At 42.0% G+C, this 122,630-nt stretch overlaps 2 protein-coding genes across 2 annotated transcripts; one reads left to right on the forward strand and one right to left on the reverse strand.

Annotated features, from left to right (window-relative positions):
• Positions 1-8,711: 8,711 nt before the first annotated feature.
• On the forward strand, positions 8,712-69,031 carry VWDE (von Willebrand factor D and EGF domains). The gene is given in 30 exon segments (XM_054990942.1): positions 8,712-9,375; positions 13,244-13,422; positions 14,163-14,394; positions 17,541-17,567; positions 21,951-22,249; positions 22,736-22,825; positions 23,884-24,028; positions 25,932-26,146; positions 27,391-27,464; positions 28,999-29,272; positions 30,577-30,785; positions 31,924-32,918; positions 40,793-40,929; positions 47,336-47,491; positions 48,270-48,374; positions 48,823-48,937; positions 50,667-50,917; positions 51,035-51,254; positions 51,699-51,836; positions 53,113-53,244; positions 55,886-56,578; positions 58,119-58,214; positions 58,343-58,438; positions 59,993-60,088; positions 61,941-62,036; positions 63,465-63,560; positions 65,429-65,524; positions 65,605-65,700; positions 68,072-68,167; positions 68,898-69,031. Coding segments are annotated over 30 exon segments (6,252 nt in total).
• A 9,869-nt stretch (positions 69,032-78,900) lies between these two features.
• On the reverse strand, positions 78,901-98,536 carry LOC129337931 (von Willebrand factor D and EGF domain-containing protein-like). Its single transcript, XM_054991943.1, has 5 exons — positions 98,213-98,536; positions 86,018-86,113; positions 83,572-83,676; positions 82,468-82,563; positions 78,901-79,303 (listed from the first exon to the last, which is right to left on the reverse strand). The coding sequence occupies exons 1-5, from the start codon at positions 98,457-98,459 to the stop codon at positions 79,194-79,196; spliced, it is 654 nt and encodes a 217-aa protein (XP_054847918.1). The 5' UTR covers positions 98,460-98,536; the 3' UTR covers positions 78,901-79,193.
• Between the last annotated feature and the right edge of the window lie 24,094 nt (positions 98,537-122,630).

A 122,630-nucleotide genomic window follows, 5' to 3' on the forward strand; every position in this document is an offset into this window, starting at 1 on the left:
ATAAGTTCATAATAAATATACTACTGTAAAAATGCTCCTGAGAAGCAATAAGTGGATCACAGGAGGTTCATAAACAGAAAAATGTCAGTCTTTTAAACTGAACTTTCCCTTACTGCTTATGCCACTCAGAGTTAACAACAGAATGTACATTTTATTTTTCAGTATAAAATGTATGACTTTCCATCACCATCATCCCCACTTCTGTCCTCTGGGATCTCCTGTTGTCACACTTTTATGTACAATTCAGCTCTTTGCTGTCCATGTAGCATACCCAGTGTCTTTTATACTTATTTCAACTGACAGGTTTGACAATGAATTGCTCAAAGTATTCCCTGAACCCATGGGTGGTCTCTGAATTGTTACCATAGAAGTTGCCAATAAGAATAATAGGCTTTAAAGTAAAAAAAGGTGAGACACAAGTCTTTCCTACTTTTAAAAGAGCATACGCAAAGGAATGGAGAAACTTTTAGTGGAATTTTAACAATTATTCAAATGCCCCTTATCAGAGATTTGAATGGAGATTATTTCCCCCTAGGGCATAGATAGTGGTATCACTCTAACTTGTCAGGCACAGAACCAGTCATGGATCTTTCTGGGTTCCAAAATTCTCTGGGGGATTTTAGGATTCCAAACACATTCTCTATTGAGGCTGCAGTGGAAGCTTGGAACATGAAGCTCCTTGAAGCAGTGACAAGAAAGATTGGTCCTCTTTGACCTCTGCTGCTTTTAGGGTGGAAGCCAGCCCCATGGTTTCTCACAGAGTTGGATGACCAAAAGAGAACCTGAAGACACCTAGAATGATGCTGGCAGAAAACTGGAACTGATTCTGACAGAGTATGCTATAGAGCCCATTGGAAGACCTATGAAGTGGCAGTTATAGCAGCAAAGAAATGTTACTTCTGTGCCACAATTGCATCAGCTGTTTCACAACCATCACGGTTGTTTAAAGTATCGCAGCATCTTCTGACGTAAATCTGAACATTTATAGTCTCAAGAATAGACAGTTAGCTGTGATACTTTTGCAAAAAAATTTCTGATAAAATAACACGAACATGCTCTGACCTGGATCCTGTCTGTAATATAGTGAAAAGCTTAATGCACTGTCTTGTCTGCTTATGGACCATTTTGACCCAGTTACAATGATGGACATTGACAGGATCCTGCTATCTGTGAAGGCTTATGCATTGAATCTTTGCCCATTTTGGCTGCTAAAATCCTGTAAGGCCACCTAAATGAGCTCTTGACGTCTATCATCAATCAGTCATTAATTCAAGGTATCTTCACTCAGCTACTCAGAGGCAGGGATCCACCCACTACTTTAAAAAAAATCCCTAGACAAAAATGATGTGGCAAATTATTGCACAGTTTCTAATTTGCCGTTTCAAAGTAAAGTGAGAGAGCAGTAACAGACCAACTCTAGGTATTCTTGGGTAACACTGGTGCTGTGAACACTTTTCAATCTGGTTTCAGGCTAGGCAATAGGACTGAGATGGCTCTGGTGGCTTTATGGATAACCTCCCTCTGAATGTAGACAAAGGCTTTGCTCCTCCTGAATCTACCTGCAGTCTTTCATACAGTAGATCTTGCCATCCTGTTGAGGCATTTGGAAGCAGAAGTAGGTATTAGGGAATATGCCTTGGACTGGTTTAAATCGTTCCTTGTGGAACAGACTCAAAGGGAGTCTATGGGAGACTTCAATGTGGGAACTATCTTGCAGAGCTCCAAAGGATGCAATTTCATCCCTCATGGTTTTCAACCTCTATGTAAAGTCTTTAGGAGAAATCATGCATAGTTTGGAACTGGATTTCATCAATATGCAGATGAAACCCAGCTTTAAAGCTTGCTATCGAAATCCCTTGGTGATACAGTAGAGGCCTTAAACTGCTGCATGACAGCTATGGTCAAATGGCTGAAAGTGAGCAAATTGAAACTGAAGTGATGCTGGCTGAGAAGACAGATACCGAAGGACATTGTGCTCTCCACTTTCAATGGGGTTCAGGTGACCCTTGCAGGCTCAGTTAAGAGCCTGGGAATTATATAGGATCCAGCACTGCTACTAGAGAAGCAGGTTAATGCAGCTCCAAAAAATGTCTTCTCTAAACTGAGTTTAGCACAGAAGATGGCCTCCTACCTTGATACAGCCAATCTGGCTACCTGGATCCATGCCATCGTAACATTGAGACTAGACTACTGTAAAGTTCTTTACATAGGTCTTCCCTTGAAGTCAGTTCAGAGACTCCAGTTGGTGCAGAATGTCACAGCTCAAATATTATCTGGAGTTAGACAAGACATTTATATTATTCCCATTCTTCAGTCATTCTGCTGGCTTCCCATTAGTTATCAAGCTCAATTCAAGGTTTTGGCTATCACATACAAAGCCCTTCACAGCCTTTGTCCCTCATATCTATAGGACTGCCTCTTTTCCTGTGCCCCAGCACTGCACCTTTGCTCATCTTAACAGGCCTTTCTGCAGGTGCCACCTTGCAGTTGGGCTAAATCAATAGCTGCATGTATACACCTTATGGAATGGCCTGCCTGAAGAGGTTAGAAAAGCTCCCACTCTGTTGGCTTTCCTCAAACTATGCAAAACTAGATTATTTAGGAGGGCTTTTTTACACAGGTAAGAGGACTGTGCTGTAAGGAAATGTTTTGGAAAGATGTGTTGGTAAAGGGATTGAGATTGTAGACTATACTACTGTAAACTGTCTGTTGCTATAAGTACTGGATACTGGATAGTCCTGCATTTGTTTAATATGCCATGTCGATTTGGTTATGTTTTGTCTCAGCATTGTTTTCAATGCTACCGGATTTCTGCTTCTTTTCTACCCTCTGCCATCCTTTCCATATTGTATTGTTCATTGAATGTCCCAGCTGTTGATCATATTGAGTTACGCTGTGCAATCCACCTTGAATCTCAGCAAGAAAGACTAAATAATGTAAATAAATCTGACATCTTCATTGTCAAAAGTATCCCCAGCCTCATTTTGCTTCATCTTTCATGTTGCCCCCAGCTCGTCAAGGGTGCCTTTGGACAGTAACTTCCTCCTCCTGCAGTCTGACACTTGTGTAAACAAAGCTGGATTGAGGCAGGAACTAAGTATAGAGCCTTAGATTATGAGGGGCCTCTAAATTTAAAAAAAAAAACACCAAATTTTTGGTAATGCTATGGAGTCTTTTAATACTCAGTTTAGGGCTCAAAATGTATCTCCTGCTGCCCCAATTGCCTCTTTTCCTGCCCCTGGTATACCCAGTGGGGACCCAGGATCATTCTAACATTGATTTTTGTGTGACCTCTTGCACTAGTTCACTCCCACCTCCCCATATCATCCTGGGTGAGATGCTGCTTCTACATGGTCCTGATGTTGTATATGCCAAATACAGCTTGAATCATAGTATATAGTCTACTCCATGCTCGGGAAAATGAACACTGCTGAAAACAGAACTTGCTGTTTATGCATGACAGATCAGACATGCCTTCCCTTATCCTGAAGAGCTTGTTCCCTGTAGATGCTCTGATGTGATCCTCATATGCATGTGTTTCTTTACTCACTACAGTACTGGAGATGGTTCTTTATGTATAGCAGTGATGCTGATCCTGAACCCGTAATGTGTGTGAATAACACAATCTTTTTTTCTTCAGGACATTTTTTTTTACTGATGAATCAAACAGAGTGAACAGAGGAAGGATTATAAAAAAACACAATGACAAATGGTAGAAGCTTCAAAAACGCAATTTTCAGGGGGAGGGGGAATCCTAGAAACACAACTACTTTCAATAAGCAGAGCTTGTGGTGCTGTAGCAATACTGGAATTATGCCGCGGTTGTCCCACTCCATGCAACAACTGTAAGTCTGATCCTAAATCCTTTAAAATGTAACAGATCAAGTGGCACTTTAAAGACTAATGAAATTTCCAGTATAACCTTTTGTGAGTCAGATCTCACTTCTTCAGATGCATATGACTTTTTCATGAGGTTGATGGGTTTTGATTCCATGCAGCTAAATCATGAAATCCCTTCCATGATTACAATTCCAAAGAGAATTTCCATGTTAATCTGTTGCAGCAAATTGAAACAGAAATCAAGTGGCACTTTAAAGACTAACAAAGTTTATCCCAACATAACCTGCAATGAATCAGGCCTCACTTCTTCAAGGTGCATATGAATAAATCCTTAATCCTTTACTAACACACCAAGTTTTAGGAATCTAGCAGTGCTCTTCTAAGAGTAACTGGTTGGCCACTGTGTGAGACAGGATCCTGGTCCAGACGGACTGCTAGTCTATCCAGCAGGGCTCTTCTTAGTAAGCCCCACGGAATACTCTTGGGTAGGATTCTAAGTAGACATCTAGGATTGTTCTCTAAAGCTGCAATTCTGTGCATACATAACCGGGGTAAGCACTATCAAACATTAAGGGACTTACTTCTGAATAAACATGCATAGGCAATAGTAGCCAGTATGCTGCTTAATCTTTCCCACAATCCAGAATATAAAACCACTATGGAATATTTTATTACAATAAACATAGGATACAAAAATGTGCTAAATGTTACATTCGTATGCAAAGAAAGGTGCATGAGAAATCCATTCTGTTCTTGAATGTTTGTTTCAGAATAATGCTTCTTAATCATTAGAAATCCTAAATATATAAACGAAAGTCAAGGAGGTTAGTTAAAGAAGAAAAGGAACATATTGTTTCCATGCTTACTGATGACTTATTCCAAAACAGCAATGTGTCTGCACTTAGCCAAAAAAAATGCTGTCTATACTCGGAAGTCCAAGTTCAAGCTCAACTCAGTCCAAGAACAATAAATAATTGTATTCCGCCTACGGTACACATATGACATCTTTTCCCAGCATTTTTTGTGCTATATCCTTTAAAGTGCCATTTTGGAAGAAAAAGACTTTGAAAAGACCATTCCCTAGTTTTTTACCATTCTTGGCTACATATTGGCTCACTTTTTTCTTCTCCAGTTTCTGTCAGACAATATTTGTACAAAACTGTTTGGGTTGTTTTAGATTCTTCATATAACACATATTTTAAATGTGTTTATTTAAGCAATACATCTGTTTAATTTTTGCACTAAAATGTTGGAGATTTTGAATAATTGTCTGTTAATCTACTTACATTATATGAGGATCTGGGCAGTTCTTTCCTTACTGCATATGGGCCACTGGAGCAATAAAATGTATTCCCCAAAGTTACAGCAATATAGCTATTATGCATCAAATGGCTCCCAGGTTAGAGGTTTCTTTTTATGATAGCAAATGGGGGTGGCACAATGGGAGATGTGCTGCTTTCTCTAATCAGCTAGTGGATGACACCTCCATTCGCAGCAAAGTAGAACTCTACTGGGTGGCCCATGGATCAGTGACCATGCAGGAAAAAAGCAGGCCAGGAAGTCTGCATATGGGGAAGCAGACTGAGGCAGGGGAAGGGTGGCTTGAACTTAACCATCAGCTGAAGATTTATTTATTTATTTATTTATTTACACATTACGCCCCACCTTTCTGCCCTTATGACAGCCACTGAGGCCACTAACACATTAAAAACATAATAATCGCGTCTTTAAAAAAACCATTAAAGCCAACAAAAACGCATCATTAAAACAATTAAAATCAGAGCTAAAATACACATGAAATGTAAAAATAATTAAAGCTTTGGGTAGGAAGGAGGGATCACTGAGGTCATGCCAAATGAAGCAAAAAAGTCTTCACTGGCTTGTGGAAGATGGCAACAAAAGGGGACAGACAAATCACCTGGGGGGAAAGTTTCAGTGGCACAACTAAGAAGGCCTTCTCCCAGATTGCCTCATGTCTAATCTTAGAGGGTGGCAGCACCCAAAGCAGGGCCTTGGAAGATGACTGCAGTGGTCAGATAGATTCATAAGGGAACAGATGGCCCTTCCGGTCTGCTGGTCCCAAACCCTACAGGGCTATAAACACCAGCACTGTGAATTGTGTCTCAGAACAGACTGAGAGCCAGTGCAGATAGGCCAGGACTAGAGCAATATATTTCATACAACGTACTCCAGTCCACATACTGGCCGCCTATCAGAGGGAACAGACTGTTTATGCACAAATTAACACAATTATGAAGCAAAGTGCTCAGAGTGCAATTCTCTATGAACAATTCAATCAATACATTCAATAATTTTCATAAACAATATTTAGAAGAGATCAAACGATCATACACCACGGGTCAAACTCAAGTAAGTATATAGTCCTTGAAAAGTTTATAATCCAGTATTTCTTGCTCTTTCTTTTCAGATGTAAGGGAATGTTTCCATTGTCAGGTATCCACAACAAGGCAGTGTGTTCCCCTTCTTGGCAACGTGTACAAACAGTTCAATAAAGCTTATAACTCAACCTCAATTCAAGCTGAGTGTGGGATATGCAAACTGGGTGGAGCCTAATCAGCGTGAGCCATTATAATCCCATTTCATGGTAATCACTTTTTCAAAGGCTTAATATTTCCACGACAATCGCTAGAAAAAATAATATTCATATAAGACAATGTATTCTTAGAGAATCTCACAATGAACAATCTACCATAAGAGAATCTCACCCAACCTACTTACTACCAAAACCATATCGGTCAGTTTCCAGTGGGTGTAGTTTTCAACGGACATTACCATGCATCATGTCTTACATCATCACATTTTATACAATAACATTCAATTATCTTAAAGCAACAGAACTTACAACATGCAACTATACAGCAATTCATTGAAAACACCATGCATATATGGAGATCCAAAAATCATAAAAAACAAGAGAAATCAATGCTGCTGTTCAAACTATTTGGTATTAATGCATTCATCGTATATATCCATTCTGATTCCCTCTGAAGCAACTTTTGGTGGGGATTCATACCTTCATTTGGTTTGATAACTGTCAGAACTGAAAATTTAAACGTGCTGCTCCCTGAGTGGTCTTCTAAAAAGTGGGAGACCAGGGGGGCGTCCAGTATTTTATTTTTTATTCTGGATCTATGTTCCTGTACACGGGTATTCAAAGGTCTTATTGTACTTCCAATATACAATTTTGAACTTGGGCATTGTATCACATAGATTACATAAGTAGTTCTACTTATGTGATCTATGTGATACAATACTGGATGCCCCCCTGGCTCACTCCTGTTAGGCTCTGCCCAGTTTGCATATCCCACACTCAGCTTGAATTGAGGTTGAGTTATAACCTTTATTGAACTGTGTGTACATTTTGCCAAGAAGGGGAACACACTGCCTTGTTGTGGATACCCGACAACGGAAACATTCCCTTACATCTGAAAAGAAAGAGGAAGAAATATTGGATTATACTTTTCAAGGACTATATACTTACTTGAGTTTGACCAGTGGTGTATGATCATTTGATCTCTTCTAAATATTGTTTATGAAAATTATTGAATGCATTGATTGAATTGTTCATAGAGAATTGCACTCTGAGCACTTTGCTTCATAATTGTGTTAATTTGTGCATAAACAATCTGTTCCCTCCGATAGGCAGTGCCTTTGGCTTTTGGGTTATATTTGGAGGAGTCCCCTGGTTGGTTGTCACATACTGGCTGCAGCATGCTGCACCAAGTGAAGTTTCCAAACCCTTTTCAAGGGCAGCCCTGTGTAGAGTTCATTGCAGTAATCTAATCTTGATGTAAGCAAGATATAAACCATAGTATCATTCTCAGCCTCAGGACTTGACATCCCTGCCTCTGATAATCCACAAACGACCAAGGTGGACACTGCAACCTCTTAATCAGATTTGCATCTGACAGTAGTGTTCTGTGTACTGTAATGTGTAAACTGAGCCACGGCAATGTGCAGTTTGTTGCCAGGCTGCCATAGGCCTAAGGGGGCAGGTTGCAATGCTGGATTTAGTGCCATGTTAAAACAGAGGAATGTGGGTGTTAAATATAGAAAAATGTAGAAATATGCTTCTGTTGAATTTGGTGCTCCTTAAAGCATGGCATTCCAAGTGACCATATATTTCACCTATATGGTTCAGCTCATATGCAAACACATATAATCTGGGTAGAGGGAAATGCAACAGTAAAGTTTGGGGCATTTTTACACAATGCCAAACTTTACATAAGTGGCCGTTCACAACTGTGTAGTGACAGAAGTACACAAAACATCTCTATTTTCATTCCCAGGAGGACCCCTGCCTCAGTGCCCCCCATACACGGCTGAAGGATCTTTTCTGTCTCTTGAGTGCTGTATTCATGGAGCCTCACATATCTCAACTGTTTTCTGAAAGTAGGTATGTTATGCCAAAATAACACAGGCAGCCGAAACAAGGTGGCAGAATAAACTGTAATAACTTTCAACTTTAAAATACTACTCCTAAAACGTACAGAAAAGTCGCACATCACTCCTGTGTATTTCAGTAACAGTTCATTCTTCAAAGATGTAGCTTAAAGGAATGAAAAGATGTCCATTTTAAAAAATAACTGTCGTGTTTCGTAATTTCTCTAGAGAGTATTGTAACATTTTATTACTGCGTTTCAACTTTTGTATAATGAGCGCAACCCAGCAACTTCTGGCGGTTCTTGTTGCTAGATTGTTCCCAATTCGGCTGTGATCACCCGGGCAGGCCATCCGAGCCCGAGCCGTACTGATCCCCCCACCATAATCCCCCGGGGCGTGTGTTCCCTGGTCTCCAGTTTGGGGATTCGGCCCCCTCCCCTTCTGCGTTCTCTGACATTTGGCTAGCAATGGCTACTCTGCTGTGGGATATTTTGCAGAGGGATAATCCTGCCGGCAGGCTCCTGAAACCACAAGGTTCCTCCTCGACCCTTGCGCAGGGAACTTTTGCAAAGCGTGCAAAAGTCTCCGAATATGGAGCGAGACCAGCAGCACCTGCAGCCCTTCTTCTGCGTGGAAAGGTTATGAGATCAAGGGGCTTTATGCCACCGGGGAGAAATGCGGCCGCACGCAGGTCCGACCTGGAGGGAGTCAGAGGCCCAGAGGGCCGGCTGCAGCGACTCAGGTTGCTGCTCCCTCCCAGCGCCGCGGCCGCAGCTGCTGCTTTCGTGCCTCTTCCCCTTCCAGGCGACCGGCCTGCAGGGAGAGGGCGCGCGAGACGGTCCCGGGACCTGAGAAACTGCAGCGGCGAGAACTTCTGCAGCAGAGCGGCGCGGGCGACCCTCCGCACAGCGCCTTCGCCCGAGGCGCTCTTGGAAAGGCCGACGGCTGGTGCGGGGAGGGAGCGCTCCCCAGTTGGTTTGCGCTTGGAGATGGAGCCGGGCGGCAGGAAAGTCCCAGGTGGAGGGACACCCCTCCGGGGAAGGGGAGCCAGGAGCCGTCCTCGCCCGCCGACGCCTTTGCTCTCCTTTTGGATGGCCGCGCTGTGCCTCAAGGCAGCGCAGTGCCTGCCAGGTAAGAGGCGGGAGGGCTGTGTGTCCTCGAAGCATCCACAGAGTTTAAATGCTGTCAAGGTGCGTGCTGAAGATTGGGGCGTTTTGTAAGTCGAATGCAATACGGTAGTTTTTCTCTGTTTGTAGGGATTCGGTGGTCTTATCCCTGCTAGATGTTGCTAGTGGTTGGAAAATAGAAGGCATGGATGAGTGGCTTATTGATAACAAACACAATAATAATAATTTTCCTTAAAACATTTCATTAGAATGGGTAACAATGAATTTCCCCCCTCACGCTATGCGTTTGAATGAAGTGCAGAACCGTGACTGAATTCTCTGAGGTAAAAGAGGAAGGACTGTAAAGGTGCAGTAAAGTTGGGGGTTAGGAGTTTATCCTGCTGCTCTGCCTGGTTACCGAAAAGTAGCCTTGCAAAAAGTAGCAAAAAATACATTAGAAAGCCACGTCCAGCTGATCCCTTGAAACCAAGGGAGCAAGTTAGTCATCGGTTGTTTTAAAGGGGCTTAGTGGGATCCTATTCCTGCCTATTCAGATGAATTAGATTTAAATTTAACTCGGTTTTAGGTGTGGTTAAGGTTGCATCCCTTGGCTATGACTGTTTTACTGTGATTGGGGTCAGTAAATGCTGTGGCAAAGTAAAGGCCTATATTGATGCTTAACATTTATAAATCATTTTAGAGTTCTCAAAGGTTCCTAGATGTATACAACATCAGGAAGTGAGATCAATATATTTATTCCTGTATTGCAGAGGTTGTGGGAATAGACTGGGACTTGTAGTGACATAAGTTTGCGACAGAGGTAACGTTTTGGTCAGGGATTTCCTGCCCCACAACTCACATCTTAGCTTTCACTTGGCACTGTGGATGTATGTTGCATGAGCTTTTGTTGGCAGAAGGCTACTTTGATGCAGTGGCCCTCTGGATAAATTAATCATGATCCAAAGCCAGGGATCCCCAATCTTGGGGAGACTGTGGGCACTTTTAGAATTTTGAGAGCGAGGAGTGAGCGCTAGCATGAAATGACTGACACACCGTCACAAACGTGGTGCTGTTTCTAAATAAATGCTCCTTGCAAACTCAAAAGGGATTTGTTGTTCTTCAGAGGCACCACCTTCTCCAATGAAGTGGAAGAGAGCAAGGATTGGTTCTCTGTTTTGGAGAAGAAATGCTTTGTCAAAGAAGCAAATAACCTGCAGGAACCCCTTTGGTGGGCACCATATGATATCAAGGATCACTGTCTTACACATCATACAAGGAAAAACCTTTGACTATTTTCCATTGTGCACAGAATGGGGTTTATCTCACACAGAGGAATAAAGAAAGCCTTTACACATCCCAACATGCTGTTCTGTGGGTTGTCCTAGTTTGCACCATGCACCTTTCATCCTTCTTCCAGCTAAAAAAGCAAGGCTAAGCGGTGTTTTAAACTGCCATGGGGCCCATTAGTTTGAGCTGGTGTTGGCATCTCTTGAGGCTGGTCATCTGGGATCAGCCAGTTCACATGAGTGGGGAGTTTGATATGTACTTCTGAACACACAAAACCCATCTTTTAGTTCACCTAGAGCTTGCACTAGAGTAGGATGGAGCATATACATTCCATGCATTAATGAGTGTCAGAGTAGATGTGACTTACTGATTAATACTGCTATGGTTAGTTTGAGGAACTGATAATGGTCATAATCCCCAGTGCACCAGAACAGTTTCTGAAAATCTGGACTGTGAACAAGGCCATAATTTTATAGGTTGTTTTGGCATTAATAAAGTACTTTTAATATCATAACATTCTTTATACAAAATAGCAGTAATTGTTTATATCATTTCTTTCATTGAGAAACAATGATATGAATGCTATTGGATAATTTGATAGAAGTTAAATATTATGTAAGCTTTCTTATACTCGTCTGCAGTTACCATGCTTTGGCCACTGTTTATGCTAAGTATCACTGTCTCATTAAGTTACTGTGTGCTTTGTTGTCCATTTGTTACTTAAACCAGTTGTCTCTTTGTTTAATACTAAATTTCTTTAGCTCCTCATGGTCAATCTGTCTGTCTCTATGCATTAAAATCTACTTAAGAGTACGTTCATTCTTAGAAGAATTTGGTTGGATCTAGCAAAATGTGAGAGAAATGTAAATGCAGATTGCACAAACAATCGCACAAGGGCCGATTCCAGACGGCCCTCCGCATCCCGAAACGTTGCACGTCGTCGCGCAGAAAACGTGATATTTCACGTTTTCTGCGCGACGACGCGCGACGACGCGTGACGTTTCGGGATGCGGAGGGCCGTCTGGAATCGGCCAAGGTCTGGTTCAACCTATAGCACTTCATTGCTTTACTGATCTAGTCAAAGAATATCCCGCACTAAGTTTTGCACACACCAAAAAGAAAGTTTGGATCCAGTAGTTTTAACGTAGTGCTAGATGCACACAAGATTTATTTTTAGCACTTCTTTTTGCTTAGGGGTGTGGAGTCATAAGAGGTGCCCAGCTGCATTAGACCACTGGTTCATCTAGTCCAGCATCACACCAGATGCCCAGGAGGGCCAAGGTCTTCCCCTGATGTTCCCTCCTAGCTCTGATACTCAGAGGTTAATGGGTTGTGGAGTCATCTTTAGTCATCTTGGCTAGTAGCCATTGATGGACCTGTCCATCATGAATATGGCTAATCTCCTATTAAAGCCATCTGTGCTAGTAGTCATCACTATATAGTCTGGAAGTGATTCAATCCATGATATTTTGTCTGAGAACAGCTGCTTTTATTGCTCTTTGAATAACATTCTATGATGTATGCATAGTTTGTCCCACCCTTGATAATATGGAGCATCTTCTGGTGAGACTTGTGCCTTATGGTGTGGCCATCCCTCTAAGATGGCATGTTTCACGGCTTGTAGCACAGCATCTTGCTCTGTACCATTGCATTGTTTTGAGACTGCTCTTGGGAGATAGAAAGGTCCTCCTGTTCCGTATTAATGGATGTTTTTATGGTGCAGTTTTTATGGTGCTCTCTCTGTAAGGCATAACTTGCTTTCCTGTACAGTACATTATTATTGTAGCATATCAACAGCATGTGCTATAATCTCTTAGGAGTACTTAGCAAGGGCTTCTTCATCAAGATCTGTTTGATTATGATCTGATTGAACACTGTCTGTCCAAAAGTAAACTGGTAAACCATTCTACTCCAAACAATACTGCTAGTACCTCCTTTGGTGCCAGTACTTTACTAACAACGTTTTTTGGCTCTTGGCCCTACATTTAGTACTGCTCCAAAAGATTCCTCCAAAGTGTCAAACGGCAATATAAAGTTTTTAAAATTCTTTTGAGCACCTCCTCCTGGGTCTGTAACCATTCCTAGGCTGGTTTGTTATGTGTTAAGAACCTGAGTTGCTTGCAGGCATTGGACAGTCAGGCACAAATTTGGGCAGACAGTTGGCCATCCTAATAAGATTCTTAGCTCTCTTGCCAAATTTTGGTCTGGCCATCTCCCCAAGGCAAGAGTCCTCAATCTATTTGAGCCTTTTAAAAAAATCACTGGGAAAGAGGAGTGAGAAGTAGAATAAACAACATTATTTTAATCTGCACAGCCAACCAGAAGCCTTGCTGGGCAAGAGCTCCACCCAGCCCCACTCATTTTCTAAAAACAAGTTGGGCACCAGGAAAGGTGTTGGTGCCATGGCGCTCACAGGTACCAAAGCTTGGGATCCTCAGATGACCACATTGAATGCAATGGACATATTCTTAATAAAAGAAAGTGTCCTTTATTTCAGACTGCTGACACTGTTATAGTATTGTAGTCTTCAAAATCTAATTAAATCAGATTCTATGAATAGATTTAGCATCTTTATGTTAATGTTTTTAATATTTCTTCCACTCTAGAATGCCAACCTGGGGGCCATCAGATTCTTCACAGTCCATATCGGAGTGTTGATTTTGATTCATCACGGCTTCAGCAGTCAGCTATTCAGGAGTTAATATGCGATCATTCATTGACATCTGGATGGTATCGCTTCGTAATTTTTAATAAACCGGCTGAAATGCCTACCAAGTGCGTGGAGGTATTGGTGCACTCCATTTAACTTCTGAGATGTAATATGAGTTCAAGGTGTGTGTGTGGGGGGGGGGGGGGAATTAGCAATTTAAAAAGTCAGCAAATGTGACGAGTTTCTTTTAAAAAAAATCTGGATTGGAAGCGGTTCAAACATGCAAATTCAAGTCTTCCATCCTTTGCTTGCTGGCTGTTTTACAAGGCTGCAAAACCTGTTGCTGCATCCTGAACCCTGTTTGGATATTTCTAGTCTCAAGCAGTGATGGAGAGTCATTTTGGTCTGTGTGGAACACACTTCAAATTTTAGGTGGCAGCCAGTATGTTACATCAGAAACCACATATCTATGTTCTTTTGCATATTCACAGAGACATATGCTCACAGTACACATGCACACAGAAAAAGTTTCCTTTTTCTCCCTCTTAATAATAGAATTACTGGAAACTCAAAGGCAGCTGCTGCTACAGATCTGTTAAACTATTAATCCAACTCCCCTCTTCTGCAGCCAGGTTTGTGATAACCTAGCAGGTACATATCAAGCTTCCCTATTGTTTAAGTTCTAGGCAGTTGGCAAAACAGAATATTTATCAGGGTCATAGTGGGCTGTCATTCATACCTGAAGATTGGTGCATCACAGACCTATAACACAGAACATATCCAAAGTGTTTCTCATTTTCCATATTGTTTTGCCTGCCTTGGGTGATGAACATTGGTCATTTTCTGATTTTTTTTTTTGCTTTTGGTGCTAAAAGATTAATCACTGTGGAACGCAAGCTCCCATCTGGTTGTCTCTGGGAGAGTCAGAATCCATGCCTCAGCCTGGTGAGATCAAACACTTAACAGCCTGTGCAACTTGGCAGTTTTTCTTCAGCACTGCAGAAGACTGCTGCCTTTTCCGAATTCCTGTCAGTGTGAGGAACTGTGGAGATTTCTTTGTATACTTGCTCCAACCTACCCAGGGGTGCATGGGGTATTGTGCAGAAGGTAAGAAACCGTATGTTGCTGCATCACTAAACATCCATCAGTGCCTCTGACTATTTGGCCTCCTGTTGTGTTTTGGTAACCACTTCTGCAGTTTTGTAGTGCGCTTTAGTAGGACTGACTGTGACAGTTTTGGTCACAAGGTAAGACATCACAAGTAGGGGTTTTGCATAGATGTATATAAGAAGCATGAATTCAGTACATTTTTACCCCTCCCCAGGTGCTCAGAGTGGCATAAATGATTCTTTTCCTCATCCATTTTATCTTTACAACAACCCTTTGAGGTAGCTTGGGCTGAAAGGGGGTGAGATGCCAAAGGTTACCCAGTGAATTTTATGGCTAGTGGAGATTTGAACCCACTGTGCCCACATCCTAGTCCAACACTAACCACATTGATACTTGTCTGAAACCAATGCCATTTGGGGTGGAAATTTATCTGGACACACAAAATATAAAAACTTGCCTTCCCCCAGTTCCTATATGATTATTGGCTGTACTAAACTATACAGTTTGCTAATTACCTGTTGCCTTTTGCAATTAACCTCCGTCAAGCAATTAAGTAGTGTATTCTGCCATCTGCCACCTTACACCTAGTGCTGTAATCCTGGTCCTCTAATATCCAGGATTGGTAGCTGCTGTAGCACTGCTGTGGTTCCCTGAGTGAAAAGAAAAAAAAATGACGTAGGAGTTTTCCACGTCATTGGGTGAACTGACGGTGTGCCTGTTAAATGACTTTGGATGGTTGTAAATGGTTGCTCCTGAGGAAGTCCGTGGGGACGAAGAACTAATTGGAAATTGCCGGCCTTAGTTCCGGGCACCATTGAAGGTTCTACTTTTCATCTTGGAACAAACCATGAACTTGTCTAACCAGCTCCAGAAATGAATAAGAAGGTTTATGTCACTTTAAATTTTTCAAGGACTTTATATAGTACAAGTCATTTATTTGATCCCTTGATCCTCCTGGGGAGGATTCTTGAATGATATATGTAATATAAGTTATATGCTGAAACTTGTAAAACGAAGATAAAAATTGGCTGCAATATTGTGATATGCGATATTAAAAGAATGATTATGTATATGTAATATATGATTGATAAATAATTGTTTTCCCGTTGGTCTTAGGACCTATATTTCTGGAAGTGGTTCCCTGAGTGGCTGTCAGGCAGTCTATAATGTCTCTATCAGTAGCTATGTAGAACCGACAAGTACCCTCTATAATGGCTCTAAAAGTAGCAGTGAAGGTATTCGGGAGCATAAGGAGAGTATCAGCAGTTAATTGGCATGAGCCAAAAGAACTGGAAAAAGCCAAAAGAATGAGAAAAATAAACTATACCAGTTCATGTAGGAGAGCCCTGATGTAAATAGTAGGTATTTAATTTTAGTGCTATAGTGGAGTAAATAATTTTATGGCTGTGAAATACAATGTGAGTTCTTCAGAGCTAAGTTATAAGAGATGAATTACACAAGGACACGCATGTGAAGGGAGTTGCAATGTTAGAGAAGCTGAGTTTTAAGAGAGATCAGAAGGTTTTGTCAATTTCCCCTCTCTACAGAGCCAGGGAAATCCTTGCTCAGACAGCTTATTTATTTCCTCTTTGCTTCCTAGAAGGGGAGGTGAAACTGACAGCGCCTTCCCATCTCTTTTAAAACTGAGCTTCCCGGCTAACATTGCGACTCCCTTCACATGCACATCTTCGTGTAATTTGTCTTTTGTAGCTTACCTCTCAGTAATAATACCTCTTTCGACTTTCCTCTGTCAAGCGAGTCATTTATGAACCATGGAGCAAAGAACAGAAGTACACATTACTTCTATAATGGATGAATTTCATGCTAGAAGCACACTGTAGAGAAGTGCATTGTGAAATACCAGTGGAATTTAGCTGATGCAGAGCAAAGTAAAATCACTCTTAGCAGTTTTAGAAAATCACCAGAGTAGATCCACTGGATCTAGTGGTAAGTCCTGTTTACAAAAATTACAGCTGCTTTACTCCTGTTTTGCAAGTAATTCAGGCAAATGTTAAATAATTAAAAATCAGTGGTCACACAAGTTTATTTTTATTTGTTTCTAATAGCAAATCAAAATGACTGAACAAAAGATCTCTTACATTAAATTAGAACTGCTGACTCATTTACAAGAATCAATTATTCCTGATATGGTAATTGAACTAGGAAGAAAAAAATCTCACACTAAAAAAGATTTACTTGCAGTAAAGAAAGGTTTTAAATTATTGCTGTCTGTTTTAATTAAAATAACTGAAATAAACTCTTTATTATCAAGGAATAGTATCTGTTATTTACCCCAAATGGTCTAGTGTAATAAGGTTTTTATTATTTATTATTTTACATGCCAAATGAAATTATTATACTTTAATGGATTTTTTTATTATATGAGAAATGATAGACGGTGAAAGGTATAATGATTTTCATCACCCCGTGCAACTTATTTACTGAAATACTAAATGTATATAGTATAAAACACTATTTCTTTTTGTAGTGGAATGCAGTTTATATATAGAAAACATTTTATTACTATATTAAACTAAAAGCCAAATTGCTGTCTTAAACTGAAAGTAATGAACTATTTTAAAAAGAAAGAAATACATTTAATTTAAAAGCGTAATGTTGTTTAGTAAAACTACAGCGCACTGAAAACTGTAAATCAGCAGCTCAAGGACCCCATTTTGATTAAAATGTTTTCATGGATTCTCTGACTCTTCCTCCTCAGTGGCAGACTCCTCCACTCAGCCTGTTTTCAGAGTAAGTGTGGCAAGACATGTATGGCCTGTGGAGGCTTCTATCCTCAAAACAATATAGTCAGACCCTTATCAGCTACACTTTAAAAGCAAGTTCAAGTAAAATGTTTATCTTGTCTGTACATGGCCTTGTCAGATCACAGAGGCAGCTGATCCTGTAGGGTCACAATGTAAAAGGCCCCTGACCTAAGTTCTAATCAATTTTGCTGTAAGATCCTATAGTTATCATGGTTGTGGGATGAATATTTAAGCTAGTGATATACCAAAAAGCTTTCTGTTGCATTGTGCAGCTTACCATGTTAAGTATGGTTCTTTAGAAGGAGGTGCCAGTGTCCATGTCTACTGACTTCACTTTCTTTAGGGAGGGTTGCCAACTCTTGAGTTGGGAAATTCCAGGAGATTCAGATGTGGAGCCTGAGAATGGTGGGGTTTGGGAAGGGGAGGGACCTCCGTGGGTATAATACCATAGAGACCACACTCCAAAACAGCCATTTTTCCAAGGGAACTGGTGCTGCTTGGACAGTAGTTATAATTCTGGGAGATCTCTGGGCCAAACCTGGAGATTGGCAACCCTGTAATTAAGGTGTCAGCTGGTTTTGTGACCATGTATTAACATGGCTAACCCAGTAGAGTTTGCACAGCAGTAGCATAACATTAAGTCTTAAGTTATTTAATTTACTAGAAACAAAGCCCATTATGGGGAAAAAATACAACGGGCTCTAGAAAGGGGAGGGTGGGCAGGCAGGCATTCACTCCTCCTCCATCACTGATCCCAACCAGTGAAGGAGGGGGATAGGCATTGCCACCTGCTCTACAACTGATCTCAGCAACATGAAGGGGTAGTGGGCTTTGCTACCTGCTGCACATCTGATACAGACCGGGTAAAGGGGGGCAGCCATTGCCACCTGCTCCGATCCTGATCCCAGCCAGGTGAAGGGAAAATGGGCATTGCCTTCTGCTCTGCTGCACCTGATTATGGCTGGGTGAAGGGGGGGGCAGGCATTGCCACCTGCTCTGATCCTGATCCCAGCCAGGTGAAGGGAAAATGGGCATTGCCTTCTGCTCTGCTGTACCTGATTACGGCTGGGTGAAGGGAGGAGCGAGCACTACCTCTTGCTCCTTGCCTGATCTCGACAGGTGAAGGTGGGCGATGGGCTTTGCTACGTGCTCCATTCCTGATCCCAACTGGGTGAAGGGGGTGCAGGCATTGCCACCTTCTCTGGTCCTGATTCCAGCAGGTTGAAGGGGGGTAGAGATTGCTGCCTGCTTGGCACCTGATACCGACAGGGTGACGATGGAGTGGTCATTGCTGCCTGCTCAGTGCCTTATTCCAGTAGGTTGAAGGAGGTGGGCGTTGCCACTTGCTCCATTTCTTGTCTTGGCTGGGTGAAGGGGAGAAGCAGGGCATTGCCACCTGGTTCTGTCCTAATACCAGTTGTGATAATGTGAGGGTGGGCATTGGCACCTTCTTCGCTCCTAATACCAGCTGGGTTAAGTCAGGGGCAGGCATTACCACCTACTCCGCTCCTGATCCCAGCTTGCTGAAGGGCAGCCGGCATTGCCACCTGCTCTGCTCCTTGGTTTTTCCTTGGTTGTTTGATTCATCCTGGGTTTGATTGCTCTTCGGATTTCATTTCTGGAGTAGCCATTTGCCTGAAGTCCGAAGAGCAATCAAACCCAGGATGAATCAAACAACCAAGGAAAAACAGTCTCCTACAGGAAAAGTGTTTTTGCCATATATCAAAGGAATTACTGATCAGATGGGAAAGCTTATGAAAAAGCATAACCTTCAAGCAGTGTTCAGACCCACCCAAAAAATACAACAGATGCTACGATCAGCAAAAGACAGTAGAGACCCCCTCACCTCTGCAGGAGTATACCGTATACCCTGCAGCTGTGGACAAGTTTACATTTGGACCACAAAGCGTAGCATCCAGACAAGAATAAAAGAACATGAAAGACACTGCAGACTTGGACAACCTGAAAAATCAGCAGTGGCTGAACATAGCCTAACACAAACAGGACACAGTATCTTATTCCAGGACACCAAAATACTGGACAACACTTCCAACTACTTTGTCAGACTGCACAGGGAAGCCATTGAAATTCACAAGCATAAGCAAAACTTCAACAGGAAAGAAGAAACCTTAAGAATGAACAGAGCATGGTTTCCAGTTCTGAAAAACACCAGGCTAACAAAACATTCTATCCCTGACAATAGCCCTGCAGAGAAGATTAGCACATCAAGTACCAATCCATATGCAAAAGAACCTCCTCAGGATACAGTGAAGCCTCCCGCCATTAGCATTTCACACCCTGGGAAACTCTTACCGGATGACTCAGCTCAACCCCACCCCTCCTGAGTAGATACAAATGACCTACATCTTTTCCACACTGTGACACTGAGAGATCTCTGTCTTTTGGTGCTACACCTCTGAAGAGGCCAGCCACAGCTGCTGGCGAAACGTCAGGAACTACAATGCCAAGACCACGGCAATACAGCCCGGAAAACCCACAACAACCATCGTTCTCTGGCCGTGAAAGCCTTCAACAATACATCGAAAACATCATTGTCGCAACTAGAGATGGGCATGAACAGAAAAAAACCCCAAACATGATGTTCATTGTTCGTTGCCATCGAACAGGGACTCACGAACAACCACAAACATGGCCCTGTTCACGAACATGTTCGTGGTTGGCTGTTCGTGGGGGCCACCAGGCTCTCTTCCAGCCATTATCCAAGTTTGGTCAAGATCCCTACTGCACCATTCTCAGAAACCTGACCTGAGCAGGCACCAGGAAAGATACCAATAATAAATAATAGCTTGGCCCCAGAGCCTGGCAGCAGCCCTGGAACTTGAAGGGGTAGATCCCTACCGCACCACTCCCAGAAACCTTACCTGAGCAGGCAGCAGGAAACGTACCAATAATAAATAATAGCTTGGCCCAGAGCCTGGCAGGAGCCCTGGAACTTGAAGGGGTAGATTCCTATCCCACCACACACAAAGAAAATTCAAGCTCCAATGCACTCTATCAAAATGCCAAAAGCAACTCTCTCCCTCTCCACTGTCTGCAAAGTCAGAGCTGGGAGCCCTCCTCCCCCCTGGTCTTTGCTCCCTTGTTGTAACAAATTTGGAGCTCCACACTTGAAAGGAAGACCTGCCTATCAAGCTAAATTGGGCTTAGATTGGGGTTTCCAGGGCAACAGCAGGAGTTCAGACAGAGTTCAGACAATCCCTGCCTAAGTTCCAAGGGAATTGATTGCAGGTGCCAAACTGTCTGGCTTGACGAACAGCAATGAATGAGGCTTGCAATGACCACCTGTTTGTTTAGAATGGGGCCTCACGAACAGCTTGTTCACGAACAGCCGATTGGGCTGTTCGTGGGGTTTTTTTGTTCGTATTGCTGTTCGTGCCCATCTCTAGTCGCAACCCCTCCCCCCCAACTTGTATAATACTTCTGTTGGTTCACTGAACATTAGTTCATGTGTATTTATGATTTTGATTTTGTACTCATCATTTTGAAGTAACATTAAATGTGGGAAAGATTTCCCAAAACCATGCATTAGAAAGGAAGACTGAGGAGAAGGTGTTGCGTTTCCCACATCACTAATAGTGCAATTCTGTGCAGAGAGAGTCCAGTCTAAGGCAATTGATCTCAATGGGATTATATTGCAGTAACACTGCATAGGACTGCAATGTTAGTCTGTCTGAAAATGCATAGTGTAGGTAGCCAGTGACAAAGGCATGGAATCAAGATACCCAAAGATAATCTATTTTGATAGGTAGAATGTTCCCGCTTGCATAATGGTGTATTTTTATTCCTTGAATCTCTAGAGTTGGATTGTTCACTATTTTATTTTATTTTTTGCAATTTTGGTTTCACCCATTGACTTTATTGGTGTGTACTCAGCTGCATAGATGCATTTCTTATGTGCACAGGGCTTCTCATTCTTTTAAATGTTATGGCACCAATAAGAATATAAGAGATGCCCTGCTGGCTCAGACTTGTTGTCTAGCATCCTGTTTCACACAGTGTCCGACCAGTTACTGCAGAGAGCCCAAACAGGGCATAGAGGCCAAGGCCTTCCTTTGATGTAACCTCCTGGTACTTGTATTCAGAGATTTGCTGTCTTTGATTGCGGAAGTTCCTTTAGTCATCTTAACTATTAACCACTGAGGGACCTATCCTCCATGAATATGTTTAACTTGCACACGCGAAAGGGTGCTTGCATAGGGGAGTCCCTCTGCTAAAATGAACAGAACAATTCAGAGGGAGGGGGCACTACAGATGTTTGAGAGGTTCTGTATAGTATACAGACGACATTGCTGAGTTGGGCTGCCCAGGTGCAACAATGGGAAATTTGGTAGGTGAGGACAGAAATGAGGAATCTTTTGGAGTGCTAGAAATCTACCTCCTCATCAGCATTTTGCAGAGAATGCTTGAGGAACCTAGAGAAGGTAAATGAATCTTTCCTACAAATATTCCCAACTGCAAATGTTTCATAAAATGTTGTGATAACCTGTGTGTATGTTAAATGGATATTATGCATAACATGTTGATTTCAGACCTATTTGCTCGCAGCAGGATATACACACACTACTCTGTGTACAGCTATATACTCTGTTTCTTCAAACCTGCATGGCTGACAGTTTAGCTGATACGTCTGAAATGCAAGCTGATATTTGCTTGCAGAAAATTAATAAATTAGGCTTGCTGCTACTTGGTGTAATTTTCCAAAACGTTTCTCCTTTTACATTTTTTTGTTTTGTTTTTGAAATTCATTTTTTTAAATATTCTTTAAAGTCCAGTAAGTAGACTCTTGTTCTTCCCCCCTCTTATTAGGTAGATCTCCTCCTTCACAGCTGCAACTTTTGCCACCACCCCCTCCAAGCATCCCTGAAATTGTGGCAGAGTTAGTTGAAGACAGTGTTTTCTTAAGGTGCACCTTTGATGTTCCTACTGCAAACACCTCCGTGGGCTTTGTTGTGGCTTGGTCCAGACTGTCTCCTGAAGGCATCAAAGAAGAACTGATACAAGAGACAACAGTGCAGACATTCTCCATTTTAGAACTGGATGGTATAAACCTCAGACTTGGAGACAGAGTATGTTTAAATATAGTTCTACTGTTTATGTTTATGCAAATTGATAATAGTCTTCAATTTCCTAATTACTAGTCTAAAACGTTAATCTTTATTGGGCAAAGAGTTTGCATCGAGTGATAAATGACTGGTTGGAAACGTGTATGCCATTCTTTTCGGTGAACAATTATCATAGTGCCGTAGGTGGTTGTTTGCCTCTGTGTTTCCCAGAATCTCATATTTGGTGTTATTGTTGAGGTTAAGATGGTTTTATCTTTGTAGATGTGATGTATATGACTGGGTTGATCTACAAACAAGTGTTCTGTTACGTCTGGTGGTGGATACTGCCATCAAGTCATAGCTGACTTACAGCGAGCCCTCCTGAGGTTTTCAAGGCAACCGTGCTTAGCTTCCGAGATCTGGAGAGATCTGGCTTGCCTGGGCTATCCAGGTCAGGGCCTGTTACAACTATACAGCTTTTAACACAGCATTGTCTTATTCTTTTCATAGATTTACTGTAGCAGTTCTGCCTTCTTCTTAGAAAAACCAGAAATGCAGAGCCCACCTACTGAGAGCGTGGAATTTTTTGCAGGGATTAAGGTAGGTCGGGGTTGGATATAAGGATCATATTATCCCTGTACTGAAATATATGCATTAGTTGCTTATCTGTTTCTGGGCACAATTCAGAGTGCTGGCTCTTACCTTTAAGGCTCTAAAGGGTTGAGGACTGGGTGCTTGAAGGACCATCTCCTCCTTTAGAGTCCACTCCACCAATTAAGTTATTACAAGCCTTGCAGGGGTGAGATAGGTGGCAACCAGAGACAGGGCTTTTTCAGTGGTGGTGCCTGTGGAATGCTGTTACCATTGAGGATCACCCACCATCGACCCCATTCTCTAGTTTCTTTTTACTGTTTGTTTTTACCTAGGCTTTGAACTAAGGTTAAAATGATTTTTTACAGCCTGCTTTTAGCCTAAGGACTGTTTTACCAGGATTATTTTAGGCTGCTTAATGTGTTTGGCTGACTTTTTAATAGTTTAATTTTAGTTATCTCTGTGTCACTTAATGATTTTATCATGTTTTACTTTGTGAGCTTCTTTAAGTAAGTAATCTAAAGAAGTGGTATATATATTTTAAATGAATAAAACTGTATTCCTCAATTATTAAAAAGATTGCTTTTCTCAGTGAGAGAGTTTACCTCTGTAGACAATCAAAACTATAATATCATATTAAAGTAATACACGAAGAACAAATTAGGTAACATTGATGTTTCTATAATTTTCTGTAAATGATTTTTACATGCAAAAAAATCCAGCTTCTGTTTGGGGATTCTTGGAGTCTTGTTATTTTATTTATTTATTTTGAGGGAATCTGTTTTCCAGTTAATGGTAAAGGACTTCTTTTTCCATCACAGTGTTGTTGTTGTTGTTGTTTGTTGTTGTTGTTGTTGTTGTTTTCAGTAGCATTTTTTTAAAAAAATTACATTATGTATAGTGCATCTTTTTAAATATTACCTTATCGGTTGTTTTTTGTACAATTGTTAAAACAGTGTGCTCTTTCAAGTCCTTTAACATTATTCTGAAAATATTATGCAGGTCCCACAGTGAGATAATTCCACGTAAATGTCTTGCATTCTTAGCTTGCTCTTTTTATATGCCAGCTGCATCCTGAGGCATTTACTATATCAGAAGATGAAAAACAATACAGGCTGACAGCAGAGAGCAAAATTCCCATTCCTTGTCCTGAAGCAAGCCAGCTTGAAAATGACTGCAAAATCTCATTAAAATTAACCACGATAGAGGAAGGTAATAGCTGTTTAGAATCTGTTTTTCAAAAACAATGTTGGCTTGTGCCTTGAGTTTTAAAGATTCATCCATAATTTAACTGACCATTTTTATAAAGGTGGTGAGTTGTACACCCAATGTATCCTAGGATAACTTGACACAGCAGAGATGTTGTTGAGGTCCTTTTGCTCCAAGAACTAATCCAGTATTGGTAGAAGGAAACAGAAGTTTTTAGCTCAGGAAAAAAAATGAATCTGACCTTTCAAACTTGAGTTCCCATATGCCTGCCTGGTAATGGATATCTGTGTCCAAGTGTTGCCGCGGATCCCCACGCTTGAAGAGGGGCTGGATGTCTGTTGAGGCTTTCTCTGTTTTGGCACTTGCTTACAGAATGCCTTTGCTGTAACCGTTTACCAGGCTGGCAACAAATCTGATGATGTTTTAGCACCTGGCCGAACCCGTTTTTTGTTTGTTAAGAAGTTTCTTTTTGTTAATAAGTTTTTGTTTGTTTACCCTCACTTTGTACTACTTACAGACTGCTTATATCCTTTTACCACTGGTAATTACATAGTTTGTCTGATTTTATTGGTTTCAATCTTATGCTGCTGCTTGATGCTTACTGGATTGGATCCATCCTGCTACTCCACTCAGCTAAGAGCAGAACCTTTCTCCAGCAGAAGTCTTTCCTCTAAATAAAAGTTGTTCACGTTAGAGGAAGGCCCAGCTCTTAGCTGAGCAAAATGAGGCGATCAGTCCATTTTATTTCATTGTTTAGCTATATAAAATTGTATATCACCTCAGGAAGCATGTGAGAGTGCAGTATAAGAATATTGTATATAAATAAATTCCGTCAATATTATTTGTCTTTTTACAGTTCATGTAACATCAGCACATTATCACCAGCAACTCCAAACCTGATAGCTATTCTGTTTATCTAAACCATTGATGGTGGAAAGTGCCATCAAGTTATAGCTGACTTATGGCAACTTCTGCTGGGGTTTTCAAGGCAAGAGACTAATGGAGGTGGCTTGACATTGCCTGCCTCTGCAACCCTGGTCTTCTTTGGAGGTCTCTCATCCAATTACTAACCTGCTTAACTTCTGAGATCTAACAAGATTGGGCTTGCCTGGCTATCCAGGTTGGGGTATCTAAACCATTATGGTGGTAGTAAAATATACAGAACTTGTTGGCTTCAAAGAGTTGATTACATTTATAGAGGATATTTAATTATTCCAGTCAAGAGTCTTAGATATGGCCATCAAAATGGCTGTGAGGTGACAGGGATTATGACAGAACCAAGAGTCTAACTGAGGGCCAAGCTACAAGTGACGAATGACACTTGAACAGCAAGTGGATTGAGTGGAGTGCAAGTGAACAGGGAGAAATACACTTGCCGTTCAAGTGTCATTCGTCACTTGTAGCTTCACCCTGTGATGGCCTCAATCAAGACAGCCATGACATTTTTACCCGGAGAGCCTTAATGGTTGTGTTTTGTTTTTATAAATGGGCATGTTTGAAGTTCTCCAAGTCAAACTGGTTAGCAATCTTGGAAGCTTCTTGGTGTTTCTTGTTAGCATGTGATTGCCTCTCTGAATGGAGTTCTTGGCTTTGTTTTGCTCTTCTTTACCTTCAGACACTGTGGTGTGATAACATGTTCTTGCTCTTGCTTATTGCTTTCATGTACACAATAATGAATAATGTGAGCTAATCTGAAAGAGGGGTGGGAAAGGAGAAGGCACTGTATGGAAGGTGCTGTAGTGGGTAAGACCAACTGTTTTTCTAGTCCATTCCAGACTTATGATTCTTTTCTTCCCTCTCTCACTTTTTCTTGAAACTGTCTTTGCCAAGTTCTGTACTGATGGATGATAAAGTCTTCTCTAGGATAAAAATACCCTCACTAATGGCTTCTCTTACCTTGAAACAGGTAAAGATCAGTGGGGCTTAAACTTGGTACTTTCTTCCTGCCATGTGGACCTCTTTCAGCATCCCTGCCACAATAAAACCTGCAGCCAGGCTAGTGTTCTTTTTGCTGCTGTGTCTGATTTCCTTCAAGATGGAGACAGAGTAACCAGAATTGTGGCTGACCCTATCATTAGTGACAATTTCCTGTGGAATAATTACATACCAGAAAGCATTCAGGTAAAAACTTACTCTATTTAGCTTTCATTTTTTAAAAAAGCCAAGGTTTACAGTGCCATCCTAAGCAGAGTTACACAGGTCTAAGCCCATTGACTCCAGTGCACTTATAAGGGTGTAACTCTGTTCAGGATGGTTCTGTCAGTCAATATTCTTTGTATAGTTTTAACTATTACTTGTTTTTACCAATTACATGGGATTTTAATTTACACAGGGTGTTAATACTATTATGTCACTGGCCCTCGCAGTAACTCGGTGAGAGAGTTATGTTTATCTCTCTGGGGAATTGACTTCATCAGATTATTATCATAAACTTTAACCAAGAGATCTCAAGGCAGAGCTCAGTGCATTACAGAGCCCAAATACTGAGATTTAAGGGGGGGGAAGCAGATTCTACCCAAGCTAAGTTCTCAGAGAAAGGCAAGCCAGCTCTCAGTGTGAGTTTCCTCAGTCCTTCCAGCTGTCTTACATATAAGCAGGGTTTTTTTTCTGGGAAAATAGGTGGTGGAACTCAGTGGTGGAACTCAGGACCGCACAATGACGTCGCTTTGGGTCAGCTGGAACAAGGGGGGAGTTTTTTAAAGTTTAAATCACCCTTGGCGAAAATGGTCACATGGCTGGTGGCAATCTAAGCTCCCCTCTGTCTGGAGATCAGGGGGCGGGGCCACTGGCCATGTGACCATTTTCAAGAGGTGCCGGAACTCCATTCCACCGTGTTCCCGCTGAAAAAAAACCCTGCATATAAGTAACATATATTTACAGCTATTACTGTCTAGATGTGCTCAGAAATTATGACTTCCTTTTGACTTTGAATTTTTCAATCTTCAATGTGTTTTCCACTAAAACATTTTGATTCTTGTCCATTTAGAAGAGCAAGATTTGGGTCCAGTAGTATACTCTGGAAGTCTAGTTGGTCTCTAAGGTTCTACAGGACGGGGATCTTGCTCTTCTATTGCAGACCAACATGAGTACCCCCACATGAAACTATTTTGCATTTGTGGTCATATGTGTCAATATCATATCCAATTTTGGTGATACAGTCTTCTGATTTTTTTATTAGAAACTTCTAATTATATGCTAATGTGTAAGGTTAGTTAAACTGCTTTTAGTAGTTAAAATATATCAATTGTATACATCACTTGCTTATGTCAGGATCAGTATGTGAGTATTTGAAAGATTCCTTATCAGCACATTTAATAAAATAACTTACTACAGTTATTAAATACAATCTGCATTCTTTTTTGAAGGTTACTGTGAAGGATTTGCCTTCTGCTTATTGCTACTCTTTTACTGACCCACATATCATTACATTTGATGGCAGGTAAGCAACAGATTCTCTATAATTTGTTTGTTTTTATAAAGAGGGTTGTATAACCATATCTGTCACTGTTAAGAACCATTTTTCCTTTATTTTCATCTGTTTCTCTAACTGAATTGCAAAATGGGAGGAAAACACTTTCCCTTTAGTGCTCCTTCAGTTTAATGATGCTGGTTGTTATATTTCTAAGAGGAAACTGTTCTGTTTCACTATGTAACAATGAGACATAGCCACTGAAAATTACATCTTTTGAACAGTTCCGTAGGATGTGTCCCTTGATAAAGAGTAATGGTTACACAGGACGCTCCATGAGCTCAGAGCATAGCCAGAGATAGCATATGCTTATTAAAATCCATACTGTGTGAGTATTGACTAGGCAAAGAGATAGTGATAAGTCACTTAGCAGCAGCTCTGTGAGATACAGCTAAGTGCAACATGGCTTAATGGTATCTATAGGAGCCTTTTGCCTTGCCCTTCCCACACTGTCACAGAGCCTTCCCCCTGAAAAAAATCTTTCTGGAATGGATGTGGTATATTTTGCGGCCTTTTAACCAACTGCTTAGTGAGACTGAGAATTAAGGAAAACGTCAGCCCATCTAGAAATCCTCCTTGAAAAGTATTGAGGGACAGAACGTCATTCTTCTCAGTTCTCTTCAGGAAAACAAAAGATGAAGAATTTTCCCTGTGAGAAAAGTTTAATACAAAATAATTCTCAGTGAGTTAGATCTAGCTTGCTTTTTCACTCAGCGTCACCCAGTTCCCCTTTTTCCTGCATCCCTAGTTAGCTATGACTTTTGCTCATGCCGGTCTCATCTTGAACATGTCTTTTTGGTGGCCCAAGGAGACCTGTCCTCCTTATTTCATTAGTGCAAAATCTGGTTGGATCCAATGCAGTTTATGGAGTTCACAGCCACAGAGTGTGTTAATGACTACCAGCTTATATGGCTTGAAAAGAAGGCAACACAAATTCAGTTTGGTGTAGTGGTTAAGAGTGCAGGACTCTAATCTGGAGAACCAGGTTTGATTCCCCACTCCTCCACTTGAAGCCAGCTGGGTGACCTTGGGTCAGTCTCAGCTTCTAGGAGCCCTCTCAGCCCCACCCACCTCACAGGGTGTTTTGTTGTGAGGATAATAATAGCATACTTTGTAAACCGCTCTGAGTGGGTGTTAAGTCATATTGAAAGGCGGTATATAAATTGAATGTTGTTGTTATACCATTAGTTATGATTGGTAAATGGATCCTCTGTGGTGGAACTTCCAGTTGTACTTCAGAATGTCAGTTGCAGTGGCCAACGGCATGGGAGAGCTGTTACCTTTATGCCTTACTCCTGCAATTCCTGTAGGCTTCTGGTTGACCTCTGGAAAACAGGATGCTGGAGTAGATGGATTTGTAGTCTGATCCAGCTGTACTGTTTATGTGTCCTTCAGAGCTGGGTTTCAGATACACAGATTTCCTAAGACAAGAGTTCATCTACTTGCATGATGATTCTAATTTTTTTTTTAAAAAAGTCATATACTCTCTTATTTTTGTCTCTAGAGCATATGACAATTTTAAAACAGGAACGTTCGTGCTATACAGAAGTAACTCTCGTGATTTTGAAGTCCACGTGCGTCAGTGGGACTGTGGAAGCCTTTATTACCCAGCATCATGCAACTGTGGTTTTGTTGCCAGAGAAGGGGCTGATACAATAGCGTTTGACATGTGCAGTGGCCAGCTTCATGACTCACAGCCTCAGTTATCCATAAAGAGCAGAGATTCTGCAGACAGCTATGTCAGGATCACTGAATCATACCAAGGAAGGAAAGTCACGGTACGTTATTGATTTTGTATCAGCTCTGGACCTTCTTTGTTCGGGAGGGGTTTTGTTGTTGCTTTAGCAGTCTACAGGCATTCTATGTCTTAACTCTTTCTTACTTTCTTCAACAAGGCAGAAAGTCTTCCCTTTTTAAAAACCATTCTAGAATTTGAAAGATGTTTCCAAGTGGATAAGGACAAGACAAGAAGCAGACAAGAATGTTAAGATATTATTATCCTTACTGATTTCCTACTGAGCATTCTATTTCCATTTTTGTTTCATCTGAAAGTTGCTCCTCATCTGAGAGGCACCACAGATCTTCCATTTGTTGAACAAATTATCTTAATGTTGCTTTTTCTAATCATTGTCCCACCGTTGCTCTTTCATTATTAGGACTGATTTTGTACTTATTTGCCTGTTCTCATTGTAAACTTTGCTGACTTCTGCTGATTTCTTTAAAGAGGTGATCTTGCACAATCAGGGAAGCATAACAGCTTTATAGGCATATTTCAACCCTCCACTTAAAAGAAACAACATTATTTATTTATTTGTGGCATCTGCATCCTGTCCCTAAGGTGGCTTGCAGATACCAAAATCACCACTAGTTACTGTTGTGCATAATCACCTGTACAACATTTTAATTCATCTTTCTCACTTAAACTCAAGGTGTATAACAAAATGTAAGTCAATGTAATCAATATGATGAAACATATAATAAGCAATCTAATAGGATTGTGATTGCAGAAATCTGAACAAAGCATAAGAATTAAACATGACATGTTGAACAAGCAGTAAATGATATTACAGTCCACTGAGAACAAGATAATGTATACAGCAACAGTCGACACATACCATATACAGTAGTGAAGTCCAGACACCCATTGGACTTCTTCTGAAATATCTCCTAAACCATTCCATTGTAATATAGTCCTATTGCCTTTTAAAAATGCCATCCTGAACAATTCTGTTTTACGTATTTTGCAGACTGCCTTCCTGATTTCCTTAGGCATGTTCAGGTTTATTTTTTAAGAAGATACCACTCAAGGGTAAAATACCACTATACAGATCATTTTAAAGATCAGTTACCCCAGTATCCCTAATACCCCTAAGCAATCCGCAACAAATAGAATAATTGATCAGGGTAGATGCATTTTCTAAGGGAATCTTTCAAGGACCTAAATAAAGCAGATATGGGTGGCCGTGGAACTGAATGACACAATACTAATTCTTCCCATATGCAAAACAGTCCAGAAACAAAGACTATATCCACTCCCTGTCTCTAGTAATTTTGTTTATTTTGTGATGCAATTTGTTTTTAGATCTCATTTTCTTCTGGAGCTTTCATTCGAGCTGATGTGAGTGAATGGGGAATGAGTCTGACACTGAGAGCCCCCAGCTCAGATTATAAACATACTTTGGGACTTTGTGGAACTTTCGATGGCAATTTAGAGAATGATTACCACGATGTGGATGGAACTGAAATAGCAGGAGGAACTGATACTTATTTGACTTTTATTAACGAATGGAGGTAGCAACATTACCAATCCTGTGAAAGTCTCTAGTTTTTTAAAAATATCCTATTGAAAAGGTTCAGTTTAAATCAATGGACTCCTATTTAAACCATAAAACAACACACAGTATGTTCTTCTGTGGCTGAAATAGGAACCCCAGATAAAAGGGCTTTATTGACCTCTTTTTTTATTATGTGCCCAGGGTAATGTCGATTGCCACTTTGGGGTCAGGAAGGAATTTTCCTCCAAGCCAGATTGGCTAGGGATCCTGGAGGTTTTTTGCTTTCCTCTGAGGAATGAGCAGAGAAAGGTTGCTGGGGGAGTGGGGAGGGAGCTGTGAATTTCCTGCATTGTGCAGGAGGTTGAACTAAATAACCTTTGAGGTCCCTTTCAGCTGTATGATTCTATGTTCTTTTTAATAAGTCAGTATATTTTTTTACATTTCAATGTGATATGCAAAGCTGTATCTTTATTTGCAAAAGCAAACATCTCTATAAATCTTAACAGTCAGAAAAACTACTATAACCTGAAGAAGTGATATGTGAACATGAGGGAAAGCTAGTGTGATAAAGAACTGGCCTTGGCCTGGGGCAGGAGATCTGGGTTCAAATGACCCCTGAGGTGATTTTGAGTCAGGCTCTCTTGCCCTGTTTGCCTAATATGAGCCAATGTAGCCTAAGTGTTAGAGCATCAAACTAGGGCCTTGGGGAGCTGGGTTGAAATTCAACATCGATACGAACTTCTGTGGGTGATCTTCATCTAAGTCACAATCTCCATCTAACCTTCCTCACAGGGTTGTTGTGATAACTGGAGAAGAGACTGCCTTAAGCTCCTTTAAGGAAGGATGAGGTTCAAATATATTAGATGGATGGATAGACATGCTTCTAAAATGAGCAAATAATTCTATACATGCCATTCTAAACTCATTGGAGGGAGGTTAAATATCATGCACCTACCAAAGTTTTCATCATGTTTGTTTTTTACTTCAGGATTTTCTGTTTCTAAAATTTAAAAAGCTTTGTGAAAGTAGGGAAGTGCTACAGTGATGATGTTACAAAATTCCAGTTGTGTGAAAAGTTCTCTCCTCCTCCTCTGTGAATATGTATTGCTTCTTTGGATAACAGCCAACTGATTTTTTTTCTCCTGTTTTTCCAGAATTGCACCAGGAGAGAGCCTCTTTGACAAAACACCATTTCCTTTAAGTTCAGCCAAGAAAATACTTTTCTGCAGTTGCAGGGCAGGTGACATGGGAGCAGATGAGCCAGTGAATAAACTGAAATCGGTTTCAGAAGCAGAATTTGCTTTGTTTTGTAAAAAAACTGAACAGCATGCTTGGCTTCCTTCTTTGATCCCAAGTTTGGACGTTACGGCTGAGTATATTAGCTCCATTGTTCATGTCAGGGGCTTAAGTAAGCGTGCCTCTGAACATGAAGAGGATTCTTTTGCTCTTCTCTCAAGAGAGGTATGTTCATATAATCAAACAACGCTTCAAGCAGTGTCCCCGAAGCACATCACTCTCTTTCCAAATCTGAAGAGTGATACGAGAACAGATAAACAAGATGCCCCACTCTCTGTAACCTACAACTACGCTGACACATATCAACAGCAGCACAGAAGACTTCCTGTCAGAAACCGCCCCAAACGGCAGCCTTATTATGAATATCATCCTGTATTCCCACCCCAGAGTCTGAGCCAAGCAGATCTGGATGGATTCAGTTATTTTTTCCCAGAAGATCACACAGCTGACACATACCATGAGCCCTTGTCCTCCTGGCCCACACCTTCTGGTCTCACTGAGCAGGACGCAGAGAGTCTGTGCCAGGAGGCAGTTGTCAATTCTAGCATCGGCAGAGCCTGCTATGCTCTCCTTGGCCATCGACTAGAGGATGCAATGCACATGTGTGTCAAGGATTTACAACTGAAGGATGATCTCAACTGGGCAAAGGCAAGTTTAGCCCTCTTGGAAAATGAATGTGAAAAGAGGGTTTGGGAAGAAATTAATTACAGCACAAAAGAAAATGAAAGGTTAATTGAGGACTTGCTTTTAGCATTGAAGTGTCCCAACCTCTGCAGCAAGAACGGCCAGTGTGTTGAGTGGGGATGTGCCTGCTTTCAAGGTTTCACCTCTTATGATTGCAGTGTGTTGTCTGGTGAGTTGAAATGCAGTTATTAGTGTTCTCTCTGCAGATATTTCTGGCTAAGATTCCTTCTCATTATCCCGCATTTTCTTTCTCATTTAAAACAGTCCATTTTTCTGTCTTTCTACCTCCATCCTGTCCCCTCAAGGTATGTCGTATATTTGGTTTCTGACATGCTAGATTTAACTACTGCTCACTGGCTGTATAGTCTCAAATAGTAACACAGGAGAATAGCACAATTTAGCTTGCTGGCTTCCATTATGGAAGGCAGCCAGATGCATCCATTCCATATTTCTGAATGCCTTTGAAAACACGGGCATCTACAGATATGGCACTTTTTCTTTGGAAGTTGTTCATCTTTTATTGTAACCGAACATTTCAGCCTATTCTAAACATCTGTGCTGGAAAATGATACCGTTGTTGCATCATGTCAAATTTTATGACTTCGGGCGTGTTTTTTGGAACACTACATCCTAAGATTTTTTTGTTATGCTACTAACAGCAGTGACAGGGTTGCTGTTGTAGTAATTATCTCAAATGTGAAAATGCAAAGTATCTGTAGGGTTGGGTGGTTGGGTCTGCCCTCTATCAAAACATGCAATAGGAATTAACTATTACAATACAAACATGAATGATTTAGCTTGAACAATTCACTTTGACTGTACTGTCTGGATAGTAGCAGAAGTTTTAGTATGTTAACACTTTTGAGATAAAGAACTGTTTTGAATGTGGCAGCAGCTGGTATTTGACATGGCAGGACAGCTTAAACAAACTCACCTCTCATCATATGGTGGCACCTCCACATTCGCTACATGAAATAACTGGGTAGAATCCATTCATGCTGACTACAATATCTAGAATACACGAGTCACCACCATATGATTAAAAATGTCAAACAATCAGACTGTTTTGTGAGGCAATAACAAAATTATCTAAATTCACCCTTGGCTTATGAATCATAAAGAAAAAGGAGCTTAGTTGCACCATAAAAGATAAAATTTATTTCAGCATAAGCTTTCATGAGTCAGAGCTCTCTTCATAGATTCATTAGGCACTGTGTAAAAAAAACTCAGAGTGAATAAGAATTGCAGAGGTCCTTAGGTCAACTTCACAATAGCAAATGAGGAAGAAAACCTGTGTCTACCTTAAATTGCAAGTGGGAAGCTGAATAATTAAATGTTCCTCCATATAAAAAGGCTGCAATATTTCATTGATTGACTAGATCAATCCATTAAAAAACTGTTCATTGGATAAAAGGTAATCCCAATTTATTAGACAACAGATTTTTTTAAAAAATATACTCTTTTAAAGACTTCTTGAAATAGAAAACCAGAATAACTTGCCAAGGCATACAGTAAGCTTTGCTCCTCACAATGTAATTTTTCTACTTGTTAGAAGTTTTCTTATCTAGAGGAATAATCAAAACAAAACTACTTCACTTGTAGCCCTAAACGGTGTAGTTTGTTCTACCAGCCCAGCCTTTTACCACCTCATTCACACTTCATTCTCCAGCACGTACCAGGCCTCAGCTATCTATATTTATGTGTCAGCTGTCAGGGCTTGCCGCAGCTGCCGCTGGGCGTGGCACTGGGCGGTCTGCTCCTGACATCACAGGGGGGCCAGGGACTCTGCAGGACCCTGCACTGTGGAAGGAGGGGCGGTATACCTCACCCAGACTCCCTCTCAGTCCACTCGCTGGCCCGCTCAACCTGGCCTGCTTACGCTCTGTGTCCTCCATCTCCTCCTTCCAGAACTCTCCTCCAAGCCTCCACCCTTGCATCCTACTGCTCTCACTCCACATCATCACTCCTCACTCACACCCACCACCGCAGAGCTCTTCCCAGCCACCCTTTATAGGGTTTCCTTTCTCCACCCCGCCCTCCTTCCAGGCTTGTTCCCTCTCCTGACTGGGCCCAGCTGTGCATTCCTCCAGGTGTTTCCCTCCAACCACTAATCCCTCCTGGGCCCTTTTGCCATGCTGGCAGGGTGGGGTTGAGTGCGAGCCATCCCCAGCTGAGGGCTCCTTGGCCTTGCTCACAAGGAGCTGCCCCAGCCAGCCCTTGTGCTATTGAGCTTGCCTGGCCTTGTTCACGAGGAGCTGCCCCAGCCAGCCTCTGAGCTACTGAGCTTGCCTGGCCCTGCTCACGAGGAGCTGCCCCAGCCAGCCCGTGTGCTATTGAGCTTGCCTGGCCTTGCTCACGAGGAGCTGCCCCAGCCAGCCTCTGTGCTATTGGGCTTGCCTGGCCCTGCTCACGAGGAGCTGCCTTAGCCAGCTTCTGCGCTGCCTGCTCAGCAATGCTGGGCGGGGTTACCCATCTCCTCCCCCAGAATGCCTGTGGCAGCCCCCCCTGGAGAGGCTTGGCTTCTAGCAACTCCTGAGCCAGGCTGCTGTCTTCTAGCCATGGTGTGGCTCTGGGCTGCAGCAGCAGCGTCCTCTCCCTGCCAGGTAAGGGCTCTGCTTGGGTTGCTGCTGCTGCTGCTGGACCCACCTTCTCCCTGCTGTGTCCCTTTCCCTCCGGCCTGCTTAGCCCCCTCTCTTCCCCCTGGAGGGTGGGGCTGGCTGGTTTCTCCTTGCCCCCTCCACCCCTCTGAGGTACTGGCCTTTTGCCCCTTCCCCATGGAGTAGGTAGGTTCTGGCCCTGGTTGCCGGCTTGGGGGGTGGAGTTGCTGCCACCCTTTTGTCCCCTGCTGTTCCCTCTTGTCAAGTCTGGGGGCTGGGGCTCAGACCCCGGACACACACCCCCGCTTGGCTTTGAGTTGTGGGGGTCTGGCTCAGTCTCAAACATGCGGGACATATAGTCCGCGTCCACATGCCGTGCCCCCCGGCGGTATTTGATGGTAAATTGGAAGGGTAGAAGGGAGAGGTACCAGCATAGCACCCTGGGGTTGTGCGCCTTCATGCGATGGAGCCACTGCAGGGGTGCATGGTCCGTCAGCAGTATAAAGGGGTTGTTGGCCAGGTAGTACTGCAGGGCCCCCACCGCCCACTTGACCGCTAGGGCCTCCCGCTCCACCGTGGCATAGCGCTTCTCGGCGGGCTGTAGCTTCCGACTCAGGAAGAGAATCGGGACGTCTGCTCCGTCACGTTCCTGGGTCAGCACAGCCCCGAGGCCGGTGTCCGAAGCGTCTGTGGCCAGTGTGAAGGGCCAGTCAAAGTCCGGGTTCCACAGGGCAGTGGCGTTAGAGAGGGCGGAACGCAGGTCTTTGAAAGCTGCCGCTAGTTCTGGGGTCCACCGGACTTGGTTGGGCAGCCCCTTCCTTAAGCTGTCCGTCAGGGGCGCCGCTCGGGAGGCAAAGTGGGGGATGAACCACCCATAATACCCCAGCAGTCCTAGGAATCTCCGAACCTGCTTCTTGGTCTTGGGCTGTGGGGTGTCGGCTATTGAGGCCACCTTGTCCGGTGGTGGCCTGACTTGTCCTCCCCCGACCACGAAGCCCAGGTATTGGAGTTCCTGGAACCCCAGGTGGCTCTTTTTTGGGTTCGCCCTTAGCCCAGCTCGTTGGAGGGCCCTTAAGACGGCTTCCAGGTGTTGGAGGTGGGTGGGCCAGTCGGGGCTGAAGATAATAATATCATCAATGTATGCCATGGCGTACGCCCGGCACTCTCCCAGCACCTGGTCCACCAGCCGCTGAAAGGTGGCCGCCGCCCCATGCAGGCCAAACGGCATCTTCTTGAATTGGAAGAGGCCTTGGGGGGTGGCAAAGGCCGTCTTCTCCCGGTCCTCTAGCCGTACGGGCACCTGCCAGTAGCCCTTTGTTAAGTCCAGGGCTGACAGGTAGCGGGCGGACCCCAGGTGGTCCACCAGCACGTCTGCTCGGGGCATGGGGTAGGCGTCGAACTGGGCCACCTTATTCAGTTCGCGATAGTCAATGCAAAACCGGGTGGTCCCGTCTGGCTTGGGAACCAGGACTATCGGGCTCCTCCAGGCACTCCGTGAGGGTTCGATTACACCCAGCCGGAGCATCTCATTTGTCTCCTTCTCCACTGCCTCCCACCGCTTCCTGGGGATGGGGCGCCAGGTAGCCCGGGCTGTCTGCCCCGGGCTGGTTGGGATGGCATGTTGAATCAGGCTGGTGCTGCCTGGCCTGCGGGAGAAGACCCTGGGAACCCGTGCGCAGAGGTCTCGTACCTGGGCCCGTTGAGCTGGATCAAGCTGGGGGTCCACCTTGGGCGCCTCAAACTCCGGGGCTTCAGTGGTCCACGGCAGCTCACTATCAGGAAGCTCCAATGGGTCCTCAGCCATGCCACACTCCTCTTCGGGGCGCTTGTGCCACTGCTTCAGGAGGTTCACATGCAGGGTCTTCCGCCGACGTCGGCCAACCCCGCACTGGACTTCATAGGTAGTGGGGCCCAGCACCCTTCGAATCGGGTAGGGGCCCCTCCAAGCGTCCCCTCCCTCTCTGGGAAATACCGAGTGGTGCACCAGGACCTTCTCTCCAGCCTGGAAAGTCCTCATCCGTGCACCCCGGTCGTAGGCGGCTTTCTGCTTCGCCTGGGTGCGAGTCAGTCTGCGGTTCGCCTCGGCTTGGGACTGTTGCACCCGATCACGGAGCTGGCTCACGTACTCCTGTGGGGTGGGCGCAGGGTTGCTGGCCTGGGGCCCCCAGCGTTCTGTCAGCCGGGAGAGCATCCCTCGTGGCTTGCGCCCATATAGCAGCTCAAATGGGCTGAAGCCAGTGGAGGCCTGCGGGGTCTCCCTGAGGGCGAACATGAGCAGGTCGATGTACAGGTCCCACTGGTGAGGCTTGTCCCGTGTCTTCTTCAGGGCCTCCTTGACAGTCTGGTTCAGCCGCTCTGTCAAACCATCTGTTTGAGGGTGGTAAGCCGAGGTGAACACCTGCCGGATCCCCAAATTCCGGCAGAGTTGGCGCATGGCTGTGGCACGGAACGGGCCCCCTCGATCCGTCAGGATTTCATCTGGCAGCCCCACCATCGCGAAAAACTTGGACAGGGCCCGGACCACCCCTGGGGTCTGCATGGTTTTCAGCGGGATGACCTTGGGGAACCGCGTGGCATAGTCCACAATCACCAGGGCAAAGCGATGGCCCCGGGGTGTGCGTGGCAGCGGTCCAATGAAGTCCATCGCGATCCGTTGGATTGGTGTCTCCATGATGGGTAGCGGGGAGAGGGGGGCCTTCGGTGGGCGGCGGGCTGCCACCCGCTGGCAGGTGGGACACGAGCGGCAGTGGGCCTTCACATCTGCATTCACGGAGGGCCAGAAGAACTGTTCAAGGATCTTCTTCAGGGTCTTGTGGTGCCCCAGATGCCCGGCCCACGCATGCTCATGGGCCGTGCGGAGGACTTCAGCCCGGTAGGCCGCCGGCACCAATAGCTGGCGGACCTCCCCCTGGCCACTTGGGGCACGAGCTAGGCGAACCCAAACCCCTCCTTGCTTCTCGATGCGAGGGAGCCGCTGGGACCTCCGTTCATCCCGCACCTGCTCCTCCTCACGAGCGGCTGTCTCTCGCAAGCGCTGCAAGGACTCATCTGCCCCTTGGGCATCACGGAATGGGCGGTCTGCCGGGGGTCCCGCTGGGTCTTCAACCTGTGGTTCTGCCCCTGGTCTGACAGAGGGACCCTCGCCCGGGTCGTTGGCCTCCTCCACTTGCAGAGCGGTGGCAACTTGAGGACCTGCAAATTCCCCTGCCGCCTCCAGCAGCAGCCCGGCATTCCAGGGGGCGTCTCTTCCCAATTTCTCCGTTGCCTGCTTGAGGAGCCTGAAGAACCCTGGGGCGTCTCTTCCCAGCAGCACTGGCACGGGTAGGTGGGTACCCGGGCAACTTCCATTTGGTGGCAGACCCCTAGGTACTCTATTGTGATTAGGGCCGTAGGGTACGGCTGGGTGTGGCCCATCACGTCCGTCACCGGGATCCAGCGGTGCACTGGGGTGGCAGCTGGGAGAAGCTGGGGTTGAATTGCTGAGACTGCACTCCCGGAGTCCAATAGGGCTTGTAGGATCAGCCGGCCTATCCTCATGGTGGCGCATAGACTCTGCACCTGCTTGCCAGGCGGTGGGTTATTTTCCCAAACGAAGACGCAAACCCTTGGCAAGGCCTCTGTGAGCGCGCCGGCTTGCATCCGTGGCTCTGCTGTCAGTGTTAGTTCCGCTGGAGCAGCTGGGTAGGCTGCCTCCAGCCTTCCCCACATCCTATCCTGGCGTTCCTCCAGCCACAGTCCGAGCTCCACTGGGGTGGCGGCCTTGGGAGGCCGCCCCTTGACTGGCGCCTGCGTCGGAACGTCTCTTCCCGTACGGGCCACCAACTTGTCAGGGCTTGCCGCAGCTGCCGCTGGGCGTGGCACTGGGCGGTCTGCTCCTGACATCACAGGGGGGCCAGGGACTCTGCAGGACCCTGCTCTGTGGAAGGAGGGGCGGTATACCTCACCCAGACTCCCTCTCAGTCCACTCGCTGGCCCGCTCAACCTGGCCTGCTTACGCTCTGTGTCCTCCATCTCCTCCTTCCAGAACTCTCCTCCAAGCCTCCACCCTTGCATCCTACTGCTCTCACTCCACATCATAACTCCTCACTCACACCCACCACCGCAGAGCTCTTCCCAGCCACCCTTTATAGGGTTTCCTTTCTCCACCCCGCCCTCCTTCCAGGCTTGTTCCCTCTCCTGACTGGGCCCAGCTGTGCATTCCTCCAGGTGTTTCCCTCCAACCACTAATCCCTCCTGGGCCCTTTTGCCATGCTGGCAGGGTGGGGTTGAGTGCGAGCCATCCCCAGCTGAGGGCTCCTTGGCCTTGCTCACGAGGAGCTGCCCCAGCCAGCCCTTGTGCTATTGAGCTTGCCTGGCCTTGTTCACGAGGAGTTGCCCCAGCCAGCCTCTGAGCTACTGAGCTTGCCTGGCCCTGCTCACGAGGAGCTGCCCCAGCCAGCCCGTGTGCTATTGAGCTTGCCTGGCCTTGCTCACGAGGAGCTGCCCCAGCCAGCCTCTGTGCTATTGGGCTTGCCTGGCCCTGCTCACGAGGAGCTGCCTTAGCCAGCTTCTGCGCTGCCTGCTCAGCAATGCTGGGCGGGGTTACCCATCTCCTCCCCCAGAATGCCTGTGGCAGCCCCCCCCCCTGGAGAGGCTTGGCTTCTAGCAACTCCTGAGCCAGGCTGCTGTCTTCTAGCCATGGTGTGGCTCTGGGCTGCAGCGGCAGCGTCCTCTCCCTGCCAGGTAAGGGCTCTGCTTGGGTTGCTGCTGCTGCTGCTGGACCCACCTTCTCCCTGCTGTGTCCCTTTCCCTCCGGCCTGCTTAGCCCCCTCTCTTCCCCCTGGAGGGTGGGGCTGACCCACCTTCTCCCTGCTTAGCCCCCTCTCTTCCCCCTGGAGGGTGGGGCTGGCTGGTTTCTCCTTGCCCCCTCCACCCCTCTGAGGTACTGGCCTTTTGCCCCTTCCCCATGGAGTAGGTAGGTTCTGGCCCTGGTTGCCGGCTTGGGGGGTGGAGTTGCTGCCACCCTTTTGTCCCCTGCTGTTCCCTCTTGTCAAGTCTGGGGGCTGGGGCTCAGACCCCGGACATCAGCCATAAAAAATTTCTTTCATGTAGAAAACTTGTCATGTTAGTTTTGTATGTGCATAGATTTTAATTTTTTTTAATATTTGAAATACCAGCTGCATTCTGAAGTGGTAAATCAAGAAACAGGTTACCATCTGTTATTTGTGAGAACTATGCTTTACTCCAATAAAATTCCATTTTGGTGGAAGGAAATCTCGCCTAGGAGCTGCTAACTATTCAGATTAATTTTTTTCTTTGGCCAGATTTATGAGTTTTTTAATCATATTTTCTCTGTTTTGTCTGATCTGATAAGTACTCATTACAATCTGCAGTCTTTTTATACTGCTTGCATGAACAGTTCATTGACTGACTTCATGTGTTTGATTTTTTTCTTTTTTTTCCAAAGATCAGGTTCCAGAAATTATAGAGCTAGATAATAGAGGATTGTGTGATGTTCGGCAATATGACTGCACAACTGTAAGAGCTTTCGGCCACGGATTCAGAGAGTCTCCTGGCCTCAGATGTGAAATTAACAAATTGCAGGTGAGTTACTATAGTAAAGCTAACACTGAACCTAGCTGAGAAGAAAGGTCATTGATGCTTGTACTATGGCCTCATTCCAGGCCCGTGGGTAAGTTCACATGTAATGCTAAACCATGATATGACTCAGTAGAAATGAGCCTTCAGTTCACATATCCTCCTACCCCTTCCCTGCTCCCTTATTAAGCACTCCATTTCAATTAGTAGCTAATAAATAGTTTTGCTATTATACTTGAACTCGAAAACTATAGCTTGTGCTTGCCCTCCAAACTAGATATGCAAATGAGTTTCAAACCACGGTTTCCAGTTCTAAATTGGAGTGTTACAGAGTTACTCCAACCTGGGGGGTGGGGGAGGATGATTACTTAAAACAGGCTTATGAAAAGCAAAAGTCTTTTTGTTTTAAAGCAATGTATTAATCTATAAACCACGAGGATGTTATGAAGAATCATTCTCTGTAGTGGTCATTCTGTACAGGTACCAGTCCTCTGACTGAAGTAATATCAAAAGTTTCTTTATTCCACCTCTTAGTAAAAACCTTGTATCCTAGCCAGTCATCACTCAGTGTTGTATTTTAAGATCTTGGTTTTAAAATAACTGTAGTTATCCTTGAACAGATTAAATAAAGAATCACAATTATACAGAAAACACTAGAATATGTAAATGAGACTATAAATAAAAACGCATACATGCCATCTCTTCTCCTACCTAGCTGCATTTGAAGATAAAATACAATTTTTAAATTTCTTACTGAGCCTTTTCAGAGAAGATATAAAATAGTCTTACTGCAACCCAAGTTTGAGAGATTCAGAAGTTACAGAATGTGACGAGCTTGTAAAGATGCTCTTATGTAGACCTTACCAAACCTTCTGATTTGTGCTGTCTAAAGGCTGATTTAAGATACCTTTGAGTACCCCAAAGAGTAATTGTTGTGAACTCTGTTCTATTTGCATTTGTACTCTGGGCATAAAGCCAGTTTTTCATAAGGCTGAAAACTGTGAGTTAGCTAGAACAATGGGGAAAAATACGTGTTTGCAGATTTACCTAGTTTTATTTTATTTTTAAAATATCTTTCAACCCATGACCTAACTATGGTGATCCATGCAACGGTCACCTCCAGATTAGACTACTGTAACACCCTCTCCGCAGGGCTTCCCTTGGGTCTGACCCGGAAGTTGCAGCGGGTCCAGAATGCTGTTGCACGTGTCCTGGCAGGTACACCATATGGGACACATGTGACTCCAGCCTTGCAGCAGCTGCACTGGCTTCCCGTGGAGTTCCGGATCAGGTTCAAGGTTTGGGTCTTAACTTATAAAGCCCTAAACAGACAGGGACCGGCATACCTGAGGGACTGCCTCTCCCCATATGTACCCCGGAGAGTGCTTAGATCAGCAGGAAAACATCTACTGATGGTCCCTGGCCCTAGGGAGGCTTGACTGGCCTCAACCAGGGCCAGGGCATTTTCAGTCCTGGCCCCAACGTGGTGGAACTCTCTTTCAGAGGATACTCGGGCCTCCCTGCCTGTTTCCTACTCGTGGGGGGCTATATTGAGTCATCTGCCCCATGTAGGAACGGTGGCCAGTCTCGCACCAACCCATGTCCCCACCCCTCTCTTCCCTTGTGGTTGGGAGGGAGGGGTGAAGTGAACGTGGGCCATAGTGCAGAGTTTGTTTTTATGCTGTTATATCTGGCTTTTATCATTATTTAATGTACCATTTTATCAATGTATTTTTATCTGTATGTTGTAATCCGCCCTGACTAAGGATCGATAACAACATACAGATAACATACAGATAACAACATACAGACTATAAATTTGATGATGATGATGATGATGATGATGTATTTATGCCATTTATAGTCTGCCTTTCTCACTGAGACTCAATGTGGATTACATAGTGTGAGATTAGTACAGTCAATATCAAGGACATTTCAATAAACAATGCCATAGGTAAATAAATGCAAGCTTACCAAGACATAACATTAGCAAAAAATGCAATACAGAGTTGAAGAAATGCTGAACTTAAAAGCAAAATTTCGGGGCTACTGTGTCCTAAACAGTGGTTTAAATTAAAAAAATCTGCAAACAGGAGGGCAAACGTCAGCCAAAATTCAGAATAACGGCAATTGATGGTTTCCAATAAATAGTAAGTAATTTACAGCATGCCAGGTTGGTGGGAAGGGATGAAGGAATGCATGAGCATCAGGCTCATTTCTAAAGGATTAAATTGTGGTTCAGCTACCATTACATTACCATGCGAACTGACTGTGAGTGATATTATGTCTCTTCAGGCCATTAACTGTATCTAAAGGACTGGAAATACTGGAGTCTTGTTACGAGTTGTTGCATGGCTGATTTCACTGGCCCATCAGTGTGGTGCAAATTGCATGTATAGGCAAAACATCTCCTTGTAGCAAATGTTAAATCAACCCACAAATTTGTATCTATGAAAATGTATGCCTCATAATATATAAATTGTTGTTAGTTTGATATCAACAGTGTTAGTAATATTTACAGGATGATTTTTGTTAAGGGAGACTCTAATCTGGAAAACTGGGTTTGATTCCCCACTCCTCTTCTTGAAGCCAGCTGGGTGACCTTGGGTCAGTCACAGCTCTCCCAGAGCTCTCTCAGCCCTTGAGGACTTTGTAAATCGCTCTGAGTGGGCATTAAGTTGTCCTGAATGGTGGTATATAAATCTAATGTTGTTGTTAATCTAGCTGGAATTCATCTAAGACTACTTGATCAGTTCAACAATATTTGAAATCATGAGTTAATCAAGCTGAACCTAGGGATTGGCCTCTGACTTTTAGTAAGAATTACACATATATACTTCTCTTCTAGACAGATTAGTGCCCCACTCAGCGTGGTGAATAAAGACAGTGTTATTATTATACCCACAATACAGCTGGGGCTGAGAGGAGTGGCTTACCCAAGGCCACCTGCTGAGCTCATGGAAATAGTGGGATTCAAACCAGTGGAGTGCTGATTCCCAACCCAGCCACTTAACCACTATGTTACAGCAAGAGAGGTAATCTGACATGTTTATCACTTATGTAAAAGAAATTCCGTTTGCACATATTTACTAGAAATAATTTTAGTGAACCTTTTTTACTTGGCTAGTTCTAGCAGATATAAGGTTATTTTGGTGGATTACATTACAGGCTGTGGATCTTCCGGGAGCACATCATGAATCCTCTCATCTGCAAGTCAGTGTGAAATGAGAAAGTCAGCGGCACATTCACACTCCATTAAGTTAAAAGCCCTCCCATCAAACTCCTAGTGAGACAATTATTGGGAATTCACTTATCACAGTTTGAAATGTCTTGCTCTTCACTCATTGCAAAGGGTTTTTGTTTTGTTATAACACTCAGCAGCAACATTCTTGGTTCCAGGGGCAGGGAGAAAAAGAAGAGGTTACAGTAGTCTTGATCCACATTTTTGTTGATGGTCAGCAAGAAAACAAACACACCACTGGTCTTTGTTTATGGACAGGGGTGGATTGGCTCATATTTTAAGCCCAGGGAACAGCTGACCCAAGTGGCCCCAATGGTGGACCTTTTGACATTATTGTTACGGCCAAGTGGCTTCTACACTGTTGCCAGCACTTCTGGGCCATTTTGGCTCAGTTTGCTCCTAGGCAGCAGTCCACTGGGAAGTTTTCTGGTAAATTAAAGGGAAAATCTGCCCTTGATGATGTAGTCTGAGATCGGGATTCCTCCCAAAAAAGCATGAGAAAGTGCAAGTGCTTTTTTACTTTGGTTTGTTCTGAACGACTCTTCAGGCCTGATTCAGATATCAGCACATACTTAACAGAGCACTCCTAAGCAGTGTTACCCCCTTCTGTGACAATTGAAGCAAACTTTTTGTAATAGGAGTGCACTGTAAAAAGCCCTAGGCATCTAGTTAGCTTTCCTGTATCAGATCATTAATCTCCCGAGTCAAGAAGTACACTTCAGCATTTTGGTTCATTTTGGATATAGTACACAAGTAAAAATATTACTTGAGAATCTTTGCTTCCATCTTATCTTTTTAGTAAAACATAACTATTTGCATCTTTAACATTAAATAACTTAAAAGAATATAATACCATCTGTTGGTTTTACATAGATAAGTAAAGGGGAGTGATTGCATGAGTCCATTAAAATGTCTTTCCAAAAGCAGGTAACAAGCAAGGAACCCCTCCTAAGAAGGGCTCCTTGGCTTTCATGCAGATACTTGTATCCAGAGGCTGGAGCCGTGAACAGACTAGACAGATCTTCCCACAAGCCTGAGGAAACAAAGCCCTAGATTTGCATGACAGACAGACAGACACATTGAGGGGTTAACTCTCCCAAAATAATACAAGCAGCACCTGAATACTCTCATTGGCCATTGCCTGGCAACCACATTATTGCTAGCTTTCCAGCCTTGGTTTCTGTCAGTAAAAAGTAGGAATAGGGGAAGGGCACTTCCCAGGCATGTTTTGACCTTTCAGGGACAACTTATTGGGGCAATAAGTCATCCTTCAGGCTAGTCCATGTGAGTTCCATGATTCACTCAGGACCTGCAGTCCATTACTGTTTGACAGTAGGCACCACATTAAAGCCAATGTGATATAGTGGTTAGTGTGTCCCAATGCAGACTCACACTGGCAGCAGGCAAGGGAAAACTCCCAAGTTGTCCGAGCAGGGCAGCACCCAGTTCCAAGGTTCAGGCACCAATTGGGCACACTCACGGCTTCAAGTCCAAAGGAGGATTCCAGAAACACATCCGCAGGAACAGGCCAAGGTCAGGGACCAGAGAATCAGTTCCAAACACAGCAGCAAGGTCAGTAGTAAGCGGACTCGTTGCTTCCACGCAGCCACTCCCTGTTCGGCTGCTTTTAACCCTCACAGTGCTCAGCTGCCTGTGCTACAGCAAGCACCTGCCGGCTGTCTCAGTCCTGCTCCTGCGAGCACTCATCATCACTAATGATGCTGGGCCGGTGCTGTGCTGCTAGCCTTCTGGCTTGGAGGGCTCTTCTAGCCCTCCTCTGGCAGCGCTCCCGAGGCTCTGGTGATGAAGGGGAGAGCTGGCCTGCACCTGGCTTTCTGTTGCCAGCCCAGGGCTGGGAGGCTGAGGAACCAATGTGCTGGGACCTGGCTGTGGATCAATATCTGAGCCTTCAGGGCCTGCCTCCTCCTGCAGTGCCTCTGCCACTGGCTGTGGATCTGGGTCAGGTTCACCAACTGCCTCTTCCTCAGAAGAGTCCTCTGAGTCTCTCTGCTCCGCTGGGCCAGGTTGGTCCATGACATCGTGTCAGACTAGGATCTGACCTAGGTTCCAATACCTACTTTATGGTGGATGCTTGCTGAGTGACCTTTGGCCATTCGCACACACTCTGCCTTTAAACACCATACAAAGTTATCTGTGCTTATGTATCTTCAAAAATATAAATACCATGTTAACATGTTGTTGCTTTTAATCATAACTAAGAATATCAAAAATAGTGATGACTGTTTTCTCATACATATGGCTATCTTTTGGACCTCAACCAATACATACTATATTTGAGCTGTATCGTCATATTTGTATTTATTTGGACCTTCTTACTATTTTAAGATGCTTGTTGCACCTGGGCCCAAACACATATCTATTGATATTAAGTATATTATTTCTGATCTACAAAAAGCCATGTGTTATTTATTTGTTCCAAGGCTGTGCCATTCTGAGTCTCTGGACTCCGAATTTGGCATGTTTAGCTGAGAGACCAGGCCAGACTACAGAATCATCATCCATGCTCTCTTAATTTAGGAACAGCGACTGTTCCCCTATATTTCTGGCTGTATCCATGACAGATTGTTTTACTTGAAATAGCCTATGAACATTCTCTCCACCTTTACTTACACCTCTGTGTAAGTAAGAAGTAAGTAAGAAGTAAGAAGTTTATCTAATAAAGTTGGTGCAGCTTAGAGAATATAAAAATGGTAAATAACAAACATCCTCTTAGAGGTTTTGGATGAAAGCTGCACTCAGGTAACGAAAAAATAAAAAATCAGGAAATAAACAGGAACAGACAAAAAGGCCTCAAGATAGGCTTCAGATATGTTTTTCCCTTCCCCCTCCCATTTTAACATCCAGCCCAATGAAGTGTTCTAAAGAACACAGAAGCTTGCATGCTGCTTTGTATCAGTTTGCTTGATCTTAAACAGTATTATGTATTTGGGGGCGAGGTGATTTTTATTCTTTTCCAGCACAACTACTGTAACTTCTCGATATATGGAAGCAAAAAAAATGTAAGACAATTCTCTTAGTTATTTAAAAATGCTTCTCCATTTTGTGTGCTAAAGTTCCTAAATCACAGTGAAAGATCCATTTGAATACTGTGCTGTGTTCTCCTATTCTTTGTAACTTAATTAAATTGGGCTTTCTATCCCTTAAATTCAGTACAGTGATAACAAATGGGTGCTTGGGGAACCTGAATTTATCAACGGTATCTTCCATAATGCCAGGACTGTTGATTGTCGCCTGTCAGCTGAAGGGCAGCATTCTGATTCTGTGGATCTGGTAGATGACAAACTAATTGCAAGATGGCAAATCAAGGTAAGCTCTAAGGTTTATTTCAAACAGGAACAGAGTTTTTAGAGTGTTTTTAAAGTGATTATCTTTCCAAGAACTCATTCAACTCACAATGTAACAGAATAATATTTATTCCCTTATGATTTTGATGTTTTTGGTACTGTGAATTGGATACTTCTATAAATAACCATAAAAACAATTTAAAAATATAAAACATACAATAAGAAAACATTATTGCTGTGTTATATTAAATGTTTTAAGCTTTAGTGAAATATCCTGCATTCCCTTCTAAGAACCTGTAATGTAGGGGTCGGGTGGGTATCTTTTGAGAGAGAAAAGCCAAGAGGGCAGTGATAGAATACCGTCGCTGATTCAGTTCTTGTCTTGTCCAACTGGGCTAGTGCTCTGACTTCATATAAGGCAACTGTGCACTAAGATATGCAGTGCCCAGACTATAGGGGAATATTTTGCCAACATAGGTGGTTAAGAGGGAACTAGACAGATTCGTGGAAGATATATCTATTAGAGGCTACTTGCCATGGTGACATAAGGGAATTTCTGCATTCAAAGGTGGCAAACTTCTGAATGCCAGTGCTAGGAAGTAGGATCAAGGAAAGACCTTTGCCTCTATGCCCTGTTTTAGTCCTCCAGGACAACTGGTTTGGCTGCTGTGTAAAACAGTTTGCTGGACTAGTTGGAACACTGATCCAGTTCCTATGTTAATATTCATATTTGTAAAATACCACACTATTGTCCTATATTGCACGCTTTCTTACGGAATCGTTGTTGTATGTCCAAACAGATTTCTAATGATGGACTCACGTATAGCAACCCTAAAATGGTGACTTTATTTGATGGAGCTTGTCAGTTATGCAATCCTCAGATGGATGGATTGTGCATGTTAAAGGCAAGTGCTTCTTTCTTATTCTTCTTTCTAAGTATTTACAACCAGATTGGTGCTAGAACATAAATAGATGGCTCAATTAATTATTTGATTAAATCTCCATAAGTTTGCTTATGGATCAAACATACATTTGAAGTTATAAACATGACCTTTTTAAAAAAAAATCATGGTGCATATATGTATCAGAGCAGGCATCATTTTAGAGGAGGTAATTCTCCTGTGTATGAGAGAAAAGAGAATGCTTAACAAAGATTTTGCAGAAGATGTTTTTGAAGTTGGTGTTTGTTGTCAATTATTATGCAGTTTGTATGAACTATCTATGTTTTGGACAGATGAAACTAGAGTGGCCAGCAGACTCTTTAACTATTTATTATATGTAAATACATTCATATTTGTGTATGCAGAAAAGGCTTCCAGTAACTTAATGAATAATGCTATTGTTTTTGCTAAGGAGAAAACATGCACCATAGATGGACTTTGTTATGCCGAAGGTGACACGAATCCTCTGAGCCCCTGCTTACTCTGCAGACCTGAAGTGTCAAAGTTAACATGGTCAATTGCAGAAAGTAAGTGCCTGTTAAAAATGAGGCTTATTTATTCAGATAATCTGTATCTAACAGTTTGTATTTTCCACATTTTCGTAGCAAGTACATTTTCCATCTTCTTGCCATTGTCTGCAGTGTAAATGGCGTAAGAAGTAAAGGGGAGACTCACATCTCCAAAGAGTTGGGGACATGCAGTGGGCAAAAAACTGGGAGCTGCAGTCCAAGTGGTGCTCTACAGAGTATGTTCCTGGGTGTCAGAAGCCACTTGTCTCCATTTTATGTTTCACAGTGTATAGCACCATAAGGGCCAGTATCGGTCCAGCAAGTTTGGATTGGACCTCAACCAGAGCATGATTGCTAATAGCTGAGAAATGAGGACAAACTTTGGGTAAAATACACCATCAAGCATCTTATAACAGAGCTTTTCATTCTTTGGCATTTCCTTTGGCTTTTCATTCCTTCTTTGGCTGCTGTAGCACAGTGGTTAAGTGGTTTGGCTGTGAATCAGCACTCTACTGGTTCGAATCCCACTAATGCCATGAGCTCAGTAGATGGCCTTGGGTAAGCCACTCCTCTCAGCCCCAGCTCCCCAGCTGGATTGTGGGGATAATAATAACACTTGACTTGTTCACCACTCTCAGCGAGGCACTAATCTGTATATAAGCGCAGTTGTTGTTGTTGTTGTGGGAGTTCATCATCAGTTCATTATTTTTCTTGTGCTGTTTTGCTCTGCCATGTATGCTTCTGAAATGAATAGGCTTATTGAGAGTGCCAGTTTAAGCAGAGTTAACACCCTTCAAAGCCTATTGACTTTAACAGACTTAGAAGGGTTTGATTTAACTTAGGATCACACTTTGAGTCATGCACTTTACCTAAATCATCAGGTTGTGTGTATTTGTGGTACTTTGTAAGTTTATTGTATTTACGATCATCGATGAACCACCACAAACAGTTCATTTGTCCTGAAATAGAACAGGTGGCCTTTTTTATTAAAGAAAGATCCAATAGGCCAGTTCATTTTCTTTCCTTTGGGTGAGCATTTATTTTAAGATTTTTATCCTTCCTCTCAGCCAAAAGCTTCCACAATCTCTAATGACAAAACAAGTTACCATTATGATTACTAGAATAAAAAAGGGAGAGTCAGTGAAATCATCAATATTAATCACTGAACATAGTAAAACCCAACAGGTGTCACTAGCTGAAATCAGTCTAGAGCAGGCCAGAAGGAAGAGAGTGAGCTAGTCTTTTGTAGGGAGCCAGCATGATGTAGTGGCTGGACTATGGTCTAGGAGACTTTGGTTCAAATCCCCCCTCTGCTATAGAAGCTCCCTGGATGAACTTGGGCCAGTCGCTTTCTCTCAGCCTACCCTAACTCACAAGGTTGTTGTGACAATAAAATGGAGGAAGGAATGACAATGTTGTAAGTTGCTTTGTGTCCCCATTGGGAAGAAAAGTGGTGTATGAATATCTCAATAACAAATGAAGTGGAAGAGCTCTTTTTGCAGGAATTTACAGTCCTCATGTTGTCCTTGTTGGCCTGGACTGGACTGGGTTGCTAGGTTTTGCCTCCTGCCCCAACAGTGGTCCTCAATACAGTAGCTCATGCAATACTATTGTGTTTATACTGGATAAAGTAAAGCACTTCATTCAGGCAACACCCACTTGGGATTGGGTCCCTAACATGTGAATATTCTTCTCAACTGCAGCCATTTTTTCATATTTCTCAGCACACTGCCACCCTTTGTTTCAGACAACCAACCTCCTGTAATTCAAAATCTACAAGAAAGGCTGCAGACGTTTTATGGGGAGGACTTCGTATATCAGTTCATGGCCACAGACCCGGAAGGCTCTGCCATCGCCTTTTCGCTAGATTCTGGGGCCCCAGGTGCCAATCTTTCTCCTGCTGGACTCTTGATATGGAAGGCAGTGTCTAAAAACACTCACAAATTTACTTTTACTGTGACAGATGACTGCAATGCTGAAGCCGGAGGAATAATAGAGGTAGTATCTGTTGCTGGGTTATTTTCCCAGCCCTTCAATGCAGCAATAAGTCCATTACAAATGTAATTTCTAGTTCTTGGATGATAACCTTCTGTGTTTACTGGATGTGTTTTGTAGGTCACCGTGAAACCATGCGACTGTTTAAATGGTGGGTCCTGTGTGACAAATGTCAGTTTCCCCCCTGGAAGTGGGGAATACCTTTGTGTCTGTTTGCCAGGGTTTGAGGGTGACCTTTGTCAAGTGAACATTGATGACTGCGCCTCCAGTCCTTGTGGCCTCAGCAGATGTTTCGATGGAATAAATAAGTTCCGCTGCGAATGTACACCTGGACTGCAGGGTGAATTATTCTGTATTCTAAATTTACACAGCAGTTGTCCAATTACATGCATGATTTCAGGGTGCAGTTACTGTGATATTTTCCTAAGTAAAACAAATCTTTTCTTTAAAACTGTTAATATCTTCACATATGCTCACCCAAATTAAAACCAGTCAGGAAGAGGGCAGAATTTCAAAGGTTATGTATGGAGTTTGTTGCTTAGAGGAAATCAGCATTAATATTTTTGTATGTATAACATGCCGCAGGAAACACAATTTTTCTTTGTCAGCATACCCAGGGTTACCATCAGCTAAAAAGCCCAAGGCTCCTTCTCCATAAGACAATGTCTTGGAACATAAGGCCGTTGAAGATATTTGCTGTATTTTCTTCCTTGAGCTTTTTGCATGGGGTAAAATCAGAAATTTGCAATGGCTCCGTTTCCTGAATGTCTTTATTTTTGTTTAGGCAGGCATTGCCAAGGAGATACTGATGAGTGCACATCAAGTCCCTGCTTCCCTGGTGTCGTTTGCTTCAACACTGTTGACTCCTATTATTGTGGCCCATGCCCAGAAGGGCTTTATGGAGATGGGAAAGTATGCTATGGTAAAAACATAAGAGTTTTTTCCCCTCTTTTATAAGACTGTAGTAATCTTGCATGTAATTAAGAGTTTTGCACTAGACATATCCAAGCCATTGTACACACTTAACGTAGCTCTTTGGAAGCCAGCCGATGTCCAGCTGCTAATTTCCCCAAAGCAAGAGCATGAAACAAGAAATGAAGAGAAGATATTTTATGGAAGATGTGCTAGCTGGTATTGGGTGTTGCTGTTGCTATTTTTGTGTCACCTGCACAGATCCAAAGGAAAAGTCATTACAAAGAATGACATCATCTCACATGGGTTGCACAGAGCAACCAATAGCTAACAGGCAAAATGACTGTTTTAATAAAAAATGATTTGATAGCATCTCCTTCTGGTTCCTTATAGTTTGGGTGGTGGCATATCCCTGTTTCCTCTATTTAACTGATAGAGACCATTGCCTGAGGGAAGGGAGAGAGAATTGGCTAGTACCCCTGAAAGGAGTCTTAAGTGCAATCCTGTGCTTACAGCCTTCTATGCCCATTGATGCTTCTTAGGATTGCAGTATAAGGGAGAAGTAGAGAAAGTAGGAGAAGGCCTAGAGAGAGTGAGAATAGAAATGCTGTAGCAAGACTGTCATGCATAAGATAATGTTTTCAGTGGATGAAACAGCGTAAGAGAGACTAGAAAGTGTGTAAGTGAACAAGCTGCTGGGCGGTGGGGATGTGTGTAAATCCTGCTGTCCATCCCCTTGCCTCCAACTCTTGGAGTTGCTCTTATAAGAAAATCTTACTAAGAGAGGGAATAAATGTTTTCCAAGAAATACTGGAAAACAGTTCTTTGTTCATAATAGTTTCCCCATAACAGCATTTTCTCCAATTATGGGCTTCAATGACAGTATTTTCATTTCCTTTGCGCACTAGTGGGAGTTGTAGGGCTGCCAACTGGCCAGAAGAAAAATGTCCTGCCCTTTTAATAAACACTTAATGTGATTTTAGTTACCAGATTATGTTATTTACCTGCATGCCACAAAAAGCTTCAACTGGCCATTTCTACACTTTGAGCCTCCAGTAAAGAAACAGGATTTTTTTTTCTCCAGGCCAGTTGAAAACCCTACATAGCTGAAGGATCTTTCCTGCTAGTTAGAAAGCAATATTGTCTATATAATCCCTGGAAATTTGAACATTGTCATCCGGAAGGTAAGATGTATTCCAAAAGTCCCAACAGTTTTTAATTTGACAACTAGACTCTCAGTAAGTTGTCCATTGTATACTGACCCTTCTTTAAATGTATTGTCATAGCTGAAGAAATCAAATCAACAAGTGAAGTTCCTTCTCGTTCTTTGATTCCTGAAGATGTGTACAGCAAAAAAGATGAGCATATCGATCAAGGATACACAGTTATTGGTGCCCCTACTGATGAAAATATCTCTGGCAAGTAAAGATCCCAGGTTTATGTTATTCATATACCTTTCTTAAGATGAAAGGAGGAGGGAAAATTGGATTATACTGAGCACTTTTCTAGAGAGAGAATATGTTATTTTTAGCAAAGCTAATATAATTTTATTTATTTAAAACATTTATATGCCAGCTTTCCACCCTAATAGGGTCTCCAAGGCAGTGAACATTGACAGCAGGACCTTTAAAACAGCATTTAAAGTGCAATAAAACATATAGTTGTACAAACAAACATAACCAGGGAAAAGAAAGAGAGGAGGCCACTAAGAGTATACTGGGGTATGCCAAATGAAACAGCAGCCTTTGCCAGCTGGCAGAAGACAATGATAGAGGGATATTGGGCATATGTCGCTTTTTTGCTTGGGTGGAGAATCCTTTCTTGGGGTTTGTCCATATTCTCAGAAGGCTCTAAAACATTGAATGTTTTTGACAGTAGGGGAGGAAAATCCAGTCTTTCATATGTTCGGTAGTAAGTCAGTTTATGCAACTCATTAGATTTAGAGTCGCAAAAGGCAATTTATTAAACAATTTGTTAAAATTAACTTTTTTTACCGCCAGGATGTGAGGCTGCTAAAGACAGTCCTGTCATGTTGTCCATGACATAACTAAGAAATAACCAGTGACTGTTCCTTGAGCATCCAGGTTTCTTCCATTTACAGTGTACTTCACTGTTCCTATACAAAGATCAGTTCTTAATTTAGCTGAGGTCATCTTGCCCAGATAGCTGCTTTTTTATCAGTTTCTTTGCACCATTTGTTTGTTGCTAAGAGACCAGAAATAGTCCTTAATTGTCCATTGTGCTGTTACTAGAAACTGCTGGCTGACTTCTCTTTCAGAACCGTTTCCCATGCGGTACTCTTAATGGATGGAGTGATGTCCAAGTGTACTCCCATAAACGAAACCAGTAAAAATGGGAACTGTCCAGCTGCATTAGCTAGAAATAAACAGAGAAGGGTAATGACAAAAATGTGGTGGCTATGATGTTGCGGGTATGGGACTGGTGACCCAAATGGCAATGACTTACCGGGCATATTTGTGAAAAATCATCATGCTCATGGTAGTTTCATTGCAGTTCTTTGTTCTTGCTAAATAAAAAGTGGGGGTGGGGAACAGTAATAAAAAGAAAGGTGCAAGATCAACAAGTTGCAATTACTGTTTAATAGGTTATTCTGACCATGTTTCATCTGCCTTCAGCATAGAAATTCATTCAATAACTAGCTACTCATATTCGGATACAGTGTTTCTCTATATATTGTGTATTAGAAGAAGATGTAATTTAGGGCTTATCTGCTGAATAGATTCCCTAATGGGGAAGGCAGCAGAAATACATTGGGAATAACGTATAAAATTGTAACTGTGCCTTATCAGCCATGCCTCTTGCATTTTTCCCATTCTCTTGGCACCACAGCTGCTTCCATATGAGTTTGCACTGCTGTGCAACTTTGGCAGCTTCTGTTAATGGCGAACAAATCGGATTCCCTAGTTTCCATGTCGTGTGCTATTAGCTCTTGGGCCTGACCCAAGCAGCTGGGGTATGTCTCACATGGTGCAAAATGTACTGTGGTTTAATTTGTGACATTACAAGGAATCCTTGGTTGCCTCTGACAAACAGCATGCTTCTTCCACAGCACTCCTAAAAATATTGCCGCATGTTATATGGGAATGAATAGTGATGGAGAAACTTTGATGCCAAAAAAAGATAGAAAAGAGACAGAAGAAACAAGATTTTATATTAACATAGGCATGGTTTTTAAAATTTTCAGATTTAAAATAGCAAAAAAAAATTTTTAATAGTTTATTCGTGTTTTAATGTTCACCGCATTTGGAATCCTATTTTGGATAGAAAGGTAGCATACAAATGTTTAAATAAATATTTTCACTTGCAATTAAATTAACATGCAAATTTCAACTAAGGTAAAGTTAATTTATATTTAAAGTGAACTCACAGTGCAATCCTAAGAAGAGTTATTCCAGTCTAAGTCCATTGATTTCAATGGACTTAGACATGAGTAACTCTTCTTAGGATTGCACTGTCAATATATTAGCCTGAAAATAGTGGGCACCCAAGTTGTTGAATTTGTTAATTATAAAATAGTAAGTGGATAACAGGATTTAGTTGTTTTTCTTTTGAATTTTTTTCTTAGACTGTGTATTTCAAATTGTTCCATGTAGAAGATGTACATACTTGGTTTGCATTCATTTGTATTTTGTGTGCATGTGAAATCATTCATATACCTCTTTCTAGAAAATAAAATAATAATCGGTGATTCCTCAGCTTGTTTATTCAGAAGTAAGCTCTGTCGAGCTCATTGGGGCTTACTCCCTAGTAAATGTTTTTTGGATTGCAGCCACAGTGAACCCACGCAGTTTCTTGGATCACTTGTTAGGACGACCATGTCAGTCTTCTGCCTCTAGAGAATGGTGCTAGCTAAGTAGCTCTGGGAGCTTTCATTCAGAGTTAACCTAAAGCATGTATTTCTAGTACATTCATCAAATTAGGCCTGAAAGATTTCTGGTAAATACAGAAGGCTACTACTTTTACCAATTTAAGAGTATTTCCTTCAGAGTGTGGATCTCATAATAACGCTGTTTTTCTGTCTTCTCTGGGGCTTGGCAGGCTTCCTGCAACATTCCACTATGGAGGTTCCAAATACCGCAAACTTTCCTTCTAATCCTGCAGATGTTCCTGAACGTTTTATTCCCACAGAAATAGCCAAGAGCACTCCATCATCTGTAGCTCAGACAACTATACCTTCAGAGTTGTTAGTTTCACAGAGAACAGCTTTTAGAAAGCCTGTCAGAAATGGATTCCTTGATTACTCATTTGATGTCAGTACTGCAAACATCCGTTCTGGTAACACAGACAAAAGCTCTGTGTCCAACTCTGTGCCTAATGTGTCATTTAGGAACAATGTAGTATCTCCTGAGAGGATGACAAAGATACCAGCGCAGGTGGTGAGACCTTATTCTCCCTTAGGGGCCAGCATAATGCTGAGTAGCAAAGTGAACGTGATCAATGGGACATTGCTAGAAAACAAAGAAGCTGAAGGCAAAAATGATGGCAAGTTTCAAAGCCAATTTGGAAAGCACGATAAGGACAACATTTTACAGTCCACCTTTGAGATATTTGCTATGACACCCAAAGGTCCCAGGACAGGTAAAAAAAAAGATGCAATGCCAGTCCCACAGTTACTAACCTGTGCAGATTCACCCTGTTTTCCTGGTGTTCCTTGTGAATCAAATGAAGAGGGGAGCTTCAAGTGTGGTCGTTGCCCTTTTGGCTATTTTGGAGATGGTATCAATTGTAGAGGTAAGGATACTTAGAATAATATGTTTGTCGTCAATAATTACGTGTTTATACTTAGCTTTCATGATACAGTTCAGAAATGGGCCCATTGCAGGTGTGTGATTGCTCTCAAAGAATGATCATGTAGTCCTGTTGTAATAATCTGAAATTATTGAGAGTATTTGAGATTTTTGTTGATTATTATGAGCCAACTTCAGGGTAGCTCTAAGGTGTCTCATTCTGTGGATACTCCTAAGAAGTAGGTTGCTATGAGTCCCATTTTACCAGCAGAGAGCTGAGAGTAGCACAATCCTCCTATGGTCTGTCATGTAAGGTGAAGAATGGATGGGGCCTGATAAAAAATATCAAACATCATTGTAATGCCATAAATAACCATCTATACAAGTGTTTGCTTTAGAAAATAACCCACACTTTTTGAGGATCAATATTCACACTAAATGTATAGCACTTTAGGGCAGTTACTACTCTGTCCAAAAATTCTTATGAGTTATGTTTGAATGAAGAGAATATTCATGGCAAGACAGGAGAGAGGTGCAGAAACACTAAATGTGTTCAGTCCTGTCAACAATATAGTAATTACACAAATGGCCTCAGCAAAGGGCAATCAATCTCCTGTTTATAACATTTTGCCTGCCAGTTGTGTCCTGTGGCCTTCCTAATTAAACATTCAATGTTCCCCACATATTGTGGAGTACCCAGAAACAAAATGGTTTCAAATCTTCAATTGGTTCCATGGTTCTTAACCGGTGGTATGTATACCAGCAGTGGGATGCAAAAGTAGTCTAGGTGGGACACAGGATTTTCATAACAATTCCTAAAAATTCATTCTCTCTAAGGGCCAAGCTACAAGTGACGAATGACACTTGAATGGCAAGTGTATTTCTCCCTGTTCACTTGCCCTCCACTCAATCCACTTGCCGTTCAAGTGTCATTCGTCACTTGTAGCTTGGCCCTAAGACACCATGTCCACCTGCAAATGTGATATGATGTTGCCTGCTGATCCTGGATTATCCATCTATTGCTCTTAGCCATTATCCATCTGTGATCTTTTTGGCATGCTAGTAGTAACTCCAGATGTTTATCTGAATTCCCTGCTCCTCCTGCCCACCAGCAAGTGTCTTTGGTGTGCCACTCCTTGCCGAGCCTTCCTGCCTAGAATTATCCATTATGTTTCTGCAATTGTTTATATTCTTAAAACTTAAATGTAAATGATAAATATAGCAGAATACTTTTAAACATAAATGTCAATCTTGGAAAAAGTGGGATTTTTGTTTCTTTCATGATGGGATACAGGTTCTTTGATAGAGTGATGAGTGGGATGTAAGATATGAAAGTCTGGGAACTGCTGTTCTAGACAGTGGTAGGGTATCTTGAACTACACACTCCTTTCAAATGCACAAACTAGTTTAAAATATGTCTATGTGTTTGTACAAGGGCAAGACTTTTAGCTGATTCTGTACCATATATACTGAAAAATAGCACGCTACAGTAAATTTCAGCTTGTCCACTGACTTCATTTCCCTCTTCCCTAACGCCTATATAGCAATATGCAGGCATCCATGTGGTAAAAACATGAAATGCGTGGCACCCAATACCTGCCGATGCAAATCTGGTTACTTGGGCCATGGTTGTCAGGCTGGTAAGTATCATTCATGTTCTGCCACTGATATCTATCCAGAGGACCATGTTTGGTCAAAAGGTAGTTTAGAAATGCACTAAATTATTAAAATTACCCTTTTTCATATATCTACTGTTTGTTTTATACAGCTCTTTGTCAACCGGACTGCAAAAACAATGGGAAATGTGTCAAGCCTAATGTATGTGAATGTGTCCCAGGGTTCAGTGGTTACATCTGTGAGGAAGGTAACCGGACATCTTCTTTAACATTCCCAGCTGACTCTAAATGCGTATTGATTTCCTGTGAATATTGATCCAGAGAAACTGTCAGTGATTTTCCCAAGTACACAAAAACAGTGTGAAAAATATTTTTATTTATTTGAGAACATTTGTATTCAGCCCTTCCGCTGAATAAAATCAGTCCTCAAGGTGATTAACAATATAAATCAAGTTAACAATAAATAAATGAAGACTTTAAAAACATACAATAAAACAAGAGTGGCTGTGGGTATTTTATTTATTTATTTATTTATTTGTAGCATTTGTGTGCTGCCTTTCTACCTACATAGGGTCCCCCCAAAAAAACTTAGAACAACATTTTAAAAACTGTTTAACTGTGAATCTGCCTGGAAAGGAAGGTTCCAGTATCAGACTAGGCTCTGGAGGACTTCCAGGTTCAAAACCCCATTTTGCCACAGAAGCTTGCTGGGTAACTGTGGGCCAGTCACACACTCTCCGTATACCTCACTGGGTTGTTGGGAGGATACAGTGGAGGAGAGGAAATAAACACGAAGAGTGAAATAATAAAACGCAAGAAGCAGGCAATATGGTTAAGATACAAAACTCTTAAGAGTGGAACAGAACAAAAGAGATTTTAGGCAAACTGAAGTTAGGAGCATGGCTAGCTTTCTGGGCTACAGAGTTCCATAAACTCTGGGCCACCACTGAAAATGCCCTGCTTTGTATGCCAAGCCAACCACATAATGATCGCAAAGCTCCCATAAAGCTTGAATTAGATCTGGAAGCCTAAAGAGTGTCAGACTTCAACAAAGGTCAGACTTCAAATGATAAGCTGTGGGACTGGGGTGTGGGGGAGCAGGAGAGAGAGAGCTATCGATTCCTCTGAATCAGAAGCAAATACAGTCAAAACCAGGCAGGAGTTGAGTTCAGGTTCCCAAGTAACAATCAAGGAATGGAGGTAAGATCTTTACACTGCCATCCTAAGCAGAGTTACAGCCTTCTTATCGAAGTCAATGGCCTTAGAAGCCTGTAACTCTGCTTAAGATGGCACTGTAATTAAAAGTCTCACCCAAGAAACAAGTTGCTTGGGCTAAGGAGCAAGGTCTGAGTATAGAGCTTCATAGGAGTACAGTGTTGATAGTACTGGATTCTGTCGCTTGATGGCTGGGTGCCCCAGTTCAGGCCCGCACTGAATTCCTTACATTGAGCTTTGTTATCCTAAAGCTGCAGTTGTGCCCACCTTGGCTTGATGGCATCCTGTGCAATGCAGTCCACAGTTGTTGATATTGTTGTTACTGTTGATGTCATTAGAGCTGTGCCCATTTAGATCCATACTTCTGTTTGAGCTTTGTTAAAATATTGGATAGAATTTGATTTTCTTTGTGTCCAATATTCCAAGAAGCAGCTGCCATCATTTCTTTTAAAAGATAACTGTTTCAGATCCTTTGCACTGAATGAACTGAAGAGATCTGTCTTTTATCTTTTGTTTTTTAAAAAATCTATTGCGTTTAATGAAGTTTTGAAGATGATTTCTTGAATCGCCTAATTTTGCATCTGCAGCACATTGTGATCCACCTTGCCAACATGGAGGGACGTGTCTACCAAAAAACCTTTGCACTTGCCCATATGGTTTTGTAGGTCCACGATGTGAAACAAGTAAGTGTATAGAAATGTGAGAATTGGAGGAACAAGGCAACATGGTACAATGAGGTACACAACACTTCTTGAAAAATCTGCAGCAAGTAAATAAGAGAACAGCAATTAGACAATGACCCTTGTTATTGCTTGACTGAACTCCTCCTTTGGTTAGGCAAAATGAAGTGTAGCTGATTGTAGCATCTTGGCCAGTTAGACTGGTCTTAGATATTTAAAGTATATCCAAGAGCTTGAAGCATCTACTAAAAAGGTTTAGTTTTTAGGCTGGAGCAGGGGTCCCCAACTTTTTGAGCCTGTGGACCCATTTGTTGCTCTGACACATTGGTGGATGCAGCAACAAATGGCTGCCATAAAATGGCTGCTGTAGGAGGTAGAACAAGCCACAAAATGGCTGCTAAAGCTTACCTTCCATCAGACGGTGAAGATCCTTGTGCTGTGGAAGCAGCTTCTGCCAAAGCAGTATTTTAAAAAATCTGCACAGCCAAAATTCTCCAATAATCAATCAGAAGCCATGCTTGGCGAAAGCCCCACCTAGCCACACCCACTTTCTAAAAACACTTGGCAAGCTCCAGGAAAGGTATTGGTAGGTGTAATGGGGACTCCTTGGCTGAAGTATATGTCCTTTTCCTTGCTCTAAAGGCCTTGCCTTTAGAATCCTGTTTTTGGTTTGCTAGTCAATATTTCAATATTTATTACTCTTTATTTTATTATAAAGTCAATAAGATAAAATATGTCATGAAAAAGACTAGCTCACAGTGTTTCCCAGGCTACACATGTATGCACACACTCATGCACACATGCGCACACACACAACTTCTATAGGTGGCAAGAGAACAGCACTAGAAATATATTCTTCATTGAGTTATATATTCCCCAGTGCTAATTTAACTTCATTCTTGGTTGATGTTTTTTCTTTGGGGCATAATGTGTTTTCGTTTACATTGTGGGGATGTATAGTGTATTTGTGATTTATTACTGTTTTTATATTCATTATCCATCTTGAGCCTATTCTTTTGAGAAAAGCAGGTACATGTATTTACAAATCTCTCAATTATAGGAGTGAATAACATAGGTGTTTAAATACTGATAGGAAACAAACACATTCGTACATATTCTACAGTAGCTTTAACTCTAGCCAATATCTACCATAGTGCTTGACTGTGTATATAGTTCTGACACACACAACCATGTAACTTTGTAATCTTCCAGTTTGGAAAGGAGTGTTACTTGCATATGATAGTTCTTGATCATGGTGTGGTCCATTATTGTTTCCTCTTTTTAAAAGTTTGTACAAAAGTGCTTGAGATTGCTGTCCTTTAACATTCTAGGAGTACTGGGGGAAACTGCATTCCCTAGTCTGTTTCTGAGATTTTTTTCATTCACAGAAGTGTCATCGTAACTGCTCTATGTCAAAATTCTTTTCAAACATCACAAACAAAATAGAGTTTGTGATGAGCACAAATTTATTTTATTATTGGGCTTGTGCACTTACTCCCTTCTTCCCCCACCTCTTCCCTTGTGCAGAGTGTGATTGAAGACTTCCTGCTCTTGAGAATCTCTGAACAAACTTGCTTCAGTTAGAATCCCTCCACCTATAAATGGAATTTTAAACTAGGAGTAAATTGAGGGAGGCCAGGAGATGAGCGCATGCAAATTTTTCAAAATACATGTTTATAAATGAACAAAACCCGGGGGCGTTATAAAACATATGACTGTGGTCCTTATGATGCAATTCTCATTACTAAAAACTATGGGCTTAAAAGCTGGGGAAATTATTTGAATGCATTACAGCTGTAAAATAGGATAGTCTTTTTTATATACTAGCTCCTTTTAAAATTTTTGCTTGATACAGTGGTGTGCAACAGGCACTGTGAAAATGGCGGTGAATGTCTTTCTCCAGATGTCTGCCAGTGCAGAGATGGCTGGTATGGACCCACATGTAGTACAGGTAAAAAGCATCTTCCAGAGGGAATTGCTGAGCAGTAAAACCATACATATGTAATTTAAAAAAGAAGCATGAACAATCAACAAAATGAAATCCCCAATAATAATACTATAGTGCAAGAACCAGAATTCTTATTTAAACTAGTGCGGACCAGGTGGGGGGAATTGGGGGAGAAGGTTTGATTCCCATAGAACTTTGTTAGCAAAGCTTTGTTCTGCATTGCTCTGTGAAGTATCAGCTACTAAAATTATTGATTCAAGATCAGATTATGATATTTATCTATAATTATGGTACAGGTATTCATGAGTTCAGTCAGCTGTTTGTAAACCTCTCTGAATGGGTGTTAAGTTGTCCTGAAGGGCAGTATATAAACCAAATGTTGTTGTTGTTATTCTGATATCATCTTGTGCCTGCAAGTTTGAATTCCTCTCTTTCACCTGTCACCTGGAAAGTGAGGGGTGCCACCTGGCCAGATTTGTGCAGTCTTACTAGGATTCCTGGTGTTGGTTTGCTTTGTTTGCATTTTTTATTGGGGGGGCGTGTTTTCCTGGTACATGAAGATGTATGTTTATTTGTTTACTACTTAAAATATTTCAGTCCATCTTCTAACGGAAGTTTCTTGAGACAAAGTATCAGTTGAAATAAAATGAAAGCAAAGCAACAGAAGAAAACTATAACAAAACACAGCCAATATAAGAAGCCCGCAACAGAACAAACAGCACTGTAATTTACACAGCATTAATGCCTGGGTTGACATCAACGTTTTTTACTTGGCTCCTAAAAACAATTAAGGTGGGACATGAAGAGGCAATTCCATATACAAGGTGCCACCACTGCAAGGGCCCTTTCCCCAACAGCCACCTTTCTTATTTCTGTATGTGGGGCACCCAAATTCCATATACAAGGTGCCACCACTGCAAGGGCCCTTTCCCCAACAGCCACCTTTCTTATTTCTGTATGTGGGGCACCCAAATTCCATATACAAGGTGCCACCACTGCAAGGGCCCTTTCCCCAACAGCCACCTTTCTTATTTCTGTATGTGGGGCACCCAAATTCCATATACAAGGTGCCACCACTGCAAGGGCCCTTTCCCCAACAGCCACCTTTCTTATTTCTGTATGTGGGGCACCCAAATTCAGGCCTCCAATGAAGAACTTTAAAAGTTGTCAGTTAATGTTCCGCTAATAGAACGTCAACTCTCACAGTGCCTATGTTTAAATAAGCAACATAGAGGCAAATAAGTGTGGCCCTGGCTGGGCAGGCAGGGATGGAAAGAAGCAACAAGTGCTCAATAAATTATGCCAGTTCTGTCATTTGCTCACTATAGCTCCTTAAAAGAGTATTTGCATGCAGAAAAAATGAAACATTTTTGTTTACATACATTAACAATTAAATTTTATATGTACCTTTTCCTCCCTTGTCTTCTGCAGCAGTGTGTGACCCAGTATGCCTCAATGGTGGATCGTGCATTAAACCAAATACTTGCCTTTGCCCCAATGGATTTTTTGGAGCCTATTGTCAAAATGGTAATTTTTTTTCATTTTTAGAAATAAAAGGTTGCATCCTAATAAGAGTCTTCTTAGGACTGCACTATAAGTGCTTTTCCACTGGTATAACAGCCTTTATACTAGTGGGACAGAACTTCTTTTAGTAGAGAAGGAGGAACTATATTTTTTGGAGATTTCCTCTTCCCACTGCAGATACCCACTTCGCTTCTCGAAGAAGGTCCCCTGAGCCTGGGAACAGAGTATCAGGGAACTCAGTGGGCTGCAGTAGGAGATGGGAAAGTCCCATTCTCTGAACTTTGCGGTACTTCTGACACAATCCAAGAAAAATGATGGATTGTATGTCTGCCCCCCTCCCATTTCCAGGGAATCAAAATGGATGGAATAATGCATAGTTTGAATCATATAGTGCTTAAGATGTCATTGTTTATAATGTTCAGTAATTTACATTCCTGTCCTGGAAAAGGAGTTTGTGGGTAGGGCTACTCATCATGATTTTTGTTCATAGCTGACTGTGTTGAAGTCCAGAGCGAAACGTATTGCTTCAGATGCAAGATGCTCTGACTAATGTCTAGGAAACTGGAACTTTTCCAGGTTTGTGGTAGCCAGAGTAAAGTGGTCTGTTGTAGAAACAGTACTGGATTCAGATGGAAGTATTAAATATCCTCAGGCTCCACCCTTTCTTATCCAAAAGGATTTGCAAGTATATATATATATATATATATATATATATATATTGCATCCTCAAGCTATATTAATCACCTTGCACTTCCCACATCAAGCTTCTAAGACTGGCACAAACAAACCAGATTATAGAATCAGGTTATCACTGAATGGCCAGAACCTGAGGCCATAGAAACATTACCTTGTGCATCCCTGTTAAAGGCCAGTGAGTGTAGAATGGATTTTTAATGAAGAAAGGAAACACCTGTGGATGGCTTTCATCTGTGGACTGGATCCAGACTAAATTATCCACTTGTGCAAGGCACTTCTATCAGTGGAGCACAACTTTCCTCTCCCCCTCCCCTCGCTACTGTAGTTTACTGATCATAAAGAAATGCTGTTCCTGAGGGGCAGAGGATCCTCAGGAATAGCATGAGAGGCATGAATGACCCATTCATAGCATGATAGACCCATTCACAATCAGGCAGCAAACTCTCACCAGCAATACCTGGTCTGAACCAGTCTGCTCTTTGCTAGCAGGATCTGTTCTGTGCTATACCTTTATGCTTACCCCTGGTAGACAAATAAGACAAGTATCTCTAATGATGCTTAGGGCAAAGCTTATTGGTAGTTTGTAGAATGGAGCATGCACTGGTCCGTTTTGACCATGGAATGCATGTACTTATGAATGTAAGTGTAGGAGCCACTAGGCTGGAGTTTCACCCAGAAGTCCATGATAGACCCATTCTGCTTCTGTATATATGGATCCTTCCATTCATGTAGATCCTTCTTGAAGGCAGTATGTGTAAAGGTTAGAGTTGTTGGACAAGGATATGGGAGACCCAAGCTCTCTGCCATGGAAGCTTGCTGGGTGTCCTTGGGCCAGTCACATACTCTCAGCCTAATCTACCTCACAGGGTTGTTGTGAGGATAAAATGGAAGAGAGGAGAACAATATAAGCCACTTTGATTCCTCATTGGTGACATGTAAATGAAGTAGGTAACTAAATATATACTTAACTTGCTGATGAGGAATTATTGTGCCAGCCTGGAGTTGGAGTTGCCCTTTTCAGTAGAAAGCAGGATAGAATAGATTCATAAACACACCCTCGCCCACCCTATCCTTGCATACAGCTCAAACTCTATCAGAGGGAAATGAAAACGATACATTCTGGTAGTGCACAAGATTTGAGCCAGTGCCTCATTTCTATATTTCTTCTTTTTTAGCTGTCTGCAACCCTCCTTGTAAGAACGGCGGTCATTGTATGAGAAATAATGTTTGCAGTTGTCCTGATGGCTACATTGGCAGGAGATGTGAAAAAAGTAAGACTGATTCAAAATGTTTGGAAAACAGTGTGAGCTTTAATATTTGGTACTAATTTCTAAATGCTCTTTGGTTGCAGGTATCTGTGACCCAGTTTGCATGAATGGAGGGAGATGTGTGGGCCCAAATATTTGTTCTTGCCCATCAGGATGGAGGGGCAAAAGATGCAACACTCGTACGTATTTCTCTCAGCACCTTGGAACATAAAAAGGAAGCCTGTGGCTAAATTGGTACATAAAAGCTGAGCTACAGCAATAAGTAGCATTTAATTTACATTCAGCTGTAATCGGAGGGCATCTTTTTCTCTGCTGCTTAATGTGACCCTCAGGGTTTTCCTGTCTAAATGATAGAAGTGGGTCATACCCTCTGTTGCAAAATAGCATGTGTAGATTTCCCTTTTTTGTCTTATTTCCTAAGCATGGGTGTTCAGCTCAATATCTCGCATGTACAGCTTGTCTCCATACAGTCTTTTTGCAGACAGATTCTTCTTCAGAAAATACTAAAACCACAGTCTTTATGCCACTGATATAAATTAAAATAGAATAGGCTTCATCAACCTCATACACAAAGTAAACCCAGGTATAACTAGGAGAGGGTTTTAGCTTGCAGAAATATCAGTGTGTTGAAATAACACCCCTCCCCAAAATCCTATAAATAATGGATATTCTTGGTAGCAGGTCAGAACATAGGTTTGAGCCAGCTGCCAGACAAGAGTGGGAGAGTCTGAAAAGAAGCAGAGTAGCCTGAGGCTTTGAAAGGGGAAGATGGGAAGCAAGCCCTGCAGTGTGCATGCTCTAACCCCATATCCCCAACCTTCCCTCAAAATTCCTTTTTTTCTGCAAGGACGACCACTGTACAGTGGTGGTGGTGGTGAAATGGATCCTGGGGGATGTGTGCTGGAAAGCCCATAGGTTCCGAGCTGTATTTCCTCTTCCAGGAATCCATTTAACAGAGAGGGCTGCCCCATGTTTCTGTGAATGATTCTTCAGTGATTTATGGGAATTTACTTCCTTCCATGTTGATACTTTAAAAATATCAGATTAGACCTTTTCCTTAGCTTTGTAGTTGTATGAAATTTAAAGGAGTGCAATGGCAAAACTGAGTCTGTTGTACTGGGTGTCCCATCTTTTCCCTGATAGCTAAGATAATCCAATGCCACAATGTTAGAACCTGGTCAGGTGTAAAAAGAAGCCAAGTGTGTGTTCCACATACCCTTAGTGCTGGTCTCTACATGGTCCATCAATGGGTGGTACCTGCAAAGGAATTTTCTTGCAGTGTACTTGGGTGTTATATTATGTGGCATCAAGTTGCTTCCAACCTATGGCCACCATATGAATTAATTACCTCCAAATATTAACAGCTCTGCTCAGGTTTTGCAAACTGCTTTGTTACTAGGTGTCATAAATCTTTCTTACGTTCATTCCCCTTTATAGTGAATTTCCCTAAACTAAAGCCATAATCTTGTTGAGATGCTCTGTCCAGCCCTGAGATCTTGTTAGTAGTCATGATCTGTCTTTTTCCTAGCATAATCTCTTTTGATAGGTCATGGCCAGTATTGTATGTAGCATTTTAATGTGGGTCTCCCCTAGATTTATATCATGAAATTCTAATGCTTTACTTTTATTTTCACTCCTTTTTGTAAAAGTTCCTAAATGTGTCCGTTCCCAGTGCCACACCACTCTGAGCTGATGTTTTTCAGTGAACTTTTCTCCATGACCCTGTCTCTTTCATGGCTAATCATAGCCAGTATAGATCCAATCAGTGTGCTTGTAAAAGTAGAGATTGAGGAGGCGGGACAGTTCATCCCAGTGTATATCACTTACACTGAATCCCATCCATCAGTCTTCTGCTCACTCACCCAGTATGGAAGGAACTTATCTTTTAATCTTTTTTCCAGCATACTTTCTATGCCTGTAATTCTCCTAAGGATAGATGTTCATAGAACCTTCCCATACCAATACTATTAGTTTGACACTTTGTAACTCAGCTAAGGTAATGTGATTTTACACACATACCCCAAAGTAAACACTACTGGAGCAATCCTAAACAGCTCTATCCCATTTATTCAGTGGAGCTTACTCCCAGAAAAATGCTCTTAGGATCACAGTCTATATGTTGCATGATGATCCTTGTAGACATCACACGTCTAGCAGAGTGGATCATTACATGATAAGAACAGACCAAACTCAAAGCTCTGCTTATTGGGAGAAAAACTGCTGAATAATTTCTTCTGATGCTCTTTAAAAGCCCATCTAGAAATCTCCTGTGCTTATTCATAAAGTAATTATCATCTTCTTCAGTTTCCTCTATGAATTTTACCTAGTTCATTATTCTTTCAGGAATCCATCCAACCAGTGGTAGCTAGGCCAAGGAGCAGCCACATGTAGACAAGGTGTGGGTTAAACAAGGGCATATCTTTTCAAATGCATTTTAAGGATATAGTTTGATCACACTCTTCCACGTTCATCAGTTGCTTGTTCATCAGATTTTGAGCAATTAGGGATATTCAAGGTGTCCTTTATTGTATGTTTTTCTGTCATATGCAGCTATATGTCTTCAGAAATGCAAGAATGGAGGAGAATGTATTGGGCCAAGTACTTGCCATTGCCCTCCAGAATGGGAAGGAATTCAGTGTCAAACACGTGAGTCAGCTGTAATATTTGTATTGTAAAAATGGATATTTCTGCTGGAGTAACTGTTGCTGGCTTGTATTACTTTGATTAAGAGATACAATGAACTAGTCTTTACTGGTAAAATTAAGAGTGTCAACAACCCCTACAAGATCAGGCACTCTTAATTTCTCCAGTGGCCCTAGGAGTGGGGAAGTCCTTACTTTGTTATCCTACCAAGAGGTGATAGCACACAAGAGGTCCAAGATACTTTAGTTGCCAGCGATCCTCAGACAGGAGATCAATGGGTGGCTTCACCTTGTCCAGTTCCTGTTTGAAGATCTAAACTATCTTGGACCTCTTGTGTGCTATCACCTCTTGGTATGGCAACAGACGTAAGAACTGCCTCACTCCTGGACCATCAAATAAGGAAGCTTCACAGTAAGTGAAAACAAATCTTCCATTTTCCTGTCATTTTGTCTGGGATTCTCACCACCTATTCAAATACAAGGGATGAGTTGTCCGTTTCATTGAGAAATCCAGTAACTTATAAATGACCAACAAAATCAGTTAGGGGTAAAGCCAAAATAACCTGGAATATCTTGCCTATTTTAGACAGGCAAAGTATTCCAGTTATTCAGAATGGAGTGACACTCTCTGATTCTTAATGGTTAAAATTAGCTTTGTTCAAGATTTAAAAAGCCCAGAATAGTGGGAGTGGCTTACAGAAAATAACAATATAACATACATTTGTATGTTTCAGCTGTGTGCAACCGAAAATGCCTGTATGGAGGGACATGCATACTGCCTAATGTATGCTCTTGCCGTCCTGGCTACACCGGAGTCATCTGTGGGAAAAAAATCCAGGTAATTACAATACAGATAGTCAATACTTGAAAGGGATATGGGGAGAATTAAAATGTGTTCTGATTGGTCTGCCCTATGGCTTTTGTTTCAAGGTACAAGGACATCGCGCTTGAAGAACCAGTATCTGGATCACATAACCATGCTTCATGGACCACCAGGTACTCGGATGCAGAGAGGGTTTCTCAAGGCACCATCACATAAATGGCACAATCCTTCCACCTCAAGAGGGCAAAGTACCGAAATGCTCCATAGAAGACTGTATTTAAAGCTCTCTCCTTCCCCACTTTCCTAGCCCCTGCACAGGAAATACCAGTGCTGTGCTGGGCTTGCTTCAGCCGCCTTATCCATTCATGTTAAGCAGAAACCCTCCTGCAACTCACCTGTAAAAATGCAGTGGCCTGCTGCTCCCTACGCCCTTGGTGTATAAAGTCTTTGCATGGGTTCAGAGGGGTTGGGCTACTAGATTATTCTGTAGGAAGTGGGACAGAGACTGATTATGAAAAATGCAGCTTTAAAATACTCTGTATGGTTTTAAAAACACAGAAATGTAATATATCATTATGCACCTGTACTTGTTTTTCTTGCTACCTTAGCCTTCCACTGCTTGTAATTTTTTAATTGGATTTTTGGTAACGGTGAAAGAATTATATTTCTGACACAGTTCACACCAGGGCTGGATAAGCATCCATTAGACAAAGACCACTATAAATTTATTCCTTGGGATTCTGCGTGGTTAGCCATGGAATGGGGTACCTTGGATCAGACAGGACACATTCTGGCATTTCAGCCATCTGTTCACAATAACTGTTGAAAAGGGCATTAGATTTCACTTGTCAGTCCAAAAGCATCATCTGAATTTGAAACTTTGGAACAGTTACGCGTTTACTCAAATGTAACATTCCAGCATCATAACCTGCTCTAGATGGAAATAATGCTGTCCTATATATGTAAGCATCAGACCTTTGCTGAGACTGAAAATTCATGATTAAGCAAAGAAAAGGCATCGAGTTAGTCCAGCGAGGATGCTTTAGTGTTCCATGTCCCATAGGAGCTTAGAGGCCATTGCAGATTTGCCGCAGAAAGTTTGGGGCTTCCAGGAAAGCTGAGGAAAGCTGTCTGGCTCTGTGCACTTCTCAGGATTAGCTGCTTCAGTCACAGTGAAGGAGCTGATGTGCTACTGATGCACCTTTTGCAAAAGAATAGGATTGGACAGCAAGGCAGTAAAGAGGCATCGTAGCACCTTGGTTTTTGTTGGCAATTCACTTGCTGCATAAGAGAACCTTTTTGAGTATGTATTTCACATAACTAAGTAGACTGGATAATGTACAATTCCTAACTTTTCTTGGTCCATTGTCCAAACAGGCTCAGGTTGGCCTGTTTGGAAAATCTGAACAAGCATTTCCATAGCCCTTTCAGATAGATGTCACAGAGAAGACCTCTTGATTTTTGTCTATAAAAGCTTGTAGTGATCGGTCATGTATACAACATATACCAATAAAAACAGGAGATCAATAGTTTTAAAGAGTTTTTTTTAATTGTGTTGTGCAACAGTCTATTTTGCAGAATGAATGCTTTTGGTATAGTCTCTGTGAAGGAGACTGAATGTGTGGCGCTTACGTATTTCCTATGCTATAAACTCAGTCGTTTGGAAAGACTCTTCAGTAAGATTGACTGCCGCCTCTTCTGCATTTTGGCAGCTGTTGTAACCTCTGCTCCGAGAGTCATACCAACAATTTTCAGAGAACTTTTTAAGCAATAACAAAAATTAATCAGTATTAATATTGCATTAAAAACTAGTCTAATAAACCTATTCTAATGCTTTAATTAGAATGAGATTTACATCCTTTAATTATAGTAAGGCTTTACTTATGAAGAGAGGAGGAAATTATGTCAGCTATTAACAGCTGTTTTAAGATTATTTTTGATAGTACCAACTCCTATAAGACTTTATAGAAGAATGTGCGGGCTACTTATTCCACCACCAAGTTAAGCTTAAGCATGTATTACTCATTGTTAGGGTGTGGCCCTTATCTCATTTGCATCTTTGTGGAGGAACATTCCCTATACAAAGTCAATTTGTTTGTATTTATGAGTCTTCCTAACTCTGCAGTTCCTAGAGATGGGAGTGGAATTGGGGGAGGGAGCTCAGTAGAGAAGCTGACGTTTCTTCCAGGGAAACTGATCTCTGTAGTCTGGAGATCAGTTGCTATTCGGGAGAATTCCCGGCCCTACCTGGAAGTTGGTAGTCCTATCCCACTCTGCCTCTGTGGCCCCTGTATGTAGCTTACTTCATAATTCTGGTCTGAAGATCTGATTTGTGATCCAGATTCCAAAATTACCTAATGCAATTGTGATATTTGACTTGCCAATGAAATTCAATAGCAGAAGATTGTCTTTAAGGTGTATATGAAGCAAGATTTTCCAAGATAGTGGCTATTCAAAATGCTTAAGGTGGGCCAGAAGTGGTGGAGGCAACGGGCAATGCCTCATGATCTCAAGCTCCCCAGCATCTCCCCCTCTTCTCCTGCCTCCTCAGTATCCTCACCAGACAGTCCAGGAGCCAGCAAGCTGTCAGCTAAGCTAGACTCTGTCTTGTCTTTGCATAACTCAGCACTGCAAACAAACATGATTCCTGGCAGAGGGGTTTTCTTCCTCTTTTAATACCAATACATTAGTTTACTGATCAGGGAGCAGTCCTTATGGCTTCCTCTGAGGGCCAAGCTACAAGTGACGAATGACACTTGAATGGCAAGTGTATTTGTCCCTGTTCACTTGCCCTCCACTCAATCCACTTGCCGTTCAAGTGTCATTCGTCACTTGTAGCTTGGCCCTGAGTCCTTCATTGGGTTCTTTCTCGCAGATGAGGGAGGCAAATTAAAAATTGACCAATCAAGGACTCTCTCTCAGATGAAGAAATGTTATGGCTATCAGACCCCAAATGAACTAGTGTACCATCTTTATTTTCACTATTCAGAGTCAGGCCTCTACAATAGAATAAATCCAGGATATCTTTTTTGCAGACACTCATTTCATTCTGAACATTTGGACCTGCCCTTTCAGACTCAGAAGGCAGCCATTTTCTATTAGTAAGAGAGGAACGTAGGAGAAGAGGATTTAGGTATGTATCCCACAACAGAATCTTGCTGATTCTGAATAAGGAGAGTAGCTTCTCTGTAATTGTGAAAGAGAAGGAAAATACTGACCTTCCCCTTGGCTCTGAAGATCACCTATCCTCAGCAGGCAGATGGTGGGAGGATTTTTTTTTTAATTGCTGGCAGTGATGGTGTGATGTCACTTCTGGGGAAAACCTGGACATGATATCAGTCTTCTGTAGGAATCATTGGAGACACCATGGTTTTGCCATGGAGTTTCTGGCAATTCCTAGAGAGGACTGAGGTAACTTCCAGGGTTTTCCTAGAATTGGTCCCGTTGTCATCAACAGCGCCTGTGTCTAGGTTTGCCAACCTCCAGGTGGGAGGCTTGAATTCTCCTGGAATTACAACTAATCTCCATGCTACAGGGATCAGTACCCCTAGAGGAAATGGCAGCTTTCGAGGACGGACTGTATGGCATCATATCTCTGCTGAGCTCCGTCTTCTGAAAAGCATTGAGAACATGTGCAGCATGTTGGGAAAATTCTGGAAATTTGGGGGTGGAGAGCTTGGGAATTTTCCCAACATGCTGCACATGTTCTCAATGTTTTTCAGAAGTTGTAGACCAAAATTATTACCTTCTGAAAGCAAAGGTGTTGGGCCTCCTAAAGTCTCGTCTGAAACCAGCAGCCCTTAATCTAATTTGGGCTGGTTATATGTAGTTAATTAGCCACTTGTGAGGGAGTGCCTTTGACTTCTTCATGTTGCTAAAACCTTCCTTGATTTGTATTCATTTAGAACATGCAAAACAAGTTCTTGAGCTAGGGTTTTGGTGAGTTCTAGATCAAATTGTCCTTTGACTCAGAAACTTTGCTGTTTTGATTAGTGTTCAGTAATTGGTTGGGGGACATGTGGTAGGTTTTATTCTTTGCATCTGGTATTCTTACCATTGGAAATGCATGAGCAAAAGGAGAGGTTGCATTAGGTTGTCACTTGCATAGATAATCAAATGTTAAGGAACTGTATTGCTGTGATTCCCCCCATCCTTTTCATTCAGTGAACAAAGGCACTTTTTAAGAAACTCATCCTGAACACAATCGGAATGATAGCTACAGCCTCTACTCATAGGTTCATAGAACTGAAAGGCTTTTCTGCCAACAGAAATTTTTGTATCTTTCACGAAGATAAAATGGTTCTTTGCTTTGGCCCTTCCTTCATTCCCAGCATAAGCTGACTGTTTCGCAAAAGGCAGGAGTTGATATTCCATCCTACCTGGCATCTCTAGTCAAAAGGGTTAGGTAGGTAGAAGGTGATGTGAGAGATCCTGAGGCCCCAGAGGGCTGCTACCAGCTAGATAACACTGACATTGCTAGACCAATTGTCTGACTTAATAAAAGGAAGCTTTATATGTTCATGTATGTGTAAAAGTCCAGAAGCTGGGGAGAATTAGGGTATTTTTTGGATGGGGACCACAGTTATAACGGAAGGAGGATTTCTCTTTCATGCCATTTTCCTGATGCAAATTCATACTTTTCCTGCAATGCGTCTTTGTGTGTATATATGTGTGTGACAGAAAGATCAAGGAAAATAGGATGGGCTAGACCTAATCCAAATTCCTCCTCCTGTCAGTCCTAAGGTGGCAGTCCCTGGCTGTTAGATCCCCAAGCCCCTCACAGCAAGCAAGCAGGTGCATTAGTTGAATAAACTTTATTTAGAGATCTATTCAGTTCAGGTATGCACTCATAGGTAGAAGTTGGCAGAAGTGATTATTCAAACAATAGGACTACTAATTATAGGGGACGTTCTCCCACCCACTGGCCCATTTGCATTCAGGCATGAAAACCCAAAAAGTTACATGGGAACAAAGTAGTTTAGTCTAGACAAAGTACAGAATGGAATCATTCCCTCCTGTTAAAAGATACATTTCAGTACACAGCTGCAGCTTCAGTCCAAGGACACTCAGAAGTGAAAGTGCATATTTCTTAGAGATAACAAAGAGGCCACTTTCTCCTTTGGAATTTAGTAATAGCAGTCTAGACACCCTCAGGTGACTTATATAAAATGCATAAGATACAGTATTTAATTTTGGCATTATATCAGTATGAGTTTAAGATGCCATGTAAGATGCAGAACACAACAATGGCATGGATGCTTGCACACATGACACCTTCAGTGGTTGCTTGTTAGCCTTTCACGAAACCTTGGGACTATGGGAGATCAAAATAACCTATGTTGTGTCTAGTTTGGCATTCTGAAAGTGGCATAAATGACATGGCTAATGAAGCTGTGAAGTTTTAGCTTGAAAGAACGTAAAAACAGTCAGAAGCCTGATTTGGTTCTGTACTTGAATATTCATGTGTGTGTCGTTTTCTTTATGTGCATCATTTCTCATAAGTAGTGGCCATGTTCACACAAAATCTGGCTTTCCCTCTCCTTTTTCAACTTGTATCTGATTTGAGAGTTTTATATTCTCTTTCTTTCTCCACCCATAAATTGCAAAGCACTTATTATGTGAAATCCAATAATACGTTTTGCTGCTAGCAGCAGAAATACTGGTTTATATTGTTAACTAACAGCAGAAGACTGATTTAAGGACACCACTGTCGCAGAGTACCAGGAGTTAGGCAAAGTTTCACCAGTAGGCATTATTACTCACTCAAGGAAGCAGGCTTTTGGGGATCTCATTGGAAGAGATCTGTAGAGTCTACATATGGGTATTCAGGCATTCATGGTAATCTCTCATCAAGGGAGATGCATTTGGGAGAAAGATACTTCAGAGCAGAGCTTTTTGTAGCAGTACTCGCTGGTACTGAGTTCTGGTTCCTTTGGAGGGGAGACTTTCCAAGTCCTGGAAAATTGGTGGAAATCAGTTCAACCTTATATATGAGTACCACTTTAATTTAAAAAAAAAACTAGTTCAGAGCAAATTGGCACCCAGAAGTATAGCCATAAGCAGTAAAATCTAGCCTTGGAGAATGGTACTATTTTATATCCTGAGGTAAAAAGTGCCCTCTGGTTATCCAGAGAAAGGAAATTCTGACTAACTGCAAGTTCCACTTTTGAAAGCTAGAGAAAAGTCTGTCCACCCAACTGACTGCTTCAGCTTAGGCTGCACCTCAGAGGCACATGAAGGGGATCTGTGTATATGGTCTCAAGATGTCCTCACAACGTTTTGTTAATGCTTGAATTGTTGCAAAGTTCCATGGGCAATTCTTTTACTATTGTCATTGGTCTGTTTTAAGCGATTTTGAACTCCAGATATAAAGATCTTTATGCTAGTTATTTCAAAAGCTACAGCCTGGTTTTCAGGGGGGCAGGGGGAGGCTGGTGAGCTTGAGGCAGCGTCCTAGACTTCTGCCTCAAAGTTCAGCCTTCAGAATCTCACTGACTTAAATAGGGCAAGCGTGTTTATGTCAAGGTGCTTCTGGTTGGCCTGGGTAGATGGGGGCATAGACAGAATCTGAGTACCTTCCTTCAGGAGGAGGCACTTTCACACAGGTGAAGACTGCTCTCTGGCCCCTGATGATGAAAATTTACAGGACACAAAAACACATTTGGGTCATGAGATTGTAAATCACGTGCATTAGTTTTAAATGCTTATTGTCAAGAGTTGAGTGCTTGTATTTGTAAGAAGTCACACTGCTGAATATTTTTCCCCTCATAAATTTACTCTTGGTTTAAAAATTTTGTATGTAAAGTAATGTCTGGTTTTCCAGACACATTTTTAAAACTGTTGATAGAATTTACAATTTGAGCTTTTTTTATAGTTTCATTGTAATTTGCTGTAGCCTTCATGCATCAAGTGAACAGGTGCCTTTAACTTGAAAATCCCACTGGATCAGACTTGAGGCATGGCTGACGTTCAACAAGCTGCAAAATAGAAGGCCGTAGGCTATCTTGCTATGATACGAATATAAAAGCACTATAGATCTGCAGCAAAGAAATGCCTAAGGGATACCAAGAACAGAGATTATTTTGTATTCCACATTTTGTTATGGAAGTATGAAGTAATGTTGAATTTCTCAGTTCTTAAAGGATGATCCCATGAGCCAGTATTTTCAGATTTCAGCTCATAGGTTTAGATTTAAGAATCCTAGCGTGAATGCTATGCTGAGACCTGTTGCCACCTAAGTGCTATGTCAGACTGCGTTGCGGCTTAATAATCACACACGACACTTTCATGGGTTGGAAATGGCAATGCTATATGGAGCATTGGCCTGGCATCTGGGCAGGATCCCCATTGGCATTGTAGGCCTGGCTGCCAACCGATGCATCACCCGCCAGCCTGCCGCTGGCACCTCGGCACGTTGTTCCATCGCTGGCCCTGCCATGCAACCCTTGCCTCCAGATCCGTTGGGGTGAGCAGTCCCGCCGGCCCACTCACCCTGTTGGGATCTGGCCCAATGCCTCAAAAACCGCCAACCCATAAAGTTGTGACAGAGCCCCCTCAGTAGCTCTAACAGCAGAGGGTGGGAGGGTAACAAGCTGCTCCTGCAGATGCTCGGGTGCAAATGGCGCTGACCATGTGGCTGGACCAGCGCTGGATGGACGCTCCTCCTCCTCCTCTTCATCCCGCCTCCACTCCGTCCTGCACCAGGTGCCAACTCAGCTTGCCGGTAAGTCAGCAGCTTCCTTATAGCACACCTTTCCACTTTCAACATTACTTTAATGGAACCGCTGTCTCACATTGTTCCCATTCTCTTGTTCTGTACAAGAGGATTATGGAAAATTATATGAGGTCACCTGGCCCCCAGTATAATCGTGTCACAGTTCAGTCTTTTCCCCAAGGGGCATTTTTATTGGTTCTGGCCTCATACTGCATCAATTTTGCTTGAGTTCTGCACGCACAGGCAAAATACCCTGATTCAGTCTCCAGACTGCTTTCCAGATATTTTGCGACTGCCACAAAATGTATCTTTCACTAGCTTTTCTGCAGTGTTTTTCCCTGCACATATACCCCAAATTTTTTCCCCAGCAACTTTTTTTTTTTTAAGTATCGAATGCTTTCTTTGGTGTGAGGCCTGGCGCTGTTCCCCTTTCACCATCCCCTTTATTCCCCTGCATCCTGATTGGCTGAACAGCAACCAATCAAGTTTTTTTCCTGAATTAAAAAAAATGAAATAGCAATGTTGCAACACTGGCGTCATAAAAAAGACCAAAAAAAATCCTTTGTGTGTTTCCTTAGCAATCAGCTGAGGAAACTGAGCAGTCCTAGCTTGCAGCAGAATTGGGGCATTTTTCTAGTGCAGAAATAAAAAAGAGACACCACTTTGGTTCAAGGTAGAATTAAAAAATCGAAGCAGTATGGGGCCGGAACTGATGTATAAAGCGGATCCAATCTTCGTGCGCTGGACATGCAGAAAGCCCAATGTAAAGTTCACCATGTGGAAGAGGCCTTCCTTTTCTTTGCAATTACAGCTTTTATGAAACATGATTTTGGCAACACAATAAAGGTAATTCATAGTTAGGCTTCATTTTCATCTACTGCTTTAAATCAATGGGCTTGATACAAAGGTTTTCTTCCACTAATGTGGAAGAACTGTTCCACCAGTTCCTTGCGCTGGAGAAATGTTCCCATCAGTAATGGAATGGAACCATTGGAGGCAGCTCCTTGTATTTCAGAATAAACAGAGTGTATGTTTACAGTTCCAGTTTTTAGTGACATTCATCCAGGAAAAATTTTATATCCAGTAATAAAATCTGTACAATTAATTTTTTTCTTGTGCAGATCATAGAGAGGTTCTTCTGAATTCTGGAGAATTCTGAATACATTTTTAAAAGAAGGGGATAGAGTTCTACGCTGCATTAATTAAATTAGAATCTGAATGTTTCAAATATGAATGTCAATGTGACACAGACTTTGTGCTAAAATTGACATAAGCCTATCAGCTACTGATTTGGCACAGCAGGTCATAGAATCAGATTTCAGATGACAAACACTTATTACAAATCATAAGCTTCAGAGGAAATGTTCAGGCAGCCAGGAAATGACACACACAACACCCAGCAGATGGTGCTGTATTCAAGCTGTATGTTTTTTTAAAAAAAAATAGTGGCAAAAATCCACTGATGACTTCACATTTGAGATCACTGAAATTAATAGTTAATACAACAGAAATTGTAGGATGAAATAAAATATTAGCATTCTATGTTTCTCATAGAAGTATACAGAACTGCCTTATCTATCTCAAATGTTGTTTACTTTTGGCAGCAGCTCTCCAGCTTCTCAGAGTAACATCTATCCTAGCAACCTGAAACTTGAGTTCCTTTAACTGGCAATGCCAGAGACTGAAGCTGGCACCTTCTGCAGTCAAAGCATAGGCTTTCTATTGTGTTTCCCAATATTAGAATGAAAAGACACCCACCAACTCATGCACACAGACCTTTTTTTATGGAAAGGAACCCATTTGTTAACCCATAATCCATTAGTTACAAGTACATCACAGCTACTTGTTTTCCAATGACAAGTCATACACAAAACAGGATAAACTTGTGCAATTTCATGATTGGTGCACCTTACGATACAGATGCATCTGCTATATGGTGTGCACACTGGATTCTCAACGCAACCTCAGGAACCTCACGTGCAGTCCCAGTTACTGGATACTAAATCAGAGAATTTGAACATGCTCTTGTAGTACAAATCATGATCCAACCAGTTGCACACAGGGAAACCTGCATCTGCCCAGAGATCTCTTGCTAGATCAGTGCGTTTATGAACAGACTTCCTTATCATATTAAGTATGTATGACAGCAAATTCCATTCTTGGAAATGATGAGAGAGATAAAGAGATATTTGCGGGAGGGAATGCTTTATTAAAATAAAATATTCAGCGTTAAATGTGCTAACATGAGACAATAGAATACTATGCATCCAGATTCCCTTTCATACGTATATTCTGAAAGACATTCAACTAACTTGATAACTGGAGTATTTTTAAAAAGTGGCCCTTTAATATAGGAGAGTTTCCCTTTGAGATATATTCAGATTTTTTTTAAAAAAAACCCTATTCAAGAACCAACTAGGATAAAGCAAAAATTCTCCTTTACCCTATGTTCATTCATTAAAATAATGGCATTCATCTTCCAAGAAGACTGTTTCATTCCTTTATTCTCTTGGTACACTGTAGACCTGAGTATGGTGAACGACATCTGCAGACATCTGGAGCAATACATTTGCCTCCATGTTGACAAGGCAGTCTACACAGTGCTGCAAGAAAAAAAAAAACCACACCAGTTTCATAGTACAGTATTGTTAACCTGTCACACAAATTAAATGATAAAAATGATTCCCAAAATCCATTATGAAATATCAAAATACAGTGAAACCAGGATATATTATACGTGCTTTTAGCATCTGAATTTTGGAAGTCTAAAATGGGGAGAAACAAATCATAATTTTAAAATAATTAAATATGGGAGTATTTATTATTTCCCAAACCCACCTGTTTTGTGGTATGAAGTTATTACAAACTCTGAGAGATCTCTGTCTTTTGGTGCTACACCTCTGAAGATGCCAGCCACAGCTGCTGGCGAAACGTCAGGAACTACAATGCCAAGACCACGGCAAGACAGCCCGGAAAACCCCCAACAACCATTATTACAAACTGTTGTTAAAGAAAAACTTAAGGATGGACCCAGATAGCATGGAATACTGCGCTATTGCTGTGGTTCAGCAGTAATTTTCAACTGGATGTTCCTGTGTGGGCAGCTGCAAATGCTTGCTGTGGCATAATGATAGCACAAGATACAGCTCAAGCCTGTCCTATTAACACAAAACTCCAGCAGGTGTACCCAGCCACAGGCACGTGTATTCCATGAACAGAATTTGATGCTGAGTAGGATGATCCACTTGAAATAAGAGGCTTATGCCTGTCTCCTATCATGAGGACATCCCCAGCAGCTAGCTAGGGTGTGTATCTGGTGCTTCTGCACTTGTTAAAACCCATAGATGTGACTGTGTGTCATAATTTCTCATTAAAATACGTCTGTGCACATGAATTTCAAGATGGAAGTAGCAAGTATATGCAACTGCAGTGTCTCCAAAGCTGAATTCTAAGAGTGTATGCTTTTCTGTCCCTTCTTCGCACAACAGATTTCAAATAGCAGAGATTAGCCTCATAGACCCTAGCAGTTATCCTTATAAGCTCCATATATACATGCCCTTGAACTCTGGAGCAATCTCGATTTTTGAAGAAAAACAAGATGTAAGCTATCTTGCCAAGGATGAGATTTGTGTGGATCTTTATGACAAGCAATGGGATTGTAGTACTTTATTTGGCAGTATCAGCTTGCTCTGACTTCCTATGACTGGCATTTCAAAACAGGCCATTTCCTCTGGTCGTTCATTTCAGAAAGGATTAATCCATAAAATTATTCCAGAGACTCAAAGGGAAGTAGGTAAGTCCTACTTCACAGGAGACTTGGCTCAAAGACATTCTCTAGAAAGCAAAAAGATGACTCTTGGAAAGAGAAATGTCCATTGATAGCTCTAATGTGTAGACTTTTGTCCATCTCAAAAGAAAATTATGTCTCAGGGCAGCATATTTGGGAGTTAGAAACAAGGTGAATATAGGATTTTAATCTTTAAACCCCCTTATGTTACCTGTGGTGGGTATTTTGAAACTACGTGTAGTGAGCATCTTACAGAAGTAGGTGCCATGTTGAGCTCAAACAATACAACAAAGAAGATAGCTTCCAGGTGAATTCATATGATGTACTACCTGAAAAAGAGTCCAATGCAACTCAGAAGCTTCCTGCCACAACTTTGACAGAGCTGGTGCAGTAAAAGGTACAATAATATGAGTCATGTGGGAGTGAGGAAGAGTCATGTTCCCCCCTGCTTGAGAACCACTTCATACAAAAAAACCTACTGATCAGCAAATGTACCTACATGCCTCCAATCACCATTCTAAACACACCAAACAATCCATTGTCTATAGCCAAGCTCTCTGTTACAGCCACATCTGTTCCAATCCCTCTGACAGAGATTCTCACCTGCAAGATCTACAGTAGACATCTTTGAAATTGCAGTTCCCACCTGAGGAAAGAAACAGATGAACAAAGCCAAGGATACCAAGGGATAATCTGCTACAAGATAGGCCCAAACGAAACAACAACAGAACACCACTGGTGGTCACATACAGCTCTCAGCTCAAACCAGTTCAATGCTTTGTTACTGACTTCCAACATATGCTGGACAATGATACTCTTCGCTCACAAGCACTGGAAGGCAAACCATTTTTCGGCCACAGACAGCTCCCTCATTTTAAACAACTCACTCACACTAATGTACTTCCTAATATGGACACGGACTCTGGGATCAGGGTCTGCAACAAACCAAGATGCCAACTCTGTCCCCCATATTCACTGTGACAACCCAATCACTGGACCTAACAACACAAGCGACAGTATCTCAGATTCATCCACCTGCTCATCTTCCAATGTTATATATGATATCAAGTGTCAGCAATGCCCTTCCACTCTCTACACTGGACAAACAGGTCAGTCTCCAAGCAAAAGAATAAATGGACGTAAATCTGACAATAAAAACCGCAACAATCAAAAACTAGTGCGAGAACGTTTGAATCTTCCAGGGCATTCCATTCCTGACCTAAAAGTGGCTGTCTTCAAAGAAAGAAACTTCAAGGGCAGATTAAATGTGAGATTGCTGAACTTGAGTTCATTTACAATTTCAGAATAATGGGGAAAAAACGGGGGGGGGGGAATAAAAGGAATTCTTATCTTACAGATGCTCACTTCTGCTCTAATCAAGCTGCATTGTACCTTTACACCCCGACTTCCTTCTTTGCTTCACCTCACCCCCACTCCTGACTGGGATATAAAGGTTCAGGAATCTCCACTCCTCCCTGTATCTGAAGAAGGGAGCTTTGACTCTCGAAAGCTCATATCCTGGAAATCTGGATGGTCTCTAAAGTGCCACTAGACTCAAATCCTGCTGTTCTATTGCAGACCAACAGGGCTACGTTCCTGAAACACTCAAGATCAAAAATAGATTCGGAAGGATATGCACTGGAATTCTCAACTGGGATTCCAAGGTTTCTAATACTACCTAAGTCAAGAGATGTGAAATTCACAGGAAATGTGGATGTACCTCCTGGATGTAAAGACAGTAGTTGAATAACCCCTTTCAGAATTCTAAAGATATTCCTACATTTCTTCTTGCCCTACATTGTCCTCTCTGAGGCTTACCTGCAAATTCCAATTTGGCACTGCCTAGTCTCCAGACAGGTAGACAGTTATTTAATCTACGAAGACCTTCCGTTGTATCTTGGGCAGGTGTGGATAATCATGTCAGCTCTAGTTATGCCAATCAAAAGGCTCCCAAGTTCCTATAAAAGAAATGCCTCTCACCTAAATGACAGGCCCCACCAACCCAGCCGGTTGCACAGCTGCAGATTCCAGGAGCTACACAAGCACCTCCATTCCAACATCCTTGAGGACAAATTGCTGAGGGAAAAAGAAGAATGATAAAACAAAGTCATCTGTCAGTCTTCTTATATATATTATGCTGGTGCTGGAGAGGATGAGAAAACTTTAAATGAAAAATTAATTTTTCCCACTGGTGTCATTGAAGTCAAGATCTATGCAGGGCATAAAACAATCAGATTAAGAGCTGTAGTTTTAGGTGTCAAATTCAGTTTCAAATGCAGTTACTCTTAACTGCCAACGACAGAGGAGTTTCTATAGTTTAAAGACTATGGGCTCCCTGTCCTTTTCACCTTAGAAAACAATATATGAATATGAATCAACAATGTAAATCATTAACCCATCAACACACCATGAAATCCATGTAGGAAAACAAATACTTCTGTCCTTTTTCTGTTGATGAGTCAGATGCGTGTAATAGTAAGATGCAAAAGACACAGGAGTGATGCCCAAAGCCATGATCCAAAGATGTTCAACTGCAGCAGAACAGCTGCACCTACTCAGACTTGTCTGTGTTCATGGAAGAGCCCCTTATCAGTCAATTGTAAGTAGCCATGTTGCTCTAAAAACCACCACCACTTGGGGAACTGGAGACACAGCACAAGAAATACTTGACTGTTCAAGAATAATTTATGGAGAGTTGCCCTGAAGAAGTGCTTATCCCCAAAACAAACAAGCTGCTTCCTAGGATCAGATAGGGCTTCCTTATTTCCAGGTCTAAAAGAATCACAGTGCAATCCTAGGCAGAGTTATACACCCTTCTAAGCCAACTAAAGTCAACAGGCTTAGGGGGTATAACTCTGTTTAGGATGGCAATACTGTGTAAAGATAATGGAGAGAATTCTGGACTGGGACAGGAAGCCTGGGTTCAAATTCCAGCTCAACTATAAAACTTGCTGAGTGATTCTGAGCCAATCACAGAATTGTTGTCCCAATAAAGCAGGGGGGGGGGAAATCCATGTATTCTACACCAAACTCTTTGGAGGAAGAGTGGGATACAAATGCAACAGCTAACTGAACAGCACTTACCTTCTTGGCATCTCGATCCTGTCCATCCTGAAGCACAAATGCACGTTACCCTCCCATTGACAGAAATGCACTCCCCACCATTCTGACACCCTCCTTCACAGCTTACTGGAAAGCAACAACACAGATGAAGTAAGCCAGAAGCAGCACTCTATATATAATTTAATGCTTTAAGTACAAAATAAACATACAGAGTGGCAGAAAAGAAAAGAAAGAACAAAAAAAGATTACAACCACAGTCATGTTAGTTGAGCATAAACTTCAAGAAGAATCACCATTCTTTAGTATAAAACATGATATTAGGTTAAAAGATGACAAATGTTTAGAGTAATTAAATAACATCATAACTGTAGTAAATATTCATTATTGGTACAAAACTCATCACATACATAAAACAGAGTTAATTTAACATGACATAGATAATACACTTCTGATTAAATAACAATGGCAAGTTATTAAAACATCTTTATTACTATAAAGCTGATGCAAAGAAAAAATATCTACAAAACAGACAACATTAGAAACAGGACAGATATTACAAGCAAATACACACATTCATATACAGTTAAATATACAGTATATACAGTATACAGCTGTATACTGACCCTGATCAATGAAAAGCCAGAAATCTCAGTATATTGCTGAGATCAGGGAGTACAGAGCATAAAGTATTATCATGATGCGAGTCCAGTAGCACCTTAAAGATGCGAGTCCAGTAGCACTTTCATCAGATAATCAGTAGATAGGGAGATATGTTGTCCTAGAATTGTTCATGCCTCCTAATTATATATAGATCATTTCTGAATAAGGGATTTTCATCAATATAGTTGCCTTCTGCATTCATACCCACAGTATCTCAAAGGCAAAAAAGCCCTTATAAAATGGGTAGAACAATTTTTCCTCATCAGGGGCAATAGCCTGCCATCCTTCCTGCTGCCCACAGAGTCACTCCCGTCTCTATACCCACCTCTTTCTCTGCTTCTTCTAGATAATTGAAGTTTGTTGTGAATTTTATGGAAGCTTATATCCCTCAGTTTGTTCCATATAGTTCAGAGCATCACTGCAATTTTTTTGCGTATGAATCACTTGGAAACAATGTGAAAAATGGGAATCAGGTGGCAAAACTAGTTCAAGGCTTTCAAGGCGGACTACGTGATAGCAGTCCAGCTCTTCTTTTTGAAGGTTCTGAACATTCCCATGCCTACAGGCAAAGAAAGCTGAATACAAAATCTCTCCCTCTCTCTCACACACACACAAGCACACAAACAGCCTCTAGTCACTTTCTCCTTCTACTGACTCTCTCTTTAGGAGCAGGGAAACTAGCCAGTAGACTCTTTTACATTTTCATTACCTGTAAGCCTTCAGAATTTTCAGCAAGCGAAGCCAACTGCTTTCACATGCTGGGTTAACATTTATGAATCAAAACACTTAGGGCTGATTCACACATGAGTTCATTACCAACGTCTTAAAATTTCAGTTTTCAACTGGTGCTATCAATCGCCTCCAGTAAAAAAGTATCACATTTGAAGTAGCATGAAGCGATATGAAAGCCTTGTCTGCAATGTTTGATCCATAATGTCAGTTTCATACAAAAGGGCCAATAGATGTCACAGACCTCTCTGGGCAACGGTGCCAGCCTGGTTTTCAAACAGCTCGTAACCTGCTCTGCAAATGCTAATTCTGCTCCAACCTCTAAACCATCAGCGTCCCCAACCAGCATAACCTCTTTCTTGTCTGGATTCAGCTCACTCTACCACAGTCACCTGATCACAGCCTCAAAGTGCTGGTTCAGAGCCAGGACAGATGAATCCGGAGACTTGGATAATGAAATACAGAGCTTGGTGTCATCTGTGTATTGATGACGCCCAGTCCGGAATAAGATACTCTTATTCAGCAGCCTCATATAAAGGCTAAGGAGCACAGGTGAAAGAGTATCATCTTCTGGCACTCTACAGAACAAATCCCCTCTTGCCTCTGTTCTTCCAGTGGAAACTCTTTACATCTGATCTGACAGAAAAGACCAAATCACTGAAGAGCTGCTCCGCTAACGCCAAGAATGAACCAGTCAACTTCGCTATATAGTTTACTACCATGCAGCCCACTAATATCATGTTTCTCTTAAGAATGCAGCAATCTCACAACTCTCTCTTTCTCTATTGCTGTATTTTATAATGCTGGAAATGGCTTGTACAATCACAGAGCTGAGAGTCCCGGAGAGACCACATCTAAGGGACTGCATAACATAAGACTACCTGCCAGCCTCCACCCACACACTGCCAGTTAGCAAACATCATCCAAACGACACTGTGCTTAAGCACAGCGAAGCTGCCAAGACAGCAAATCGTTCCAGGACAACCAGCACTGCACTGGCGTTATACAGCCTGTCATATTCAGGTCTTCCTTGCACTATTTTTGGGCTTGATCTGCAAACTGCTGAATATTAACTCACCTTTATGGCAGTATCTTCCTCCATAGCCAGGTTGACACCTACATTTTCCAGGTCTGAGACACTTCCCACCGTTTTTACATTTTGGATAACAAGTTGCTATGAATTAAAAAAGTAAAAAGAGGATCAGAATTTTGGGGAGGGAGGGGAGAGCAAGCTCGGAAAAATCCTTTCATTCAAAAAAGGCTATCAGTGAATGTATAAATGTGCATGGAAACAGTAGATGGTGGTACTATTTGTAAGATCCATGCATTCATGATTTTCACTCAAGGACAAATATAATCTGCTAATTTGGTTGCGAAATGGCTTTTTCTTATCACATAAATGCAGTACTATCAAGTGGTAGTAGACAAGTTTCTCATTTAATATCTAACACCACAATGGATTGTATGAATTAGCTATATGTCTCACATTATTAAAAGGAAGAGGCTTTACAAAGCAATCCTAAGCAGAGTTATACCCTTCTAAAGTCACTGAAGTCAATGGCCTTATAAGGGTGTAATTCTGCTTAGGATAGCACAATTAAAATCCTATGTGATGTGAGACTGCTGAGCCAAATGCAATTTCTCAGGGGTGAAGTTTGGTCCTTTAGTTGCCAACTGAGAAGCCAAAGAGAAGTGTAGAAAAAGGACAAGCTACAGGAATGGGATTTGACCTGGTTTCAAACTCTGGTTAAGACATAATTATAACCTGGTTAACAATGGTGCAGGCACAATGCAACATAGCTAATGCTCACAAGAAAGGAGAAGGGAGGATACAAATCTGTGGTCTGGGTCTGTCCCCTTATCAATGGTTAAACAATCAGCAGTTTCACACCTTTACTAGACCACAAACCGTTAAAATAGTGGCCATAAAAACGTGGAAACAGCGAGATATGGAAATTGTGAAAAAGAAACAGTGATGCTTTCATTATCCCCCAATTGCTATGTTCAGCAATAAGCCATCATCAATGAAATGCTGTAATGTCTTACTTTTTGGAAGACATATCTAACATCATCCCCAATCTACAGAAAAATTTAGGACACATCTTAGATATGTATCTCTGTAAGCAACTACCAATCTGTATTGAAAATCCTTGTTTCTGTCTGTCCATCCATCCATCCAATACACAAACATTGAGACAATCAAATAAATCAAGATTAAAAGTAACTGACTTTATTTGAGCCCTCTCCTCAAAAGTAAAATATTTGAAAACTGAGAAATTCCAGATTCAGTTAATTAAAATACCATCTAATACTCAGTATATGAAATCTGTGCATTTTCAACAATTTACATGCCAAAAGAATTCTTCTAATCAAGCTGACCTAAGTGGGATAATTTTGAGTTTGGTCACAGCCGTTTGAACTCAGTACTAGAAGTGCTGGTGAATTTTCTGTTAAAGCTAACCTTTGCTTCTGCTTGAACACCTGTACAATTCTGCTTTAATATGGCTTCCCAATTGCTGTTAAAAAGAACTCTTTCTTAACAGCTACACACTCACGTTCAGCCTAGCTTTTGATTTATACTTGGAAGCCACATGGAACCACACAACTAGAAATTCTTCCACAATTAAGACTGAATACACCCTCATGTGGCATAATTTTCTCCCTTTCACCAGATCCTTCCAGATCCAGCCTTCTCAGTTCTCTTCACAAATGGTCCTAGAACAAACATCATTTCTTTAGGGTTCATCCATAAGGCTCACAATGAAAACTTGCTGAGAAGACATTATTCTTCAAGGATGCAAAGGGTTTCTTTGTGACTGACAGTTAAACGATGTGCACGCATGGCACACATAAATAGCTAGAGATTTCACATTTTGGAGTACAGCTGCTCTGATTATTTCATGCAAACAAATTATCTGACAAGTTTAGTTGGTTCTTGGCTCATAAATCATTCATAAACTAATCCTGGTTTCTATGTATTCGCTATCTGCAAACAATTTTCAATAGCACATTTGCTGGTTTCCTCTGGACTTTCATTACTGAGATTTGGGTGATCCCTGGAAATTTATTGGCAGCCCTCTCTATAACAAGCAGCAGTGACAGTTCTGCTCTCAGATAGAAGAAATCAAATGTTTGAAGTGGGGAAAAAACAAAGATGATCAGTGCACACAAAAAATAATGAATAGCAAACACTCATAGCTTAACAAAGAATCAGATGTATTTGCATCTGTCCTCACAAATGACCAATGGGGGGAAATAAGTGGGAAATCCATGAAAATTTCAGATTACAAATGTACTGTAATAAATGTTGAGCAGTCTGCGCCTAGCACTTATTCTCCCCCTTGCTACCTCTTTTTTAGTCCTTTTTAAATTAAAAGTTGAAATACACTTCTTTGCCAGGATTGTCTTACAACTTTTATTAACATGTAACTTTTGTTCCAACAGCTGAGAACATCTGCTTGCTTTTCAGTTATCCTAATTTTCCTTATTTCCAGTGTTTTTTCCTCTTGTACCTGAGCATTATCTTCAACTGCTATCACTCATTCCTGTGAATTCCTATTGTTTCTGAGCAACCCAATATTATCTGTTTTAAGAGACATTTATTTATACAAAATATTTATATCTCACCTTTCCCATAAAAAGGGGGCTCCAAGTGGCTTGCATATAAAAATACCATCAAAACATACAACAGAATGGCCATCAAAGAACAAATCAATTTGCCAAACAATATGCAGTATCAGAAAAGCCCAAATAGTCTGTGATCTCCATTAAATGTCTTTAAAAAGTACAGTTGTGCTTTACAAGTTTTTCTAAAGACCATCAGAGAAGATACGCTTCTGACCTTCTCTAGTAAACAATTCCAGAAGGTTGTAACAAGAACCATGAGGGTTTGTTCATTTCAAGATTTTCAGAATATTTTGAGTGCCTCCCTTTTCCAACTTTAGGGATCAACCACTGCCCAGCCACTCCATTAATTTTCCATCCTGGTGTGCTTGCATGCTAAACTACTCACTCTGCTGTTACAGAGGGTGATTGCAAAAAGGCTTGCTTGGCCAGAGTGTCTATGAATTATGGGTAACCGCTGCCTTTGTGAGAATAAATCTACAGAAGCTTGTTTTGCAGCACAGATGCCAAGGCCCAGATTTAAAGGCAAGGCCAAACATTCCACCTCATAAGTTTATTGGATCCAGCTGCAGTTCTCATGAGAAGAGGGTTTGTGCTCATGGTAATACTATGTGGGCTTGGCACAATGGCAGATTATCAACCTCACATGTCATTGCAGGGTGCTGATTAATTAATGAGACCGCCCCAGGTTGCTAGGCATTGAGATAAATGGGAAAAGTCAGTTTTGCTTTTGCTACTCTTTGCTTGGCTCTTGGGCCACTCTGACACCTTCAAATTACATCTTTGACCCGATGCCTTGGATTTAAGAGATTTTGATGCGGACTAAGAATGCTGTGTGATGCTTTCAAGTTACTGTCATGGCTTAGGTTGGCAAAGAAACTTTGCTTGGTATGTACAGTGTAGGGTTTAATTAGGTTTTTATTGTTTTACCTATCATTTTACACTTTCCTAAGTAAAACCTTTTTATGCACATTAATAATATTATTCATGACTCTGTGGTATTTCTTTGATGCCTAGCTTCAGTCTAGATCATTGCCCAGACTGGTTTGGCCCAACCACCTTTGTAACTTCTGTGGAGTCTCAGCCAAGCTGACTCTCAGGTAACACATGATAAAGTCAGAGGCCTAGGACTAGTTGAGGAAAATGGTGGTAGTACAGTACCACCACAACTGGGCTCAAGGGGTGTTCTGTTAGGACTGGGACTTTTAATCCCAGATTCTACTGACTTTCCTGGATCAACTTTTTTTTTCTTAACAGGGATCTAAATATGATTCTTCAAAGAACTATTTCAAACTCAGTTATGTAAATCTTGTGATAATCCTTTTAAGAACCTTTTGTTGGGATTTAGCAAGTGTTTGTGTTACTTAGTTGGTAAACTTATTTGCATCTAACCACTTAGGTCTGGAGTAAGGATTTCCACCAAGGAAAGGGGAGTCACTAGTCTTAACGAAGTAGAATTAGGATTTTCTACTGGGAAGCCTGTTTATTGTGGGGGGGGGGGATTAAGTGAAGCTATATACTGAAGTTTTATTGCTTTTTGTCTCAGTCTCAATCCTGTGCTCTAAATCTTAGGACTACCTTTTACTAGCAAGATGTAGTCAGTTTAGCAAGTTCTTATTTTCTTCCAATGTAACCCTATTTTTATCCTTTATGTAGTATTTTTACAGAGCTATACTGGAGCGTCTGTCTGTCTCATTAATTCCAATGTGCAATCTCTGCCTTAAACTCTGCAAACAGTATTAATTTCCTACACCTTTCCACCCTAATTCAAAGACAACTGAAGTAGTCTATTTTCTGCCTGCAGCAGCAGGTTCCCAACACAATAGGCACAATAGGTTGCACTTCATTTAAGAAATATTTCAAGGCCCAAAAGATGTGGGAAAGGCAACCCTTTTCATCTGCTTTGCCTCTTTCCCTGTAGTTTGCCAGGCCTTCTGCTCTCAGTGCCTCACTATGGCTGCAAACACTTTCCTGGGAATAGGCCCCATTAAGTAAAATGGGACTTACTTCTCAGTAGACCTGTTTAGGATTGCTCCATATGACCTTCCTCTGTTAGGTGGCTGTCACTCACTCCATTTATGCCTCCATCCCAGACCAACAGCGCAATCCTAACTACTCAAGTCTAAGCCCACTGACTGCAGTAACTCTGCTTAGGACTGTACTGCAAGTCTGCTCATTCACGTTCTCCCCTACTGCTGCCAGCGTTCCTGGTCAACAGCCTTTCCAGAATTCACCACCCATAACTTGCTATAAAGTCCCTTCCTTCATATCCTCTTTCAGTTTCATTTATTTACTTATTTTATACCTCGCTCTTCTGCCCCATGGAAACCCAAAGTGGAAGCATGTGACATCATGATAATGCTGAAAGGCTGTCGCTTGACGCAGTGAAAGTACTGCAAAGTCTCTCTCTTCTGGTATTTACGAACATACATCCTTTGGTTTCTTCTTTCCAATCTTCTCTTCAATCCCTGCATTTCTGCACATTGTTCCTCAGGCATCCCCTCATTGCATAAATCCAAGATTTGTCATTCACATGAAGTGTCTGTCTTCATTCTATCTGCTATGAAAAACCCTACTTTATATACACACCACCCCCGCACCCCTATGTCTCCCCATTTTTCTTTTTTTTTTGAAAATTTTTTTATTGGGTTAGAACATTTTTATTTTTACATTACAATCAATTTTCCCCTAATTTTTCGTTTCTAACCCCCTCCCTTTCCCCCCCTTTTGTTGACTTCCAACAGCTTTCCCACCCTCTGTCCCTTTTCCCTTACTTCTATTAAATTCCTCTGTCTAAAACAGATATACATTCTCCATTATATTAAGCAGTGCATCATTAACTCCTTTAATTATTATACACCCAAACTATACGTCTTTAGATAAACAATTTATCCCATTTTCCAGTTTTGAATAATTCTATATAAACCTATATATCATAAACCATAAAAATTTCCCACCTTTAAATCAAACAATTTGATTTGTTCTCTATATATTACTCATTTCAACTTTTTATGGTAATTCTATATAACTCCTCAGATACTCAATCAATTTAACTCTTCTATACATTCAGTTTGGTGCATATAAATCTTGTCAAAGAAAGAAAATATTGTTAGTTAGTCAATCCTCATGTTTAAACCTTATCATTAATTATTCTCTATCAGTTGACCTATACATATCTATATATATCTCAATCAATTAATCTAACTGCTTATAAATTCACATTTCTCTTCCTCCCCCGGTAAAGTCACCCCTCTCTTTTATACTTTTATTATATTTCAGTAGTTCTCAAACTGCCACAGTTTTCCTCCCACCTCCCATTTCTTCTCCAGGTATTGTTTCAGCTTCTCCCAGTCTGTGTTGAACTGCCCTGAGTCCAGATCTCTCAGTTTTCTTGTCATCTTGTCCATTTCAGCCATATACAGCAATTTGTAGATCCAATCTTCAATAGTTGGTACTTCTTGTACTTTCCATTTCTGCGCATACAAAAGTCTAGCTGCTGCAGTCATATAAAAAATCAACGTCCTATGATGGGCTGGAATTCCCTCCATTCCCAAGTTTAGCAGCAGGAGTTCTGGGTTCTTATTTATTTGAAACTGTAAAATTTCACTCATTTCTCTTATTATTTCCCCCCAGAACTGCCTAGCTACCTCACACGACCACCACATATGATAGAGGGAGCCCTCATGTTTCTTACATTTCCAGCATTTATTAGAAGTATTCAAATTCCCTAGCGCAATCTTCTTTGGTGTCATGTACCAACGATAGATCATTTTGAAAATGTTCTCTTTAATATTGATACATGTCGTTGTCTTCATTGTAGTTTTCCACAAGTATTCCCATGCCTCCATTGTTATTTCTTTATTGAAATTTATAGCCCATTTCACCATCTGTGTTTTAACTATCTCATCCTCAGTATACCATTTCAGCAATACTTGGTATACCTTGGATATTCTTTTCTTGTCTTCTTTAAGAAGGGTCTGCTCTAGTTCCGAGTTCTCTGTTCGTATGCCCCCTTTTGCAAAGTCTGAGTTGTATAAGTCTCTAATCTGTCTATACTGAAACCAATCATAGTTAGGTGATAGTTCCTCTTGCGTCTTTATTCTAAGTTTAGATACTTCAATCTTAGTTATTTCTTTGTACGTTAAACATTGTTGTTCATTATCCACAGCTCTCGGATCTATCACCTCATATGGAACCACCCACAAGGGGGTTCCTTCTTGTAGGTAAGTTCTATACTTCTTCCAGATTGTAAATAGACTTCTCCTTACAAAATGATGCAGGAACATCGAGTTGACCTTTACTTTGTCATGCCATAGGTATGCGTGCCATCCAAAAATTTTTTTATATCCCTCTAGGGCTAATAGTTTCTTATTCTTTAATGTCATCCACTCTTTTAGCCAAACTAGGCAGATTGCATCATGGTAAAGTCTCAGATTGGGCAGTTGCATTCCGCCTCTCTCCTTTGCATCTTGTAAAACTTTTACTTTCACTCGAGGCTTCTTGCCTGCCCAAACAAAATCTGATATTTTCCTCTGCCATTTTTCAAATTGTTTAGAGTCTCTGATGATTGGTATTGTCTGTAACAAAAACATTACTCTTGGTAACACATTCATCTTAACTGCTGCAATCCTGCCCAACCATGACAGGTTCAATCTATTCCATTTGATCAAGTCTCTCTCTATCTGAGTCCATAATTTTTCATAATTATTCTTGAACAAATCTATATTTTTTGCAGTCAGCTCAACTCCCAAGTATTTCACCTTACTAGTTACTTCACAATCCGTTGTTTCCATTAACAATTGTTGTTTCTGCTTAGTCATGTTTTTGCATAATATCTTTGACTTCTTTTTGTTAATGAAGAAACCTGCCAAATCTCCAAACTCCTTGATCTTGTCTATCACTTTTGGCATGTTCTCCAGTGGGTCTTCTACAATTAACATTATGTCGTCTGCAAATGCTCTGACCTTATATGAATAGTCCTTTATTTTTATTCCTCGTATTTCCTCATCTTGTCGAATTTGTATCATCAGAATCTCCAATACTAAAATGAACAACAATGGAGATAACGGGCAACCTTGTCTTGTTCCTTTACTAATCGTCAATTTTTTGGTCAATTCATCATTCACTACAATTGCTGCAGTCTGGTCTCTATAGATTTCCTTGATTGCTCTGACGAATCTTTCTCCCAGTTGTAGCTTTTCCATAGTGGCAAACATAAAGTCCCAGTTTAAATTGTCAAACGCTTTTTCAGCGTCTACAAAGAAGAAACCAACCTCTTTGTCACAGCGCTTGTCGTAGTATTCAATAGCATTGATCACTGTCCTTAAGTTGTCTCTTATTTGTCTGTCTGGCAAAAAGCCTACTTGTTCCTCCTCTATGACTTCCGAGAGCCACCCCTTCAATCTCTCCGCCAATATCTTCGCAAAAATTTTATAGTCATTATTGAGTAGTGATATAGGCCTATAATTTTTCACGCTAGTCAGATCTTGGCCCTCTTTTGGGATCAATGATATATTCGCTTCGCTCCAAGTGTCTGGAATTCTTTGATCCCTAAAAACTCCGTTCATCACCTCTTTTAGGAATGGTGCCAGTTCATTGGCCATTGTCTTATAAAATTTAGCCGTAAGTCCATCTGGCCCTGGCGCCTTTCCTAGATTTGCGGATTGTATTGCCATATTTATTTCCTCATCAGTTACTTCACTGTTCAGCTTATTTCTCCAAGCTTCCGAGATCTCTGGAAGTTTGGTTTTCTCCAAATATGATGCTATTGATTCTTTGTTTACTTCTTTTTTATTATACAGCTTAGCGTAAAATTTATAAAAGGCTCTGCTAATGGTAGTCTGCTCCAAATACGTTTTGTTTTCTTCACAAATTTTATTTATTATTTTCTTTTCCCTTTTCTTCTTTAATTGCCATGCCAAATATTTCCCAGGTTTATTAGCACCCTCAAAAGCTTTTTGATTCAGTCTTTTAAGGTTCCACTCCAATTCTTTGTTACTCATTGCTGTTAACTGTTCTTGAAGAATTTTAATTTCCTGATGTATTTTCTTTTTCCCTGGTCTCTTTTTTAACTGTACTTCTTTGGCCTTTATTTTCTCCTCAATCTCTTGTCTTTTCTCCTCTTTCTTTTTCCTTGCTCTACCATTTAAGTCCATTAGTATGCCCCTTACAACCGCCTTGTACGCGTCCCAAACTTTACTGGTTGGTACTTCTTTATTCACGTTGTATTGTATAAAAAACTTAGTCTCTCTTCTCAGTGTTTCCATATTCTCACTTTCCTGTAACAGGTCCTCATTTATTCTCCAGGCTTTCCTTTTTCTCCTTTTTCCAAATTTCCACATAATTGGGTTGTGATCTGAGCCTACCATCGGCATTATTTCTACCTCCTTAGTCCATAGCGCTAAGTCCTTTGAGGCCCAGATCATATCAATTCTTGATAATGTAAGATGCCTTGCAGAATAAAAAGTAAACTGTTTGGTTTTAGGATATTCTCTCCTCCATACGTCTTCGAGAGTCTCTTGTTGAATCAACTCAAAAAAAAGCTTTGGCAATAGTCCTCTTTTCTTTTGTGCTTTTGTAGTCTTTTTGTCTAATTCCAAATCTGCCACTCCATTGAAATCTCCAGCAAGAATTATCTGGTCATATACAAGATCGTCTAGGTGCTTCCTTAAGTCCTCAAAGAAGCTTTCCTTTGCACCGTTAGGTGCATAAAGTCCGACTACCAACACTCTCTTTAAGTTCCAATTACATTCCACTGCTACAAATCTAGCTTCCACATCTCTCATAACAAATTTTGGCTGCAGCTCCTCTTTTATATACAACACCACTCCTCTTTTTTTCTTGTTGGAAGCCGCTACAAATTCTTTGCCCAATTTTCCAGATTTTAAATATTTTACATCCTGTTTTCTAATGTGGGTCTCCTGCAAACAAACAATATCACATTTTTGTTTTAGTAGCCAATGAAAAATATTTTTTCTCTTATTCGGTGAGTTTAGTCCATTTACATTCCAAGATAATACTTTACACTCCATATTCATGGTTTTGTTGGTAAGTCTTTTTCATTGTCCTTGATAAATCTCTCCATCTCCCGCTCAGATCTGATGCGTTTTTTTGCCCCTCCAAACTCAAAGGACACTCCTTCCGGTAACTCCCATCTGTATCTGATATTCATGTCCTTCAAAGTCTGAATTAGCACTCTATATTTTTTCCTGTCCAATAACACTGATCTGGGCAGTTCCTTCATTATAATAATCGTCTTGCCATCAATCTCCAATGGATCTTGAAATTGTTTGGTCACAATCCTCTCTTTCATATTTCTAGTTGTAAACTGCACAATCACATCCCTTGGTAGTTTCCTCTGGGTTGCAATTCTCGAGTTCACACGATACGCCACATCTAGGATAGCCACAATTTCCTCCTCCTCCTTCCCCAGGTAATCAGCCAACACCTCAGTCATCTGTTCTTGCGCTGACTTCCCTTCCACTTCTGGCAGACCACGAAAACGAAGCTGCTTCTCCATGTGTTTAGTTTCTGCAACTGACATCCTCCCCTTCACCAGCCTCATCTCTGTTTGTTGCGTGTCTATTAAATTCTCCATCGCGTCTTCTACTGTTTTAACTCTCTGCTGCGTTCCTTGTAATTCACTGCTAATCGTTTCCACACCTTTTTTCACTTCTGACAGCTCCGACTTTACTGTCTGTGTAACTTCCTTGACCTCTTTAATAAGCTCCAATTTCGTGTCCTTAAGTTCTTTCATCATGTCTATAAGTTTTTTGTCCAAGTTTTCTATTGCCGATTGCCACTCTTTTTTCGACATCGTGGGGCTTGCTTTAGCTCGCTCCCACGAATCTGCTCTCTTCCTCAGCTCCGTGGCGTATAATTAAACGTTTTCCTTTTTTTTAAATGTCCCAATCTTTGCCAAAATTAATTTTTTATATCCAAAATGTCGGGCGTCTTTTCTCTATGGTTTCTCTATGTTATTATAATCCAAGATGGCCTACTTCCTCTTCCGCTGAAGCCACGACCCTTCCACTTTCAAAGATGGCGATTCCCCACTTCCTGTCCTTTGGCAAGGGCCGCTTCCCTCCAGCCACTCTGTCTCCCCATTTTTCAACAGAATCAGAAATCCTAAATTCAGTACTTTTGACTGTCCACGTGACTCTTCTTTCTGTTCCTTGTATTTCTAAAATAGATGGCTCTAAATGGGGAGAAATCAGAACGGCCAAACCATTCCTCTGAAAAATGAGTTGCTCCACTTTATCTCCCCCCTTCTCCACAGCAGACCAACCTACCCCACCGGGTTGCTTTGTAGGTAAGATGGAGAAGAACAACGGAAGCCACTTTGGGTCCCCATTGAGAAGAAAGGAGAGGTGGAGATAAAATAATGTCCCTGTTCAAGAATGTCAGAGCTTCTATTCCAGTGGCAGGACATCAATTCCGTTGAAAACAACAGAGAAAAGGTTAAAAACAGGGTTGATGTTTGATTCTTCTTTATAATCCCCCACCCAAGTGTATTTTCCCAGTTCTCCACTGAACATGTGCTCGGCTAGCAGGACAGCAGAATAACCCTACGCTGTTGACCAAAGACAAAGAAATGGATTATATGTCTTACTCCCCCCCCCCCCCATCCCCCAGTCAGGACACAAACTCATTTCTGAATATAATTAGAATTCCTTGTCAGGGGCTGTAATGCCCCTTGCTTCCAAGATTGCAATCCCACGCAGACTTACTTGGAAAGTACAAGAAAGTCAAAACAAAGCACGACTCTTGCGGCAGTTTAAAGACTAACCAATGCAACTCCATCAGATGCAGGAGGTGCGCCTCCATTGCGTGCCTCAGGTGCCATCTAGTTGGCGAGCCCGTAGGGTTTCAAGGCAAAAGGTGAGCAGAGGTGGTTTGCTATTGCCTGCCTCTGTGTGGCGCTCCTGGATTTCCTTGGCGGTCTCCCGACCAAGCCTAACTGAGAGCCAAGCTACAAGTGACACCTTACACAGGTTGGACACTTGTCAGCTTACCTCAAGTTTGGATGGGAAATGTAGGCGTCTTCGTTTTACAGCTTGGCTCTCCATTACAGCTGCAAGACCAGGATGCCTACATTTCCCATCAAAACTTGAGGGAAGCTGACAAATGTCCAACCTGTACCAGGTGTCACTTGTAGCTTGGCTCTAAGGCCGACCAGCTTAGCTTCCAAGATCTGATGACATCGGAATAGCCTGGACCGTCCATTATGTATCTGAAGAAGCGAAGTTTGTCTGACTCGCGAAAAGTTTGTTAGTTCTTAAAGAGCCACCGGGCTCTAGTTTTACTTTGCTGCTACAAACTAACAGTGCTCAAGTGGGAGATGGCATAAGCTGGCGATCCTAAATGCACCTGCGTTTACTCAGAAGCCAGCCCTACTTTCCAAGCGTCCCGGCTTAGTGCGCGCAGCCACTGACGCTTCCCGCGCTTGCTTCCAAGAGAAGATGCCAGGGGGGGACTTCCCTGTTCTCTGCCCCTGCTTCCCCTCGCAGAGCCCTCGTCATGGCCATCCCCGAGCCCGGAGAGCCCAAGGAGACGCACCGTTGCCGAAAGGACGGTGGGCGTTAGGAACCAGAGCCGCCGCGGTTGCGCGCAAGGGTTGGGAGCGGCGGGACTCGGGCTCGTTACCCACCGTACTGGCAGAGCTCGCCCTCGTAGCCCTTGGAGCAGAAGCAGGTGCCGTTCCTGATGCACAGGCCCCCGTGCTGGCAGGGCGGGCTGCAGACGGCGCGCGGGTCGAAGACAAAGGGCACGGCCACGCCGCGCGACACTTTGGACGGCAGCGCGCGCGCCAACGGCGGGGCCCCGGCCAGGGCCACGAGCAGCAGCACGAGCAGCGGCGGGCCTGGCGCGCGGCCCTGGGCGACGCCTCCTTCCATGGCCCTAGCGCGCCACGCGGCGACGGCGCTCTTCTCCGGGGCTGCGGTTGCGGCAACGGCTTCCCTGCAGCGGTCTGGCCCGCGCCGCGATGTGCCTCAGCGCTCCGCCGCTTCCTCTTACACTCCCACTCGCCTTCTCTCGCCCTCCCCACTTTTCCATATTTCATTTGCTTAATTGTATCTCTTCCCTTTTTCAGCTGTTTTTTATGTTTCCCCTAGAACAGAAAACTTTTTAAAAAGTTAATTCCCTTGTAACTGCTTCAGCAGTATGAAAGCCCGCGCCGGAGCGTTTTACACTCTGAAGTGAATTCCAGGCATTTGGAGAGAGGATTTAAGAAGTTGCTGCACTGGGATGTAGCAGTTAGAGACAAGGGAGAGCTGGGTTCAAATGCGCATGGCTATGAAGTCCACTGGCAGGATTGCCAGCCTCCAGGTGGTGGCTGGAGATCTCCCAAAATTACAACTGATCTGGCCAGTTCCTCTTGAGAAAAGCACATCCTGGCTCTAGGGCATTGTACCCTGCTGAGGTCCCTCCTTTCACCAAACCTTCCCTTCCCCAAGCTACTATTTAAATTATAGTAACCACATTGAATGAGTGTACTATTAATTACCCCTTTTGAAGGACTGATGTCTGTATTGGCTTCTCACACTAGAAGAATATGATGTCATGTTCTTTTCTGTGCTGCTCTTGTATGGAGAGCCTCCACATAGTTCACAACACGAATACCTCATACTATTTATATGATACTTTGCAAGGTAAAGAATGTGATATGGAAAAGCTGTTTCATGTGGCTGGAATAAAAAATAGTTTTGCAATGAGTGCATGCACATTTACAGATCATCAAGGGGGTATGGTAATCTTGTAGTTATCTTACATATAATCATAAAGGAAGCTTTTAAGAGAAGATAATGGATTGTGTCCTACTACTCCATTCAGCTGAGCACAATACCTTCTAGAGGAACACCCTCTTCCTCCAAAGGAAGGGTTTGCATTTGGCTGACCAGAGAGTAGGATGGATACAACTCATTTTCTTCTAAGACAATGCTTGTTCATCTTGTTCTGAGTTTTGCAGTTGGGAAAGGCTGCTTCTGCTAGCAGAGAGTCTGCATGATCTAATCCCTTATCTAGTTTATCAGTGGGTGAACTCTTTTTCTTTTTCAAATACATTTGTGGGGATTGTGTGGGGATACTAGTAACATACTTTGTAAACCGCTCTGAGTGGGTGTAAAGTTGTCCTGAAGGGCGGTATAGAAATCAAATATTATTATTTCTCCAATGGACATTCCCACTTCTTTCAGCTTTTCTTTACGTAGTGGTGGCAGAGCTGTTCTAAGGCCTGCTTCAATTTAAGGTTGGTTTAATGGAATTTTTCTGTGCATTTTTTGTGTCTGGTTTACTTTTAGTGACTTGTTTTATTTTTGAATTAATTTATGATGAATTTATAGTGTTGGCACCTTGAGCAGGACTGGATTAGGTTCACACATTGAGGCTTGCTGCTCAGGTGACTAATATAGGTTGATACATCAAGTGTAGCCTTTGCTTTAAGGACAAGATCTGGCCACAGTTATCAATGCTCCATTAGGGTAGATTGTTGTAATGTTTGTGGCTCTTTCTGAAGAACTGTAAAGAAATTTCATCTGGTTCAAAATGCGGTAGCAACATTTTTGGCAGTATATAATGAACTACACTGGCAACCAATAAAATTCCTGGTACAATTCAAAGTACAAATTCTGTTATTTACTTGCTTCCCGCCTTTCTATAAAATATATTCAAGGCAGCTCATGATAAATTAGATAAAGACAAAATGCTTGATAAGTTAGAATATTGCCTTAGAATGCCTATGTAGTGGCATCTCATGCCTAGGATTTATAATACTGGGCATGTGTTTGTGGGTATTACCAACGACATGAAGTTGACTTAAGTCCACCTATAGTGGAACTGCAGTAAAACTGTTTATTTTTGGTATATGGTTAGTTACTTATTTTTAACAATATATTCCTGTATCCCTCATGGTTTCTGTTTCCCCCCTCCTCTCTCCACTCTTGGACCTACTCCCCTACTTACCTTGTTCTGTTTTGGGCTGTAATTTTGGGTTGCTTGAGCAGCTTACCCAAAAAAAAATATTAACATGATATTCTGTCATGGAAGATAAGACATTTATACATTTATTATTTGTGCACAGAGCCTAGATTTTAATAGGAGGAGGGATGGAATATTGGCTCTCCATGAAATTGGGTTTCCAGAGGTCTGTATTAATTAACAAGCTTCTTTTTCTGTCTTCAACTGTACCTCTTTTGAGGGTCTTAAAAGGATTAATACGATAGAAAAAAAGATTCTTAACATGAAAATGTAGTAACTATCCTTTCAGTAGAGCTAATTAGATGCAAGGGTAAATTAAATAAGTTTGTCCAGGTCTCTCATTAAACTGAATGTATTTGTTTAAACATTGTCTGCAGTATGAGGGATTAGGTTAAGCCACTGTCTTTGTGCATCTAAATTCAAGGGTACATCAGTTGGTAATCTGAAATTTTGAAGATCTCAGATCATAAATTTGTACTACATTTACAACAGAAGTATTCATATCCTGTGCTGGCACACTTTTTTTGCCAAATAATGTTATTGATTAAAAAAATAAAAATACAAAAAGAACACATGTTGGACAAATGCCTTACCAATATAGAACCAGGTATCCAAATATATAAAATATATACAATTAGGAAATATTTCTGTACAAGTGACAACATAAAATATTTATGTATATGTGGTATTTATATGCCATATATATTTATAAAACTTGCCAATCATCGGCTCCTCAGAGACATTGCAGTGTGTAAAGTTGTGGTGACAGCATCTGTCCATTTGCACCAGAGCAGTGACTTATCCCCAGGGCTCATTTTGACGGGGAACATGCTGGAACGCAGTTCCGGCAGTTCCCCAAAGAGGTCACATGTCAGGTGGCCCTGCCCACCTGACCCTCAGCCATTTTGAGCCCATTTCAGCCTGGATTGGGGCCGAAACGGCCTGGATCGGTTCTCTAACAGGTGGTGGATCAGTCTCCCACTCAGCAGCGGCCCAATCCTGACCATTTTGGAGCCATTTTCAGCCCCTTTTTGCCATTTTGGGCCCAGTTTCGGCCCTGAATGGCCAGGATTGGGTCCAAAACAGCCAGGATAGGTGATGTCAGGGGGTGTGGCATATGCAAATCAGTTATGCTAATAGCACAGTTCCGGTGATGGCAAGGAGTGTGGCATACTCTAATGAGTTATGCTAATGAGTTCCTCCAGCTCTTTTTCTACGAAATGACCCCTGCTTATCCCTAAGCAAAATGCTGTTGATCTTCCTTTGCACAACACAGTGTTATCAAGATTATTGGACTAGAGAGTGGAGTTGTTGTCTTGCAATTAGTATTTCAGCCTATTTATTGATCCTAGAGGCAGAAGGGATTAGAAGCACAACTCTTAGTAGTATGGGGGAAGCACAGAAGTAACACGCATGATATTTTCATCCAACTGTTTCAGCTCATACTCCAAAACACTTTTGCTATTTTATTACCTCCCAGGCAAGCCCAATCTTGTCAGATCTCAGAAGCTAAGCAGGATCAGCCTTGGTTACTAATTGGATGGGAGTCCTCCAAAGAAGGGCAGGGTTGCAGAGGAAGGCAATGGCAAACCACCTCTGTTAGTCTCTTGCCATGAAAACCCCACTGGGGTCACCCATAAGTCAGCTATGAGTTGAGGGCACTTTCTACCATCGGCCAAATTAAACAACATGCTATAGACATTCTGTTTTTATTAGTAAATAGCAAATGTTGGGGCCTTTGATTTGGATTCAGGCCATTGTGTAAAGGAAGGGCATTCAACTACCCTCCCTATTTTCCTAATTCCAAGCCCCCACCTACAACTACAACTATTATTCCACTCTCTGGAAAAAAAACATAAGAGGTGGCCTTATGTTGCTTCTGTGATTTCCTCCATGGGACAAATAGCTCCTGACTATGATCAGGAACGTGTTAAACAGGAAAGAGTTAAAATCTGGGTCTCTTGCAGCAGCTATTTACTGGTAGAAAAAAAACACAGTAGTAGTCATGGATTGCCCAGAATCTCATATAGTTTGACAACAGATTATATATAGTTCAGAATTCGGTTCTGTTTCATAACAGGTCACAATCTTAACATCTTTCATATAGGGAAGACTGATAAGTGTGATGCCACCATTAATCTTATGAACCGCATCAGGAATATGGGAGTGCCCAGCTGGGTCTTGTATTAAATCCACACAACACAACATTTTTCTTTGTTCAAAAGTATTAGTAGTTTCTAGTATCAAATTATGAAGTATTGTAAAAAACTCCAGATTAAATAGTTTGGTACCTTGTCATGCTATTTTTTCTTTTAAGAAAAATACCCAAATCAGGACCACTGGAGATCTTTTGCATGCTGCATATAAAAATGCAAAGGAGACTACAGTTGCTTTGATTCATTCTTTTGCTTTGATTGTAAAAAGATTAGTGTAAACATTAACTAGTAAATTGAAGACAATCAGCAATTCAGTCATCATGCCTAATCTTTATTAGAGCCTTATCTTTCAGAAACATTTGCCAATAACCAAACTAAGAACCTTTAAGAAGAAGCCAATAGTTGCTCATCTGGAAAAAAATCCTTCCCAGTTTAGAAAAGAAGAGCTGAACTAATCTTCCTGCTATTGAATGCATGTTCATCGATTGCTAAAGTATGTCATAGAAAAAAGTAGTATCACATAAAGGTCACTGAGATCAATTGGACATTTTAAAATCGCTGGTATAAATAAGGCTAAATTTCAACTACCAGAGGTTCAACCCTGTTTAGTGCTTCTGGACTTTACAAAATATATTTTGCGCCAGCTGTTCTTTGTAGAGTATGCCCACAAATATTTATCACAAATGCTTGATGCTGTCTGCACACTGTCTATGCAGGCAGCCAATCTTGCTGTTTGTGTCCCTGAGTTGCAGCTCCACCATACTGAGACTGACTGTTCTATTAAATATTCTTAAGCTGTTACAGACAGTTTACTAACACAATAGCTTCAAAAGTCAGAATTGTTATTGTAAATTCAATGAATGCAACAGTATGATCTAGAGCAAAGACTTCAGCTATGTATAACGGTGGGGGAGGGGGAGTTGCTTAGGCAATGATATTTGGTGAACAATAGTAATGTTAATACATACACAAGACATCTGTGAAATAGTAGAGTCCTTTGCCATTTAAAGTGGCACCCCCTGAAGCTCTCTTGCACACTGCCCCCCCCACCATACACCTCCTTTCACAGGTTTGGGGCTTCACAAGCAGTTAAGGACAGTCACAATACAACACCTGTTTAACCTTCATTTATCAGGAAGAGAGCCCTGACCCAACCCTACACAAGAGTCCTCTTTCTCCTCTTCCCAGAGGTCAGTTCCCTATATTCACAACTCCTTACCCACTACTGCCAGGGGAATGGAGGTAAGGAAAGTCAGCGTTTACTCCCCCTGTACACTGTAGGGTCGCCAGGTCCCCTTAACCTCCTGGTGGGGGGCAGGGGACCTGGCACTTACCTTGCCAGACTCCTGTGTCAACAACCAGCTATTGCCTGTGCTGCCTCTCCTCAGCAGCTTCCCATCCTCCCTCAGTTACTGCCTTAACACATCTTCCAACTGCCACTAGCCCCAGCATTCTGCCAACTCTTACTGGTTGTTCCCCTGGAGAGGAAGAGCTGGAACTAGTCATGCCTGTCACAACCTCATTAAAGAAATGCTAACTTTCCCCTGATGTTTTGAGAGACTTTTTCTACTTCTCTGAATGCAGCACATTGCCCTGCAAATTTACACATAAGTAGCCACACTAATATCCTGTCCCTGGATGCCCCAGGCTAGTCTCATCAGACTTTGTAAGCTAAGTAGAGCTGGCTTTGGTTAGAACTGCTGTACCATAGTGGTTAAGTGGTTGGGTTGTAAATCAGCACTCTGCTGGTTTAAATCCCACTACTGCCATGAGATCAGTAGGTGGCCTTGGCTAAGCCCCAGCTCCCCAGCTGTAATAATAAAACTGACTTTGTTCACCACTCTAAGTGGTGTCTAGAAGAGTGGTGTATAGCTGTTGTTACGGGAGGTCATCAAGGGAGTCCAGGGTTGTCACACAGAGGCAGCCAACAGCAGATCATCTTGTCATTGATATGTTTGTATTCACCTGCTTCCTAGGCTTTCAGCATTTTACAGGACCCACCCGAATTGCCCCAGTGACTCCTTCTCCAAAAAGCTGCTTCTTGATAGTATTTTATGTAGGATGGCTGCCCCTGCAACCCTGGTATTCCCTTCCACTGGAAGTCTGCCAAAACCAAGAGTCTTCTAGCTGGGCTGGTTGCCAATGAGGAGGCAGAATAGCAACCAGACTGAGAAACTTTTTGATCATAATTCAGACAGGGGAGGGGAGGGGACTTGAGGTCTAGAAACTTTCATAGACTTGCTTTCATGGCTGTTCCCAAAACATTTTTCCAGGCTGGCAATGTGGCAACTAAGCAAGTACCATTATTCTGGTTTCCCCCACCCCACTTTTGACCCACTGAACATGTATTGCCTCCTCTGAACCTTTGGGACAGCAAAAGATGGAGATGTACAAAAGTCCAAAAAAGAGACTATTTAAAGAGAGGCTTGCAAATCCTATCTTTTGAGATTGCCAAAGAAACAATCAGGACCCCCTTTCCCAAACGGGGGCTTTGAAGATACCGCTAAGCTGGGGTCTACAAGGAACTTAGTAATACGACAAAGAAAGCACTCTGCACATGCGTGGAGGATGTGTTAGGATGTTCCAAAGCCGGTATTGAATAAAGGTTCTGTAAAAGCCCCAGTGGTTTAAAAAAAAAAAAGTGCAAAGCCAGTTAAAGTGCCCCATAGCAGAAAATGGAGCTGCTCCCTACGTAGGCAGTGGGCTCTTATTTGTCTCTAGTTCTTAAAAGAGAGGTGCCAGGAAACACATGCCAAGCCCCATCCTTGAATTTCCCAATTCCGGTTATATAACCAGGCTGGTTGTGATTACTGTAAGACTACATGTACTTTAAGGGCAAACTAAGGTGGGAGTTTGTTGTTTTTAAGGGAAATTATTTCAGGAGGGGAAGTGGCGAAGAAGCGGGGGCGGGGGGGGAGAACCTGTGGAAATGCTTAACTCTTTCCTTGCCTGCCATTCCTCCACTCTAGTCAGCCTCTCCACCAAACCTGGCTAGCGAACAGAGCCTCCCAAAGGCAGAGCTCCTGTCCTCCAGAAAGCAAGGGGTGAGTGCTGCTGCCGGCCTCTTTCCCTTCCTCCCTGCGAGCCTGACAACTTCTGCCAAGGTGGCTGGCCTGCGAGAGAGGCCTGGCCCAATACTTATCCTGCCCACCCTGCTCCTTGCAGCAGTCACCATTGCATGGGCTGCAAGGAAGAGCAGGAGGGAGGCTGGTAGCACATGCTCTGCGTGCATGCGCATGCACAGCAGCACCCACCTAGCTGCTCCTTGCTCTAGGCGCACAGTCAGGCATGCAGTCAAGGAAGAGGGGAAGGGCAGCAGCTGGTGGCCAGGCTTGCTCTGCATGCGTGCGTGCACATAGAGGCCTCCTTGCTGGCGCCCTCTCTTTGGCGCTGCCTGGCGCAGGTGACCCTCCTTCCCCTCCCCTAAATCCAGCCCTGGTGTCAAAGCTCCCTTTTTTCTTTCAAGGGCTACTGGACTTGAATCTTGCTGTTCTGCTTAGCTTAGTAGTTCTGACGATATAATTTTATCATGCAAAGTTCTGCATTTAGGAAGGAAAAATGCATAATTATAGGATGGGGGAGACTTGTCTTGGCAGTAGCATGTGTGAAAAAGATCTAGGGGTCTTAGTAGACCCTACACTGAACATGAGTCAGCAGTGTGATATGGTAGCCAGAAAGGCAAATGTGGTTTGGGGCTGTATAAACAGATGCATAGTGTCCAGATCACGAGAAGTGATGGTATCGCTCTACTCTGCTCTGGTTAGACCTCACCTAGAATATTGTGTCCAGTTTTGGGCACTATAATTTAAGAAAGATATAGATAAGCTGGAACGCATCCAGAGGCAGGCAACAAAGATGGTGAGGGGTCTGGAGACCAAGTCCTATGAGGAAAGGTTGAAGGAGCTTGGAATGGTTAGCCTGGAGAGGAGACAACTGAGAGGTGATATGATAACCATCTTCAAGTACTTGAAGGGCTGTCATATAGAGGATGGCGCAGAGTTGTTTTTCGCTGCCCCAGAAGGCTGGACTAGAACCAATGGCTTGAAATTAAATCAAAAGAGCTTTCGACTAAACATTAGGAAGAACTTCCTGACAGAGCGATCCCTCAGTGGAACTGGCTTCCTCGGGAGGTTGTGGGCTCTCCTTCTTTGGAGGTTTTTAAGCAGAGGCTGGATGGTCATCTGACAGCAATGCTGATTCTGTGAACTTGGGCAGATCATGAGGGGGAGGGCAGAATGGGTTACATCAGTGCTTAGTTCTCATGGCCCTCTTACATGCCCAGGGTAATGCCGATTGCCACCTTGGGGTCAGGTAGCAATTTTCCACAGGCCATCTTTTGGAGGTGTTTTGCCATCTTCTGGGCATGGAGCAGGGGTCACTGGGGCAATTCGGGTGGGTAGGTAGCTGTGAATTTCCTGCATCATGCAGGGGGTTGGACTAGATGACCCTGGACATCCCTTTCAACCCTGTGATTCTATGATGCAGTAATTATGGCTGCAGTAGTGGTGGGTTGCCATTTTCGTCTGTAGTAGAAGAACAAGATTTGGGTCCAGTAGCACCTTAAAGACCAACTAGATTTCCTGAATATGAAGATTTCCATCAATTCAGAATTCTACATTTCTCATAGTGGCCTACCAAATGCCTTTCGGCATCCTTCAATCATTGCACAGAGATCAAAGCCTCTCCCTAATAACCAGAATTCAGAGGAACAATGCCTGTGAATACGGAGTTTTCATTAACCCATCATAGCTACTAGCCATGGATGGACCTATCTTCCATGAATTTGTCTAGTTTCCTTTTAAAACCATCAAATCCATCAGCCATCACTAGATTTTGTTGCAGTGAATTTTGCATTATGTGAAGAAGTACTTCTTTTTGTATTTCCTGAATATAATTTCCATCAACTTCAATAAGTACCCTTTAAACTGCCTCATACAAGAAAATTACTACACTGGCAGATTTTATTTGCAATAATTTTTCCTAATAATCCATAGCATAAAATTGCTTTTTTCATGACTGCAGTATGCTGAGTTAGTATTATCACCACTCCAAGATATCTTTCCTAGTGAGTCACTGCTAGTTCAGACCCTAAGTGTGTACATGAAAGTAGGATTTTCCCCCCATGTGCATCATACTACACTTGCATTGAACCTTATATGCCATGTCATTGTCCACCCACCTGCTTTAGAGAAATCTTTTAAGAGTTCTTTGCAACCCGCTTTAATTTTTACCATCCTGAATCATTTAAAATCCTACAAGTGATACCCTTCAATGCCTATTGAAGTGAATAGGCTTATAAGGGTGTAAGTCTGTTTAGGATTTGCACTGTTAGTTTCATATGAAAACTCAGCCACCTTGCTTCTCAATTCCAAGTAATTTATGAACAAATTAATACTGATCTGAGTACAGACACTTGGAAGAGCTCCTCCCTTCATTGTGGGAACTGTTCATTCATCTTTTGCTTCCAGTTCTTTTACCAGTTACTGATCCAAAGGAAGAATTTTCCTCTTACTCCATGTCGGCTAAACTTACTCAAGAGGCATTGGTGGGCAAGTGTCAAAAGCTTTTTAGAAGGGCAGATATATCGACTGGTTCACCTTTATCCACATGTTCGTTAGCATTCTCAAAGAGCTCCAAAAGGAGGAGGATACAGGACTTCTCTTTGAGAAAGCCTTGCTGATTTTTTCCACTGTAGGGCTTGTTATTCTGTACACTTTAATTCTGTCTTTAATAACAGTTTTCATCCATATACTTAGAACAGATGTTAAGCTAACTAGCCTGTAATGTCATGTATTCCCCCTTTAAAAAACAGAAACAGGCTCATGCCATGATACAGAGCCACCTTGTGTAATGTTGGTGGGGGAGGACAAGTCCCTGGTATTTCAGTTTGAGATATATACCTAAGGCTTTTCTTTCTCTCTCTCTTCCCAGTTGCTTAAACTAGTCCATGATTTTCCCTCCCTCCTCTGGGCATAATGTGCTTAGCTCCTTTGCTGATAGAACATTTAGAGTTTTCTTTTTGAGTTCTGCTGATACTAAGAGGAAGCAATCTTCACTAGCTGGACCTAAACCAGGATATACAAAGTAGTTTATCAGCTAAGGAGAGGGCGGAGTTAACTTGTTACTCATTTAGTACATTCTACCTGAGCATCAACCAAGAGAAGCAACACAGGGAATTACATTCTGCAGTTGCCCACTCCTGGCTAAGAGATGAGGGGAAGGATGGGCAAGCCAGTTGATCTGCTGTGGCACTTCCTCCATGCAGATGCTTTAATACTGCATGGGGCTTCTGCATACGAAACCTTTTTCCAACTACTGTAACATCAAGAATAAATCTGTGGAATGTTCCTCATGAGAATGCCCTTGTACGGCTGAGCTGTCCTTGACATGACATTGAAAGCTGAAGCCCATGAGTATCACATACCCACCAAGGCCTGCCTGAGGCCAGCTGCTCTCTCAGCCTAACCTACCTTACAGTGTGGTTGTTATGAAGATAAAATGGAGGAGGAGAGAATAACTTTGTAAGCTGCTTTGGGTGTCTATTAGGGAGAAAAATTAATAAATATGGCATTTAGTACATATATAAAAAGAGATAAATATCCCATGGATTTTTGTTGCTCTGAAAAGCAAGGTTATTGTCATACTTCAAAATCTTTATGGATGTCCAGTTACAATCCTAAACAGTCACATCCTTGTAAGCCCATTGAGTTTAATGGACTTAGAAGGGTGTAACTCTGGTAAGGACTGCACTACTACTTTCATAACATAACCTTGTGTTTAGTAAACCAATGTCAATTGCTGATGGGCTGAGGGCAAAGTTGTAGTCCGAAAGTGTAGACCTGAGTTAGTACAAATAAGATCATTTATCAAACGTCTCTTCTTTCCCCACTGATTCCCAGCAAGTATATCATTTATATACGCTCATGCGTTTTCCTTTGAAACTGTTGAAACAGGTTATATTTTCTCTTCAAATTTTTATTTCCTTGCTTGAAGTGTTCCACTTCAAGACAATACACATGAGAACAGTTACAGAGAAGTGTGTTCAAAGCACATTTTTCTTTATTACTATGACAAGTTTGAAAGGCACCCTGTGATTTGACATCATTTGGGAAGGGGAGAAAATGCACTTGCCAGCCAGGATAAAGGACCTTAGTTTTACTGTCTGAGCAATGAATCTGATAATAAAAGCCAACTGGATAATCTTGTTAAAGTATACATATCCTTTCTGTCAGTTCCCAGCATACACTCATGACAATTGAATTTATGCTGCCTAGAAGAGTCTTAATGTTTTAAGCTTGGCCACATACTAATTAAGTTTTTCACAATTAATTGTGTATAAGACATCAAGAGATGATAATAATAATAAAGAAAACTTTAATTTTGTATTCCAAGCAATATCCACCATGGGATAAATGAAAGGGGAAAGCCAGTTTTTGATGATTACATATCTGAACATAGTTGAGGAAACAGTTCAGTGAAAATGAAAATATAGGTGACTAAAAACCTCATATATTGCTGTTCAAGATGTATCTAATCCAACAGATGCTAGGTTTTTTTGCCGCTCCCTTCCCATCTCAGTAATGCCTTATCAGTTCTTCCTCCCTGAGAACTAACTAGACTAAAAGATGTTTGAAATCCATTCTAGTCCATTTCATGTTCTCTTGTGAGGTACTTTTCCAAGTGGCAACTATTAATTATTGGCTATAGAGTCTCCCCTACCCCCTGTTTCAACACCAAGGTATTGTCCCTCCCACATTACATTTGTATATTTCTCAAGCAACCAGTGCTATTAGTACTGTCACTGCTTTGTGGAAGCAACTGCTCTGAATTCTTTGTACAAGTGGGATTCTAGATGTTTCCCAGAACCAAGTTAAAGCCTGCAGACAAGCAGCATCTTTCAGTAAGCACTAACCCCTGCCTTGGACTTCTATCATGTCATGCTACTGAATGTTAGCTCAGATAATCTCCTGGCGCTCTGGAAACAGACCAGCCAGTTTACTGTCATCTGCCTCCCCCACTTCCAGCATCCCACCTCTGCTGCTTCTGCTAAATGTCATCTAGTTCATCTTCCGCCCAATTAAGCAGAGTGCTGTGGCTCCTGGCTGCCTCCCATTTGTCTTGCCTTCTGTGGAAGTTTTTCTACATGCAGTCTTTCTTTTGCCTTCGGAGGGAGTTGCACAATGATTACCTTAACTCCTGATCCCCAGTGTCCTCATTCGTAATCCTCATTCCTTTGTCCTCTTTTTAGGAATGGAAGAAACTTCATTTTAACTTAAATGAGTCTGGCTGCTAGCCCCCTCCCGCCCCTATACTTTCCTTTTTGGAAAACTCAACAGGCATGGAGCTACGGACTGCTTCTATGTTGAACTTGAACATTTAAAAATCTAATGTGGATAATGGCAGCAGACTGAGATACCATTTTTCCCTTTGCTGTTTTTTGGGAGACTGCCAGCAACCCCCTCCTCCATTCTTCCCTCTACTGGGATGATAAAACCCTGCTCTTTCCACCCAGCCATCACAACTCTCATTTGGATCCTTCTATGCTGGGTATCGTAGATAAGGATGGGAGAGTAGATCGTGGTGCTTGTATAATCAGAGTAGTTGGCTCAAGATTTCCTATGGCAGGTTCCTATATGAAAAGAAACGGATTATTGTAGAAGCTGTATTCTTTGCAGGAGAATAACCAGGCATTATAAATTGTAGCCAGTGCAGAAACACATTTGTTTTGCTACAAGACATAACAAAATATTCATGGTCGACCTGATTAGTGTTTTGCAGCGAATCGATATAAACATGGTTTATAGAGGGAATGAAAAAATAAAGCCTTTTCCTCTAATGCACATTCTTTTAAAGAGATATCTTTGAATTTAAAACTAAAATAGGATGCCATGAAAAATGTACATGTCCCATATGATTTTATAGCTTTTCCATCACTTTGTGAACACAAGAACATCAGAAACACTCTCAACCCATTTACACCTTTGTGGTTTGTTAATGACAGTCTGTAGGTGAGGGGTGGGGGGGATAGAATAGTTAAGGCTGGAAGCCAGTCATTAGTCTTTTTGTCAGCAGCACTATCTCTGTGAACTTTATAAGTAATTCATGTCATTCCTTTGCTGGTACCCCTCCGCATAAAGGGACTATCCATTAAGTGTGTTTCCTTGCAGAGCTTTACAGTGAGCCAATGAATGACCAATATGGGACAAAAGAGTCTTGTAAGTCTATGATAAATTGAAAAGCTGTTAAAATTTCCAATTAAACGGGTGGAGGAACAGTCCCATCTTGAAATGACATTTAATTCTTGTTTCAAAGACTAATAAATCATGGTTTCTGTGTTTGGATATTACTTAAATTAATACTACATTCTTGAAGAAGCCTTTTGATGAATTCAGCAATATGCTTCCCTCAAGGAAAAACACAAAAATCTATTTGAATCGCATTTCTTCTGACAACAGGTGGGACATGCTTCAGCTTCTTTTTATAATAATATTTCTGAGCTTGTAATGATCTTTGAGTAAACTTAAGAAAATGGGAATCCAAGGCAATGCTAAGTAGTAGATGTACAGTGCCATCCTAAGTAGAGTTAAGCCTACTGATATCAGCCTTCTTAGAAGGGTATAACAATTCTTGAGAGGACACTGTTAGTTTCGTTTTAAAATAAATATTTATTTGATACAATAAAAAGATATACATAATAAAAAGAGTATACATAATAGTACAATGCGCACATGTCTTCTTCAATATTAGACTCAGAAGTGGGGGACCTTCTTATTTCCCCTTCTCCCCACTATTTCCTCTTTCCCTTCCCTGTAAGTCCCCCTTTCCTGCTTTTCTCCTTCCCACCCAACAGCCAACTGACCTTTATCTGCCCATCCACTCCCATCTTCAGCTTTCCCTCTTTCTCCCCCAACTGGAACCCTCTACCTGGGAACACTATGGCCCAGTTAAGTGGCCCAGTGAAGAGCTTGCCTCCAGGCTACGACCACTTGCACAGTAGGGAACCCATAGGGACTTGCAGGGAGCACCTCACTTTCTCCTGTATCCCCCTCTTTCCCACCTTCTGGCAACCTTCTCCCCTTTTCCTGCCTCTTTCTTTCCTTCTCACCCATCCACCAACCTAGCTTTTATCTGCTCCCCATCTTAAATTATATTTATTGTGTCTTGGGTGAGTCATGCAAATCACACTGTATCAAGCCACTTAGTAGTTGCTGCCAAGCCTGGCCCTGACAAGTCTTCCTTCAAAGGCCAAAACAGGGCTGGAAAGGGCTCTGCCTCTGACCCCTCCCCGTCTTTTACTGATAGAAATCAAGGCACTACTGTTGTGGTTGCTTGACAATGGCCAATAAGGGCCTTTTCTTAAAGCTCCAGCCACACCTTTTATTATTGAGGGCTAATCCCCCATTTTTTTTTATTTCAGATTTTTCTGTAAACTTGGAACATTGTTCAGGTTTGAAGAAAGATCTGCCTTGTCTGTTCATGGCTCCAGTCTCTGGATTTATGCATCCTCAGATTTGGCTGCAATGAGAATTTGTTATATTGATGCTGGTCAAGGGTTGCGCAAAGAATGGAATTTGCAGCAAAATGTGTGCGTCAGAGATTTCTGAATTTAATAGGGTTCTTATGGTTTTGATAGGCACTGGTAGTTTATTTAAAGGTTGCTTCAGAATAATTTTTTTTAAATGCATACAAGAGTAAAACGTTCAGATTTAGATCAATTCGTAGTGATATATCTACTCAGATGAGAATCTAACACACTAGTCTAAATTTTCTCACAAAAGAGGAACAAAGGCCCTGAAGTGTATTTTCTAAGAAAAGGGGGAGGGAAAAAAGAGTGCAAGAAAAGTCTCCTATGGTACAGAGGGAGGTTAAGAGAGCCAAAGCAGTTTGCTGTTTCTTGCACTGAAATCCCCAGCAAACGGGCAATACATCAACACGAGATATTAAGGTCCACTGGAGTGTATTAGAGTGGAAAGTTAGTAGGGCAATTCACTCTATCATCTGTTGCAATATTGCAGCGGTGTTTCTGTCAAACAAGGCAGCACAAATTAGAAGAGAAATGGCAATGTGCTTCCACATGTTGTAGAATATTCTGACCATTTCATTGCTCACATGGGATAATGATATTATACATAACAATTAGTTTGGTACACCTGTTTTAGAGTATTCCAAAGCCAGATTTCTAAAATTATATCCTGTCTCAAAAAACAAAGAGGCCATACCATTGAAGACTAAGAGGCAATTCACATGTTACAGAAGTTATGTGGATTTTTGACTGATTTGTTTTGGGAGTTCTCAACTGGGAACTTAATTCCCAGGCACTATGGGATCCCAGTTTGGATTGGTACCACAGCATGTGAACAGAAGTAGCTTAAGCCTGTCCTCTATAATTTTCCTAACCTGAAACAGCCCTGGTCATACCTTGAATATACAGGGTCATTTCAAAATGGGAAAGTAGCATGGCGTAAGAAGACTTAATCCCCCTTTCTCTGCATGCCGTGGTCCAAATTCAGCTCCTCCACACCAGGCTGGAACCCCAGGCCCTGTCTAATTTAAAGACCTCACTACGGCCAAGTGCCTGCTGCATAGACTTTGTAATATGAATCGGCTCTAAGAATCTATTGACTCCATTTTACCAAGTCTAATCCTGTGACTTTCTTCTGTTAAATCTTTCATTATTGGAAAAAGACTTCCTTAGAAGTCTGTGTTGGAAGAAGTCCTGGGCCATCAAAGGAAGTTATCTTGGGCCCCTTTTTAGAAGGAAAGATAGAGTATACCCATTTAAAAAAATAAATAGGTGTAAGAGATCACTTGATCCCTCATGCTGGTTCCAGCATCACCACATTCAACTTGACGGGCTGAATTCAGTGCAAGGATCGTGGCTCTTCCCTTGCCTCTATAGCAGCCGTTTCTGACTCTGGGAAAGATCATCTCCAGGCATGTGAAAGATCAGTGACCATCAGCACTTTCTGCTGATGGATGGCGGGATCCAAATCTATGTCTTTATGGTACCACAAGACTTCCATTGGTGCTGTACCAGACTAAGATGGCTATATGGCATCTTGAAGAAGTTACACGTTAAGAAATCTTCAGAAATTACTCCCATTTTATGGATAAGTGAAGCAGAAGTTTACACAAAACACAGCCAGAGCTTAAATCATGCCCCATGTATAATTAACCTTACTACATTTGTACTCATGTGGAACTACAAAGAAAAATGTGTTAAAATGGATGTGGGAAAGCAACACTGACAACATTTTATCAGCCATATGGTAGTATGTTGCTTCATTAATTTATTGGTGAGATAATTAAAAGGAGACATTTCAAATGCTGATGTTTATTTATTAAAATATTTATATTTCACCTTTCCTTGTGGCTCAAGGCAGCTTACAAATCATAATTTAAAACATCACAATTTAAGACCAACTGTATAAAGACCCACATAATGCCCCCCCTACAATACCAGCAATTTATACCTTTTAAAAGCCCTAACAAATAAAATGGCCTAGCCACACTTTCTAATGATGCCCCTTCCAGGAGGTGACAGTCGCTTTGGGTGTTGCCAGATGGGCTACCTTAAGTGGGGAAACAGCCAGTGGATGGCGATTTGAGGAATATAGTTGATACACAGGGATATGTGGTTGGAGACAATCCATTAGATATGTAGGCCCTAGCCCATTAAGCGCTTTGAAGTTCATACCTTACACCATTAATTTGATAGAATCATACTGGGTGCCAGTGTAGCTGTTTTGAGATAACTGAGGTATGTTCCCTTTGTCTAGCCCTGATAACAGTTGAGCTGCTGAATTTTCTGAGTTGTCTTCAAGGCAAGTTCATGTAGAATGCATTACAGTAGTTCAACTGCATGGTTACAAAAGCATGGATCAATGTGGCCACATCGGCTCAGTTTAAGAAGGGTGACAGTTTGTGAACCAGGTGCAGCTGATTGAAGGTACTCTTGGTATGGTGTCTCAGAGCTTTTCATGTGCTGAACCCACTGCTGTTGCCAGGTGTCCATTTTTTCACCAGACTGTCTAGGGGAAACAAAATTGAAAAAGCAGACACCTGGCACTTGCAGATACCCAGATCGCACCGAGGGGGGTAAGCAGGCTGACCTGCTGTGCACCTGAGGAGTAGAGTTTCCAAGTACTTATACCTTCCCAGCAGGAGGGGGAGACCTGGTGCTTACCTCATGCTGGCGGCGTGCTCTCTCTCCAGCGTCTGAGCAACGACATCACTCCTGTAAGTGATGTCATCGCAACGGCTAAAGGAGCACTCTGGCACTCCATGCAGGGCCGATTCGGCCCATTTGGGGCTAAAATTGGCCCAAATGAAGCATAGGAGTGCTCCTGCAGCCGGTGCAATGACATCACTTCTGGGAGTGATGTTGTCATGCCCAGAGCTCATGCACAACATGTGTTCCTGGGGTGCCTGCTGGTGGCAAGTGATGTCCAGGGGCTTGCCACCTCCTACTGATCATTGGCAGATCAGTGAGCAAGGGGGTAAACCCCCGGGAGTTTGCCTGCTACTGGCAGGCACCTGGGAACCCTACTGGAGAGAGGCCACCCCATGCGCCTGATCACCCAGCCTGTTTGTCTGAATGCCAAGCCTGCCAAGCACCCAGGGGAGGAGCCAGCCAGCCTACCTGCCTGGCCTCTTATGCTCCAGTGAAGACATCACTTACCACTGGTAAGTGCTAGGGGCCCCCTCTGTTTTTTTTTGGGGGGGGGGAACCATCCAGCAACCCTAACACTCACCCCAAACCTCCCTTCACCAATTTGGAGCCTCCCACGCAGGTAAAAGCTAGGTAACCACACACTACCTCTCTAGCCTCCACTGTGGCAGACCAAGAGCCCAGACCCAAATCCTCACAACTTCTCGTCTCTCCTCTTCCAGAGGCTCCACCAGAAAGGCAGCCAGTTCCCTCTATGTACCCCCCCTCACCCAGCTACAGCCCAGGACTATTGGGGAAAAGGGAACCCAGAAGTTACTTTCCCAATATGCATGCTACCACCATTTAAACTTGGCCCATTTAACATGACCAGAGCATTTGAGGCCTGTGTGAGAGAGATTTTCCCAGGCCAATGATTTCAAGCCAGCCACAGTTAAACAAAACAAAAATAAACTTTATTTACAAGATGGAACATAGGAGTTAATGGATTTAAAACTAATAAACCAATTGGAAACAGTGAGTGTTTCAGTGTAACAGAATAGATTAACAGCCAGTTATCTTTCTGCTGCCTCCTTTAGCAGTGTCTCAAACCCTTCTCTCTCCCAGGAGCATCAAAAGCCTTTTTGTTCACTGACAGTAAATCTGATTGGCCCAGCATCCCACCTGCTCCCTCGGCTGTCTCTCAGGAGAGGCAGAGCTGGTGCCAGTCATGTCCGTCACACTTGGCCACTACACCAAGCTGTTTTTATTACTGCAAGGTAAAGTACCTGAGCACTCCCAGGATCTTAACATGTTCTGCAATACCAGCTCAACTCCATTCACTACAAGTGGATCCAATCCCTCTAAAACATCAGCCTTCCCGACATGCATCAACTCTGTCTAGTCACGTTTCAGCTTCAGCTTGTTCTGACTTGGAAGGACATTACTAGACTGCATAAACGAGCCCATCCCTCTTTTGGGATTCTGCAAAGGGAAAGCTGGTAATGCTAAAAATAATCAAAAGTCTTAAGTGCCAGAATATTCATGACTTGCTTATTAAGTTTTCCAAACCATCTACTATAGACAAACTCAGAGAGAGCACCAGAAAGTGGGGAGAGGAGACAAGAATATAAACAGCTGCAGAATATAAACTAAAAGGAACAAAAATCACTCCCCAGATGTGAAAAGAGCCTTGAATTTGACAAAGTACAAACCCCACCCCCAAAATGTAGAGCTCTGTTACAATCATTCAAACTTATGGCTACACTGGAAAATTAGCAGACGTTAAAGTGGGACAATCATTACAGTGCAGAAGAACAGGAAGGAGAAATGTATTCTGTGAAGACATAAACAAAACTTTCTTATCCCTTTTGGAGTGATTCAGCATAGAATTTGCTGATTGTTAATATGGAGGAGACAATTCAGTGTGGAATACTGGTACAAAGATCTGTCGGGTCCTTTGGAAAGGTTCCCTTTCTTAAATCTAGTTCTTGGGGCTTAACTACATGATACTCTTTTCCAAGGTGCAGTTAGTAGACATGGTCGGCGAGTTCCCAGGCGAGTGGGGCCTGATCCATGCTGGAATTGCAGCAAGTGGGAGAGGGGGCTTCCTACTGCACTGTTTTCCCAGGCTGAAATGGCCCCAGGGATCTGCTGCTTACCCTGTTGGGGACATGTAGTGTGTTCTGAAGGGCTTACGCATGAAGGTTCCCCAGTGGGGCCATTTATTTATTTATAAATGTATCCCACATCTCTCTTGCAAAGCAGGACTCAAAGCGGCATACAAATCTAAAAACAAAGTAAAGCAATAAGACAAAAGAGCTCCCCTACTACTGTGTACATATCTTTCAGCCAGACATTTCAAGTCATGAAAATTCTACTGCTCATAGACTGTCAAAGTGCTCCTGTCCAGTTTGGCTGCTCCAACTTTTGAATCTCTGAATGATAGACTCCTAAGGCTTGGGGGCATGCAGCACCATTTGGCAGCTCCTTTTCAAGTTTTAGCACCCAAGAGGTGAGGCTGTAGGGTTGCCAGGACCAAGTTGGGAAATTCCTGGAGATTTGGGGGGTAGAGCCTGGAGAGGGTGGTGTTTGAGGAAGGGAGGGGCCTCAGTGGAGTATGATGCCATTGAGATCAACCTTCAGAACAGCCATTTTCTCCAGGGGAACTGGTTTCTGTTGCCTGGGGATCAGTTGTAATTCCAGGAGATCTCCAGCTACCACCTGGAGGATGGCAACCCTATGGGGCTGAGCAGATGAAAAAATTCAGCCCTTTGTGGAATATTCTGTCCAAACAGCCACTCTCTGGGGCCATTTCATGTTTAGGAAAACAGCAATTGGGGAAGGCTGAAGCCCTCTCTTCTTGTGTTGCACAGTACAGATCCAAATTGGGCCCCAATGTGCCTGGGAAGCATGGAACTCCTAGGTTCTGTCTATTAACCATACAAGGAATGTGCCCAAGAAAAGTATTGCCCTTACTGCTGAAGTTGCTTTTCCCTCCATGGCTGAAAAGTTATGGAGACTGGGTTATGAAATCGGTAATGCAGCGGTGTTTGCAGATGTGTAGCCCTTCCTGGCACTGACTGAGCTAAAAAAGAGCACATAACATAACAAGACATGTTACACTACTACCAAAACCTTTCCTTTCAAGAAACTGGAGATTGCTCTAGAGGCTGCCTGTAGTATTGCAGGGCCAGTGGGGCAATCTATCATTTCCACATGGGAAAAGTGTTCATGGTCACAGAGCACGTCTCCTGTGTTTCTTTTAGCCCCTAAAAATAGTCTTTTACAAAATGGAAAATCACTGCTAGAGCCCTGAAGTTGCACAGGAGTGCTTGAAGTAAACACTCAAGTGCAGAACTGTTTTCTCTACTTCTGCCAGGTATTTCTACCGCTGGGAAATGTGCAGGTGTTTGTCATAAGCCCTCCTGTGGGCCTTGGCAGGTGCCCAACCATACCAATTTTGAATATTGATCCAGACCAAATGAATTTTAACCTCTGTAAAATAACCTAAATGTATCATCTATCCAGGGCTTTTTTCTGGGAAAAGAGGTGGTGGAACTCACTGGGTTGCCCTCGGAGAAAATGGTCACATGGCTGGTGGCCCCACCCCCTGATCTCCAGACAGAGGGGAGTTTAGATTGCCCTCTGTGCCACTGAGCGGTGCAGAGATCTAAACTCCCCTCTGTCTGGAGATCAGGGGGCGGGGCCACCAGCCATGTGACCATTTTCAAGAGGTTCCGGAACTCTGTTCCACTGTGTTCCTGCTGAAAAAAGCCCTGCATCTATCTATTATTGTCTTTGTTTGAACAAGCACTCTTATACAAGAGTTTGTAAGTGATGTCCAGATGTATGCGGTAAGGCAGCATACAATGTTGGATAAAAATTGTTAATATGTACCACATCAGTTAAAATTCCGAGAGCAGAACTAGTATGATTCTTTTCCTTATGTTTTTTTTTCCAATGCTGGGATGAAAATATGAGTACAGTTAAATTTACCCCGCAGGAGTTAAGGGCACGTTGAGGGTAGCCATTTTCATTGCAAAAAAGGTTCAAGACTTCTTACACTGGTCTCCCCATTAAATCCCAGCACCAGTGGCTGTATTCCATTTTTTTTTAATGTCAGGAAAATGGATCACAGAGTTACATTTAACCTGTGCGTCCTATTTCAGCTAAATGCAGAAACTATGGAATATAAAGTGATTTTTCAAGCAGCCAAAAGTAAGGTCAAAAAAAGTTACAAAATTCCTGGCAAAAAAGGTAGTTAGAAAAACATTACCGTATCATTCAGAGACTTCCTTTTTGGAGAGCGGAATAGCACTGCAGTGTTCCAAGAGGAAACAAGTATTTAGGATAACATATGGTTTTTCAAATTTCCTTTTCTTCTCAGGCTGTAAATGGATTTTACAGCAGCTGGGCATTTTGTCTGAAAACTTTCTAACAGCTCGGCTCGCAAACAAATTGTTCCAACAGGTAAATGTTTAAGCCTTGGCCAGACCAACATCTCTGACAGCATGACTTCTGCAGGCACATACACAGTTGCTGACATTTAGGATCAAGGTGCCAGTATGTCACAGAAAACCCTTTCTGTGATCTCTATATTATCACAATACGCCTCTTGCAATACAATAAACAGGATTGTTGCACAGGCAAGAACCCCTGAAGAAAGCAAGCTTAAAATACTTCATGCTGTACTCTTTTATTGTAAAATGTTTATATTTTGTAAATTGATCTCAAGAAGCCCATTTCAACTAACCAATGCTATGCAACGAGAGGGCATTATAGGCTACTAAACCTGTGGTTAAATGTATATTTGAAAAATATATAAACTGTACATTGCTACCCACTCATCAGGTACTTAGAGGTGTTTAAGAAGTATGCAACAGAGAATCCAAGGAAAACATTAAACAATCAAATCAAACAATCAAATCCCAAGCATCTGCATCAATATGATCTCCTACCAGATTAGACTGACAAGTAGAATGAGCTTAGGCATGGACTGGATGAAGTGTCACTTTGCCTACAATAAGCAGGAAGCATGATTAATTGGTCATTGGTTCAGTCTCTGACTAACATTGCTCAGGTTAATGCAAGCGTTGTAGAACAGGGCCTACCAGCACCCCAGTTCTACAGAGGAGATGTGGACTTTACTTAGCTGGCCCAGATCCCAAGATGAGATCCTAAGGAAGAGTTCATTCTAACACTTTCAAAAGAAGGTACTTTAACCACTGCCAACCAGCAAAAGAAATTGAAATCTATATGTTTTTAGTCCTCCTGTCAACCAAAAATTCAGAAAAACATCAAAGTAGTAACTGTTCTTTGATAGCATTTGGGGAGGTTGATACACAAACATATTTTAGTCTTCCTGTACTTTACAATGTACATGCACATTTTTTAGTTTACAATTTCAAATATTTGTAAATTACATATTCATTTATATATATTTAAATACTAGATTCCATTAAGTTTTGAACCGTTGTGGGAAAAGATGGCCCCTTTAAAAAAAATCTTTACGATTGATGCCAGCTCTCACCCATATAAATCATGCTTTTCATAGGGATTAGTTGTTTATCTTTATGACCAATTCCTTGAAACTCTATTAAAATTATCTTAATTATATCCTACCTGTTCTATTTCACTGATTACATATCATATGATGAACACATTTTGGATTTCATTATGTAGGAATTCAGTTTCATAAAATGACTTACATTGATTTGTTACATAATGTTTAATTAAATGATTAAACTGACAGCACTGAAGACTTTGTTAGCAAAAAAGCTGAGCCAGCATATGGCGATTTTTATCCTTGGAAGGGAAAACAGTTAAAAATAAAATAAAACATAAATCCATGTGTGAAAAAATGGATGCTATTGTTACTACCATTAAGGAGCATATAAAGGCTTGGCATGTGTACATATAATATTTACAACAGATGCTCATTCAATGCATGGAGCAACCCTCATTGCTTTTTGTTTTAATATCATGGCCAACTCATTGAACTGAGGGTGTATCTTGAATTTGTGCACATTTGACTTTTCCAAATAGTTTCTTATTCTTTTTTTGCATCAGGCCAGAAATATTTTTTTAAAATTCTAAATACCACTAAATGATGAGTGTCATTCTTGTGTTTACTCTTGGTTAAAAAAAAAAATTAGTTCAGCCTTTGTCATATGCTACACAAAAAAGGCTACCAGTGTTTTCCTCTATTAACCACATACTACAGTTTAAGGATCACTGTAACTGGAAGATACATGTATAGAAATTAAGGTACTTAGCTTGAAACAAAAATCCATACACCCTAAATGCTTGCCTTATGCAGTTCTACTGATAGTGGTACACAAAGAGTTGGATCCAGCCAACTCTTTCACATAATCCTGCCCATTCCCCGTCTTGCTGGAGCCCATGTCCCACATGGCTTTTCAACATGCAACTCCCATGATCCCCAGCACAACCTTTTAGGGGTGAGCAAAGAGGACCAGTTGAAATCTGGTTGGATCCAACCCAAAGTATATTTTACCCTCCTCAACACAGTTTCAGAGGACAATAAGAAGAAACAGAAGTAAAAAACATGTCTTTATTTCAGATTCATTTTTAATTCACAAGTGTCTTCTGCCTGAATAGTGTTGGTGGATGGAAATATTTACTTGTTCGTTGTTTGAAACAGGGCAAGGGGTGCTTGTAATACAAGATAGATGCTTACTTTAGGGAATCCTCCTCCAATGTTGAATACTGTAACTAGATGTAATCCACCTGGCCACTTTTCTATACATATTGCAATTTAACAG

This window comes from Eublepharis macularius, chromosome 11 (assembly GCF_028583425.1).
Source record: "Eublepharis macularius isolate TG4126 chromosome 11, MPM_Emac_v1.0, whole genome shotgun sequence".
Taxonomy (NCBI): Eukaryota; Metazoa; Chordata; class Lepidosauria; order Squamata; family Eublepharidae; genus Eublepharis; species Eublepharis macularius.

Coding starts and splice junctions, on each gene's coding strand:
- LOC129337931 (XM_054991943.1), bottom strand. CDS start 98,459: ATGGAAGGAGGCGTCGCCCAGGGCCGCGCGCCAGGCCCGCCGCTGCTC. Junction 86,114..98,212: donor GGGCGAGCTCTGCCAGTACG/GTGGGTAACGAG, acceptor TTTAATTCATAG/CAACTTGTTATCCAAAATGT. Junction 83,677..86,017: donor AGGAAGATACTGCCATAAAG/GTGAGTTAATAT, acceptor GTTGCTTTCCAG/TAAGCTGTGAAGGAGGGTGT.